Below are 144,179 nucleotides of genomic sequence, written 5' to 3' on the forward strand. Positions count from 1 at the left end.
GAGAAATGGCTTAAGGAGCATCCAGGTTATGTGGAAGATTTAGGAGCTTTTATTCCTGTAGGTGATACATTACAAATCTTGGTATATTTGATTTCTATGATTCATCAAACCTATAATGATGAAATATAAATTCTCACCCACTTCTGTTAAATATGTGTTCTGCCCAAGATTTAGGAAAGTTGACAGAAAAAAATATTTACTGTCTTTTCCGTGTTGGAATACAGTGTTATTTTCCATTTTTCCATTCTGCATTCAACAAGTGTTTAATAGTAAAAATAATCTCCAATATACAGAGTACTATGTTAGACCCAAAGAAGGTTGTAAAGGTATAAAACTTCCAATCATTTCTCTCAGGGAGTTTATTTTAAAATAATAATAATGATCATAGTAAATGTTTATTGAGACTTAGCTGTGTGCCTGGCATTATACTTAACACTTAACATGCATTATCTCATTTAACACAACTTTATCAGAGTGGCATTGTTATAACTATTTTATAGATAAAGAAATTGAAAAGCTGAAATTTTAAGTAAATAGCCCAAGGCCACGCAACTAATGTCTTAAATTCAGTGTCCAAACTACTATCTTAAGATCTTCTTCACCTTACAAGAATACAGCTTCTCTGTCTCTCCAGAGGCACAATTTTACGTTAATCAAAGATGAGAGTTGCTGTATTTCCTTTGCATTTTCCTTATCCTCTGAAATATTTTTCCTTCTTCTCCTCAAAGTCCCTCCAGTACCTAGTTGTGTGTTCTAGTTGTAGGTCCTTTTAGTTCCGCTATGTGGGATGCCGCCTCAGAGGCATGGCCTGATGAGCAGTGCTAGGTGTGCGCACAGGATCCGAACCAGCGAAACCCCAGGCCGCTGAATCGGAGTGCATGAACCCAACCACTCGGCCACAGGGCCAGCCCCATGAAATGCTATCTAATCACTGTCTTATGGGTATATGGCTTTCTCTCTCATAGAAATCTGTTTCATTTTGCTAATAATTCTTTACTATCAGATGCTAATGTACCAAATTTTGTGTCAGTCTCCCTTGACATTTCTGTGTAGTTTATAAGGTAAAAAAGTAAAGGCATATCCACTATACAGTGAATTTAGCAGACCTGTTCTGTCTGTCTCCATTATGAAGATTAAATGGATAATTAAATGAAGATGCCCGCTACTCCGTGAGCTTTTTAAGGACTAGATCCTATTCACCTTTCTATCCCCAGGACTTAGCACATAATTCCTGATACATAGACTAGTATCTAGCTCCCTGTAAATATTTATTGAGTCAGTGATTAAAAAATTAAAATCTTTTGAAGACTAAAAAGTGCTTTATAAAGGTAAAATGATTGTTACTTTTTTAACAGAAAAAATTAATTACCGTGTTATTTTTTCCTGAAAAGGAACCAAAAAAGCTCCAATCCCTAGAATGAGACTGTATCTGTAAATATATTTTTATATATTTGTATCTGTAACACATATTCAGTTCAGTATTTTACATTGCTATTATTGTCACCAGGAGATAACTTGAGAGCCTGAACCTTGACTCTTGAATGCTTTTCATATCCCTAGTTTTCTCACAGAATGCCACAAATTCTCAGATAAACTTTTATTTCATTCCCTTTGATTAAATCTAATAAATATGATGGGCAATCATCGAATGAACATTTCATTTCTAAAAAGAATGAAAATCGTTGGTTTAACCCTATAACTTCTTAACATGTTAGAAAATAGCATTTGTTTATTCAGTCAATAAATTTTTATTTAACCATTGTGTGCTAGTTACTATTTTGAGGAATAGAGGATAAAACAGCAAATAATATAAAGTTCTTGCCCTCGTGGCCCTTATAATCTAGTCTCTGAATGATTTTCATACTTTTCTCTTATAACTGCAAAGGAATCTTTATTAATTTCTTTTTACTTAGAGCTATTCTTCATTTTCACTGCAATTTTTTTAATTTTTTCTTTTTTCTTTTTTTTTTGAGGAAGATTAGCCCTGAGCTAACATCTGCTGCCAATCATCCTCTTTTTGCTGAGGAAGACTGGCCCTGAGCTAACATCTGTGCCCATCTTCCTCTACTTTGTATGTGGGATGCCTGCCACAGCATGGCTCAACAAGTGTTGGGTAGATCCGCGCCCAGTATCCAAACCAGCAAACCCCAGGCCGCTGTAGCAGAATGTGCACGCTTAACTGCTGCGCCACTGGGGCAGCCCCCAAATAAACCTTTTATCAAAATGTTTTATATAACTTTATTAAGATTTTAAGACATCTTTGAAAGCAGCATTTATTGCAGTAAAGAATATGAAATAATAATTAGTTTGATTTCCCAAGGATGCTTTACATTAATGATTTTTTGTATCTCACACTCTATTATGGTATTTCTATAACTAAATAATCATAACATGGTATGTATACTATAACAGAGGTATGCATAAAATGCCATGGAAACAGATAAAAAAATAATTACCTGGGCAGAGTAAAGTATCTGGGGAAAAGAGAAAGAAAATAGAGCTGACATATGTCTGTTGGATGATGAAAGATTGAATAGGCATTTGACCAGATTAACACAAGAGGAGGATATTTAAGGCATTTACAATGTTTTGGCATAGAACAATTATGAAGACAGTTAAAAGAGGATAGGATTGTAAGGCATCTTCATGAAACAGTGACTGGTCTGATATTACAGAGTATGTGAGGGAATGAGTGGGGTAATAGTAACTGGCTAGAAGAGGCGAATTAGGTCCAGGCTGTGATGGGACTGGTACGCCATGCTGAAGAGTGTGAGCATTAGTCTCTTGTAACGTTCTGATTGGTTGGAAATAGCTACAAACATCAAGCCCTGCTTGGTTAACGTTTGTGTAGAGGTAAGCAGCATGGTTTGATGGAAAGAGTTTCTTTGCCAGATATGGCCACTTGCTAGCTGCCATGACCTTGAGGAAGATAACCTCTCTGAGCCTTGATTCCCATTTGTAAAATAAGAGTAATATCTTTGAGTATTGTGAGGATTACATGAGAAGAGATAAGAAAGTCTGTCAGTGAGATAAAGAGAAATGAAAGCCACTAACTAGCACAGATATAAATCATGTCAGAGCACAGAGAAAATCTGGTGCTGAAATGTGTTAGGAGAAAAAGTAAAGAACCGTTCAATTTAAAGGAACTGCTCCAGCGTTATTGGTAACTCCTCAAGTGACACTGTAGGAATACAGTGGTCTTCAAGGATTTTTAAGGAAAGAACTGCAATGTCCTCCTCATTTTGGGAGCCTACTTTCAAGCAGAATGATAACTTTGATTATTATGGTAGCCTTGAATAATTATTTAAATATGTAATTTGAGGAAAAGATTCATGCAATACTTTTTAAAGTCTTATTTAGGTTTGTTTTTTGAGGAAGATTAGCCCTGGGCTAACTGCTGCCAATCCTCCTCTTTTCGCTGAGGAAGACTGGCCCTGAGCTAACATCCGTGCCCATCTTCCTCTACTTTATATGTGGGACGCCTGCCACAGCATGGCGTGCCAAGCAGTGCCGTGTCCACACCTGGGATCCCAACCGGCGAACCCCAGGCCGCTGAAGCAGAACGTGCGCACTTAACCACTGCACCACCAGGCCGGCCCTTTATTATATTAAATATAAAAATATTTAAAGCTTAAATATTTTTAAAGCATAACTAAAGGGTAAATTATTCAATATCATATATTGAAGATATAAGATATTCTATATGATATATGAAAGATGTCTCTTCAATATTATAGGCTGTAATTGCTTGGATCAGCTTATTTGTACTGTTTGCATAGGTAAAGATTTTAAAGCTATTTCTTTGTCTATACATTTTAGAGAATGCAGCTCCATGAGGGGAAGCCCAAACAAAAAAGGCATCGTTGCAGAAACCCCAATAAACTAGATATTAATAGTCTCACTGGAGAAGAACGTGTTCAGCTGATTAACAGAAGAAATGCCAGAAAGGTATTTATATATTTGTTGTTAATCTTTTGTATTGATTCAATATTTAAGATCTCTGTAGAACACTATTTCATTAGTATTTCCTCATAGACCTGCAAATGGGTTAAACCTAGTAGACTTCTGGGAAAAGACATGGACTATAATTTTACACAGTCTGATTTCAAATCCCACATCTTTGGCTAAACTGCTGAATGAAATAAGCAAGTCACTTTACATATCTGTGCCTAAGCAATGGCACTACACAAGGGCACTACATTTAAGGCAGTGGTTCTCAACAGCGGGCAGTTTTGTCCTTCAGGGGACATTTGACAATGGTCTGGAGCTACTTTTGGTAGCCACAATTCAAGAGTAGGGAGGTGGGTGTTGGAGAGGTGGCAGGCAGGGGAAGGATGTTATTGGCATGTAGTGGGTGGAGGGTAGGGATGCTGCTAAACCTGCTACAGTATATAGGACAGCCCCTACAACACCAATCCAAAATCTCTGTAGTGCAAAGGTTGAGAAACCCTGATGAAAGGCGACACCATTCTCATCAGAGCCGTCATTGACTATATGTTTATCACCATAATTTTCCATCAGGTTGCCATTAAGTGTCTTGTTCTATCAAAATCGACATATTACATAATTTTCTGATAGATGGAAAAAAAAATGTCTTAAACAAAGGTACCTTATAAACAATGGTACCCCGTGCTTATCTTCTTGTGTTGTTGATTAATGAATGGTAAGAGAAGGATTTTCCAAAGTCTATTTTTGAACAAAGTGTGGCTCAACATTTGTTTCCCCAGATTGTTTCTGTTTTATGTTTGGATTGGTGTATGTCTCTTTCGCTTCATAAAGTAAATGATAGAACATTTGTGGCACCCATTTGTAAGTTTATAGCTTTGATATTTTTACTTTATTTTTTATTCTGATGAGCAAGCAACAAAATAAATAAGAAAGGAGAAAATGGCCCCAGTGTAAGAACAGCAAATTTCTCGAGTTCCTTTACTCACAAATTAAATTACCTTACATAGGTCATGTTAATTCCCTAGTTCTGTTTTGCTCTCTGTTAAATAACCTCACTACTAGTATAAAAATACATAAAATCATTTGAATTTCTCAGAATAAATATTGGAATTGGAAGAAAACTATTTTTTAAATAACAGTTTAATGTTGTCTGCACCAACTTACTAATTTTGTTCGCTATTTTGTAGAGATAGCTTATTCAACTTTTGTTAGTACTTTGAAGTGATGTCATGTATTAGGGAAAGAAGGTGACAACACATTAGTAGCATTTTACCTAATGTTATGTTTGTGTAGATTGTGTTACAAATCTTGCACTTCATCTTGTAATAAAAATTATCATTACTGGATATGAATAAATTTATCTTAGCCAGTTTTAAGGAAATGGAACAATTTCGTATTTTAACTTAATATTAAAGACTCCAAATTTTATTTTTAATTGTTGTAACCTGATAAGTGGCCTATTCGTTTCCCTTATTTTGTAAAGTTCTTTATTGTCCTGAGTCTCTAGAGTACAGGCTTAAGGATTCATGAGTTACTAAGGAAAATAACCTACCTGCTGAATCCCCATAAACCACCCATAGGGCCTCCAGTTTAAGTTGGAGCTTAATGAAGGGGATAATAAAAAGGAGAAGGCAACAGAAACTACAGAGACTAAGTAAAGACTATAGGAAATACTAGATAGGAATACTTATAGGTTATTATAACTGGCCGTGTTAAACCCTGTCTATATCCCATCAAGATAGAGTATGTATTCATTCAAAGAGCTGTGGAAGAAGGAATTAGTCAAGAAGTTATCTTTAGACTCCAAAGGAACATTACATCGGTAGGTCCAAATCATTTAAATCATTCAAATTTCAAAATATTATTTTGTTTCAGTTTCATCCTCATTGTTATATGTAGGCTTTTTTGTTTATTTTTTCCAATTTACTTACAATTAGTTGGTTATATCACTCCCCACAGACAAAGGATATGTATATTTTTATACTTTTAAGGTGTCAGTTTACATAATGGATAAGAGCATGGGTTTTTGAGACCTGAGTTTGAAAGCTGACCCTAACATTACTAGCTAGCTTTAAGCAATTTATATAACTTCTCTAAGGCTTAGTTCCTTCATTTGAAAAAAGAAATTATGCTATCTCAAAAGAATGTAGTAAGAACTAAAATAAATGATATACTTAAAGTTCTTAGCACAATAGTTGGCATATAGTAAGAATAATAATAACATTTATTATGTGCCCGACCCTATGCTTAGACACTTGAATTGTCTCATTCTATCCTCATAAAACTCTGTGAGGGAGGTATTATTGTTATCCCCATTTTATAGATCAGAAAACTGAGGCTCAAAGAGATTTACTGATTTGCCCAAGTTCACACAGCTTGTAAGTCTGACTCCAAAAGATATACTCTTAACGAGGCAATACTGCTTATCCAGCATAGTAAGTGCACAGTAAATGATACTCATTTTACTGCTTCAGTTACTCTACTTAAAACGTTTAAAATTTACATTACTACATGTTTATATGGTATATTAGTAGCCCTAATGGGTCGTGGTAACCCTTAAAAGGTCGTCAAAAGTGGTTCAAAGAATACATGTGTTTTAAAGCAATAACCTCTGTACAGTACAGAATAAAAGTAAGAAATGTCTCCGTAATTGTGTTTTTAAGTGTCTTAACAATCCATTTTTCATTTACAGGTTGGAGGTGCATTTGCTCCTCCTTTGAAAGATTTATGTAGATTCCTGAAAGAAAATTCAGAGTATGGGGTAGCTCCTGAATGGGGAGATGTTGTTAAGCAATCTGTGAGTATTTCATAAATACTTACTCAGACATCATTTTAAAAATTAGATTTATCTGGGGCCGGCCCCATGGCATAGTGGTTAAGTTCAGTGCACTCTACTTCGGCAACCCAGGGTCCACGGTTCGGATCCTGGGCACAGACCTACACGACTTGTCAGCCATGCTGTAGCAGCAACCCACATACGAAATAGAAGAAGATTGGTACATCTGCTGGCATCCCACATGTAAAATAGAAGAAGATTGGCACATCTGGTGGTGTCCCACATACAAGATAGAAAAAGATTGGCCCTGATGTTAGCTCAGGGCCAACCTTCCTCACCAGAAAAAAAAAAATTTATGTATATAATTTTTAAAAATTAGACTTATCTTAGGTTAAATTTTATTTAATTATATCCTAGATTAATACATTTTTTTCTTTTGGTGAGGAAGATTGTCCCTGAGCTAACATCTATGCCAATCTTCCTCTATTTTATTTTCTTCTGTATATGGGATGCCACCACAGCACAGCTGGATGAGCACTGTGTAGGTCTGTGCCCAGGATCCACACCTGCAAACCCCAAGCCACTGAAGCAGAGCGTGTGAACTTAACCACTATGCCATTGGGCCAGCCCCTAAGATTAAATTTTAAGTTAAGAATTAACTAAATATTTTGTGAACATGTGACAGTGTTTTTTAGTTTACAATTTTTATTTTGCAGAGCATGTTACAAATTTCTCAGATGCTTGTTAAGTTAGAATGCAGACTCAATATATACTGATCTGTTATTACAACCTCTAAGATACTGTTTGAACAGTGCCACAAAGAATAATCAAAGATGTGGGGAAAGAAATATATATAAAGATATTCATCATAGTGTAATAGTAAAAAATTGGGAATATATTAATGTTCCGTCCATATACTGGAAAATACGCAATTATTTTAAAAATTACATCTTAGAAGAACATCTAAAAACAAGGGAGAAAAAGTTCACATTATGTTAAATGGAGTAATGATTAAGCTCTTGGAATGGTGAAGCCTAACCACATGGTGAATGCTAAATAAGTGGTAGGTATTTCTACAGGTGCCCAAATGAAAAAGGAGACTATAAAACTAGGTTCAGTATGATTCTATTTTTCATTTTAGGCGGGGAAATGAGGAGAATTGTAGAATCTGTATATATGTGCAGGGGGAAAATGGAAGCACACATCCTGAAATGTAAACAGTGGTTATCTCTGAATGGTGAAACTGTGGATGATTTTTTTTTTGTTTGTATTTTTTTGATGTCATGTTTTCTGCAGTGTGAACTCTAATGCTTTTGTAAAGAAAACAAATAAGTTGATTAATTCAAAACAACATTAAAAAATAGTCGCATGAAAGTCTTAAACCACTATCTAGAGCTGCACTGTCACACACGGTAGCACTGGGCACATGTGGCTGTTGAGCACTTGAGAGGGCGAGTCTGAGCTAAGATGTGTTGTAAGTGTAAAACACTGGTTTGGGATTTTGAAGACTTAGTTTGGAAAAAAGAATATAAAATGTCTCAATTTTTATAGATTACATATTGAAATGGTAATATTTTTGTTTATATTATGTTAAATAGACACTATTACTAAAATTAGTGTCACCTATTTCTATTTTTCCTTTTTTAATATGACTACTAAAAAATTTAAAATTGCATTATGTGGCTTACATTATATTTCTATTGGACAATGCTGGTCTAGCGGTTCTAAACTCCTAAAACTTCTAGGAGTTTTGAGCCCCAGAAAATTATGGGAAAATTACAAGAAAGTAGGATAGATTGTTCTCTGTTGTCCTGGACATGATGCTTTCCAGTTCTGCAGGTACTACTGCTCTTCTGAGCCAAGTGATTTTTTTCCCCCCTGTTGAGTATCTTTTTCAGCTTGGCTCTCTCTCTCTTATGCCCAAAGTGATAGTCAGAAGATTGATATGAAGCATCTTATTTTAATCTTTAAACTTTATTTTAATCTTAATCTTTTACTCACTTCCTCTGTCCTTTCCTTGTTGTTCTTCCTGATTAGAAGAGGGGCCCTTCTTTAGTCTTCCAGAGCAATTGGTGATGTGAAACATTTAAGGGTATGGAAGTAACCCTCATGAAAAAGTTTCTTTGGACCTTGTGTTTTCTAGAACTATTCTACAAACTTATGCCTCACAATATGGAGGAAGGCTAGGGACCTCTTTCTGCTCTCTTATCCTATGATGACATGAGAAGTGGAAGAGCTGTTTCAAGCCACTACTTACAAATAATATGAAATTAGATTATCTCTTTCATAATTGATTATGTTAATTTCCTATTTTTGATAGGTTACTTGTATCACAAGCCAATAGCTATTGATTTTATTTTAATATAACTATTATAAATGAATTTTTTTCCAGGGGTTTCTTCCAGAAAGTATGTTTGAACGTATTCTCACTGGTCCTGTTGTAAGAGAGGAAGTAAGCAGGCGAGGGAGACGGCCTAAAAGTGGAATTGCGAAGGCCGCAGCAGCAGCAGCAGTAGCTGCAACTGCCACCAGTGTTTCAGGCAATCCTTTGTTAGCCAATGGATTACTTCCAGGTGTGGATCTCACAACTCTTCAGGCCTTACAACAAAACCTACAAAACTTGCAGTCACTGCAAGTAACCGCAGGGCTGATGGGAATGTCTGCTGGCCTTTCTTCTGGAGGAGAAGCTAAAAACGTGGCCGCCATGTTCCCCATGCTGCTGTCAGGAATGACTGGATTACCAAATCTGTTGGGCATGGGAGGACTCCTGACAAAGCCTGCAGAATCTGGAACAGAAGAAAAAAAGGGAAATGACTCTAAGGAGCTAGAAGGAAAAAAAGAAAGGACAGAGAGCCAAAATTCAGAGAATAGTGGAGAAAACTCTGTGTCAAGTTCTCCTTCAACATCCTCTACTGCTGCATTAAATACAGCTGCAGCTGCCAACCCATTAGCTCTTAACCCACTATTACTATCTAATATACTTTATCCAGGGATGCTTCTCACTCCAGGCCTTAATCTTCATATTCCAACTTTGTCCCAGTCCAATACTTTTGATGTACAGAAAAGCAAAAACAGTGACTTACACTCATCTAAGTCTGTAGAAGTAAAGGAAGAAGATTCCAGAATTAGAGATCAGGAAGATAAAGGGGGAACTGAACCAAGTCCTCTCAATGAAAACAGCACAGATGAGGGTTCAGAGAAAGCCGATGCTTCGTCTGGATCTGATAGCACGTCGCCATCATCCGAGGATTCAGATTCTAGTAATGAAGACTGATTCTCAGACTGCACTTAAATTATGAACTGATTTTGGATTTTTTCTTTAATTATTAATTGTAAATACCCCAGTGTTGAGTGCATCAATAACTTACTGACCGAACATTTCAGTTATTTGTTTAGAAGTGCAAACTGCTTTCAGAGACGTTTTGCATGTAATATTTCTTAAGATTCATAAGTTTCTGAACTCATGTACTATCAAATACATAAAGGTGTAAAATTACAACAAAAGGCATTATAATTTTGTTGGGGGTTAATTTTATGAAAATTATGCTCAATAAGAGTTGTATATTTAATATATTTGCAGTGAACACAGAATACTTTATGCATATTCCTGATTTAATTTGAATATAGTTTTACAGCCTCCTTGACACCTATAATTTACAGATCAAAACTCAGCAATAATTTGGGCAGCTAATGAATGTCATGAAAGCTGTAGAATCTACATCACCATCCATTGCTTTAATTACATGAAAATGCTCTAGTGTTGTGATGCACTGCTGATGTTTCCAATTCAGGTACAAGTGTGTTTTAAAGAAGAAATAAGTTTCCCAATCAGCCAATTTAACTGGCTACCTGTTACCTCAGCTGAGTTAGTTTAGGAAGTTTACATTCGTTTCTAATTCTATACTTGTTTTCAGGGGTTTTTTAAACACATCCTATATATCATGTTAATCTGGCAAGAAATATGACTTGCTTTTTTGCTGAGCTTAATATGATATCAGTAAAATTAAGTCATAAAATAATTCTGTGTCATGTGACTTTGGCACCCTCTAGACATACTTAGTTTTAACTTTTCAAAGTTTGGCCTCCTATTAGAAATAATTATGTCTCAGATGAGTAATGTCTATTTCCAGGGTTCAGAAAAGGCAGACTCATGAAATGCCACTGAAAAGAACTTTCAACACAGCATACTTCATGTAAAAGAAATTGTTTGTTTGCTTTATTTGTGTAGATTTCTATTTGTGTTTTATGTCATGCAAATATTCCAAAATTAACCGATAATAGTGGTAAAGTAATGTGCAGATAGTCTAAATTCATTTTGAGTTTCTAGGTGTAAGCAGACTAAATGTTGCCCAGAATCAGTGTTGGGTTATCAGTTTATGTGTAATATACTGAGTTGCCCATTTTGAAAATGCACTTTGAATAAGCTCAAAAAATATACAAGTTATACCTGTAAACCAGAAAAAGGAAGCCCAAGGCTTCTGATCAGTTTCTTAGAACCCTTTACCACGTAAAATTTGTCTATTCGATTTGTGATACAATTTCTCCTGCTAAAGCTGCTATTATTCTGACAAGGTAGAGGTCCAGGTTCATCTTCATAAACATTTAAAACAATTGGAACTGAATTGGAGATATAATATTTACATGCTAAGGAGAGATAAATGTTAGCATTTTTCTGGTACTTGAATAAGTCAGTGGTAAATTTTGGGAGGGGATAAATTTAGGGGAAAAAAGTACCCCACATCTCTCCCACAGAAAAAATTTTCAGTATGTTTTGATAAAGCTCTGTTGTTTTGTCATGAATTAAGCAATTATATTGGATTTTCCAAGACCTTTACCAGTAAATTATGTTTCTGTATGTAAAATAACTAACCCCTTATTAGAGAGACAGTGTTATATGTATTTACTTACAAAATTATGAGTTCCATTAGGATTATATTGATTTTTGTATTTTCCTAAAATAGTACTTTGAATTGATAGTCCCTTATGCAATGTCTTAGCAATAGTCACTATAATGCCCATCCAGGAGAAGTGGGTAGTAATTCTTCATCATGAAAATTATATATTACATATTTAGTATGTCCCCTTTGCAGTATTGCACTTTTGTTTAACTAGAACACACCTATGAGATAGCCAAAGTTTTTCAAACACAGTTAACTTAGTTTGCCGGTGGAGTATTTCAACATGATCCATATTTCCCTTCTCTCCTTCTAGTTCTACCCACATGATCTTTATTCCTTTCTTTCCCCAATTTAAACAAAAGGGAAAAAAAGCCCTAGATCTTATCACTGAAATCTAATTTATATCCAATTTATGAGATAAAGTATTTTCCTAATTACAGTCAAATGAATTTGGTTAACATCTTAGTGATTCTCTTTCTATGTAATAAGGCAATTGCAGTTTTCAAAGCATTAAGGCTAATATTAACTTTAAACATTCTCTTGGGTTTCAAGACACTTCTATTTAATATTGATTTGGGAAAAGTTGTCTGGCTATCACCTTTTTAAAAAACAACATGCAAATATGGTTGTGTAAAGTTAAGGATTATAAGGAAAAAAATCAGTAGAATTACATAATACTAAAGTTGCAGTTGAAAGGATATCCAAGTATGTGTTGGTAGTTACTAAAAGAATTATAGCTGTTATTGCCTTGTATTGATAGCCCTTGTTTCAGGTTTCATGATTCAAGTCTTAGTCCAATTTTTCTTTTGGACATTTGCAATATTTACCAGTTGTGTTTTGTGTAGTCTGAATTTGCTTTCTGTAGTTGAGCAAACGTCTTAAAAAGTCATTTGTAATTTATTAAATTACTTTCTATGATGTTCTATAGAGCAAATGGAAGTTTAATTATTTTTTATTAAACATATTCTTTGACTACCCATGATGTCAGCTTCTGTACATGATAACACTTCTTTTTTTTGATTAAATCTTATATATAATTTATCTTATTCCATGAAAGAAACCATAGTCACAAATCTTCAAAGGGAAAGAATGCGTTGGAATAATTTTTAAAAGACAGAATTTGGCTATAAATATATCAACAATATCATTATTTTCTTAGGTTTTCTTTCCCTGCACCTTTAAAAAGTCCAGAAAGACTCAGAAATATACCTAACCTCTTAAAGGAGTCCATTTTGGAAATTAGTAATTATTTTTCCCCTTTGTCTTAAGAGTCTCTCCTAATTCATCGCCATTGTTGGTAGTGTTTTTTGTGTTTGGGTTTTGGGGTTTTTTGTCTTAAAGATTGGCACCTGAGCTAACATCTATTGCCAATCTTTTTTTTTCCCCCCCTTCTCCCAAAGCCCCCCAGTACGTAGTTGTATATTCTAGTTGTGAGTGCCTCTGGCTGTGCCATGTGGGACGCCACCTCAGCATGGCCCGATGAGCAGTGCCATGTCCGCGCCCAGGTTCCGAACCAGCGAAACCCTGGGCCGCTGAAGCAGAGTGCGTGAACTTAACAACTCAGCCACGGGGCCAGCCCCTGTAGTGTTTTTTATAAAAGTGAAAGAAATTTGTTTTTCCTCTAATTACAAAGGTAAAACAGTGGAGTCTCACCATACAGTCGCTTAACTTAAACACATTCAACTATACAGTAATTTTCATATTAAATCAGTACTACATGGGGCATAATATTGACTGTTCTTTCCTTGATATACTGGCCTGTGTCAATAAGTATCCTGCAGTGTGGTTTTCAATACATAGTATTGGCTCATACAGATGTAATTTATTTAACCATGAACTTAAAAATCAACATTTGGGTTTATATATGTATTTGTAGGATGTGTGTGTGTGTGAGGAAGATTGGCCATGAGCTAACATCTGTGCCAGTCTTCCTCCACTTACCTGGGATGTCGCCACAGTGTGGCTTGACAAGCAGTGCCAGGTCCGCACCCAGGATCCGAACCTGTGAACCCCAGGCTGCCAAAGCAGAGCGCACCAACTTCACCTCCACGCCACCAGGCTGGCGCCTATAGATGCATTTTTTTTCATCCATCCCTAATGATTTTCTTAATCCCTAGGAATGAAAATACTTCCTCTGTTTTTGAGGGTTTTGATTTGTGTTGCCAAGTTTACAATGATGCCATTGTAGCAATTTATACTACCACTAGCAGCATACATTTTGTGCGTGCTCATTTACCCCAAATTCTTACTAATACTGTGTATGGTTTTTGAGATAGTCTTTGTCAAATTAATAGGCAAAAGTAACATCTTGATGAATTTTTAAATTATTCTTCCTTAGTAAAAAATAAGACAGGCGTATTATAGAGAATCTGGGAGATGGGAGGAGCACGGGAAGCACAAAGTAAACAAAAGTCCCCCATAATGCCGAATGCTGAGCACTTAGAGATAGTTGTTAATCTTTGAGTCATTTCTCTTTGCAATACATATTATGTGTTATTTTAATAAGAATGGAGTTATACTATACATACCATTTGGTAACTTCTTATTTACTATATTATGATAATCTTTCCAGGCCATTCAAGAATCTCCCACAACATTTTAAAGGACTTTCTCATTCCACTACATAGAGGCATTATAATTTATTTAATACCCAATTATTTAGCATTTAGATATTTTTCAGTTTGGGGCTATTTAAACAATAATGTGTTTAACTTTATTAACACATTATGCACATATTAACACATAACTGCATACACTTAGGATTTTTTCATTAGAATAGATACCTAGGCATGAAATAGTTATGTTTGAATTTTAAAACCAGTTAGGTTAGATTACTTTATACCCCAACAGCACAGCATAAAACTACTTCCCTATGAATCCTTAGCAACACTGGGCATTATAATTCTTTTAATCTTGGTCAGTTTGATACATAAGAAATAGACTCCTGGGGCCAGCCTCGTCGTGCTGTGGTTTAAGTTCTCATGCTCTTCTTCGGCAGCCCAGGGTTCATGGGTTTGGATCCTGGGCGTGGACCTACACACTGCTCATCAAGCCACGCTCTGGCAGCATCCCACATACAAAAAATAAAGGAAGATTGGCACAGATGTTAGCTCAGCAACAATCTTCCTCAGCAAAAAGAGGAAGATTGGCAACAGATGTTAGCTCAGGGCCAATTTTCCTTACCAAAACAAAGAGAGTCCTGTTTTAGTATATATTTCTTTATTAGTAATTTAACATCAATTATCTCTTAGGGCCATTTGTATTCTGCTGTGCAATAAGTGTTCATGTTCTTTGCAGAACGTCTCATATAAGTGGTAAATATTCTTCCCAGTTTTCCTGTTAATTTTGCTTTTTTTCTTTTTTAATGTGCAAGTTTTACATTTTCATGTGGTCGTTTCAATATTCCATCTATTCAGGTTTAAGGTTTTTATATTTTTCCATAGAGAAAACTTTCCACCTCCAAATTTTTTTTTTTTTTTAAAGATTTTATTTTTTCCTTTTTTCTCCCCAAAGCCCCCAAGTACATAGTTGTGTGTTCTTTGTTGTGGGTTCTTCTAGTTGTGGCATGTGGGACGCTGGTCTGATGAGCAGTGCCATGTCCGCGCCCAGGATTCGAACTAACAAAACACTGGGCCGCCTGCAGTGGAGCGCGCGAACTTAACCACTCGGCCACGGGGCCAGCCCCTCCACCTCCAAATTTTATACATTTTTTTTTAACTATTTAATGCCTTTGTTGACAAACTTTATTTTGGTAACATTTAGTATAAGATAGGAATTTTTTTTTTTTGAGGAAGATTAGCCCTGAGCTAACTACTGCCAATCCTCCTCTTTTTGCTGAGAAAGACTGGCCCTGAGCTAACATCCGTGCCCATCTTCCTCTACTTTATATGTGGGACGCCTACCACAGCATGGCTTGCCAAGGCGTGCCATGTTTGCACCTGGCATCCGAACTGGCCAACCCCAGGCCGCTGAGAAGCGGAACGTGTGAACTTAACTGCTATGCCACCAGACCGGCCCCTAAGATAGGAAACTTAATCTAATTTTTCCAAATAGTTATGCAGTGTCCCAGCATCATTTAGTATATAATCTCTCCACTGATAAATGCCTGCATTTATCATAATCTAAATAATTCATATATACATATATGAACTATATATGTATACATATATAAATCATACATATATGAATTGTGTAGATTGTATCTATCATAGATATGCATGATATACCTGTGATATACTATGTAAACAGTAGCCACAAAGAAAACTGAAGTAGTTGCACTAATGAAAGATAAAAAGACTTTAAAAGAAAAATGTTACTAGAAATAAAGGAGAATATTTTATAATGATAAAAGTGTCAATCTATCAGGAAAATATAACAATTATAAACATAATGCATCTAACAACAGAGCTAAAAAATATATGAAATAAAAGCTAACAAAATTGAAAGGGAAAATATACAACTCAACAATAATAGTTGGAGACTTCAACATCCCACTTTCAATAATGGAGAGAGCAAGTAGGCAAAGGGTCAACAAGAAAACAGAAGACAACACTATAAACAAACTAGACCTGAGAAACATCAAGTGAACACTCCACCCAACAATAGCAGAACACACATTCTTCTAAAGCACACAAGGACCATTCTCCAGGCTAGACTATATGACAGATCATTAAAAAGTCTCAAATTTTAAAAGATTGAATCAGATGAAGTATGTTCTCCAACCACAATAGACTGAAATGAGAAATCAATTACTAAGTTTGGAAATTCACAAATACGTGGAAATTAAACAACATACTCATAAATAACCAATGAGTCAAAGAAGAAATCTCAAAGTTAGAAAATATTTTGTGATGAGTGAAAACAAACAAGCAATATATCAAAACATATGAGATGCAGCCAAAGCAATGCATGTAGGGAATTTTATAGCTGTGAATGTCTACATCAAGAAAACAAAATTCTCAAGGGCCGGCCCTGTGGCCAAGTGATTAAGTTCGTGCATTCCGCTTTAGCGGCCCAGGGTTTTGCTGGTTTGGATCCTGGGTGCGGACATGGCCCTGTTCATCAAGCCATGCTGAGGCAGCGTCCCACATAGCACAACCAAATGAAGGACCTACAACTGGAATATACAACTATGTACTGGGGGGCTTTGGGAAGAAGAAGAAGAAAAGATTGACAACGGGTGTTAGCTCAGGTGCCAATCTTAAAAAAGAAAAAAAATTCTCAAATCAACCTAAATTTCCGCTTTAATAAACTAGGAAAAGATCAGCCTAACCAAGTAAGGAAAAAACATAATTAATGAAATAGGAAATAGAGAAAATTAACGAAACCAAAAAGTAGTTTTTTAAAAGAATCACCAAATTGACGAAACTTTAGCTAGACTCGCCCATAAAAAAGAGAAGACTCAAATTACTAGAATCACTAGGGGCAGGAGTGGTGGGTGGGGATTAACACCTGTTTGTCACAAACTCTTCCAAAAGTGTTAGAGGAAACATCCCCCAACTCATTTTATGAGGCTAGTATTACCCTGATACCAAAACTAGACAAAAGTATCACAAGAATACTGCTGACCAATATCCCTTTTGAGTACAGATGCAAAAATTCTCAACAGAAGGCCAGCAAACTGAATCCAGCAGTATATGAAAAGGATTATACACCACGACCAAGTTGGATTTATCCCAAGAATGCAGATTGTTTCAACATACAAAAAATAATCATTATACTATTAATAGAAAAAAAAACATGATTATGTCAATAGATGCAGAAAAAATATTTCACAAAGTGCAACACTGTTTCATGATTTAAAGAAGAAAAAAAAAAAACGACCAACAAACGATAGAAGAGAACTTCCTCGATGTGACCAAGGGCATCTCTGAAAAACCCGCAACTGACATCGTACTTAGTGGTGAAAGACTGAATACTTTCTCCTAGTCAAGACAAAACAAGCATGTCCACTCTTGCCACTTTTATTCAACATTGTTCTGGAGGTTCTCTCCAGGGCAATAAGGCAAGAGAAAGAAAGGCATCCAGATCGGAAAGCAAGAAGTATAACTATCTGTATTTGCAGATGATGTGATCTTGTATACAGAAAATCCTAAGGAATCCACTAAAAAACTATTAGAACTAATACACAAGTTCAGCAAGGTTACAGGATACAAGATCAAAATAGAAAAAATCTATTGTATTTCTATATACAGGCAAGAACAATCGGTAAATGAAATCAAGAAAACTCCGTTTATAATAGCATCATAAAGAATAAAGTACCTGGGAATAAATTTAACAAAAGAAGTAAACTTTTACAAGTGCAAAACTTATACACTGAGAACTACAAAACATTGTTGAAAGAAATTAAGACCTAAAAATAAATGGCAAGACTTCCCAGATTGATCTACAGATTCAATGCAGTCCCTCTTGAAATGCCAGCTGGCTTCTTTGCAGAAATTCGTAACTGAATCCTAAAATTCATATAGAAATGCAAGGACTCAGAATAGCCAAAACAGTTTTTAAAAAGAAGAAAGTCGGAGGACTCACATTTCCTGATTTCCAAATTTACCACAAAGCCAGAATAAGGAAGACAGTGTGGTATATGAATTATGATAGACATACAGATCAATGGAGCAGAAATGAGAGTTCAGAAATAAACCCTCACTGATGGCCCATTGATTTTTGACAAGGATGCCAAGGGGCCAGCCCAGTCGCACAGGAGTTAAGTTCACATGGTCCGCTTCGGCAGCCCAGGATTCGCCAGTTCGGATCCTGGGTGGGGACCTATGCACCACTTGTCAAGCCATGCTGTGGGGGCATCCCACCTAAAATAGAGGAATATGGGCATGGATGTTAGCTCAGGGCCAGTCTTCCTCAGCAGAAAGAGGAGGATTGGTGGCAGATGTTAGCTCAGGGCTAATCTTCCTCAAAAAGAAAAAAAAGAAAAGGGTGCCAAGATGATTCAATGGAGGAAAGGATATTCTGAACAACTGAATAATTATATACAAAAGAATGAAGTTGCACCCTTTCTCTATACCATACACAAAAGTTCATTTAGAATACGGCATAGACCTAAGGGTAAGAGATGAAACTAGAAAACTCTTAGAAGAAAAACTAAGAATAAATCTGTGATCTTAGGTTAGGCAAAAACTTCTTAGACACCACACCAAAAAGACAAGAAAAGAAAAAATCAATTGGCTTCATCAAAATTAAAATCTTTAGCTCTTCAAAGAATACCTTTAAGAAGGTGAAAAGACAACCCACAGAACTGGGGAAAATATTTGCAAATCATATATCTGATAAAGAACTTGTATCAGAATATATAAAGAAATCTTACCATTCAACAATAGAGACAAAAACCCAGTTGTAAGATGAAAAAAGATTTGAACATGGGGCCAGCCCCCTGGCTGAATGGTTAAGTTCGTGCGCTCCGCTGCAGCAGCCCAGGGTTTCGCCGGTTCAGATCCTGGGCACCGATATGGCACCGCTCTTCAAGCCATGCTGAGGCGGCATCCCACATGCCACAACTAGAAGGACCCACAACTAAAAATACACAGCTATGTACCAGGGGGCTTTGAGGAGAAAAAGGAAAAATAAAATCTTAAAAAAAAAAAGATTTGAACAGACATTTCTCCAAAGAAGATATACAAATGGCCAATAAGCACATGAAAAGATACTCAACATTATTAGCCATCAGATAAATGCAAGTCAAAACCAAAAAGAGATACAACTTCACACCCCTTAGGATGGCCAGACTGAAAAGACAGACAATAACAAGCGTTAGCAAAGATGTGAAGTTAGAACTCTCATCCATTGCTGGAGGGAATGTATAATGGGACAGCCACTTTGGAACACAATTTTGCAATTTCTCAAGGAGCTGCCTTATGACTCAGCAATACTATTGCTAGGTATATACCCAAAGAAATGAAAACATGTCCACACAAAAACCCGTAGACGAATATTCATATTAGTATTGTTCATAATAGACTAAAAATATACACAACCCAGTGTCCATCAGTGCATGAGTGAATAAATAAAATGTGATATATCCACATAATGGACTATCATTCAGCAATCAAAAGGCAGTGAAGTACTGATTCATGCTGCAACATGAATGAACCTTGAAAACATTATGCTAAGTCCAAGACCACATAGTGTATGATTCTATTTATATGAACTGTCCAGATTAGGCAAATCTATTGAGATAGAAAGTAGATTAGTGGTTGCCTAGGGCTGGGGGCATTGGACTGCTAATGGGTATGGGTTTTTTTTTACAGGATGATAAAAATGTTCTAAAACAGATTTCGTTTGTTGTATAACTGAATATACTAAAGACGACTGAATTGTATACTTTAAATGGGTGAATTTTATGATATGTGAATTGTATTTCAATAAAGTTGCTTTTAAAAACTGACAGAAAGTAAAAGTTACAAACTCTAGGTAAAATCTTTTTAATTTTACCTTAATAAACACCCACATTTTCCCCTGTTGAAACCGAGAACTGAGTTAAAAAATCTTTCCACAAGCAAAAACTTTAAGATAAGCTTTGCTAACTGCTGCTGCAAATGTTCAACATGATCAACTGCTGTTTAAAACTAACCAGGTCTGGAGCCAGCCCCGTGGCCGAGTGGTTAAGTTCACGCACTGGGCTTCATCGCCCACGGTTTCGCCAGTTCGGATCCTGGGCACGGACATGGCACCGCTCATCAGGCCATGCTGAGGTGGCATCCCACATAGTACACCCAGAAGGACCACAACTACAATATACAACTATGTGCTGGGGGGCCTTGGGGAGAAGAAGGGAAAAAAAAACAAACTAACCAGGTCTTTCTGTCCCTCCTTAGTATAGAGTGAGCTGTCTCTCCCAGGAAGTAAGGGTCAGATGTCAAGATTCAGCCTCACAAGGCGAAACGCAGGCTGAAGATGAAAACTAACCAGAAAAGGCCAGACAGTCAAGGAAAAAGAAATTCAATCTTCAGGCCGGCCCAGTGGCACAGAAGTTAAGTGCGCACGTTCTGCTTCGGCGGCCTGGGGTTCGCTGGTTCAGATCCCAGGAGCGGGCATGGCACTGCTTGGCAAGCCATGCTGTGGTAGGCGTCCCACATAGAAAGTAGAGGAAGATGGGCACGGATCTTAGCTCAGGGCCAGTCTTCCTCAGAAAAAAGAGGAAGATTGGCAGATGTTAGCTCAGGGCTAATCTTTCTCCAAAAAAAAGAAATTCAATCTTCAAGGCCAAATGCAGGCTGGCAGAAAGGCACCAACCAGCAAGGCCACATGCTTCCCATTTCCCAGATAAAAACCCCTACCTTTTTCCCTTCAAGGAGATGGATCTGAGTTCTAACTCCCATCTCCTCATCTGGCTGCCTTTGGATAATAATAAACCCTCTTTCCTTGCCACATGCCTGATATTTCAGTTATTGGCCCTACTGTGCAATGGGTAAACCAACCTGTGTTTGTGTTTGGTAACACTGGCATAGCTCAAACCACCTGGCCTCCACAGAGCTCCTACTGAGATGTGGAAACCCCTCTCCCCTCCTCCTACCCCTTTGGTGGATTCATGAGGCTCAGGCTGGCTAGCAGCTTCTACGAAGGGCGGTCCCTGGGGAGCAAGAGGAAAAACAAGAGTTCTGGAATCTCTTTTCTTCCTCTGTGCACTCACTCCCAAGGGAATCTCATCCAGTCTTTGATTTTAAATCCATCTATATGATGAACCTGAAATTTACGTCTCATCTCTGACCTCCAGTTACACTCTAGACTAGTGTATCTAATTTGCTACATGACACCTCCACGTAGATGTCCAGAAGATATCTCAAATTTAACATGTCCCAGACTAGACTCTTGATTACTCCCCTCCATACTTCCAGCTGCTCAGACCTAACCCCTTTGTTATCCTTGAGCCCCCTCTCTCATCCCTCCACATCCAAGCCATCAACAAACCCTGTTAGTTCTGTGTTCCCCTTTTTCTGGCTAAGGTGGTGGATTGAACATATGCATATAATTTTGCATTCTCACAAATTCCACTAAATAACATTGAAGAGAATTTTTTTAATGGCAAACCCATAACACAGGGAGAATAAGAAAAAAATAACAATTGTAGAATTTCAGAAACTGAAGAGAAAATAGACCAGTGAAAATTGACGTAAGATTCCAAAAAAGCTAAATCGCAAATTGGCAGTCAGAAAAGCTGAACACTAACACATATTACATTTCTTTCTTTTTTTTTTTAAGATTGGCACCTGAGCTAACAACTGTTGCCAATCTTCCCTTTTTTTTTCCTGCTTTTTTCTCCCCAAAGCCCCCCAGTACACAGTTGTATATTTAGTTGTGGGTCCCTCTAGTTGTGGCTTGTGGGACACCGCCTCAGAGTGGCCTGGTGAGCAGTGCCATGTCTGTGCCCAGGATCCGAACCAGCAAAACCCTGGACCACCGAAGTGCAGCATGCAAACTTAACCGCTCAGCCACAGGCTGCCACTCTCTCTTATTAGCAGAGGTCTAGAGGTCTATTATTTGGAGAAGTGTTTCTGGACTAGGGGACTCCTGGCACAGGCAAGGATGTGGGTACCATTTGAAAACAAAAGGATTAAGTAACTGATACTAAAAGCTTAACGCAGATATCACAAGCCATTTTCCCCTACTTGGCTCCCAGAATTCTGGCCTTCAGATTCATTTTTTCCAACAGGAGATTAAGAGACATTTCCCTGGGGACTCTGACTAATTTTCTCCTGAGAAAATACTTAAAAAGCTAGTTTCATGATGATTTCCCAGCAAATAAGAACACTTTGATCACCCTACAGCAGTGGTTCTCATTGGGGGGCAATTTTCCTTCCAAGCGGACATTTGACAATGTCTGGAGACATTTTCGGTGTCACAACTTGTGGTGGGGAGCTGTTCCAGTGGCATCTGCCGGGTAGATACCAGTGATGGTGCTAAACATCTTACAATGCACAGGACAGATCCTACCTCCCACTCCACACAAGGAATTATTAGGCACAAAATGTCAGTAGTTGACAAGGTTGAAAAATCTTGCCCTTCAGTCATCAAACCCCATGCACATACTCAGAGCTTCCTCTTAGGTTTTTTTTTTAAAAAAAAAAAAAACAGCTTTATTGAGATATAATTTTTATACCACGAATGTACCCAATATACATGTACAATTCAATGGATTCTAGTATATTTAAGAGTTGTATAATAATCACCAAAATCCAATTTTAGAACCTTTATATCACCCTAAAAAGAAACCTCGTGGCCATTTACATCTATCAGCTTTTATTCCCCGATTTTTAATTATGAGCGGATTGCCAGGATCTACCATACATCTGAGGACAACTTTTAACATAGAAGATAGAAACCTAAACAGACAAACACAGAGCAAGGAACAGAAACTTCGCAGAGAGAAGAAATCTTTCCAAAAGTCTTCAAAGAGATGAGAACTACATCCATGGGAAGAAAAAAGAAGAGGAAAAAATATATATTAGCGTATGTATCATATATATAAAAATAGAATATATACATATATAATTCAAGGAAAAAGTCAGAAAGTAAAACCGTTATAGCAGAAATGAAAACTCAATAGAAATGTTAAATAGGCATATTAAGTGGAGAAAATGTTTCAGAAAATAGGCAGAGATGCAAGATTAAAAAAATGGTAAGAGCAATTTAGAAGGTCCAATATTCAAATAATAAGTGTTCTAGGCAAAGACAATAGAGAAAACCAAAGAAAGAATATCCAGGAACTAAATAATTCAAGAGAATTTACCAGAATTGCAGGACATGAGTTACTTCTGAATGTCCAGCACAGTCAATGAAAATAAACCCACACCGAAACACAGCATCCTGTAGATTCAGAATGCTGAGGAGAACGCTTCCAGATAGAAGAACACATACAGGAGGGACCCTTAGAGCTGCGGTTCAGACTGGAGCAGTGTGTGTCATCACAAACACCACTGCTGCCATTGGACCCCCTTTTTAATCCTGGGACAGGACGTGCTGGTAAGGTACCTCAGACTCTTCTCTGCACTCAGCTTGTCTGCACTGTGGGCTGAGGAGTTCCTGCTCTCTGTGGTGCCCTGCTGCCTGGGTCAGCTGAGGACACTCATTTCACCCCACAGAGGGTTGGCTTTGCCCTATTCCCGGGAGCTGGAAGAGCCTTTGGCAAGCTTACAACTGAACGTACAGAGCAGCCCACTTCCTCTGACTGTATTCCTGCTGGACATCCGGCCCCTGACTTGCACCCACCCCACCAGATCCTCCAGCTGTGGGGAGCCCTCTATTTCCCAAGACTCACTCACGACTTTGCCCACTGACTTCCCAGCAGGGGCCCTTATAAACTCCCCGAGAAGGTAAAGCCCGACCTTGACCCTGAGACCCTGTCCAGCTTCCCTGGTCCTGGGAGCCTTCATCCAAGAAGGAAAGGCAACACTGCCCTTTCCGGACACAGCTATGTTTGTGCTTGCTGTGCATTTTTTCAAAACACAGCATTATATTGTTTAGAGAGATACATATACAAGCATTAAACTATAACGAAAAGCAAGGGAATTATGAACACAGCAATTACATTGCTGATTACGTCTTGGAGAACAGGAGATGCTGTTGTGGACGGCCCGCTGAGCCCTTCTCAGGTGCTGATAGTTCTTAACTTGGATGGTGGTTACATGAGTATTGGTTTTATTAATTATTATGCTTTCAATTTTGTTTTTATACACTTTGTTTTATCTATTTTTTCTGTATATGTAAATTATTTCACAATAATGTGTGTGTGTGTGTGTGTGTACTGGCACATGAGTCTGCATATGTGCACTACCTGAATCTGGACGCTTCACCACCACTACCATCTCCATTCCGGTCCCAGTCGCCATTATCTCTCATCTGATCTATTGCAAAACTTCCTAACTGATCTGCCTACTTCAGCCGTCACTCCCTCTTCAGTCTATTTCATACACAGCAACCAACGTGATCTTTAAAATCATAAGCCAGATCATGTCAGTCCTCTGTTCAAAACCCTCCTCTGGCATCCCACTGCATCAGAGCAAGCCAAAGTCCTCACCCTGGCCTATGAGAAGCGACAAGGCCAGCCCCCACACCCGCTCTGTGAGATCAGTTCCTACCACTTTTACCCTTGTCGTTCAGCTCCAGACACACGACCTTCCTCCAGCCCTTTGTATTCAGTAGTTCCTCTACTGAGATGCTCCCCCTCAAAATCTCTGCTTAGCTTGCTCACCCACTTCATTCTGCTCTCAATTTTCTGACCATCCTATCTAAAATAGCACTTCTGAAACTGTTAAGAGAATAGAACCCAAAGCCAGACCATCTAGATTGAAGTCCCCGCTCTACTTTACTTGCCTGTGTGACGTTAGACAAAATACTATCTACCTCATGGGGTTGTTGTGAGGATTAAACAAGAGTTTTCTCCAGAGAAACGGAATTCCTAAGATATATCTATATCTGTATCTATCATATATTGATTGATTGTCTATGGGGACAGTGAAATTCATGGGACTGGCAACTTAATGGATGAAAGACACAAGGATGGCTCCCAGGTTTCTCGGTTGAGCAACTGGATGAGTGGTGGTGGTTCCAGTAATGAGATTTAATGAGGCTAGAGGTGAAGAGGATTTGGGGAGGACGATCAGGAGTGTATTCTGGACATGTTTATTTTGTAGTGTCCACGAGCCATGCAAGGAGAGGCACTGAGCAGGCACTTTGACTGGAACTCGGAAGAAAGGTCTAAGTCGGAGATGAATTTGGAAGTCATGCAGCAATGATGACCAAAGCCAAGGGAACGGGTGAGCTTGCCTAGGAGAGAAGGTAGATTGAAAGAGAAGAGGTCCAGGGACACAGGCCTGAGAGAGGCAACAAGGAGGCAGCGGAGGAGAAATCAGACAGGCAGGAGGGCAATCAAAAGCCTGGGTTCCACGGAGGCCGTAAGGGAAGCGAAGAAGAGTTACAGTGGGAGACAGTGGTTATTGGTGCTGGAAGCTGCTGAGGACAAACATGAGGAAGATAGAAATGTAGCCACTGGATTTCAAGACAAGAAAGTTCCTGGATGGAAAGGTGCAAGGAGAATTTGGATTAGAGTTGGTGGGAAGCAAGGAAATGAGAGTGAAGTTAGGCAACTAATTTCTTTCACAGCCAGTCTACCCTCGAGGCAGGGAATAGTAGGCTCTCAGAGGGAATCTGAAATATATATGGGTTTTGCTTCTATTATGGGAGCATGTTGAGTGAGGGATCATCAACTGCAGAAGATTCCTGAGATGGTGGGAGAGTGGGAGGTCCAGGGCGCAGGCAGTGGATTCTTCCTGGAGAGAAGAGTCACTTCCTCCAGGTAAAGAAGCAGAAGGAAGGAAGCAGGAGGAACCAGGGATTCAGAGATCTGAATCATTTCTATCAACAGCAAACATACTGTGGTTTTGCCCTCTTAACACAAAAGCAAACAAACAACCCAACTCTTCTGACCTCGTTTCCCCCTCCAGCTCCTGCATTATTTTTCTGCTCTCTTTTGCAGCAAAGGAGATCTCTGCATTTCAGTTCTCTCCTCCCAAACCCTGTCAAACCTGCCTCAATCAGGTTTTCTCTCACCATTCGTAACTGCTCTCGCATGCATGTCCTCATTACTAGGAAACCCAACGTCATTCCTAAGTCATCGTATATCATCCACATCGTTAGACTCGGGTGCTCACTCCCTCCGCCTTGGTACTCTTTCCTCACTTAGTTTCCAGGACACTACACCGTCTTGTTTTCCTCCTTCTTCATTCTCACTCCTCCGTCTCCCCTTGTCCTCCTCTCCTCTCAGACCTCCGAACACGGGAGTCAGTCCTTCATCCTCTTCTCCTCTCCACTCACTCCCTTGGTCATCACACCCCAATCTCATCACTTTAAAAACACTATGTGCTGCCACATCGCAAATTTGTGTGTATAGTATCTTTATTTCTACAGGCCAGAGGGGCAGAGGGGGGTGGGGTTTGCAGTGGATGTGCTTAAGGAGGTGGGTGGAAGCTCAGATCCTGCAGGACTGTACAAGGCCATTTTCTCGGTTTGGGCTTTTATTCTGAATCAGATGGGGAGCGTCGAAGCATTCTGAGCAGAGGAGAGATGGGGTATGACTTACTTTTTAAAAAGCCACCTTAGCAGCTGTATTAGTCAGGGTTCTCCAGAGAAACAGAACCATGGAAATATATTTGTATATATAGAGAGAGAGATTTCAAAGAATTGGTTCACATGATTATGGAGGCTGGCAGTTCCCAAATCTGCAGGGTAGGGCAGCAGGCTGGGGCCCCAGAGACGAGCCAACGTTGCCACTCAAGTCTGAAGGCTGTCTCTGGCAGAATTCCCTTTTGCGCAGGAGAGGTCAGTCTTTTGTTCTACTCAGGCCTTCAACTGATTAGATGAGGCTCACTCACATTATGGAGGGCAAACTGCTTTACTCAAAGTCCACCCATTTAAACGTAAATCATATACCCCCTCACAGAAACATCCAGAATAATGTTTGACCAACTATCTAGGCACTGTGGCCCTGCCAAATTAACAGATAAAATTAACCATCACAGCTTCTATGTTGAGAAGAAATTACAGTAGGAGGAAGGAAGCAGAGAGACCAGACAGGAGGAAATTGCGATAATGCTGGTAAGAGATGATGGAAGCTTGGATCAGAGGATTGGCAATGGCGGGGTGAGAGTTGGTTAGGTTTTGAATAGTTGAAGACTGAGCTGACAGAAATTGCAGATGGATTGATGCAGGAGGTGAGAGAAAGAGGAGTCAGGGATAACTCCTAAGTTGTATGGCCTGATCGACTGGAAGAACGGTGTTACTATTTTCTGACAGTAAAGAATGGAGACAGTGGGCTTAGGGCATGAGCCTTGACGACACGAGGATAGAGGAGCGAGGTCTGGTCGGCACCGTGGGCACCAGAGAGGACACGGCCCCTGCTCCTGGGCTTGAAGCCTGTGGGATATAAGGAAACGCTAGGAGTTCCAGAGGGCACGGTGAAAGACTGGGTGACAGTGAAAGATGGGGAGATTTTATCCTGGCTGCAGTTACTCAGAGAGAGAAATGACTAGAAGGGTTTACATTTTTGAGTGATGACTGAGAAAATCGGTCCCATCAGCGTGGTCGATTTTGTCTCAGGAGCAGTGGGCCTCAGGGAATTCAGCTGAGACCTGGAAGTCAAGCTAGGTGTTCAGTCAATAAATATTTGTGGAACACCTTTTAGTTTTAGTGCTAAACACTGTTCTAGGTTTGGGGAAAGAGGCGTGTCACTGCCCTCCTTGACCTGAAACCTTAAGTGACTGCCAGTCACCTTTAGAATCAAGTCCAACATCTTCACGAGGCCTTTGACTTCATCTCTACCCCACCTCATGCCTTTTTCCTCTTGCTTTTTACACTTAAACCACATTCACATTCCTTCAACTCCCAGAACCACCCGTGCTTTTTCCCGATTCAAGGTCTTTGCAGAAGCTTTTTCCTCTACCCTCTTCCCTTCCTCTAGCTATGACTTTTAGATTTCTCCTCAGGGAAATGAAGGGGAAGAAAGGAAAGCCTTGGTCCACCTCCACCCACCCACTCAACCCTATCCCTGCCCCCGCACACACACACACACACACACACACACACACACACATGGTTAAGTCTCCTGTGATGCGCTCCCTGAAATTCTTTTATATTTATTCACACTTGATAATTACTTGTTCTTGGTCTGCTTTCCCCACAAGATCACAAGCTCTGTGAGGGCAAAGACCACGCTTGTCTCGTTCACTACTCTACCCTCAGTGCTTGGCAAAGTACTTGACACACAGTAGGTACTCGCTAAACATTTGTTGAATATTTGAATGGATGGGTTACAGCCTCTCTGGCTAAATGAACGAATGAATAATCAGACCCCAAGGACCAAACCTCTGAACAACCAAAATTGATTTCTTTTTTAATTCTTTTTTTAAATTGAAATATAATTGACATATAACTGTATGAGTTTTAGGTATATAATAATACTATATATAAAATAATGATTTGACACATGTATATATTGTCAAACGGTTACCACAATAAGTTTAGCTAACATCCACAACCACACATAGTTATAAATTTTTTTGGAATGTGAACTCTTAAGATCTTCTCTTTTAGTGACTTTCAAATATGCAATACAGTATTATTAACTATAGTCACCATGCTGTACATTACATCCCCAGGACTTATTTATTTCATATCTAGAAGTTTGTTCCTTCTGACCCCCTTCACCCATTTTACCCACCTCCTATCCCCTGCCTCTGGCAACCACCAATGTGTTCTCTATATCTATGAGTTTGGGTTTTTGTTTTTAGATTCCTCATATAAATGAGATCATACAGTATTTGTCTTTCTCTGTGTGACTTATTTCACTTAGCATAATGCCCTCAAGGTCCATCCATGTTGTCACAAATGGCAGGATTTCCCTCTTTTTTATGGTTGAATAATATTCCATTGTATATGTGTGTGTATATATACACCACATTTTCTTTATCCATTCATCCATTGATGGACCCTTAGGTTGTGTCTGTGTCTTGGCTGGCGTAAATAACGCTGCAATGAACATAGGTGTGCCGATATCTTTTCGAGTTAGCGATTTTGTTTCTTTTGGATAAATACCCAGAAGTGGAATTGCTGGAACATATGGTAGTTCTATTTTTAATTTTTGAGGAAATTTCATACTGTCTTCCATAGTCGCTTCACCACTTTACATTCCCACCAATAGTGCACAAGGGTTTCCTTTTTTCCACATCCTGCTTATTTCTTGTCTTTTTGACGACAGCCATTCTGACAGGTGTGAGATGATATCTCATTGTGGTTTTGATTTGCATTTCCCTGATGATTAGTGATGTCGAGCACCTTTTCATGTATCTGTTGGCTCTTTGTATGTCTTCTTTGGAAAAATGTCTATTCAGATCCTCTATCCATTTTTTAATGAAATTGTTTGCTTTTCTGTTGGATTGTATGAGTTCTTTATATATTTGGGTATTAACCTCTTAGATACATGATTTGCAAATATTTTCTTTTCCTTTTGTGGATGGTTTCCTTTGCTGTGGAGAAGCTTTGAAGTTTGATGTGGTCCCACTTGTTTATTTTTGCTTTTGTTGACTTCGTTCTTTATCTCAAATCCAAAATATCATCGCCAAGACTGATGTCAAGGAGCTTATCATTTATGTTTTCTTCTAGAAGTTTTGTGGTTTTAGGTTGTATGTTCAAGTCTTTAAGCCATTTTGAGTTGGATTTTTGTGTATGGTGTAAGATGGTTCAGTTTCGTTCTTTTGCATGTGACTGTCCGGTTTTCTCAACACCATTTATTGAAGAGACTGTCTTTTTCCCATGGTATATTCTTGGCTCCTTTCTTGTAAATTTATTGACCATATATGTGCAGGTTTATTTCTGGATTCTCTATTCTGTTCCATTGATCCATGTGTCTGTTTTTATGCCAATACCATAGTGTTTTTATTACTACAGCTTTGTAATTAGTTTGAAGTCAGGAAGTGTCATGCCTCCAGCTTTGTTCTTCTTTCTCAAAATTGCTTTGGCTATTCAGGGTCTTTTGTGGTCAAGGTTGATTCCTTAACCTCAATCACTAATGTCCATGCCCTCCATTCATAGCAAGGCCCTCGCTCATGGTCCATTGGTCCTTGCCTTGACACACATTCTCAGCCACCTCAGTTACTTAGTTGCAAGTACTCCTTCCTCAGTAAAAGAAAGGAGAAAAAGGGTTCCCAAAAGGTCATATGGTGACCCTGGTGAAGAGAAACATCTTATAGCCAGAATGCAAGAAGGAAGAAAAAAATAGACAAAGTGTTTAAAAACTCAGCAGTACAAAGCAGTTGAGGGTATGTAGCCCAATATCCCCTCCAACAGGCCTTGTAGGCATCATAAGACAACAGTTGTTTATAATAACAGAAAAGGCTAAGAGGGCAGGTTGTATTTATTCCAGATTGCCAAGCTTCCCTGGGTACTCAATCTAGCTAACTGTTGTTTATACTGTGGATTGAATTTTTGGCATGAAGATCCTCATCCACAACAAGCAAAACTGGTTTGAGGGGTAGACCTGCTGGGCTCGTAGTATCGATCCATAAGGGACACAGATGCCTGGCTGGAATGAATCACAAATAAAATGCCAGTTCTCTCAGGTCTCAACAAGAGACTCTCCCCATGCCAGGTGAAATGTGAATTGGCCTCAGCCCTGCCTGAGTAGATAGCACCCTCAAGTGGAAATTCAAAACAAACCAACAGTTTTTGCTGGCAGCAGCGCATCTTTTTTTTTTTTTTTTTTTAATACTTATGAGAGACACGTAAACCAACTGCAAACACAGTTGAAGCCATAGTCTCAATAAAAGCCATCTGATCATGTGATCTGAAAGGAATTTAATATTTATGCCTTCATGAACACAGAAAATAGACTGAAATTTCAAAGTAGGTGGGAATGCAAAATGATATAGCCACTTTAGAAAAAAATTCAGCAGTTTTTTATAAAGTTTAGCTACCAAACAACGCAGTAATACCACTGTATCTTACTCTGCCTGGACACCTCCTCGCTGTGTGCCCACGTGGCCCTTCTGCAGTGCATCCGTGTGGCTTCTGATAAGGCCACCAATCCTATGGATTAGGGCCCCACACTTATGATTTCATTTAACTTTAATTACCTACTAAAAGCCCCATCTCAGAATACAATCACACTGGGGGTTAGGACTCTAACATATGAATTTTGCGGCGACACAAACACTCAGTCCATAGCATATTCCTAGTACACTCACCCAAGAGTACTGAAAACCTGTGTCACACAAAAACAGACATAAACGTTACGGTAGATTTTCTCATAACCATCAAAAACTAGAAACAACAAGACGTCTTCAACTGGTGAATGGATGAATAAACGTTGGCACATTCATACAACAGAATACTACTTATCAATAAAAATGAATGAACTGACACACGCAGCAACTGGGATGAATCTGAAAAGCATTTTGCTAAGTTGAAGGAAGCCAGACTCAAAGGCTATACATTTTATGATTACATTTATACGACATTTTGGAAAATAGGCAAAACTCTGGGAACAGAAACTGATCAGTGGCTGCCAGGGGCTATGTGAAGATGGGTTTACTACAAAGGGGCGCAAGGAAACTTTCAGGGTGACGGAGATGCTCTATATCCTGATTGTGGTGGACATGGCTGTAAGTATTTCTCAAAATTCATAGGGCCAAACGTGTAAAAGAGGGAATTTCACCGCATGCAAACCTCAATGAATCTCACAGAAAAGGATAAATAGGACACTTAAAAAATTAATTTGTGTGTACTTTTTTGTCAAAAGGAAATCTGAAAGAGATCCAAAAAGGACTTTCAAGCAGAAAACATATTAGGATAAAATTTTGTTGGGATAGTAGGATGGGAATATGAGGTGAAGGAGAAAAAGGAATGACACAAAATTTCTAATTGTTAAAAAGAAGTTTTGTTGGTGTTTTTTAAAATAGATGATAGTATCAAATTGTTATGGTATTTAGAGTCCATTGGATACATTTAAAGTTTAGTAATGGTTTTATTTTAAAAGGTTTATGGTTACATGCTAGATATTACATCCTTTGCACCTAATCAAACTTTTAATGAAAAATTCTAGATGTCAACTCTAAAATATTCCAGAAGGCAATTCTTTTAGAGAGACATGACCAAAAAGTTTGAAGATCACTGTGTTTTGTTGTATAAAAAACTTTTGCAGGGGCCAGCCCCCATGGCCGAGTGATTAAATTCCTCCGCTCTGCTTTGGTGGCCCAGGGTTTCTCCGGTTCAAGTCCTGGGCACGGACATAGCACCACTCATCAAGCCATGCTGAGGCGGCATCCCACATGCCACAACTAGATGGACCCATAGCTAAGAATACACAGCTAGGTACCATGGGGCTTTGGGAGAAAAAGGAAAAATAAAATCTTTAAATAAAATAAAATAAAATAAAATTTTTGCAAAGTTTCACAGTTAAGTCATGTATTTTAAGGTGATAAACATAACGTAAATGCAAAATTTATTTTTAGATGACTGCCATTTTTGGTCTTTGACATTCTATTGAGTTATCAGATCACAACGTGAGTAAGGATTTTACATGCACAAAATCTAAGGCTCTAATAAAAACAAGATATATCTCAATGATCATAATCAGTCATTCATTCAGTAAATATTATGGTGAGTCAATACATGCCTGGCACCACATCAGTCTGAGGTCACAGAATGGAACTACGCAAACATAGTTGCTACTCTCATAGCACTCAAAGTGTAGCATGAGAACAAGAGACATGAAACATAACATGTAAACAATTCATTATGATTATCATCATTGTCATGAGAATATTCAGTAGGGATATCTGAGAAACTGACATCTAAGGTGGTACTTGAATGGAAAGGAGTGATTGAAGAGACAGGGGAACTCCGAGGGAGAGATTTTCAACTCGGATGCAGAGCAGGGAGAGGGAACCTGTAGGCTGTGCAGGGTGTGACTTCCTGCGAAGAGCAGCAGGAAACCATTTAGGCAAGGGCACAAGCTGATCAGATTTGTGTTTTAAGATAGCCACTCCAACATCTGAAGAAGGAGGTAAGATAAGAGAAATAACTGTTTGGTAAGCATAGTCTAAGAATCTATTCTACCAACTTGCTCAAAAGTTATGTCCAAGTCAGTTAATCTCCATCATCAAAGGTGGCTCTGACTTAAAACCTATCTCTTTTTTTGAAGGAATGTTGTCAATTATTAAGTAATTTTAGCTTTTTAAGGTTAAAAAATTTAATCTATTGGAGAGACTGCTAGAGGCATAAAAAATTACCAAGAAAAAATTCAATTATTAAGTGATTTTTTTTCTTTCATGATAATTGATAGATACGTCTCACACTTAACAGGTGTTTGATTATTTATTGCTGCATAACAAGCCATCCTAAAACTTCATGACCTGAAACAATAATAACCCTTTCCTTTGCCCCCAATCTGCAGCTGGACAGGGGTCAGTGGGAAGGGCCATCTCTGCTCCACACAATGTTAGCTGGGACAGCTTGACCGAAGGCTGGGAGACCTGCCTCCAAACTGGCTCATTCAATGTGGCTGGGGCTGAGGGCCAGGGCCTTGGGTACCGTGCACTTGGTGAGAACTGCAGAACTCTTGTCCAAACCTCCGCACTAAGAGATGACCAAACGCTAGCATGGCTTCCAGCAGAGTAAGGCTGTGCCCTAGGATGACTCTAGCTCCCCATTAAAATGACTGCTTGAGACTGCTCAAAGCTGCCAGGATTTACAGTTTGTTCCAGCCAAAACCTGATGATAGGGCCCAGACCGCCCTTTCTTCTGGCATTTACTGAAAAGGGCTTACAATCGTGATTCTCTCCTCTGTCCCTTTGAGATGTATTTGTAACTCCTACAAATCAGGAGACGAATCAGAAGTGTCTTTCTCAACGACCTGAAAGCCATCCCTTTGAAAAATGCAGTCATCAGGAAGGACAGGGCCTCTGTTTCCCGGTCTCTGTGAGAGAACAGAATCTTAACTTCAACGAATTGCCAGCTAGCAGACACAGCTGGCCTAATCACATTTAGACTTGCCAAATCTTTGTAATTTTTTGCTTGAGCTCCCTATCACTATTCCTTCATGCTCCCTTTATTTCATTTATTTACTTAAGGTATACTTTTTGGTGAGGAAGATTGACCCTGAGCTAACATCTGTTGCCAATCTTCCTCTTTTTTTTCCTCCCTAAAGCCTAGTTGTAAGTCTTTCTAGTTCTTCCATGTGGGACCTGCCACAGCAGGACTTGATGAGCAGTGTGTAGGTCTGCACTCAGGACCCAAACCAGTGAACCCCGGGCCACCAAAGCAGGGCCCCGAATGTAACTAGCATGCCACTGCCATCGGGCTGGCCCCATTCACCCTTCCTTCAAATCGCCCAGTTGCCTCTGCACAAATCAGAATGGAGCTGAGGTCTTTCCCTTACTGTCAGTAGCGGCTGAATAAAATCTGTTTCCACCCCTTTAGCTAATGTCCAGCTTTGTTTATCTTTGACAATAGGCTTCTCCAAGTGACCTGGGCTTCCTCACAGTATGGCAGCTGGTTCAAAGAGTCAATGAAGAGAGAGAAAAGTGATCCCATAGCAAAACAGCAATGCCTCATGCCTCCTCGAGCATGACAATGTTTTACACTATATCCATTTACAAATCAAAGAAGACGGAAAATAAGGTGATTCCAGTCTACTATAGATGTGAAAGGAAAAAGAAAAATAAAGGAATAAAGCTAAGCCAGTTGGGGGATTGAGGATAGTAGAAATATGTCACTTACAGTGAACGTAAATTTGCCCTATGGGAAAAAAAAGAATTACTGCTTTGAAAAAAATCCAATAATTATTTGAAAAGCAAACATAAAATTAAATCATAGGAAAGAACTAGAAATTAGGAGCGACGATGAAATTTCTACTTACGCATACAGGCCCTTGCTATTATTCTTATTGTTTTAGATAAGGACACCCAGGTGACGAGTATTATTTCTGGGGACACCTTGGACCTAAACCTTCATATGTCAATGTTTCTTGGATGCCTGGTCTTCAATACATCCCTGCTGAATCGTATTACGATGGGGAGGTAGTAATTAACACGTACAGACGCTGCTTTTATTTCAGCCCGGGGGGACTGGGCGAGCTGATTTTTTACATATGATTTTTGACCCCCGCGGGCCTCCGGCCTGAACTACATTTCCCGGCAGGCCGTGCTCAGAACTACGGGTGCCTACGTGAGGTCCAGCGCCGTTGGCAGCGGCGCAGTCGCCGTGCGGGCGGCGACAGGCGGGCGCTTCGCGGTTTGAATGGCTGCGGGCCCGGGCCCTCACATCACCTGAGGACCGGCCGCCCAGGGTGCGCTATGCCGTCGGGAGGCGACCAGTCGCCGCCGCCCCCGCCTCCTCCTCCGGCGGCGGCAGCCTCGGATGAGGAGGAGGACGACGACGGCGAGGCGGAGGACGCAGGGCAGCCGGCCCGGTCGCCAGCCCCTCAGACCCAGCAGCGGTTCGACGAGCTGTGCAGCCGCCTCAACATGGACGAGGCGGCACGGGCCGAGGCCTGGGACAGCTACCGGAGCATGAGCGAGAGCTACACGCTGGAGGTACGCCCGGCGGCCGGCGAGCGCCTCTCGGGGCCGGGTCGCGGCGGGGACGGCCGCGCCCGCGGGGCTGCCCCGGCAGGCCGGGCTCCGGTCGCCGCCTGGAGGGGGCGGGGACCCTCCGCGCACCCTCGTCCCGGGAGGCTGGGTTTGCCAAGCCGTCTAGCTGCCGCAGGGAACCCGTCTCGCGGCTCTTCCCTGTCGGCTGCCGAGGGGGAGCCCCTTGCCCTGAAGGAGCGCCGCGAGGCTGGGGTCGTGCCGGGCTCACGATGACAGAATGCAGCACCTTTGGGCAGAGCGCACGGGTGCGGCCGTCCGGGCCGTCGGAGGGGGCGGGGCCCTGTGGGCTCGGGGGGCTCCGGCGGCCCCGGGAGCTGCCCTGCGGCCGGGCGCCTTTGTCCGGGCGCGGCGCCGTGGGCCCCCGCGTGCGGATTCGGGCTGTGCTTGGGTCTGTGTCAACAAAGACGGACCGCCCCGGGCCAGGGCCCGGACTTCTGCCTCCTGCGTAGACACTCGCCCCGTCCGTCTTTTAGGGCCTTCTGGTGAGCCCAGCCCTTGCACAGGACGCTAGTAGTCGCCGTGACTTAGGCGTGTTCCGTCCCTCTCTTCCGACGGGCTTGCCGACGAGAAAAATGGCCATTCCAGCCAGTGAGGCTCGGCTCTGTAGGCGCCTCCCCTCTGCGGGCCAATGGGAAGTGACGCGGAAGTCGGGATGTTTATCCGCCATGCGCCGGCCTGTGGGTGGCATTTAAACTGGAGGCCCGAGGGTTTTCTTAAGTTGTTGTACAGTTTGTGGGAAGAGGAGGGCAAATGGGCTCAGAATGAGGAGGCCGAAGCAAGGTATTAGTTGACTATAATTGTGTGTTTTTGCGTAGGGATCAATCACTAAGGTTATTGTAAATTTATTCTTGCCTTAATAGAAGTTTGAGTTTCTTCTCCCCATTGTTGTATCTACCAAAAAAAAAAGAAAGAAAAAACAAGCGACTGATACAGTGGCTTTGGAATCTGACAGACCTGGGTGACTTTGGACAATTTACTTAACCACTCCAAAACTGAATTTTGTGATATGTCAATTTGAAATATTTGTACCTACCCCACAGAGCTGTTCTAAAGGCTAAATAAGGTAACGTGTAGTTTCTGGCACATGAAGCCCTCATGTAGACGGTGCTTTAGAGCTGACAAAGCTCTTCATGTACTTAGGCGTTCGGGCTGAATGTTCCTCTTTATTTCTCGGTGGTCCCTGTGGCCAGGCAAAGAGAAGGACTGTTTCTTGGTGATGGGCGTAATTGCCTCCAAATAAGCTCTTTTTTTACCCTCAGGATGATCCTGTAAATTAGATAAAACAAGTATTATCACCATATAGTTGTGATGTTTCAACTCATAGAGGTTAAGTCATATGAAGTCAGTGTATAAGCAACTGACAAATGATAGACGATTAGTAAATTATTTCTGAAAACACGTCTGATGACTCAATTTTTTTAAGACTTCGATCTCACATTCTTAGCTCAGTTTACCCAATAAATGAATGAATATTTCGTCACTTATCAAGTATTTTTTAATCACCTCTTCTTTGCCAGACAGTGTTGTAGGTGCGGGGGATGGAGCAGTGAACAAAACGTAAAAATTCCTGCCCTTGTGGAGCTTGTAGTCAGGTATGCTGTAAGATGATGTGGGATGTCAGGCTCATGGAAGTGTACAATGGGAAATAAAGCTCAAGTGGTATTTAATACAGAATACTGGTTATAGAACTTTATCTTTGATTTCTTGTATTTTCTGTGCTTTATACTTATAACTCATTTAATTCTCACAGTCCTCAGATGAGAAACTTGAGCCTCTGCGACTGTTAAGTAATTTGCCCAAGGTATTCTGCTCCCATGTTGGGACTCCCAAGGCACATGTCCGAGAGAGAGCCAGGTGGAATCTGTATTGCCTTTTATGATCTGGGAAGTTACATAGTATCACTTTCTCCTATGCTATTGGTTAAGACAGTTCAAAGTAAGGGAACCCAGACTCCTACCACTGAGTGGAAGAATGTCCATGTCACATTATAAAAAGAACACATGGGATCCGGCCATCACTGAAATTACAATTTCTCACAAACATATAAATAACACTTCCAGTTTAAACACAAGAATTTTTTTATATTGAAATATATGTAGCTCATTAGCTAAAAGTCAATTTTGTTTTATTTTACAGGGAAATGATCTTCACTGGTTAGCGTGTGCCTTATATGTGGCCTGCAGAAAATCTGTGCCAACTGTAAGCAAAGGGACAGTTGAAGGAAACTATGTATCTTTAACTAGAATCCTCCGATGTTCAGAGCAGAGGTAACTATGTTAGAGTTTGAAAAGTAGTGTGACTAATTGAAAATCATCATGGTGGTAAGAATTCTCTTTGCTCATCATTTTCTGAGCATTTGTACCTATGGAGTGCTGAATTTAGAAGCTAGGTCATGGTTTTTCTTTACCACATCTAAGTTAGTGTCCATTATATTTTACTTCTTTGGTGAAAAATATTTAAATTTTAAGGTATTAAATTACTATTTACTATTAAAGGTTTTGATTCATCATTGTGATTACAAAGGGAGAAGTCTAAATAAGGATATTGAGAAACTTTAGGAAAGCTTTTTCTTTGCTTTTTTTTTTTTGAGGAAGATTAGCCCTGAGCTAACTGCTGCCAATCCTCCTCTTTTTGCTGAGGAAGACTGGCCCTGAGCTAACGTCTGCGTCCATCTTCCTCTACTTTATATGTGGGACGCCTACCACAGCATGGCGTGCCAAGCGGTGCCGTGTCCACACCCGGGATCCGAACCAGCACACCTCGGGCCGCCAGAGCGGAACGTGCGCACTTAACCGCTGCGCCGCCGGGCCGGGCCCTGTATGGTATTAAACCTTGAGCTACATGCACAGGACTTGTAACTTAGTATAAACAGGGCGTGTGAATACTTCTCAGTTTCCTGTTTTGGAGAAAAGCGACACTATTATAATCAATTAGAGAAAAAGTCAAATAATGTTTTAAAGAAGAGGCAGAAATTGCTTTTTCTGTCTGTTGTGTAATTGATTACATTTATTATTGGTGCCTTTGGGTGAATTTTCTCTTAGGGCTTATTAAAGATTGGTGGGAAAAGGATGTTTGGCAATTTAGGGGGAAATACCACTGTCAAAATTTATGGACCTAAGGGTTTAAAAAATCACTTACTGTTAAAATAATTAACAAGAAATGTAATATTTTAGCCATAGTCTGTTTATTAACCTTGAACTCCATCCTGAGTTATATTTAGGCTTCAGAACAAGGGGCAGTGCATAAAGAGTTGAACACCTGGGCTGTAAACCTGCAGAAGTGGACTTAAATAAGATGCAAAAGCATAATCGTTACCAAGAAGAGAAGTGAAGGCAGAGTAATCCACTTAAGTGATGGACAAGGAACTTTAGAAGCAAAGGTCAAATTATGGAATCATGATTATAAACTATAGTAAACTAAAGTTATCTAACATTTTAATGCAAGTAATACAATCCCAGGCTTCAGTTTTATTTCCATTTCAAAAACTCAGTTTTTATCTTTAAATTTTTACCTATGGGTTCAGATTATTTACTTTTCTGCCATAATAGACTGATGGATTAAAAACAAAGAGCAGATTGGGAGAAGATATTTACAATGCATATAACTGACTAAAGATCAGTATCCAGAATTATATCAAGTACTACTATCAAATGTTTAAATAATTGACAAACAGCAACTAAAAAATGGGTAAATAAAACAATTTCACAAAGGCCAAAACTCCACATAGCTAATAGATATAGGCAAAGATGTTCAGTCTCACTAGTTACCAAGGAAGTTCAAAGTAAAAACAAGATAGCATTTCATTCTCATCAGTAGGGGAAATTTGAAGTCTGGTAAATACCAAGTTTGGTCGTTATGTGGGGAAACAGGACCTCTGTATTGCTGGTGTACGCTGGTGAGAGTATAACTTGGCACAATCACTTTAGTGGGAAATTTGGCAGTATCTAGTGAAATTGAAAATGCACATTCTCTGACCCAGTAATTCTACTTCTTGGGGTAGTTTCTAAAGAAACTGTTACATACCTGTACAAGAATGTGTTCATCACAGCATTTTTTGTTATAATGAAAAATTAGAAAGCTCAACTGGAGAATGAATTTAAAAAATCATGAAAGTTCATATGAAGGAATATTTTTAGCAGTTAAAATGAATGAATTAGATCTACATATATCAACATTAATCTCAGAAACATTATTGAATGAAAAAGCAAGTTGCAGAATGCTACTTACAGAATGATACCATTTATATAAAATTTTAAAACCACACATACAAAAGATACTACTTACTGTTTATGGATACATATATATTCGTATAGTAAACATAGTAAGTACAGTAAGTATAAAAACAGGAGTGGGAAGGGTTCAGACTAACTTTAGAATGCTGGTTATCCTCTGGGAAGAGGAGTGGGGAATGGGATTGGGAAGGAGTACAAATGGGAACTCTGGCTGTTTATGTAGAACCTGAAGCAAATATGGCAAAATTGATTCGGTATGTTAATATTCGTTAAATCTGGCATTTGGGTACATGAATGTTGGTTATGTTACTCGGTTAATTGTTAATTATTTATTTTGTATTTTTATATATTTCATAATTTTTTAAAAACCCACAGGTAATCTCGGAAGAAAAGTAGATTAAGAAGATAAAAGAAATAAACCAATCTGTAAGAGATTAAGCTAGTCAGAGGCACAAGTTGTGATTTTATATCACTGTCTAAATGTAATATAATTTAATGAGTTAATTTTTGTTTACTTTTAATTACCTATATTTATACATTTACCTTTGTGTTAATTATGAAAATATGTCATTTTTTATTTTTAATATCAGCTTAATTGAATTTTTCAACAAGATGAAGAAGTGGGAAGACATGGCAAATCTACCCCAACATTTCAGAGAACGTACTGAGAGATTAGAAAGAAACTTCACTGTTTCTGCTGTAATTTTTAAGAAATACGAGCCCATCTTCCAGGACATTTTTAAATATCCTCAAGAGGAGCAGCCTCGTCAACAAAGAGGAAGAAAACAGCGGTATGTTTTTATATTTGTTAGTCAGGAATACACATTTGTCTGTTTGTGCTACAGTGTTGATCCCTCAGTGTATTTTGCTAGTCTTAAAAAACAAATGTGATTTCATAATCTGTTTCTCCAGTAGCTTTCTTTTAATAATAACTTCTTGCTTTTCATGAAGAATTTGACTTCTTTCAGATTGCACAGTGTATGGGGTCTTTGTTTACATAAACTTTCCCTTTTCGTGTAAGCAACCAAAAATACAAAAGTCAGACCTTAGATATTTTACCCCATTAGCCACCTTAGGTATAGAATTTGACTACTTAATTTTCTATTATTGACCATATTCATTATTTCTGTTATTTTCTATATATAATACCTATTGATTATTTCTACTATTTAACTTTTATGTCAAACTGAGTAATAATCTCCATGAAATGGCTTCTCTATTTTGATGTTTACAGCAATCAAGAGTAGAGAAACTGAACTGGGGAGAGAATAGGGGAACTGAAACTATTAGGAATTTGTGCTTTCTGATCATGTCTGTAAAGTCTGTACATTTACTCTGGCTCAGTGTTTTCCATCTTTCCCGATAGATAGGGGCAGTTATGGGATACAGATTCTCTACCTTTATCATGAACGTTTTTTTCATAAAGTAGAAGTGGGAATTTGTTCTTAAAATAGAACTAGAGGGGCTGGCCCCGTGGCCGAGTAGTTAAGTTCGCATGCTCCGCTTCAGTGGCCCAGGGTTTCACTGGTTCGGATCCTGGGCACGGACCATGGCACTGCTCATCAGGCCACGCTGAGGTGGCGTCGCACATACCACAATTAGAAGGACCTACAACTAAAATATATACAACTGTGTACTGGGGGGCTTTGGGCAGAAAAAAGGAAAAATAAAATCTTTAAAAAAAAATAGAACTAGGAAAACATTGACAAGAAAAGTAGGGGAAAAGGAGTTATTATAAATGAATGAATGTTTGCGTCTCTTTCAATATAAAAATTTTCCCAAATTGTGAAGGATGTTTATAGTGAGTGAGCACCTTTTAAAAATAAAACAAACTGTACATTTTTTTATAGTTGACCCCACTGATAGGGAAGCAGCTGGTCTAGTTTGCTTGCAGTTTTGGGGAATTGACTATTTACGATTAAGAATTTAAAGTTTGGATAGAAGCCTTGTTCCAAGTCTGAGTGAGGCTGATGTGATCATTTATAGAAAGATATGGGATATCTTCTTTTTTTTGGAGTGTTGTAGAAAATGATTTCTGATTGTACTTGCTTTGATATTTATTGGGGTTTATATACTACCTAATTCTAATTAAGAAAATTATAAGATAACTTTATTTAAAAATTTTACATTTATGTCACTTTGTATGCTTTTTAATAGTACTTTTGACTGATAATAATAATAATGATGTATGCCATTTACTGAGCATTTATTATGGGGCAGGAAATCTTCTAATACTTAAACATGTATTTACTTCAATTAATCCCTGTGACAACTTGATGAAGTTAATACTATTGTTACAGCTGGGGGAAAATAAGCCCGTGAGAGGGTAAGTAGTTTGGCCAAGGTCACACAGTTAGTAAGTGTGGAGCCGTTATTGAAACTCAGGGAGTCTGCCTGCAGAGCCCACGTGCTTCACCACGACTCTGTACTGCATCTCACCACACCAGCCTTGAAAGTTTGTCACTGAGTATTTATTGAGAGCTTACTGTGTGAAGTACTTTATTAGGTATCATGTAGGTCACAAGTATTTAAAAAAGCCAAAAACCCACAGACGCTGTCTTTTGAGAGTGTACAGGATAGTCAGGGAGAGGAGGCATGTATAAATGCAAAAGATAATAGAAGTGTAGGACTTTTGTAGGCAAAAATAAACCACTCTGTGTGAGCCAGTCAGGTAAGGTTCCATGGAATAAGTAGAATAGGTCTTCAACAGTGTGTTGGATTTTCCTAGGTGAATTTGGAGATAGAGATAGAGCCTTCTATGCAGAGGATAAAGAATGAAGACACTGAAGCAGCAAAGCAAGAAGACATTTGGCTGAGTAGGTTAGGTTTGTTCTAGAGTTATAGAGCCAGTTTTTATTTTAATTTAATTTAATTTTATTTTATTTTGAGGAAGATTAGCCCTGAGCTAACATCTGCTGCCAGTCGTCTTCTTTTTGCTGAGGAAGACTGGCCCTGAGCTAACATCCGTGCCCATCTTCCTCTACTTTATATGTGGGATGCCTGCCACAGCATGGCTTGACAAGCAGTGCGTCGGTCCACGCCCAGTATCCGAACATTTGAACCCTGGGCTACCGAAGTGGAACGTGCAACTTAACTACTGTGCCCCCAGGCCGGCCCCTAGAGCCAGTTTTTAGAATGACTTCAGTGTTAAGCTAAAAAGTTTTGAGTTTTATCTTGTTAGACATCAAAGCTAGATAGTTTATCACATGCCTGTGGTAGGAGGCTACTTTTAAAGCAGGGCGCTGACATTTAATCCTTGCCATGGACTGGTGAATTAAGTACAATATTATACCCAAGTAGAATAATCTTTTAGCAGATGAAGAGACTAAGGCACATGGAGAGCAAGTGTACGTAACTAATGACAGTGCGGGAACTAAACCTGTCTCCTTTTTAGAATAAGGCTGTCAGGATGTGGAAATAACAGATGTCTTATCTAAACATTGGCAGAGGTTTTGATAGAAAAGCCAAGCTTAAAACAGGTCGGAAACTCTCTTTAGCAGACGACCTGGCAAAATACAGCAGGAAATTCTTAATGATAGAAGTGTGAGGAATTATAGGAAGCCCAGAATTTACATTAAAAAGTCCTTTGGTGACTGGCTATATTCTAGAATGTCTTTAGGGAGGAAGGGTTTAGAGTTCATCAGCTAGGACAGGGGGAAAAATTGGGGGAAATATCTAAGTACGTACCTGGGTCTTAAGGCAACATTAGCCTCGCTGATGCCATCAAAAGAACTGTTGTTACTCATTTTATTTTCTACTGTATTTATCCTGACCTCGAAAAGCTTTTATAGTTCTTCAGAATTTTCTTCTTTCCGAGATGAACTCTTTCCCTGGCTCCCAGCTATTTCCTTCTCAATATTTAGTTGGAACAGAATTTGTTGTACATTATACATGTGAAGTGAATCTGCTATCACTCCCTCTAACTGTGGGTTTTGTTTCTCAATTTATAGTCATTTGTGATGTCTTTTGCTAATTCTTCTATTATCTCATGACTTTTTTCTCCCCCCAAAGGCGACAGCCCTGTACAGTGTCTGAAGTTTTCCATTTTTGTTGGGTGCTTTTTATATATGCAAAAGGTAAGAAAAGAGTATTATTTATTTAGATATTAGTTTATTTAAATGTTCAAGTACTGCTTTTGTTAATCTGTAACGTGTATCAGGAAAAGATTCTTACTGAAAAATTTCTCAAAGGTTTTAATCCCAGATTGTTTTTAAAGTATTGGCTTTTCATAAAAGAATCTTTTGATTTTCTTTACAATATCCAAAACTTCTCTTATTAAATGGGAAATCTTTTAATTTTGTTCTTACACAACATCTTTTCCATCCAAAGCAATTATTCTCCTGAATTATGGACTGAAAACGCCTTAGTGTGTCTATGCCAGTATCTTGAGCTGTGTTTTTCATGAGACATGTGTTGTTTAGTTGAGTGGGACTGATCATCCTCAAAGTAGATCAGATTACTTTTTGCATTTTGTTCAGATAAATATGCTTGATCATATTTCTTTACATACAATTTATTTTCTCTCCCTTCTCATCTTATTTAACCTACCCAAGGTTTGCATTCAGTGAAATATATTTTTGTCCTCTCTGTGTTTCTATGTAGAAATGATTCTTAGTAATCTAAAGAAGAAAAGAAAGTACAGTTACATAAGTTACATAGCTTTTTTCTATAGATGTGTAGAATGCCTTTGCCATTAAGATAGCCCAATAAAATGCAAAGTTAAAATCAAAGAATCATAGAGCTAGAAAGAGTTTTATAAATATAAGATATTCTCATTATTAGGTCAACTAACCAAACTTATTTACTTCAAAGATTAGGCAACTGAGGCCCAGAAACTAGCTGCTAGAAACAGAGCTAGGATTTGAATCCAGATTTCCTAGCTCTTGGTTTCATGCTGGATGTGAAGACCTTCTAGCAAGTATGTGTCACTCCCTTGGTCTTGAGGTTTGGTTTGTCTGATTATAGTTGGTCCTTTCTAGCTAGTTAGAGAGCTCATCCTTTTTTGCCTGAGCTGCATGCTTGATTGAAAAGAAAAATCTTTCTTCTGTCAAAAATCAGCTGTTATTTTGCTTTTTATCACATTGGCATGTTTCTTTAGTGGAGGTAAAGGTGATGTGATCGGTGGCATGAAATAAGGAAACTGTTTTCACAGTGGCTGCAACAATTGCTGCCACTTTTAGCTTGCTGTGGCTGGGGTTATATGTGATATTAATCTTGTCATTTGATTGTGGGCAGGTATATCTGAATTGTAGGATTTTTATCTGTTTTGTTTATGTCTTTTATGGTGTATTTGTACTTGGGAGTAAATGTATTTTGTACTATATAAACTATTAAAAAGGAATTTTACCATTCTTAGATTTTGGTCTCATTTGTTCAACTTGGGTGGTATACTTTTTGTCTCTGCATTTAACTCAGTGTTTGAGCTTTATCTTATTATTAATAGTTCAGTCTATAATTATTTGATCTGAAGAGACTTTGTCCTCTCACAGTCCAGCACTATGATCTTTTATGATTCACTAAGATCTTTTCTAATAGAGTAGTTTAATTGGTTTTATTCAGTTCTAGTTATTTGAGGGGAGCTGTACTCTTTTATAGCCACCTTTCTCGTGACTTTCTCTGCAACATGTGGGCATCCCAGATTATCTCATTCCTGATAAGTAGCCAACTTTTTGCCTGTTATCTTTGTTGACTTCCTATGTCAAGTACACACCAGTGACAAGTTTGGGCTTGTCATCATGAAGGGCTTTGTGGCCTGAAGACCAATAGGTGCCACTTCCTGTTTCACATGAGATCTCAAATCTCATTCCCGATAAATAAGTCAACTCTGGAGTTAAATAGGTTATTTTTGTTGATTGCAAGATAAAATATCTCACGAAGTGAAATTTATTTCTAAAGTCAGGATTTGACATGTAAAGTATATCATGTTAGGACAGTCCTGGAGTTTAAATTAGCTTCTGATCTTCAGGGGCATTTTAGCTTTTTGTTGGAAGTTAGATTGCTGCTGTTTTTTTCCTTCTATGGCAAGTACACACCAGTGACAAGTTTAGACTTGTCAGTGTGATAGGCTGCTTTGTAGCTTGAAACCAGTAAAGTGCCACTTCCTGCTTTACATGTGAGGAACTGAGTATATTTTAATATTAAACATCTTTACAGTGGAACTAACGAAAGTTAGTTTGGTTATTCAAGGCAAAGTTTAACCTATTAATTGTCATTTGCCTTTCTGGCAACAGAAAAATACTTTTTTCTCTTTAATTTAATTTAAGTTGATTTCTTGAGTGTTTGCATCTAGGCGAAAAAAGAGTTACTTATCCTGGTACATAGAGGTAAGTGGTAACTTTAGAGGAAAGGAGAGAAAAAAGCCTGAAACAAAGCAGTGTGTGAGAGAGAGAGTGTGTGTGTGCACATTTGGGTAGGCATTAAGTGTGAAAATATTGAGGTTTAGAAATAATTCTTCAGATGTATGTTAGCTATTTAAATTGAATTCATCTGATGTTATAAGAATGTGAAATTAATATGAAGCATATATTTGCAGTGTTTAGTGAAAAAAGGGATATGCTTAAAGTTATAAAAAATCTGGAAATATTTCTTAATTTCTAAGAATAATAAAACTGTTTAACTGCCTGTAAAACTGTGTTACATGTTGGACTTAAACCAGCACTGGAGAGATGACATGTCTATAGATTTGAGTTTGGGCTTCTTTTTTCTTTGTTGTGAAGCATCAACAGTTTACTCCTGGGATATTAGCTCTAGAACTTAAGTATCTTTCATGATTATCCTATTGCATTAATTTGTATAAGCTTATATTACTATGTAGAAAAGTATTTAAAATGGTACTGTTAGGAGTCTGATTATAGCTCCTGGTCTTTTTAAAGTACATACATTAAAAAAATAATGATATGAATCATTGTTTCAGCTGTTCCTGTCTAAGTATTTCTATTAGTTTTCTTGGCAGAAAAATATTTTCATACAAAACAATTTCTTACAGTTTGAGATAATTTATGAAGTTGTTTCTGTTCAGAATTTTCAAAGGAAAAACCAATGTTGATAAAATTTTGGTCATTTAATATTAGGTATTTAATAAATTCTTAGTTAATATTGAGTGAATGAACAGCATTTTTAGTAAAGTTTTGGCTTTCGTTAAACTCTTAGAAATTTATTAAACTATGAGAGTAATATTTCAAAATGTAAACTTGTCAAAACATTTTATGTAGCTCTTGAGTCAGCTTTGTATAGTGTTGTATAATATTTTAACTAAAGAAGAAATTATTTTTAAAATATTGTAAAGTTAATTCAAATTTAACTCTTAGTATTTATAATTCTGTAGGTAATTTCCCCATGATTAGTGATGATTTGGTCAATTCTTATCATCTTTTGCTGTGTGCTTTGGACTTAGTTTATGGAAATGCCCTTCAATGTTCCAATCGTAAAGAACTTGTGAACCCTAATTTTAAAGGTAAGTTTGTAAATCAAAGCTTACTGGACAACTCACATTTCTACACTATGTTTGCTCTTGGGTGTTGTAGACATAGTACAGGTTTCCCAGCATCAGCGAATCTAAGTGCTTTGAAAAGCTCGATTGTCATGTTATCCAGAGTACTCATGACTAGGAGTTCAGCTCTCTGTAAAAATATTTATGGAAAGAGCAGTTACAAATATTGTAAAGTTTAAGTCTTAGATGACAACTTGAGAAGTTTCTGAAATATGCTTAAGAAGAAGAAGGGATTTAGCAATTTGGAGTAGCAAAGATGACGTTAGAGCTGATGGTAATTTTTCTACATTGTCAAGCTTCTTGCTTGACACACAATAGGTCAACATGGATTTACTGAAAGAATCTTCATTTCACTTTCTTTCTACAGAAGAGTAGTAGTTATGGTTCTAAAGTAAGTAAAATGAATCTTTAGCTCTTAAACTAAAAGATGTATGGAAATGATAATTATTTTGGCAATGTGTTTGGAAGGCTTTCAGGTATGTAATTTCTATGAATGATGTATGGTAAGAGACCAAATTATGATTTACAAAGCAAATATTAAAAAATATTTGTAGAGCTAGTATATAATGCTACCATTATTTGAATAATACCATGGTGTAGGGTTCTGAGTGTCGACTTTGGGGTGGCTATAATGAGATTTTCAGCTTGTCTGACTTGACGTAGATTTTTAAAGTTAGTGGAGTTAGTTACTTCAGTCACTCCTGGTTTGGTAAATGTAATGTTCTTTGTATTCTATTTTTCTCTCGTTTCCTTCCTAATTACCGTTTATATTTCTATATAGATGCTTCCCTTCATTTTTCTCCTCTTTCATTATTTAAAAAATATATTTTTTCTTGCACTGGGTCTAGGGCAAGAATAAGCTATGAATTAATAGGATAAATACATCTAATATAATTAAATGAAAGCATATAAACAGCATATACTTTGAACAGTAATTTTTTTCCAGTGGTAGTTTTTATTTGAATGCAAGGCTTATTTGCAAAGTTATGTTTTATTTTTGCATGTTTTAGACATAACAATATACTAAAATTTTTTTTGAGTTTATAATAGTTTACATCAATGTGAGATTTCACTTGTACATTATTTCTTGACTATCACCACATAAGTGCTCCCCTTCACCCCCCGTACCCATCCCCCACCCCCATCCCCTGGTAACCACTGAACTGTTTTCTTTGTCCATGTGTTTGTTCATATTCCACATGAGTGAAATCATCTGGTGTTTGTCTTTTTCAGTCTGGCTTATTTCACTTAGAATAATTCCCTCCAGGTCCTTCCATGTTGTTGCAAATGGGATGATTTTGTCTTTTTTATGGCTGAGTAGTATTCCATTGTGTGTATGTGTGTATATATATATATATATATATACCACATCTACTTTATCCAATCATCAGTTGATGGACACTTGGATTGTTTTCCATGTCTTGGCCATTGTGAATAGTGCTGCAATGAACATAGGGGTGCATATGTTACTTTGGATTGTTGATTTCAAATGGTTTGGGTAGATACCCAGTAGTGGGATAGCTGGGGCATAAAGTAGTTCTACTTTTAGTTTTTTGAGGAATCTCCATGCTGTTTTCCATAGTGGCTGCACCAGTTTGCATTCCCACCAGCAGTGTATGAGGGTTCCCTTTTCTCCACACCCTCTCCAACATTTGTTATTTTTAGTCTTAGTGATTATAGGCATTTTAACAGGTGTAAGGTGGTATCTTAGTGTAGTTTTGATTTGCATTTCCCTGATGATTAGTGATGTTGAACATTTTTTCATGTGTTTATTGGCCATCTGTATATCTTCTTTGGAAAAATGTCTGTTCATATCATCTGCCCATTTTTTGATTGGGCTGTTTTATTTTTTATTGTTCAGTTGTGTGACTTCCTTATATATTATGGAGATTAACCCCTTGTCAGATATATGATTTACAAATATTTTCTCCCCAAATTTTCCTTTTTTAACCATCTGTACTTACATAATTGAAATCTTTTGAGTAGTGATACACTTTACCTCTATTTGCTATTTTTGAGGTATATTTAAATAGAGTTAAATTAGGCCCATATATACTATTTCCTATATGCTCATATGCTAACTCATATGCTGATTATACTCTCTATTATTTATATTTTAGTTTATTACAGTTTGGTTTATTGAATGCTACCTGATGACTCTGTTCTATGATTCTATACATCATAGGCCTGTCTGAAGATTTTCATGCTAAGGATTCTAAACCTTCCTCTGACCCACCTTGTGTCATTGAGAAACTCTGTTCCTTACATGATGGCCTAGTTTTGGAAGCAAAGGGAATAAAGGAACATTTCTGGAAACCTTATATTAGGAAACTTTACGAAAAAAAGGTTTGTAAGTAGTAAAGAAGTAATGTGAAAATACTTTCTGGGAAAAAATTTTATTAATATGATGACTTAAGGATCTTTTCTTTCATCATAGCTCCTTAAGGGAAAAGAAGAAAATCTTACTGGGTTCTTAGAACCTGGGAACTTTGGAGAGAGTTTGTGAGTATTTCTGTTATAAAACCGTTTTGGGGGCTGGCTCTGTGGCCGAGTGGCTAAGTTTGCGCACTCCGCTGCGGCGGTCCAGGGTTTGGATCCTGGGCGCGGACATGGCACCGCTCGTCAGGCCACGTTGAGGCGGTGTCCCACATCCCATAACTAGAAGGACCTGCAACTAAGATATACAACTATGTATGGGGGGTTGGGGAAGATAAAGCAGGAGGAAAAAAAAAAAAAGAAGATTGACAACAGTTGTTAGCTTAGGTGCCAATCTTTAAAAAAAAAAAAAAAAAGCCGTTTTAATATTTTAAATTATATACTTAAGAAAGTTCAGAGTTTAGTCTTTTTATTAATTGTACCCTGGAAATTTAGAATATGTTTTGTGAGACAATATAGGGAAGCAATAGGAAATTCTATCAACTGTTCATCTAAGCACATGTTTTAAAATTTATCGAAAATTGTATGGCTGTTCTTTAAAGCTTTAACAGTTGAGCTTTTGGATCATAATTTTTGAAATAAAGAAATTCTTTTGGAACCATATAGGAGAAAAATGATGATATAGAAGTACTGAGGTCTTCAGAGGTGCTTGGAGCAACCAGGAAAGATAATTTAGCTTCTCACCAGAAGCTGCACCTAGCAGGCAGGTTGGTACAGTGTACACACCCTGAAACACTGTCAGCAAAATAGACTTACTGTATGATGGAGGAGCATAGTGTAGCAAGCTTGCGATTTATACTCCTCAGTTTTTATAATTAACAGTGATCCCACTAAAATTTAACTTTCACAAAATTGTTAGAACTTTTAGTAGTTAAAAAAAGGAAATAACTAAGTGGCTTAAAACATTAACTGAAATGGCAGTTCTATGAGTGTACTTTTTTGCCTTTTTTTTTTTCCTATAGTAAAGCCATCAATAAGGCCTATGAGGAGTATGTTTTATCTGTTGGGAATTTAGATGAACGGATATTTCTTGGAGAGGATGCTGAAGAGGAAATTGGGACTCTGTCGAGGTGTCTGAATACTGGTTCAGGAACAGAGACTGCTGAAAGAGTGCAGATGAAAAACATCCTGCAGCAGCACTTTGACAAGGTGAGTGGAGCCATGCCAGGAGAGGGGAAATACAGGAGCAGCTGTGCCAGAAGAGTAGAAATACAGGAGCGGCCATGCCAGAGGTTCTCTCTTATTTTGGTAATTGTGTGTGTGTGTTTTACTTGCTTCCAATACAAAAAAGAAAATTTCCATCATACTTAACCTTAACTGAAAAAGTTATCTCTTATGTTTACTGATTTAATTTTTCTTAAAATCAACTTTCAAAGTTTTTGGTTAGATCTGAGAAAAAGAATTTAATATAAATTTAAATAAATGTATCATGCTGATAATTGTTGGTTTTGAAAATTGGGCCAGTGATATACAGTCTTTACATATTGAATATAGTAGGCATTTAGAAAATGTTGATTGACCTGAATTGGTGCCTTCTTCTAAGAGACTAGAGGATTTGAGAATCTGTAGTTTTTAAGAAAATTCTGTTAAACTGAGTTTCAGGATCGTGTGGTGTTATTTCATGCAGACACTTACGATGATGGAGACTAAGAGTTTTCCTTCAGTTTGTGGTGTTCACAGAAAATATTCAACTGCTGACAAGTGCCTCCAGAGGCGGTATGGATAATTCCAAGGGGTAACTCACCTGTAAGACCAGACTTAAGATTAGTTTACTTATTCATTCAACAAATATTTTAAAAGTCTTCTATATGCCAGATTGTGTCCTGGACACTGGGGATACATCAGTGAACAAAACAGCCATGAATATCCTGTTTTATATTCTAGTGTGGGGAGATGGACAATAGATAACCAAACAAGTAAATATATAGCATATCAGATGCTGGTAGTTGAAGAAAAATAGAGTAGTCATACAAAGGATTAGGGAGAAGGGAGAATGGATGGGTCTTGAACTATTATAGATAGGGTGGTTGGGAAAGGCATCTCTGAGGACATAACATTAACAGAGACCTGAAGTAAGTGAGGAAGCAAGTTGTGCAAATAGCTGGGAAATGTATTTGAAGCCAGAAGAACAGCAAGTGCAAAGCCATGAGGTAGGAATATGATTGGCTTTTTGGAGGAACAGTGAGAACGTCAGTGTGGTAGGAATAGAGTGAATAAGGGAAAGAGTGATTAAGAAGTGAGGGGAGAAGGAGACAAAAGGCACAGGCAGACCACATAGGGCTTTGGAAGCCTGTATGGTAAGGATTTTTGCTTTTGCTCTGATGGAGAGGAAAGCTATTGGGAAAGTGTTAGAACAGTGACTGACTGATTTACATTTTTAAATGTCTTGTGGGGAGGTGGGACGGAGGTGAGAGTGAAAGTAGGAATTAAGAGGCGATTGCGATGATTCTGGTGACAGTTCATGGTGACTTGGATCAGAGAAACGGTTGTATCTGGGTTGTATGTTGGAGATAACACCCACAGTATATCCTGATGGTTTGGATCTAGAGTGTGAGAAAAAGAAAATCGTGGTGACTCCAGTTGGGTAAATGGTATAAAAGCTAAAGTTCTTACAAATGCCTGTAAGGTCTTCAGTGATCTAGCCCTGCTACCTCTCTGAATTCATCTCATACCACTTTCCTCCTCACCCATTCCATTCATGCCACATTAACGTCCTTTTTTGTTCTTCAGCTATAACAAGCATACCCCCAACTCAAAGCCTTTGCCCTTGCTGTTTCCTCTGCCTAGAACATGTTTCTTCACAATATTCATGTAGTTTGCTTCCTCACTTCATTCAGGTCTCTCATAACTTGACTCCTGTATAAAATAAAACCACTAATATCCTCCCCAGCCCCCAGGACTCCCGTTCTCTACTACTCTACAATTAGTATTCCTCGTAGTATTTATCACTGGCTAGGTAGGTAAAAGAAAAATTTGTCTGATAGTAGGTAGGTAGGTAGATAGATCAATCGATGGATAGAAACAAAGAAAGAATTGTTTATTATCCTTCTCCCTGCATTAGAATATGAGTTTCATGAGGGCTGTGGCCAGTGCTGTACTCAGTGCTTGGCACATAGTAGGCGTTCCATGAGTATTTACTATTGACATTTATTGAGAGGGAAGAATGAGTTTGGGGGAAAAAATCCAGAGTTGGGGTTATGATTGTGTTCAGTTGGAGATGTCTTTTAGGCATCCTAGTAGAGAAGTTGAGCAGTAATTAGATATACAAGACCGGAGTTCAGAGCAGAGATTAGGGCTGTGTATATATCTTCTGGAGTCATCAGGATATGGATGGCTTTTAAAGCCATGGAATGAAGAGAGATTACCTAGAGGTATGAATTCATAGAGAATAAAAGAGACCTCAGGGCAGAACGCTGGGGCACTCCAGAATTTAGAAGTCTTTACTTGGAAAAGGAACACCCTAATATTTTAAAAACACTAACTCAATATTTATGCCAGAGTTAAAGAAAGACTCCTTTTGATGAGAATGCACAGGAAGCTTTAAGCTAAGAACTTTAACGGTGCTCCCTAGAAGCCCCACGCTGACCTTGAGGGCTGTGGGCAGGAAGCTGTTTGTGGTGGTTGTACTTGTTTCCTTTGTGGAAGCTTTGCTACCCGTGGGCACTGTGGTGAGGTGCTCTGGCTGCTGTAGCTTCTCCTGCAAAAGTATTAGATGTTGTTCTCTCCCAGCAAGGCACTGGTTCATATACAGGGAAGAAACTGGCTGCAAGAAAAGCTGTCGAGGGCAGAGAGCAACTTTCTGCATGTAGTTCATCTACCCGGATCACCTTGTTGACCTAAAACAAAATTATGGAATTAATTTCTTTGAAACAAAGTGGAAATCTTGGTTCTACTCCTGTTTGTCAGAGAAAAAGCATATAGATTTATTTCTTTTATGGTGAATTTCATTACTTTTCTGTATCTCATGAAACTTGAATAGTTCTGTTGCCAGGTGAAAATTTTGCTAGGTATTTTTACAGCTGTGTCTAGAATAAGTACATTTAATACAAAGGGCAATATAGTATATCTTGAATATTGAAAAACACTCTTACACCCTTTCAGAATTTGTTGGAAAAATTAGAAAAGATGTTTTATTAACATATGTATTCATGCTTAAATTCTTTGACATTAAGTCGTATCTTTGTCATATTTATATTCAAGAATGCCGACTTACACTTGTTTCTCTGAAGATCTGTCTACTTTAGAGGGAAAAACTGTGATAGACTCTAGTAAAGGTAAAGGAGGGGCAAGAAGACTGAAGAAGGCCATTCTGCAGTAGGTTGTTTTCTGCATTGGCTTGTATTCTGCCTCTAAGAATGTTTATTTTATCCTCTCTCTCTGAAGCATGTTTGATAGTTTAGATGGGCTTTTGTTAAATCGTGGATTTCATTTGGGCCGGATTTAATTCACAGCTGTCTTTTGTCAATCTTTGAGTATATACAAAAATAGCAGTAGATGGGAGCTGTGAAATTCCATTTCCAGTGATACCCTTAATTTTTTAATGCTTATTTTTGCCTTCAAGCTTGAATTTTGAAGGTGGGATGATGGAGAAATACGCCTTATCTTAAAGGTTTAACTTTTAAGAGACAAACTTTTTAGTTGGCTAAAATACAAATTGTTCTTTCACACATCTTCACATAGATAGTGGTGGCTCTTAGTGAGGTTATGTTTAAATTCCAAGAATGGTGATATTTGAATCACTAAATTTCTCGATAATGTAAAGACAAAATCCGATTCGCTTGAATTCCCATTTGTGAAGTAATTGAAAGTCTTTCTGATCTGAAATAATGTTCTTTTTTCCCCCTTTAGTCTAAAGCACTTAGAATCTCCACACCACTTACTGGTGTGAGCTACATTAAGGATAACAGCCCTTGTGTGACCCCAGTTTCTACAGCTGCACATAGCTTGAGTCGTCTTCACACCATGCTAACAGGCCTCAGGAATGCACCAAGTGAGAAACTGGAACAGATTCTAAGGTTAGTTTGAGCCCTTCTTGCCTTCTAAGATTTAGTTGTTGACCATTTTCCAATTTTCTATTTTAATTTTTCACTATTAGTGCCTTAATTCACACATTAATAATTTTATATCAGTTGCATGCTCAGTCCTGTTGTTAGTCTGGAGAGGACATAGCAATATAAGATGTATGAAGAGAAGATTATATTTCCTCAGTATCTTAGTCTTTGGGCTGCTATAACAAATACCGTAGACTGGGTCGCTTATAAACAGCAGAAATTAATTTCTCACTGTTTTAGAGGCCAGAAGTCCAAGATCAAGGCACCAGCAGATTCAGTGCCTGATGAGGCCTGCTTCCTGGTTCATAGACAGCTGGGGGTTTTTTTTGCTGTGTCCTAACATGGCAGAAGGAGGCAAGGGAGCTCTCTAGGGTTTCTTTTATAAGGGCACTAATCTCATTCAGGAGAGCTCTACCCTCATGACCTAATCCCCTCCCAAATGCCTCACCTCCAGATACCATCACATTGGAGATTAGGTTTCAGCATAAGAATTTGGGGGATGGGGCCCAAACATTCAGTCCATAGTATTCAGGTTTCTTTAATATAGTACAGGAAACAGTAACTAATGACACCAGAGACTACAGAATAAACTACCAAGCTATCTGTTACCAACTGTTCTTTTTTTTTTAAGATTGGCACCTGAGCTAACATCTGTCGCCTGTCCTTTTTTTTTTTCTCTCTTCTTCTCCTCAAAGACCTCCAGTACATAGTTGTATATTCTAGTTGTAGGCCCTTCTGGTTCTGTTATGTAGAGGATGCCGCCTCAGCATGGCTTGATGAGCCATACTAGGTCCGCACCCAGGATCCAAACTGGCAAAGCCCCAGCCGCCAAAGTGAAGTGCGTGAATTTTAACCACTTGGCCACAGGGCCAGCCCCCAACTGTTCTATCTTAAGATTTCAGGAAAAGGGAGGATCAGTAAAGATGGAAGTTGTCAAAGGACTTCATGAAGAGGATTGGACCTGAGCAAATTTCTGAAGGGTGGGTCAGATTTGAAAAGATAAGAGAGTTATATTCATAACCAGTGGGAAACCACTGTAACTTCTGTAAGCTATGTAAAACACCCTTAGCCTAAAAGGAAGTTAACTGCCTTTAGTTCCTTTGATCTGCCTGAGACTGGCAAGAATATCAGTGAGCTTTAGTGAAAAGCACAATAGACAATCTCATTACCTGTGCATAATTTTTAGCAAATTTACTTGACAAAATTACTTCCAAGGCCCCTCCAGTCCTAAAGGTTTGATAACACAGACCCTGTAGGAGCCCATTTTATTTCTGGTGGTATGGTGTAAGAAGGTCCTGTATACACATATCAGTAATTTCCCACTCATAGCTAGACTCATTAAATAGCAAGGCTGACTGATTTTCCTTTACATTTTCATGAAATGTGCTTTATTCATAACTTGATTGTGATTAACACCCAACAGGCTATGTCTGTATGGCCTCTTCTTAAGTAATGTTTCTCAGAGGACCTTGTTTACGTAGAATTCAGAAGCCTTTTATAAATACATTTTAGAAGCCTGTCTTAATCTCTGTATTTTCTAAATCTCTTTACAGTCTCTAACTAGGCATAGCAGCTTCTTTAATCTTAAATACCATTAGTGGGGTTAAGTATTACCAGTAGATACTAGGTAAAACCAAAAGGTCCTGTTTTCATAAAAAAGTACCTGCATATGTGTGTTCATAAATAAAATTCTGCTTGCATATGATATTCAGTAGCTATCTCTAGCAGGATTATAATTAATTTTTACTTTCTTTAAATTTTCTAAACTTGCTACCCTTTTACAATGAATATGTATATTTATGATCAAGATAAAAATATAGTTGTTAGAAAAGCCCACATGGTGACAATTTGTGTAATGCTTCTGCATTGAACATAATATTGCCTTTCTAGTAAAAAAAAGAAAAAGTCAATGAAATAAACCTTGTTTTGGAAGAAAAAATGTAGAATGCCAGTAATGCTTTATGTGAGTTTGTAGTATAGATTATATACCCCTTCATTCTGTTTTCTTCCAGGAGTTCTTAATGGGAGTTGTACTGCCCTTTGGGGACACAGTTGAGGGCAATTTGTTTGTCATCAGTGACTGCAGATGTGTAGGGTAGGTGGGGTCCAGGCCTGGACATCAAATGGGTACTGGTCAAGGTTATTAAACTTACTACAGTAAAAGGTACAGCTCCACGCAAATATTTTTTTCACTCAAAATGATAATACCAACACCTTCAATAAGGAAGTATGGGATCTCCTGGATTAATTTGGAAAGTGTATAGTTTCTGTTCAAACTATTTTGTATTTATAGGTTAGTAAAGTTACAGAGTTGTAAATAGTTTATCACTTTGTGACTTGGCAAGACCTTTAAATTAGTTAATTTCTTCTTATTTTTTTAGGACATGTTCCAGAGATCCAACCCAGGCTATTGCTAACAGATTGAAAGAAATGTATGAAATATATTCTCAGCATTTCCAGCCAGATGAGGATTTCAGTAATTGTGCTAAAGGTAAGACTTAATATTGTCTATATTGTTCTCATCTTTGACTTAACCACATGGAGTCCTTTCTTGGTAACTGAGTCAGAAATAAGAAGAAAGGATTTATGACTTAGACTGAGGGCTAGAATATGGATGTCCAATTTTTTTTGTCAACCAACTGATGTCTGGGCCCTTCTCAGTAAGAGAGAAATTTTAGACTGGTACCTTTTTATGTTGGACTTCAGTTACTTTTTTGTTTGCAAAATCTTTAGTTTTCTTTTGTAGACTGGGTATTAAATATTGAAGTATAGTGGTTCTTCAAAATATTGGGAACAAGGACAAAATATATAACTGTTAACATGCCCACATCTGTCCTAGGAGTTGTCTGATGTCATGAATCAGAACCAAGTGTGAGTGGAATAGTAAACCAATTATATACCTCTTTGCATAGAGCTGCTCTGTTCAAACATACAAAACAAAGGTGTGAATCTTAATGGAATGCTATTACATTTTTTATGCGCAATTTTCAGTTCACGATTTTAGAAAACTTTGACTGTTACCATGAAGAAAATTAAGGAATTTTAGGCATGATTGGAACAGTAACTATAGGAAGTACATATATATGAAGTGTTGAGTTTGTTTTTAAATTTTATTTTGTGGGCAGGGGATGAGATAGACCCTCCTTGTCCACAATATTTATTTTCTTTGCATGTGATTTTTGTGTTTTTATTATTTATGCAGAAATTGCCAGCAAACATTTTCGTTTTGCAGAGATGCTCTACTATAAAGTATTAGAATCTGTTATCGAGCAGGAACAAAAAAGACTGGGAGACATGGATTTATCTGTGAGTAAATAACCATTGTATTGATTAGCACAATAAAATGTAGTTTCCTTTCAGCCCTCCTCAGGAAAAAAAAAAGCAACAAAAGAGCCATTATTGAAGAAATAATATATGGCTTTGAGGGAATAAGATTGGCACCTAAGCAAACTTCTGTACTGAGTCATCTCACTTAGTGTTTCTCGTTGCAGCAGGCCATGTATTATAAGTTACAATTTCTGTGGATAGTAAGACTCTATAGTCAGGGATTAAAACATTCAGACTTAGCCTTAATTGAGTTTTTAAATAACATAGAGTTTTTATTCAAGCCTTATATAGCAAGAATAAATTTAGTATTGACTAGATAGGACTTTAACATAAATATTCAACTATTCCTCTTTGGCTAAGATAATTGTTTTTCCTAGATTTTACTAGTTAAGGAATGTGAATTGATTTTTAAACAAGTGATATTTACTTTCAATGACATGAGTAAATTTTTTTCTTTTTTGAGCAAGACTAGACCTGAGCTAACATCCACTGCTAATCCTCCTCTTTTAGCTAAGGAAGGTTGGCTCTGAGCTAATATCTGCTCCCATCTTCCTACACTTTATGTGTAGGATGCCTGCCACAGCATGGCTTGATAAGCAGTACATAGGTCCATGCCTGGGATCCAAACTGGCAAACCCCGGGCCAGCAGAGCGGAGCGCAGGAACCCAACCACTACTTCACTGGGCCGGCCCCTAAAAATTGACTTTTTAAACGATACTTTAAGGAAACTTATAAAATTGACCAATAATTGTTCTAATTCCTTGTAACTATTTACATTTCTTTTTTTAAATATAAAATATGGCTGTAGGAATTTAAAATGCTGTTTTATGACAAATTTTTTTTTTTTTTGAAACATACAGAAGGGTATATAAAACATAGTTACAGTTTAGGGTCTGATAAGTGCATATCTGTATACTCACATAAGAAATTTATTACAAATTTCTTTTTTTTTTAAATTGTAGTAAAATATACAGGGGCCAGCCCGGTGGTGCAGCGGTTAAGTGCGCATGTTCCGCTTCGGCGGCTCAGGGTTCACCAGTTTGGATCTCGGGTGCAGACATGGCACCGCTTGGCAAGCCATGCTGTGGTAGGCATCCTACGTATAAAGTAGAGGAAGATGGGCATGGATGTTAGCTCAGGGCCAGTCTTCCTCAGCAAAAAGAGGAAGATTGGCAACAGATGTTAGCTCAGGGCTAATCTTCCTCAAAAAAAAAAATGTACATAACATAAAATTTACCATTTTAAGCATTTTCACATGCACAGGGGGCCAGCCCCATGGCTGAGTGGTTAAGCTCGTGTGCTCCGCTTTGGTGGCCCAGGGTTTCACTGGTTCGGATCCTGGGTGCGGACTTGTCACTGCTCATCAAGCCATGCTGAGGTGGCATCCCACATAACACAACCAGAGTTCACTCACAACTAGAATATACAACTATGTACTGGGGGGGTTTGGGGAGAAGAAGAAGAAGAAGAAGAAAAGAAGACTGGCAACAGATGTTAGCTCAGGTGCCAATCTTTAAAAAAAAAAGTGCACAATTCAGTGGCATTAAGTACATTCAGAATGTTATGCAACCCTCACCACTAGCCATCTTCAGAACTTTTTCATCATCCCAAACTGAAAGCCTGTACCCAGTCAACAATGACTTCCCATTCATCCCTTCCTCCAGCCCCTAGTAATGTCTATTCTACTTCCTGTCTCTATGAATTTACCTATTCTGGGTACCTCATATAATCATACAATATTTGTTCTTTTGTATCTGGCTTATTTCACTTAGGATGTTGTTTTCAAGGTCCATACGTGTTGTAGCATGTATCAGAATTTCATTCCTTTTTAAGGCTGAATCATATTCATTATATATATCACATATATATGTGTATAACAGATACATATATGTATATACCACATTTTCTTCATTCATTCATCTGTTGATGGACATTTGAGTTTACACCTTTTGGCTATTGTGAGTAATGCTGTTAATAACATTGGTATACAAGTATCTATTTGAGTCCCTGCTTTCAATTCTTTTTGGTATATACCTAGAAGTGGGGTTGCTGGATCATATGTTAATTATACGTTGAACTTTTTGAGGAACTGCCATACTGTTTTCCACAGTGGCTGCACCATTTTACATTCCCACCCACAATGCACCAGTGTTCCAGTTTCTCCACATCCTGTAACACTTGTTATTTTCCATTTTTTAAGAAAATATTCATCCTAATCAGTGTGCAATGGTATCTCATGGTTGTTTTGATTTGCATGTCCCTAATGACTAGTGACGCTGAACATCTTTTCATGTGTTTATTGGCCCTTTGTATATCTTCATTGGAGGAATGTCTGTTCAAGTCTTTTGCCCAATTTTGAGTTGGGTCATTTGATTTTTTGTCATTGAGTTGTAGGAGTTCTTTATATATTTGGATAGTAATCCCTTAGCAGATTTATGATTTGCAGATATTTTCTCCCATTTTGTGGGTTGTCTTTTCACTTTGTTGTAGTGTCCTTTGATACACAAAAGTTTCTAATTTTGATGAAGTCCAGTTTATCTGTTTTTTCTCTTGTTGCCTATGCTCTTGTTTTCTGAGTAACTTTTTAATTTAAAAATGATAAATGTTTATGTACAATTTTGGAAAAGTAATAAGCAAAAAAAAAAAAAAGAAGATGAAAATCATCTGTGATTATGTCACCCTGAGATAAACGTGTTGACTTCTCGTCCATGACCATGTAGCCAGTCACCTGCTTTCCTTTCAGCCATCTTTCTATGACAGTGATGTCTTACTGTAAATACTGTTCTGTAACACCTTTCCATATCATTATACTTCTAAGCATCAGGGTGTATTGTATTTTGGTTAGGGATGTACTCTTTTTTATTAGCTATATTTCACAATGTGTAAGATTTTTGAAAGTTCTTATACATTTCTTTAATATGTTTTTTGCTAAAAAATGGGCTTATTTATAAAGTTAAAGTTTTCTAAGAAAATAAGCACATACTTCTCACTAACTTAGACAATAAGACTTCCTTTGGTATTTTTATTTAACTTGACTGGGTATGAAATGTCTTCTTAGAGTAGACTAATGTTTCCCAATGTTAATAACTTGATTTTTCATAGGGCATTCTGGAACAAGATGCATTCCATAGATCACTTTTGGCCTGCTGCCTTGAGGTCGTCACTTTTTCTTATAAGCCTCCTGGGAATTTTCCATTTGTTACTGAAATATTCGATGTGCCACTTTATCATTTTTATAAGGTATTTTTCAAAATTTGATAGTGATAAGAAAATTGTAGATGAGACTCAACTTCCTGTTGTTACCCATCTAGTTCATTTTAATATTTAAGTACATTTCTTCTATTTTTAATTACACATTTAATAATTTCCATTGTGTCAGGGAGCAGAGAACAAATAGGAGAGTCTTAAGAATTATATAAATTCTTTTAATGTAGTCTAAAGACATATTTTGGGTAAAAGCTTCATTTGATTCCTCGTTTTATCTAATAAAGGCTTTTAGAATACTTTGATTTTATGAGCTAAGAAATCTTTTAAAAAGTAGCAAATATATCACTAGCTAATCTTATATGGCAACTTATTTTTTTTATTTTATGGAAATTTAATGAAAGTGTCTTTCAGAAAAAAATTTTTTTTCGTGTTATATAGGGGCACAGAGTTATAGCATTGATTTGGTAGTTGTTTCCTTCTGGATATTGATTTAATGTATGAATTTATCTTAATTCTCATACAGTAGTCAAAACTAATGTTTAGAGATTTTTGTATTTTTGGTTTTTTTGAGGGTGGGGGAGAAGTGAGGAAGATTGGCCCTGAGGCAACATCTCTTGCCAATCTCCTCTTTTTGCTTCAGGAAGATTGTTGCTGAGCTAACATCGGTGCCAATCTTGCTCTGTTTTGTGTGTGTGATGCTGCCACAGCATGGCTTGTATAGCCATGCCCAGCATCTGAACCAGTGAACCCTGGCTGCTGAAGCACAGCACATGAACCTAACCTCTACGCCACTGGGCCGGCTCCTAGAGTTTTTAAATATGAAATTTTATGAGTAATATTTTTCAACCTCAATAGACAACGCATGTTTTTTCATTTAAAAAATTTTGAAATACATCATTATAAAAAAGATTTTATATAATTCATATATACAGTTTAAATATTTATAAAGATAGTAAGAGGAAGAACAGCTATTTCAAAATATTACTGTTCTTTATAATGGTCGTTTTTTTTTTAAAGATTTTATTTTTCCTGTTTTCTCCCCAAAGCCCCCTGGTACATAGTTGTATATTTTTAGTTGTGGGTCCTTCTAGTTGTGACATGTAGGATGCCATCTCAGCATGGCCTGATGAGTGGTGCCATGGCCTCGCCCAGGATCCGAACTGGCAAAACCCTGGGCCACTGAAGTGGAGCGTGCGAACTTAACCACTCCGCCACAGGGCCGGCCCCAATATACTTGTAATTTTTGACAAATTGATTTTGTTGTATCTATAAATATATTAAAAAATATAAATTTACTCATTTTGCTTTCACACTTAATAACCAGTTCTTTTGAAAAAATTATTATTAAACCAGGGCATTTTTCTTTATTTTAGGTTATAGAAATATTCATTAGAGCAGAAGATGGCCTTTGTAGAGAGGTAGTAAAACACCTTAATCAGATCGAAGAACAGATCTTGGATCATTTGGCATGGAAACCAGAGTCTCCACTCTGGGACAGAATTAGAGACAATGAAAACAGAGTTCCTACATGTGAAGAGGTTTGTGAAACTATCTTAACATCTTTCTGTAACAAAAGTGCATCAATATCAACTCTGTTCACAGAGATTACAATATCATAATCCTCTCACAGACAGCAGTTAAACTTAGTGTCTTCCTTATGGGGGGTAGGAGGGCAGCTGGGTTTTTTAATATGGTACAATCACCCCTACATCTAAGAGGAAAAAAGCGTTAGAAATAATTTGTGATTGCCCAAGGTTTCAGTGACAGAATAAGAACTCAGTGCTCTGTCTTGATTTCCTAATGAAGTTTCTGTACCTTAGATTGGTTGATATTCTAATTCTCCAAATCAGTAATGAAGGCTGATTCATATTTAGTATCCAGTTACTAGGTTTGGAATTTTTTAAGCCTGCTAGAATTTTTTTAACTTTGTTATAAAAGTGGAAAAGACAGCTGATTGATTTAGGTGGAATAACTGATGAGCCAAGGTAGTTTTCTTTTGCCTTAGATTATTGTATTTCTAATTAAAATGCTTTTTTGAATAATGACATTTGGTGTAAATAATTCTTTATAGGTCATGCCCCCACAGAACCTGGAAAGAGCAGATGAAATTTGTATCGCTAGCTCCCCTTTGACTCCCAGAAGGGTGACTGAAATTCGTGCTGATACTGGAGGACTTGGAAGAAGTAAGTTTAAAATACTAGAGGGACTATTCGGAGGCCTAATATCTGGGGATTTAAATTCCGTCTGAAAGTACAGGTGAAGTTGACAGGGTACATATAGGAGAAAGGAGTGTGTGCATTATGGTGTCACATAGACCACTTAGTGCTTTTGAAGAAGATTTAAGAACGGAGGAAAATGTACTATAATAAGTGTCTTTAAAAAAGATAGAATACTATGTGTTAATGATTCCTATATTTTAAATGTATGTTTATCTATAAGCATACAAAAAAGCTGAAATGGAAAAACCAAACTATTAAGAATGATTATTATTCGTTGCTGGAATTCCAGGTGATCTTTGTAAATTTTTTGAGATGAATATGAATTACTTTTAAAATCAGAAGAGACAGAAAAGCTTCTTACAGATAGAACTGTGTTATCCAATTAGGTACAGACAAGCCAGTGAGTTAAGAGGACTGAATGGCTTGAGTTTGTTCAGCTTTGACTTTTCTCAGTTGAGCTGTGCTACTCTGGTTAATGTAACAGCAGTGCTGGCTCAAGAAGTACACCGTTGGGAAGTTTTGCTATTCATCTGGTTACATTTTAGGCAGCTCTTTATAACATCTGCCAGGTGCAAGGTTTAAGTTTATATACTTGAGATAAAACTACTTTTTAAAAAGCAATTCTGTAAATCCAGAAAGTTCTAATTCCTTGGATGCTATTAGAAGGATATTCTTCTTTCTTTGGATCAACTTTTTGATATAATTGATAAGCACTAGCTATAGAAGAAAGGTCAATTTTAAAATCAGGAATCACTGTATGTCAGTGCATACTCAATAAATATAGATGATCTCTATGAAAACTTCCTCATTTTTGAAAAAGGAGTCATAACGGCGTAACTATTTTTCTGCTTATTATCCACTCAGATCCATAGATCTGACAGCTGGTCTTCCGCAGTTCTTTTTCTGTAGTTTTTTCCTTCCCTAACCAATGGATTAGGAGTTGGCTTTCAACTTCATTTTCTTTGTACTTATCACTTCTCCATTTTCATGAGATCTCTTAATATTTTAGAAGATATCGATTGTAATGCATTCTTTCTGACTCTGCAGCTTTGTTCCAAATACAAATCCAGTAAGTTTATTTGCTTTTGTATCATCAGGAGATTGAAATGTTAAGCCACAGTGTATCAGGACTACTCCTGTCCATCCTCTTATAACTTACCTACATATATTTTAGAAATTTAAAAACCCAGTGATGTGTAGTTTTTACACCTGGACATGGAAGAGGGAAAAGAATGCTTACTTCTTAAAAATTCAGACATTGGTGTGAATGCTTAACAATACACTAAGCCATAATGATTAACACAGTTTCTATTTGGGATATGAAAAAGTTTTGGAAATTGATAGTGGTGATGGTTACACAACACTGTGAATGTAATCAATGCCACTGAATTGTACACTTAAAAATGGTTAAAATGGCAAATTATATGTTATATATATTTTATCACCATTTTAAAAATTAATTATGTAATGTACCAAAAACCATTGAATTGTACAGTTTAAATGAGTGAAATGTATGTGAATTATCTCAATAAAGTTGTTTAAAAAAATAATAAACTAAGCTTAATTGAATCCAAAACATGTATGTCCATTCTTGCTGAAGAACATTATTGAGTTTCAGTAATGTTGTATGTATAGAAAAAGACAAAGATGAAAATTCATACAACTGGGAGGAAATGCTTCCAGGTGATACCATAGTAATATCAAGTCCATCAACTCCTCTTATCAAGTAATGGCTTTACGGTGAAATCACATCTTATATGTGTCTTAGGTGGAAATTGAATGTGGTCAAAAATACCATAGAAAAATAGAGTAATTCTTTAAATTGTCCCCTGAATCATCAACTCCCTGTGGTAGTGGAGGGCAAAGTCTAGTTTGATTTAGCAGAAGGTGGAGTGAAGAAGGGAGCACTGTGAGACAAATAGAGAAAAATTTCTTTCTTTAAATTTTGCACTTAATAGTGTTCAGTTGAGTTTTCATTAGTTGAATGTAGCTATGATGTGACTCCTGTAATTTTTGTTTGCTTTTTAAAGTATGAAGCATTTCAGCACTGTGATTAGTTTTGAAAATTGTAATAGTTTGGATGGAAATTAGATCTCAGTTTCCTTGAGTTAAACGGTTTGTTTCAATTTTTTTGGCCCTAGGCATAACATCTCCAACCACATTATATGATAGGTACAGCTCCCCCACAGCCAGCTCTACCAGAAGGCGGCTATTTGTTGAGAATGATAGCCCCTCTGATGGAGGGACACCTGGGCGCATTCCCCCACAGCCCCTCGTCAATGCTGTCCCTGTGCAGAATGTATCTGGGGAGGCTGTTTCTGTCACACCAGTTCCTGGACAGACCTTGGTCACCATGGCAACAGCCACTGTCACAGCCAACAATGGACAAACTGTGACCATTCCCGTACAAGGTAAGGAAGGCAGAATTGGCTATTGAGTTCTTTCTCTGTGGCATTTATTGGAAAGATACCTGAGATTTGGCTGGAATGACACTATGAAATGAGAGTGGAGGGAGGGAAAGGGTTGGAGGGGGAGAAATTGGAAACCTCTGCCTGGAGAACCTTGTATTATCAACTTTTCTTTGTGCTTGTTTTCTTTATAACAAACCATAGGTATTGCCAATGAAAATGGAGGCATAACATTCTTCCCAGTCCAAGTCAATGTTGGGGGGCAGGCACAAGCTGTGACTGGCTCCATTCAGCCCCTCAGTGCTCAGGCCCTGGCTGGAAGTTTGAGCTCTCAGCAGGTGTCAGGAACAACCTTGCAAGTCCCTGGTCAGGTGGCCATTCAGCAGATTTCCCCAGGAGGACAACAGCAGAAACAAGGCCCACCTGTAACTAGCAGCAGTCTTAGACCCAGGAAGACTAGTTCTTTATCCCTTTTCTTTAGAAAGGTAATTTTTCATGTACCTTTACCAGTCATGAGCTTGGGAAAGATAAGTGTTAGATGAACAAAGTTTGAAATGTTTTTCTTTATCTACTAGGTTTACCACTTAGCAGGTGTCCGCCTTCGGGATCTTTGTGCTAAACTAGATATTTCAGATGAACTGAGGAAAAAAATCTGGACCTGCTTTGAATTCTCTATAATTCAGTGCCCTGAACTTATGATGGACAGACATCTGGACCAGTTGTTAATGTGTGCCATTTATGTGATGGCAAAAGTGAGTACCATTTGAAATATAAAAGGAAAAAGTAAAGATGCTACTTCCTTACTCTCAAAACACTTTTTTTTTCAGTTTTATTGAGAAATAATTGACACACATCACTGTATAAGTGTAAGGTGTACAGCATGATGGTTTGATTTACATATATTGTGAAATGATTACCACAATAGGTTTAGTCAGAACACTTTTAACAGCTTTATTGAGATATAATTCTCATAGCATATAATTCACTCATTTGAATTGTACAACTCAGTGGATTAAGTATAGTCACAAATATGTACTACAGTCAATTTTAGAACATAATATTCCATTGTAAGAGTATATGATATTTTGTTTATCCATTCATCAGTTGATGGACATTTGGGTTATTTACACTTTTTGGCTATTATGAATAATGCTGGTTTGAACAGTTGTGTACAAATTTTTGCATGGACATGTTTTCATTTCTCTTTGGTATTTGCCTAGGAGTGGATTGCTGGGTCATATGGTAACTCTATCTTTAACCATTTGAGGAAATGGTTTCCAGAGTTTTCCAAAACTATTTTCCAAAGTCACTGCACCAGTTTACATTTCCATTAGCAGTATATGAAGGTCCTGATTTCTCCACATTCTCATCAACACTTTTTATTATATGACTTTTAAAAAATAATTTAAATTGAACAAGTTAGTGGTATTTAGTATATTCACAATGCTGTACACCCCCTACCTCTATCTAGTTTCAAAACATTTCCATCCCTGCAAAGTAAAACTACATACTCATCCTTTCTATTCTTCTTCCCCCTAGCTCCTGGCAACTGCCATTCTACTTTCTGTCTCTGTGTATTTGACTGTTCTGGGTGCCTCATATAAGTGGGATCATGCAGTATTTTGTTTTTGTGACTTTTATTTCAGTTAGTATAATGTCCTCAAGATTCATCTATGTTGTAGCATGAGTTTTACTTTCCCTCCTTTTTAAGGTTGAATATTCCATTGTATGGATAAACCACATTTTATTTATCCATTCCTCTATTGATGGACACTTGGATTGCTTCCACTTTTTGGCTATTGTAAATAATGACACCATGAACATGGGTATACAAATATCTCTTCAAATCTTTGGTTTCAGTTCTTTGTGTATATACCCAGAAGTGGAATTACTAGGTCATATGGTAAATCTACGTTTAATTTTTTGAGGAAGTATCGTATTGTTTTTCACAGTGGCTGCACCATTTTATATTCCCACCAGCAATGCACAAAAGTTGCAATTTCTCTACATCCTTGCCAATTTATTTTCCTTTTTTTTATTATAGCCATCCCAGTGGGTATTGACTGGTACCTTATTGTGGTTTTGATTTGCATTTCCCTAATGACCAGTCATGTTGAGCATCTTTTCATTTGCTTACTGGTCATTCGTATATATTCTTTGGAGGAACATCTGTTTAAATTCTTTGCCCATTTTTTTTTTTAAAGATTTTATTTTTCCTCTTTCTCCCCAAGCCCCTCGGTACATAGCTGTGTATTTTCAGTTGTGGGTTCTTCTAGTTGTGGCAAGTGGGATGCCACCTCAGCATGGCTTGATGAGCAGTGCCATGTCCTCACCCAGGATCCAAACCAGCGAAACCCCGGGCCACCGAAGTGAAGCACGCGAACTTAACCACTGGGCCACAGGGCTGGCCCCCCTTTTCCCATTTTTGAATTGGGTTGTTTCCTTTTTTGCTGTCAAGTTGTAGAAGTTTTTTATGTATTCTGGATGCAACTACTTTATCAGGTATATGATTTGCAAATATTTTCTCTCATTTTCCTCTGTGTGTTATCTTTTCATTTACTTGATAGTGTTATTTGAAGCAAAAAAAATGTTTAATTTTGATGAAGTCAATCTATTTATTTTTTTTATAGCTTGTCCTTTTGGTGTCATATTGAAGAATACATTGCCAAATCCAAGATTAATCCCCATTTTCTTCTAAGAATTTTATAGTTTTCTCTCTTACATTTAGGTCTTTGATCCATTTTGAGTAATTTTTATATTCAGTATGAGGTAGGAGTCCAACTTCATTCTTTTGCATGGGGCTATCCAGTTGTCCCAGCACTATTGTTGAAAAGATTATTCTTTCTCCATTGATAGTCTTAACACCCTTATCAAAAATCACTTGACCACATGGGCCATCCCTGTGGCACAGTGGTTGAGTTCAGGCACTCTGCTTTGGTAGGCCGGGGTTCAGTGGTTCAGATCCTGGGTGTGGACCTACCCACCACTTACCAAGTCATGCTGTAGCAGGTGTCCCATGTATAAAGTAGAGCAAGATGGGCACAGATGTTAGCTCAGGGCCAGTCTTCCTCAGCAAAAAGAGGAGTATTGGCGGTGGGTGTTAGCTCAGGGCTAATCTTCCTCAAAAAAAAAAAAAAAAAAAATCAGTTGACCACAGACACATGAGTTTATTTCTATAATCTCAATGCTAATCCATTGCTCTCTCTGTGTATCTCTTTATGCAGTACCATACACTTTTTAAAAAATTTTGTATTGCGGTAATATTGGTTTATAACATATATAAATTTTGAATGTACATTATTATATTTCAGTTTCTGTGTAGATTACATCATATTCACCAGCCAAAGACTAATTACAGTCCATCACCACACACATGTGCCTAATCACCCCTTTCAACCTCCTTCCTCCTCCCTTCCCCTGTGGTAACCACCAATCCAATCTCTATCTCTATGTGTTTGTTGTTGTTTTTATCTTCTGTTTATGGGTGAGATCATATGATATTCGACTTTCTCCCTCTGACTTATTTTGCTTAGCATAATACCCTCAAGGTCCATCCATGTTGTCACAAATGGCCAGATTTCATCCCTTTTTATGGCTGAGTAGCATTCCATTGAGTATATATACCACATTTTTATCCATTCGTCCCCTGATGGGCATCTAGGTTGCTTCCAAGTCTTGGCTATTGTGAATCATGCTGCAGTGAACATAGGGGTGCATGCATCTTTATGCATTTGTGTTTTCAAGTTCTTTAGATAAATATCCAGCAGTGGAATAGCTGGATCATATGGTAGATCTATTCTTAATTTTATGAGGAAACTCCATACTGTTTTCCATAATGGCTGCACCAGTTTGCGCTCCCACCAGCAGTGTATGAGGGTTCCCTTCTCTCCACATCCTCTCCAAAACTTGTTTCCTGTCTTGTTAATTATAGCCATTCTGATGGGAATGAGGTGATACTTCATTGTAGTTTTGATTTGCATTTCCCTAATAGTTAATGATGTTGAACATCTTTTTATGTGCCTGTTGGCCACCCATATATTTTCTTTGGAGAAATCTCTGTTCAGATCTTTTGCCCATTTTTTAATTGGGTTGTTCGTTTTTTTGTTGTTGAGACATATGGGTTCTTTATATATTTTGGATATTAACCCCTTATCAGATATTTGGTTTGCAAATATCTTCTCCCAAGTGTTAGGTTGTCTTTTTGTTTCATTTATGGTTTCCTTTGCTGTGCAGAAGCCTTTTAGTTTGATGTAGTCCCATTTGTTTATTTTTTCTTTTGTTCCCCTTGCCCTGTCAGACATGCTGCTTGAAAATATGCTGCTAAGACCCATATCGAAGAGTGTACTGTCTATATTTTCTTCTCGAAGTTTCATGGCTTCAGGTCTTACATTCACATCTTTAGTCCATTTTGAGTTAATTTTGTGTATGGTGTAAGATAATGGTCTACTTTCATTCTTTTGCATGCGGCTGTCCAGTTTCCCCACCACTTTTTATTGAAGAGACTTTCCTTTCTCCATTGTATGTTCTTGGCTCCTTTGTCAAAAATCAGCTGTTCATAGATGTGTGGGTTTACTTTTGGGCTCTTGATTCTGTTCCATTGATCTGTGTATCTGTTTTTGTGCCAGTACCATGCTATTTTGATTACTATAGCTTTATAGTATATTTTGAAATCAGGGAGTGTGATACCTCCAGCTTTGTTCTTTTTTCTGAGGATTCCTTTGGCTATTCAGGGTCTTTTATTATCCCGTACAAATTTTAGGATTCTTTGTTCTATTTCTGTGAAAAATGTTTTTGGAAGTTTGATAGAGATTGCATTGAATCTGTAGATTGCTTTAGGAAGTATGGACATTTTAACTATGTTAATTCTTCTAATCCAAGAGTGTGGAATATTTTTCCATTTCTTTTTGTCTTTTTTTTCTTTTGAGGAAGATCAGCCCTGAGCTAACTACTACCAGTCCTCCTCTTTTTGCTGAGGAAGCCTGGCCCTGAGCTAACATCCGTGCCCATCTTCCTCCACTTTATATGTGGGACGCCTACCACAGCATAGCATGGCAAGCGATGCCATGTCCACACCCGGGATCGGGGTTCGCTGAGAAGTGGAATGTGCGAACTTAACCACTGCACCACCGGGCCAGCCCCTGTCTTCTATTTCTTTCAACAATGTTTTATAGTTTTCAGTGTACAGATCTTTTACCTTTTTGGTTAAGTTTATTCCTAGTTATTTTGTTCTTTTTGTCGCAATTGTAAATGGGATTGTATTCTTAATTTCTCTTTCTGCTACTTCATTATTAGTGTATAGAAATGCCACTTATTTTTGTATGTTGATTTTGTATCCTGCAACTTTACCATATTTATTATTTCTAAAAGTTTTTTGATGGATTCTTTAGGGTTTTCTACATATAAAATCATGTCATCTGCAACTAGTGACATTTTCACTTCTCTCTTTCCAATTTTTCTTTTTCTTGCCTGATTGCTATGGCTAGGACTTCCAATGCTATGTTAAATAAGAGTGATGAAAGTGGGCATCCTTGTCTGGTTCCTGTTCTTAGAGAGACAGCTTTTAGTTACTCTTGATTACTGTTGCTTTGACAAAAGTTTTGAAATCAGGGAATGAGAGTCTTCCTACCTTTTTCTTTGTTTTCAAAGTAGTTTAGCTAGTGTAAGTTCCTTGAAATTTTTTACAAATTTTACGATCAGCTTGTCAATTTTGACTGTGTCACAAAGTCAGCTGGGGTTCTGACAGGGATTGTGTTTAATTTGTAGATCAATTTGGGAAGCATTACCATTGTAACAATTTTGTCATCTCCTGATCCATGAACATACGATATTTTTCCATTGATTTAGATCATTTTTAATTTCTTTCAACAGTTTTTCAGTTTTCATAGTATAACTTTTATACTTTTGCTAACTTTATTCCTTCCTATGTATTCTTTTTGGTGCTGTTATGAATGTAATTTTCATCTTTTAATTAGTTATTTTTGGTGAGGCAGATTCACCCTGAGCTAACATCTGCCAAGATTAGCCCGGAGCTAGCCTCTGTGCCAGTCTTCCTCTGTTTTGTATGTGAGTCGCCACCTCAGCATGGCTGAGTGGTAGGTCTGCACCTGGAATCCAAACCCATGAACCCAGGCCGCCAAAGCAGAGTGCGCCAAACTTAACCACTATGCCGTAGGGCTGGCCCTTAATTTTCATTTTTGATGTGTTCATTGCAAGTGTATAGAAATACTATTGATTTTGTGTGTTTATTTTATATTCCAAACCTTGCTAAACTCATTTATTAGTTCTAATTTAGTAGATTCCTTAGGATGTTCTATGTACAAGATCAGGTACTCTGCTTATAGAAATAGTTTTACTTGTTCATACTGGATGCCTTTTATCTTCTTTCCTAATTACTAGAGGTTCTAGGCAGAACCTCCAGTATAATTCTTGTACATTGAATGGAAGTGTTGAGAACAGAAATTGTTGTCTTGTTCCTGATCTTAGGAGGAAAGCATCTAGACTTTCATCATTAAAGTATGATATTAGCTATGGGGTTTTTTTTTCATGGATGCCTTTCTCACGTTGTGGAAGTTCTCTTCTATTCCTCATTTGTTGAGTGTTTTTATCATGAATGAGTGTTAGAAATTGTCAAATGCTTTTTCTGCATCTGTTGATTTTTGCTTTTTATTCTATTGATACATAGTGTATCACATTGATTGATCTTCATATGTTAAACCAACCTTGTGTTCCTGGTTTAAATCCCACTTGGTCATGGTATATAATTCTTTTTATATGTTACTAGATTCAGCTTGCTAGTATTTTGTTGAGGAATTTTGTCCTATTCATAAGAGAGATTGGTCTGTAGTTTTCTTGTTATGGCTTTGTCTGGTTTTGTTATCAGGGTAATATTGGATTCATAGAATGCACAGGAAAGTGTTCCTTTCTTTTCTAATTTTGCATTTTTCTTTGTAGGTAGTTTATTGATGAATAATTCTTTTTCTTGTCATGAGTCTATGCAGATTATCTCTTTCTTTTAGAATCAGTTTTGGTATTTCTGTCTTTCTAGGAATTTGTCTATTTCCTCTAGGCTAATTTTTTGGCACAGTTCATAATATTCCCTTATAGTCCTTTTTATTCTGTCAGTAGTAATTTGAATCTTCTCTCTTTTTATCTTGGTCAGCGTAGCTAAAGGTTTGTCAATTTTGTTGATCTTGTCAAAGAACCAGTTGTTGGTTTCATTTATTAATGTATGCTCTAATTTTATTTCCTTCTTTCTGCTTGCTTTAGGCTTGGTTTTTGCTCTTAATTTTTCAGTGTTTCTTAAGATGGATGGTCAGATAATTGATTTAATATCTCTTCTTTTCAATATAGGCATTAACAGCTATAAATTTACCTCTACGCACTACTTTAGCCATATCTCATAAGTTTTGGTATGTTGTGTCTTCATTTTCACTCATATCAAAGTATTTTCTAATTTCTCTTTTGATTGGACTCATTGGTTATCTAGATGTGTTGTTTAATTTCCACATATTTGTGAGTTTCCCAAATTTCTGTTAATGATTTCTAGGTTTAATCCATTCTGGTCAAATAACACACTTTGTATTATTTCAATCCTTTTATCAAGGTTTGTTTTATAGCCTAGCATGTGGTCTATGCTGGAGAATGTTCAGTATGCACTTAAGAAGAATGTATATTCTCGTCTATTAGGTCTAGTTGTTTTATAGTGTTGTTAAAGTATTCTGTTTCCTTCTTGATCTGCTACCTAGTTCTGTCTATTATTGAAAGTGGGGTATTGAACTCTGTAAATATTATTGAATTGTTTATTTTTCCCTTCATTTCTGTCAGTTTTTACTTCATATATTTTGGTGTTCTGTTACTAGGTGCATGTATGTTTGTAATTATTATAACTTCTTGATGGATTGACCCTTTTATTATTATGAAATGTCCCTCTTTATCTCTGGTAACCTTTATTTTTTGTTTTAAAGTCTATTTTATAGTGTGATATTTGTATAGCCACCCAGCTTTCTTGGGGTTGCTGTTTGTATGATATGTTTCTTTCTATCTTTTTCTTGAAACATATTTTTTTATCTAAAGTGTGTCTCTTATAGACAGAGTATAGTTGGATCTCTTTTTTTATCCAGTCTGACAGTTTCTGCCCTTTGTGTTATTTAATTCATCCACATTTAATGTTATTATTGTTATAACTGGATTTATGTCCATCATCTTACTTTTTATTTTCTACATGTCTCATGTCCTTTTGGTCCTCTGTTCCTTCTTTAGTGCTTTCATTTGCATTAGATGAATACTTCCCGATGTCACATTTTAATTTCGCTAATGAGTTTTTAACTTTTTTAAGCTTATTTTCTTAGTGGTTACCTTAGGGCTTACAGTATACATCTTTTTTTTTTCCCTCCCTCTTCCCCCCACCCCCAGGTTTGTTGAGATATAATTGACATGCAACATTTTGTAAGTATCAGGTGTACAATGTGATTTGATACATGTATATATGGCAGTATGATTACTGCAATAAGATTAGTTCACATCCATCACCTCATGTAACTTTTTTTTTTTTGTACTGAGAACACTTAAGATCAACTCTCTTAGCAACTTTCAAGTATATAATATAGTATTGTTAACTATAGTCACCATGCTGTTTATTAATCTCCAGAACTTATTCATCTTATAACTGGAAGCTTATAGTACCCTTTGACCAGTATCTCCCCCTTCCCCAACTCACCACATATGCAGTTTATCAAAATCAGCTTCAGATTTATACTAACTTACTTCCAGTGAGATACAGAAGTGTTACTCCTATATAGCTGTTTCCTTTTCATTCTTTTTGTGGTAGTATTGTTAAACAGATCACACCCATAAATGTTATAAATCTAACAATACATTATGAATTTATATAATTTTATGACTTTTAAAGGAGCTAAGGGAAGAAAGGACTGGAAGTATTTATAGTTTTAGTTATATTAAGCTTATCATTTTTTATTCTCTTTATTGGTTCCTATGGATTCAAGTTGCCTTCTGGAGTCATTTCCTTAGCACAATATACCTTTCCTCCTACTCTCCTTTCTGCTTTCTTTGGCAAATATATCACATTTCTATAGTTACAGGTCCAGGAGTACATTATATATGTATTGTTTTATACTATTACTTTTTAAATCAGCTAAGAGAAGGAAGGAGAAGAAACATGCATTTATACTGTTTTTACAGTTACATAATTTACCAGAGCTCTTTGTTTTTTTGGGTGTATTTGAATTACGTCTGGGTCACTTGCTTTTAGTTTGAAGAAGTTTTCTTTGGTATTTCTTGTAAGATGATTCTACTGGCAGCAAATTCTGTTTTTTGTTTTTCTGAGGTGGTATTTCACTTTCATTTTTGAAAAATGATTTTGCTGGATAGTGCATCCTTAGTTTACTTTTTTACTTCGAGCACTTTGAATATGTTCTTCCACTGCCTCTTTGCCTCCATAGTTTCTGATGAGAAATCAGCTGTTATTTTCACTCTTTTTCCTATTCTTCAGATGCACAATCTGTATCTTCAGGTTTGCTAATTCATTCTTTCTTTGCCCGTTCAAATCTACTGTATTGTCCCTCTAGTGAATTTTTCATTTGTTATTGTACTTTTTTATTCCAGGTCTTGTTTCGGGTACCACTTACTCCCTCTCTTGTTACTGAATTTTAGAAGATTTTCTTGAGTAGACATTTCTTCATTTATTATATGCCCTTAGGACCATTTCCAGAGACTTTAAATGGCTGTTTTTTTTAATGTGATTTTCACTGGGGAGCTGGTTCACAGAGCTCCTTACCATGTTTGCTGGAAGTCAATTTCTCTCTCAGAATACTCTTATTCTTTGCCAGGTCACAAAAGAAGACAAATCTTTTCAGAATATTATGCGTTGTTATAGGACTCAGCCACAGGCCCGGAGCCAGGTAACTGCATTTTCCCTCAGGGCTGAAAATAAAGCTTAAAGTCTTTGATGAATACAAAAAATTAACCACAGTTGATTCTGGGGCCTTTTCTCCAGGATAAACAACTAAGACTCAAGGGAAGCCTCTAATCTTCTTTACTCATTGACAGACAACTTCACATCTTGATTAGCTTACGTCCTCTTTTCCCCAAACATTAATGGTGTGAAATATTTGATTCTGGAGTCATTTCTTAATTCAGATAATCACAAGATAGATGTAAATTAGGAAGTTGTTTGGTTTTTATGTCGCCTTTCAGTCTGGTTTAGGAAACATAGTACCGCACATTAAACCAAGGTAACATTAAATGCAATTACCTTTAATATTGTTGATTTATTTCAAAGACATAGGTATGTCAGCTCTTTGTATTTGACTTAGAATAACTTGATTTATGGTTGGGTACAATTACTGCTCTGTAGTATTATAGGCAGTACTTGGAATTTGAAGCCAGACAGGCCCTGATGTAAATCCTGGATCTGTTATTTAATACATATATAACCTTGCCTGTGTTTATTAACCTCTCCTGAGGACGACTATTACTACATGGGGTTGTTGTGAGAATAACCTGTCAGGGTCACATAGTCTAGGATGTGCTCAATAAATAATACTCTGTGTCCCCTTCTCATGGTCTCTCTAAAGGTTTATAGAAGTGTTTTGATAAAAGGGAAAAGGAAAAGAAGAAATTCTGGCAGTAGTGATAGCAGAAGCCATCAGAATTCTCCAACAGAACTAAACAAAGACAGAAGTAAGTAGGATCTTTATGAACTCTTACAAAACAAAGTTAGGAGCTTCTCTTATTTTTTAGGCCTAAAAGACTAAAGATTACTAAATGAAATTACTATTATAGAAACTATGAAAATATTTTATTGGCAAAGGATTGTTGGAATAAACTGAATTCTAAATTTAGTGGCAAAGTTGTTTGTCCTTCATCCCATAGCTTTGAGGCACATTGTGCATGATATTTTTCTCTAGGGGAATTAGAGAAGGTTAGAGAAGGCAGGAATTTGTTGGCCTGAGTTCCAGAAAAGTCTGGCACGTCAACTGAAACCATGCTGGTTTGCAGGGCTCAGTAAATTCTTGCTACATTTATGGCATGGAGGTAAAGTTAGTACTTAATATTTTATCTGCGCCATGCTCCCTGATTTGAAAAACAGAGTGCCCATTTGCTGCCCTTAAATACGTAGAGCAGGTAGCTGTTTGCCTTCATCCTACTGAATTTTCTTTTCAAAAACAATCTGCACTAGCAGTCTTTCTCACACCCTTTGTTCTACCGGCTGCAGCCAGTAGAGACTCCAGTCCTGTCATGAGGTCAAGCAGCACCTTGCCGGTTCCACAGCCCAGCAGTGCCCCTCCTACACCTACTCGTCTCACAGGGGCCAACAGTGACATGGAAGAGGAGGAGAGGGGAGACCTCATTCAGTTCTACAACAACATCTACATAAAACAAATTAAAACTTTTGCCATGAAGTACTCACAGGCAAATGTAGTAAGTCTGACAGGGGATTATTTCATACTTTTTTCACTTGGGAGGAATGAGGAATCACTTATGTTTGAGCTGCTCCATATGTAAACTGGTTTTACAAATAATTCTTTTGTTAAGTAAAACTGAAGAAGTCTCTAACAGAAAGAATTTACTTAACGAACATAATTTCTATTGTTGTGAAGCATTAAATGAGAATAAGATGGTATTCGGATTCCCTACAAAGAATAGTAATGCAAGAGAGAGACTGCATGCATTCAAGGTGTCCAAAACTTACCAGTTGTGGTGACCTTGCAAGTTACTTAACTTTCTCTGTGCCTCCTGTTTTCACATATATCAATGAGAATAAGTGTAGTCCCTAGTTTATAGGGTGGTTGTGAGGATTAAATGACATAATGCATTAAAAATACTTAAAACAGTGACTGGCACAAAGTAAGCACCAGAGTGTTTGCTATTTGTCTGGTTTTCTTTAGGTTTAATTGTTGCTGCTGGTACATCACTGTTTACCATTCAGAAAACTACTATATTTATTATACTTCTTTACTCTTTCAATAAAAAAATTTCCAAAACAAAAATCTAGTTAGAAATTTTGTTTACCTTTCTTAGAAATAGATTTATTTATTTATTTTTTTAACAGATGGATGCTCCTCCGCTCTCTCCCTATCCATTTGTAAGAACAGGCTCTCCTCGCCGAATACAGTTGTCTCAAAATCATCCTGTCTACATTTCCCCACATAAAAATGAAACAATGCTTTCTCCTCGTGAAAAGATTTTCTACTACTTCAGCAACAGTCCTTCAAAGGTGAGCCTGACATAAATCTTGGCCTTTACTAACCCCAGAATGCTTAGGATGCTAGAAACAGGGTTGATGGGAAACCCTTGGTACTCACACGAGTAATGGGAACCACCAGGGAAAAGTGACCACTAAGTCCCAATGGAGCAAAAGACAGGACTCAGGGGAGAACTTAGAAGTGGGAAAAGGGTAAGGGATTTGGATTTATTTTCCTTCCTTTCTTTTCCTGTTTGTGCATTTTGAACATTCTGCTGTAAATCAGAAAGTTTGTGTTTTTTATTCCATTTGTAAAATTTTAAATTCCAAATTCCTGTTAGGGAAAGAAAATTTGGATGTCTAGGGGCCAGCCCGGTGGCATACTGGTTAAGTTTGTGTGCTCCACGTCAGCAGCCAGGGGTTTGTAGCTTCAGATCCCGGGCATAGACCTACAAACTTCCATCAAGCCATGCTGTGGCAGCATCCTACATATGAAATAGAGGAAGACTGGCACAAGTGTTAGCTCAGGGGCAATCTTCCTCAAGCAAAAAGAGGAAGACTGGCAACAGATGTTGGCTCCAGGCCAATCTTCCTCACCCAAAAAAAAAAAAAAAAGAAAATTTGGATCTCTTAAACTGATTACTGAGTGGCTCTTTCTCAAACAGGGCTGTCTCTCTGTCCTCTGGATTCTCTGTCTAATAGGGGAAATGGGCATTTTGTGCAGTATAGTGTGATAGTCCTATTAGCACAGATTTTGTGGTAGCATCCGCCTCAGTTTGCAATGGGGAGGGAAGCTTGAGTCAGGCCTTAACGGATGAAGAGTTAGCAAGTTGCTGAGCTGTGGAAGGGTATCCCTGAAGAAGCAGATAAGGGAAGAAAACAAATGTCCCTGAGGCAATAAGGCTGGATCACACGCTGTGTTAAGGGGTGTAATGGGATTTTAAAGGCCCTTACATGCAGTTTGTATTTATAAAGATTGCTTAGAAACACACATATATAACAAATGGCCTGGACTCTTCAAAAAACAAAAGTCAGTGTCACGAAGAAATGGTAGATGGTGGGGAGGGTACTTGTTGTAGCGTACATGAGACTGAAGGGACAGGACAACCAAATGCAATGTTTGATCTTTGATTGGATCCTGCATAGACAAGCACAGCTACAAAAGACATTTTTGAGACAAGTGGGAAAATTTAATATGGACTTAAATTTCTTTGGTATTGATGATGGGACTGGATTATGTAGGAGAAAGGTGAAATGTCCAAATGTCAGCAACTTACTTTCAGATGGCTCAGCTAAAAAATAATTATATAAAGAACAAATGTGGTAAAATGTTAATGATTGATAAATGAGTGTCCAATGTACTATTCTTCCAACTTTTCTGTAGGCTTTAAATCTTTTAAAATAAAGAGTTAGGGAAAATAAATAAAAAAGCAGCAAAAATCTGTTAGAAAATATAATGGAAAAACTTTTCCTACAATGTTAACAGTGTGTTACATGCCTTGGAATAAGTTTATCCCTTGTAGAAAAATTATTTAACTTGAACTAGATTAAAAATAAAACTGGAATAAATGAAGATATGCTAATGTTTCTGAATACAAAGACTAAATATTAAAAAGATAAAACTTCCGCCAACAATTACACAGGTTTAATCTAATTTCAATGATTTTCCCAGTGGGATTGTGAAAGCTGGAAACATAAATCGGCAACAGTCCCAAAAGCAACTGGAGTTGAAAGAGATGAATCTGATAGTTCCTCTAAAACAGTAGTCCCCCCTCATCCGTGGTCAACCATGGTCCAAAAATATAAAATGGAAAATTCCAGAAATAAAAAAATGCCTAAGTTTTAAATTGCATGCCATTCTAAGTAGCATGATGAAATCTCACACCATCCTGCTCTGTCCCACCACGGGTGCAAATCATCCCTTTGTTGAGTGTATCTGTGCTGTATTTCGTACCCACCCATTTAGTCACTTAGTAGCAATCTTGGTTCTCAGATCAACTGTCATGGTATTGCAGTGCTTGTGTTCAAGTAAGCCTTAATAATGACCCCAAAGTGCAAGAGTAGTGATGCTGGCAATTCACACATGCCAAAGAGAAGCCATAATGTGCTTCCTTGAAGTGAAAAGGTCAGAGTTCTTAATAAGAAAAAAAAATTGTATGCTGAGGTTGCTAAGATCTACAGTAAGAATGAATCTTCTGCGAAAATGTGAAGAAAGAAAAAGAAATCTATGCTAGTTTTGCTGTCACACCTCAAATATGTATCTATAGGAAAAAACAGTATATATAGGCTTTGGTATTATCCAAAGCTTCAGGCATCCACTGGGGATCTTGGAACATATCCACCACAGAGAAGGGAGGACTACTGTATTGATTTTCATCCTATAACCAAATAAATTCCAAATGGATTAAAGAGTTAAATGCAAAAAATGAATTGGAGTCAGAATACTCGATTCAAAAGATCAAAAAAGGAAAGAACATGGGAAAACAACAGCAGTTAAATGTAAATGGTCTAAATATACCAACTAAAAAGCAGAAATTATAAGACTGGAAAAAAAAAACAAGACCTGACTACTGCTTATCAGTAACCCACTTTATATAAAGACACAAATAGTTTAAAATGAGAGGATAACCCAAATGTCCCATTAATGGATGAATAAATAAAATGTATATCCATACAATGGAATATTACTCCAATAAAAAAGCAGTAACTAATACTTGGTACAACATGGATGGACCTTGAAAACATTATGCCAAGTGAAAGGAGGCAGTCACAAAAGGATATTTATTGTATGATTCCATTTATATGAAATGTTCAGAATGGGTAAGTTTATAGAAGCTGAAAGATTAGTGATTGCCTAGGGTTGTGGGGAGTGGAGGTTTCTGTTAATGGTACAGAGTTTCTTTCCGGGGTGATGAAAGAGTCCTAAAATTGAATGTGGTGATGGTTGCACAACTCTGGGAACATACTAAAAGCCATGGATTTGTACACTTCAAGTGGTTGAATTATTATATGGTATGTGAATTATAGCCAATAAAGCTGCTTTTTAAAAAAGTAAAAGGATAGAAAAAGTTATACTCTGCTAACACTCATCAAAAGAAAGCTGGAATGGCTACATTAATATCATTAATGTTAATATCTGAAAATAGATTTCAGAGCAAAGAACATTATCAAAAAAGGTCATTTCCTAGTGATAGAGAGGACATACAATCCTAGACAGAAAAAAAAACATAGTCAAGAGATTTCAACATAATTGATAGAAGCAGACAGAGAAAATAAGTAAGGATATTCAAGATGAGAACAACATTATCAACCAAACTGACTGACACTTATGGAACACTCCAACTGCATCAAGTGCACATGGAACATTTATCAAGATAGACTACATTCTGGAAAATAAAACAAGTCTCAATAAATTTTTAAAAGATTCAAATAATGTATTTAATTCAAATGATGAATTAAATCAGAAATCAATACCAGAAAGATGTCTGGAAACCCCCAAATATTTGGAAACTAAATTGCATATTTCTGTGTGTCAAAGAAGAAAAGAGAAAAAGTATTTTAAAGTAAATGAAAATGAAAATCCAACATATCAAAATGTTGCACCAAATATCTATATTAGAAAAGAAGAAAGGTCTCAAATTAGTGACCTAAGATGTCACCCTAAGCAACCAGAAAAAGAGTAAGAATCAATGAAATAGACAACTAAAAGTAGAAAAAATTAAGGCCATTAAAAGGGTTTTTTGAGACGATTAAAAAAACTGATACATCTCTGTGTAAACTGATCAGGAAAGGAAAAGAAATGATGTTACCAATATCAGAAATGAGAGATGTCAGTGCAGATTCTGCAGACATTAAAAGTATAATGAAGGTAAAAACAACTTTCTGCCAATAAATGTGATCATGTGGATGAAATGGACAAATTGCTTGAAAGACATAAACTTCCGAAACACACTTAAAAGGTAGTAGTATCAATTAGCCCTATACAGTAGTTCCCCGTTATCCTTGGTTTTGCTTTTCAGTTTGTTACCCACAGTCAGACATGGTCTGAAAATATTAAATGGAGAATTTCAGAAGTAAACAGTTCATAAGTTTTCAATTATGCAGTTCTGAGTAGTACGATGAAATCTCACACTGTTCTGCTCCTTCCCACCCAGGACGTGAAATCATCCCTTTGTCCAGCATGTCCATGCTGTATATGCTGCCCGCCCACTGGTCACTTAGTAGCCGTCTTGGTTATCAGATAACTATTGTGGTATCACAGTGCTTGTGTTCAAATAACCTTTATTTTACTTAATAATGGCCCCAAAGCACAAGAGTGGTGATGCTGACAATTCAGATATGCCAAAGAGAAGCCACTGTGCTTCCTTTCGGTGAAAAGGTGAAAATTCTCAATAAGGAAAGAAAAAAAATCATATGCTGAGATCTATGGTAACTTTTACCACAATATATTGTTATTGTTCTACTTTATTATTAGTATTGTTGTTAATCTCTTACTGTGCCTAATTTATAAATTAAACTTTATCATAGGTATGTATGTATAGGAAAAAAACGTAGTATAGGTAGGGTTCGGTACTATCCACGGTGTCAGACATCCGTTGGGCATCTTGGAACCTATCTCCCACAGATAAGGGAAGACTACTGTATCTACTAAGTTGAATTTGTAGTTTAAAAATCTTCTCTCAAAACTATAGGCCCAGATGGCTTCAACTGGTAAATTCTACCAAACATTTAGGGAAAAATAATGCCAATTCTATACAAACTCTTCTAGAAAGTGAAGATGACAATCTCAGTAGTTGAAGAAAAAAATTCGACAAACTCCAACACTCATTTATGATAAAAACTCTAAGGGAACTTCTTCAACCTGACAAAGAATATATACAACAAAATCTACAGCTAACATCATACTTAATGGTGAGAGACTGAATGTCGTCCCTCTAAGATCAGGAACAAGGCTAGGATATTTGCTCTCACCACTTCTATTCAACATTGTCACTGTAGGTCCTTGCACAGACTGAAAAGGATGAAATAAAACTGTCTCAACTCACAACATGACTTTCTACTAGAGAACTCACAAAATCTACAAAAAGTTACTGGAACTAATAAGATTAGCAAGCTTACATAATATACAAATATGAAATGTATTTCTATAACTAGCCACAAGTAATCAGAATCAGAAGTAAAAAATTTTAAAAACACTATAAATAGCATTAAAAAATTAAGTACTTAGGGATAAGTCTGACAAAAGATGTGCAAGACTTGTATCCTGAAAAATATAGAACCTGGTGAGAGAAATTAAAGACTGAGAAAATGGAGAGAAATACCATGTTCATGAATTGGAAAACAATATCAAGATAGCAGTTTTCTTCCACTTGATCTATAATTTCAACCCAGTTCCTGTCAAAATCTCAGCAGAATTATTTGTATAAATTAAACTGATTCCAAAATTTATATGAAAATGCAAAGGATAATTAGAACAATTTTGAAAAAGTTGTAGGACTCACACTATCTGATTTCAAGACTTACTATAAAGCTACAGTAAGTAAGATGGTGTGGTGCTGGTGAAAGTACAGACATATAGATCAACAGAATAGAATCCAGAAATAAACCATATATATATGGTCAACTGATTTTCAACAAAGGTGCAAAAGCAGTTTAGTGGAGAAAGGACAGCCTCTTCAACAGATGGTGCTGAACCAAATGGACAGCCATACACAAAAATAATAATGGACTTGTACCCACACTTTGTACCATATAAAAAAATGAACTCAAAATGGACCTAAACATAAGACATAAATTGTAAAACCTAAAACTATGAAACTTCTAAGAGAAACCACGGGAGAAAATCTTTATGAACGTGGGTTACCTAGAGATTTCTTAGATAGAACAACAAAAGCACAATCCATAAAAGATTGATAAATTGGATTTCATCAAAATTAAGAATTTCTGCTCTTTAAAAGAGAAAAAACAAGCGCAGACTGGGAGAAAATTTTACAAATCTCCTATCTGATAAAGGAATTGTATGATAAAGGATTATCAAAATTCAATAGGAAAACAACCAATCAAATTTAAAAGTAGGCAAAAGATCCGAACACACTTCACCCATTACGAGCCTGTTAGAATGGCTAAAATCTAAAAAATGACTGTAACAAATTCTGGCAATGATGTGGGACGACTGGAACTTTTATATATTGCTAGTGAGAATGCAAAATGGTGTAACATAGCCATTGTACCTGGAAAATAGTTTGACAGTTTCTTAGAAAGTTAAACATAGCCTTACCATATAACCAGTAATCTCACTCCTAGGTATTTACCCAAGTGAAATGAAAACTTAGGTTCATACAAAAACATGTACATAAATGTTTATAATGACTTTATTCTTAATTGCCAAAAAGTAGAAAACAACCCAAATATCCTTCAACTGGTTAATGGATAAACAAATCTGTGGTACACCTAGACAATGGCCGGCCTACTACTTTGCAATAAAAAGGAACAAACTACTGATAGATTCAGCAACACGTGAATCTCAGATGCATTAACGCTTAAGTGAAAGACACTAAATTCAGCAGGCCACTTACTATATGATTCCATTTCTGTGACATTCTGGAAAAGGCAAAACTATAGAGAAACAACATCAGTGGTTGCTTGGGTGGGTTAACTAGAAATGAGGGAATTTTCTGTAGTGAAGGAACTGTTTTATATCTTTATCGTGGTGGTTACATGAGTATATGTATTTGTCAAAACATGCAGAACTGTACACTTCAAAGGGTGAATTTTACTATATGTAAATTTTTTAAAAATGACATTATTTGTGCAAAAAAAGTTAGGTTACGCATCCAGATCAGTGGCTTTTAATCCTGCATGTACCTTGTCACCACCTGGGGAGATTTAAAAAAAAAATGCTAGCTCAGAATTGGGAATTTCTCCAATAAATGATAGCAATATTAGACTGCTGGTTGGAGAAAGACTTGCCATCATGACTTGATAGGTCATAGCTGAGATCAAGGAATAATACAATGTGAGAAGTACCCTGGGTCTAGAACCAACCTATAATATCCTAATATTTACACTACCAGGAGAAAAGAATTATCACATACCACATAAGATCAATTAAGATGATGGATCATTAGTGACACTTGTTAGGGCAATTTCAGTGGATTGGTACAGCTTTTTGAATAATAAATTATGGAAACTTTGCTTATAGTATTAAACAATTGGGAGGAAATAATACATCAATAGGGGATTAAACAGTGATGCAGATGTACTATAGAATACTATATAGCAGTTATAGAGAGATGATCCATATATACTGATATGGGAAGATCTAAGGCATAATGTTGACTGAGCAAATATTCCAACCAATACATGAAATAAACCATTAAAAATTTTTGAAACCCCACTTAGTACACAATATTACATTTCTAATGAGCATATTCCTAAAAGAGCAGAAGGCTGCACAGTCTTTTCTTTGTTCTATAAATGAATGATAATAGTAAGTGTCCCTGGGAATTGGGTGAGGACAAGAAGCGCAGGTGTATTCTGTATGAATTTTTTTTGGAGTAAAAATTTGTGTGTAAACTATGATGTACATATTGTATAAATAAATTATGGTGTATAGAAAATTGTGTATTGTATGTAAATTATATATATACACAACATAACACATTAATGTACAATATATATTAATGTATATTAATGTGCTATGTATATTAAGATATACAATTATACATCATGTAATATATGTGTCATAAAAAGATGTATGCATTATATACAAATAACATTTATATAATTAATGTGTACAATTAACAATTTAAGGACTATTCAAGTAAGTGGGAGACTAGAGATAGCAAATGCAGACCACACTTTTGGGAAGGCAAGTGGGTAGAAAGGAAAGAGTTAAAGGGAACCTTTCTAAGATGGTTAAGATTTGAGAAGCTGCATATGCTGATGATAAACAACATTGGTGACTTTATTTAAAACCTCAAAAAAGTTTATTGTTTCAAAATAAAGAATAAAAGTAAGTATTATGAATAAAATATGTCTAGGATTTGCTTTAAAACAGTCTGGGGGGATGGGAAGTGAATGAGGATGGAGATGAAATAAGACTGACCAAAACTGTTGAAGTGAGGTGATGGTCAAGAGAGAATGTACTCTTGTCTCTGTTTTCCTATGTCTGAAATTTCCTGTAATAAATGTGTGTGAAATAAGCTCAGCATGTTTTCCATAAGGAAACATGGACAAGGACATTAGCAGCACACTGAAAAAAACTTTTTAACCAACAAATTACCAGAAAATAATGTGATAACTGACTTTTGGGGCTTTGGAAAAACTTAATGCTGAAGGCACTACAGACAGATCCAGTCTCTCTAACATCCTGGCAATGTTTTTCTCAGTCAGGGTTCCTCATGTGAACCACAGAACACAGAAAATAATTTGCCTAACTGTTCTCAGTTCTCCAAAGGATAATATATAACTAACTTGCACATTCTAGATCATACTAATAAATTAACTACAATGGATGCCTTAGGGAATTAAGGCTTCTCTTGTGAAATTCCAGTTGAGAATGGCTGCTAAAAAATGAGTTACACTAGACTGAAAAAAAAAGGGCATGATACTGTGTAAAATCGTGCTATTTTTTAAAAGAAAATGGAGATGTTTGGAATTGATTAAATATGGCATAGCAATGTGATGCCCTAAACTATTATTTAAAAAAACATGGAAGTGGGGCTGGCCCCGTGGCCGAGTGGTTAAGTTCGCGCGCTCCGCTGCAGGCGGCCCAGTGTTTTGTTGGTTCGAATCCTGGGCGCGGACATGGCACTGCTCATCAAACCACGCTGAGGCAGTGTCCCACATGCCACAACTAGAAGGACCCACAACGAAGAATATACAACTATGTACCGGGGGGCTTTGGGGAGAAAAAGGAGGAAATAAAATCTTTAAAAAAAAAAAAATGGAAGAAAAAAATGTCACAAATTTGTGAACTCTTACATTGTGGAAAAGTTTACATCAAAATCACCCCTGGAGCTTGTTAACAAATAGACATACTCTGCCTCTACCCCAGCCAGTCATCAGTCTCAGCCAGCTGAGAAGGGAAATTGGGAGGATATATAATTTAATAGTTCTTTTCTCTATAAAGATGTTTATAACTCTTCAAGATAAATTACTTAACTCCTTTGAGGTTCTTTGACTTAACACTGAACTGTGTATATTAGCATTTTAAAGTTTTTATATCTCTTTTTTCCACACTCTAGAGACTAAGAGAAATTAACAGTATGATCCGGACAGGAGAAACTCCAACCAAAAAGCGAGGGATTCTTTTGGAAGACGGAAGTGAATCACCTGCAAAAAGAATTTGCCCAGAAAATCATTCTGCCTTACTGCGCCGTCTACAAGATGTAGCTAATGACCGAGGTTCCCACTGAGGTTAGTCCATGGTATTGAAACTGTCTTCTCACAAACTCTGTTTAGCAGCATCATTTAATGCATGCTTGATTATGGGGCTCTTTCCCTTAATCCTTCCAGTATCCATAGGATATTCTGACTCATCCCAACTGCCTTTTTTCCTACCATTCAGTGCTTGCCCTCAAGGCTGCTTAGAATCCAAACTTGGATTTTTTTTTTAACTCTTTGGCAAAGCTTTTGCAAGTATTGCAGAGAACAAAGTGTGCTCAAATATTCGTATAAGAGGTCTCTATTGACGTGTTCCAGCAGAGGAACTATTTCGATTCATTCCTACCCGTTTTGTGGTCACCTTTGGCCCTCACGAAAAGTAAAACAAAAACTAGGTATTTTTTCGAAAACACCTGGTAGGAGTGTGAAATTACTGCATTCTTGAAACATAACGAGAGCCCAGATTCAGAGGTCCTAGGTTATTAGCCCATGTCTCCCATTCCCTTTGTGTAATTCTTCCCTCTCCCATTAGGTGTGGTGCAGTGTGACAAAAGTGCTTGATTGTTTGGTGTGCAATGTGTGAGTGAACTTGTATAAGAAGTGGCACTTTAGAGCTGTAAAAAGCATGATTTTGTAACCCAGATTTTGCTGTATATTTGCGATGGCACTTTCTACAATGTGAACTTTATTAAGTATAAAACTTCTAAGCTAAACATTCAATATCTTCTTTGATGCTTTTGTACTTTTTTAAAATTGTTAAAGCCCCAGTAGCCACCTTTTGGGCATATTTGAAATTCTCCAGTTTTTGATTGTTAAGAGGGATCAGCTGGCTAAGTAAAGATTTTAAATCAAGTTGAATTAAGGGGATTAATAGGAAAATTATGACCTCTTCCTTTAGGAGGCAGTTATCCAAAAGACATGTCTATTAAGGTGATATATTTTAAAATATCTTTGGGTGTGTTCCTGGCAGTTTAAAAAAATAGTTGGAGAATTTAGGTTTTTATTAGTACACAGTACCATTTATACAAATTAGAAAATGTTATTTAACAGCTATTGAATTATCTATATACACCTTTATTAATCGCTATTGTTCCAGCAGTTTTAACGTTGAACGAATAATCTTATTAGGGAGAAAATTCAATTGTAAATTGAATCAGTATAAACAAAGTTACTAGGTAACTTCACATTGCTCTGAAAGAAATATGGAACTTACACTGTTCAATTAGAATAGTGTTCTGCAAAAATATTTATAAAACCTCTCAAGATACTGCTACTGTAATTTTATATGAAAATAAGTGTATTTTTCAATAAAGCATTTATAAATTAATCTGTTTAGTTATATTGAGAAAAAGGTATTTACTTTCCTGCATAAATGACAAAGAACGATCATTTATTGTTTTATTTTTTCTCTACAAAACACATTAGTCATTCATCATTTAAATATCTGACTTCATTAGAAACCGTCTTAACACCTTTTCTCTCTCCTGCCATAAAAATACAGTAAGGAATTTGCTTTAAAAACAAAACAAAACTGAACTAGTGTTCTGGTTTCCTCTCACTCACCTAATGTGTACCTCAGTGACTGACAGCAGTTTGTAAATCAATAAGACAGTAGGCTGCAGACTGAGGTTCAAACGATCTTCCACTTAAAAGTGCTAATAAGCTATGGGACCTGCTCTCACTATACCTCTCCTCTCCACATCCTAACATATGTACAACTGAAACCACTGATCCAGAAATCAGTCAAGAGTGCTCATGTCTGTCTACTCTGTTAGTTTAAATGAATGCGACTTACCTTTAGCATTATATTCAGAAAAATACTTAATCCTCAAGGTCCCCAATAATTTGGAGTACTGAACTAGATAACCACCCTAAAGACACTTCTGACAGAAGTAATGCATTACTTAAAGAGAGGTTTCCAAAACTTGCCGTTAGAACCTAAGTATACATGGACAACACTGGTATCAGTCATCGTTCACACAGTTTTACTCTTCAGGCAGTCCCTTGCCATTGGTCAGCTTTAACTAGGCCCAAGTCCAGCAGAAAAGTGCATGGTGCACCGGATTCACCAGCTCTTAAGTTGCTACTGTTTTCTCTTCTTTACTGAAAGGTTGTACTGAGCCAGGCTTTACCCATGACAGGCCAGCAACATGAACACTTTTATTGTGCTGTTCTTCGGGTTTCTTCTAGGCACAATCAAAAACAGACATTAAAAAATGAGTGATGAGATTTCAGCACTATACCAACTCATTTCCCAAAAAGTTATTTGTATATAATGAGTAGTCTCCAGTGAAGCACTTTAGAAAAGAAATAGAGTTAACTATTTCAAAAATGGCAGTCTACTTACCTTCTGTGTCAGCATCTTCTCTCTGGCTTCATCATGTACAGAAGGATTCCATGGAGAAAAGCTTAAGGAAGAGAAAAACATTTAAAAACTGCTTTGGCTTACTAAATTTGTGTAACATCCATTTTTTAATACTCAAGCCAGTTTCCCTAAAAAACTTAAGAAGGAACAACACTTTTAAAGAGTAGTCTTTAATCAGTTGTCAACATGTAAGTTTTAGACATTAACTGGTTTTCTCATGTAACGACTCTCCCTTATAGAGCACTTTACATGGGTTAGCTGATTGAAGCCTCACAATGACCCCTGACGTTCTATTATTTAAAGATGAAGAAAGTGGGGCACAGTAAAATTAAGTAATTGCTCTGGGTCACCAAAGCCAGTAAGTGCAAAAGCCAGCCAGTCTATCTGCAGAGCCCAAGCTCTTCACCACCACAGTATGCTACCTGCCCAGCAAACCAATGTTGCCAAAGGGAAATCACCAATTCTTCTGTTCTTAATACTCCTCCAGACACACTCCCCCAAGATCAAATACCACAGCGCTAAAGGACCCACTAGTCACACTACGCACTCTCACACTATTCAGTCTCCCTTTCACCAAATCCGAATGTCCATGGGGATATGGCAGTTAAGAGGAGCTCCAGCTAAAACCGCCAGCTGAAAAGAAAAGTCCTGACATTTGAATGAGCACATTATAAGGATCTAAGGAGACCAAAGTCACTAATTGGCTTGCTATTTGCACAATATGCCAGTCAATGTGAAGCTTATTGTTTAAGGGAAGAGCCCAAGAAATATCAGAAATCGAGTCGACAGCAAGTTATAAAAGTTGTAAACTAACAGATTATACACTTTTAAATCCCCATTCTGAAACCACTCGGAAAATGGAAGCACGGTACTGCAAAGTGCAGTTGAATTACGTAGGCAGTGTACCACTTACCTAATTGCATAGGGGTCTTCTATTTTAGGTTGGTCGAACAAACGAGCAGTGCACGCCTTCACACTGTCAATCACTTTACTTTTAAACAGCTGAATATCTTTTTCATACCTGTGTTAAAAGTTTAAATCAAAGTTACCAACAAAATCTCCTTAGCTGCATTTTCAAATTTATCTTAAATAACAAAGCAAAGAAACATACAGTACTGCAGCCTCTGGGTTTAGGGGGCTTGCTGTATCAATCTTGTAGAACACTCTCCTTGCATACATTAATACTTGCCAAATATGGTTATGGTTCCGCCTAAAGGGAAACATGGCATGATTACTGAAGCTTCCTCTTGCTGACTTATGTCACCAAAGGAAATACTTATTTACTAACCTCCACTTTGCAAATGCTCTCTTCACATCCAGTTCGCCTGAGGTGGGATCAACTAGTGGGTGAAAGACGGGAATATCAAACACCAAGCGCTAGATTTAAAGAGAGACAACCTTTAATGGACACAGTGGAGTTTATCAGACCCATACAGATAGCTGTAAAAGGAGCTTCAAGACAAGGCAGTCATGTTGATTTAAGTCAAAGAGCTGCCTCAAGAGGATGGTTACCTACTTTCACCATTTTCCTATAAAACTACATTTTGCAATGAAGGAAGAAAAAGTCACTCTTTACTACAGCACAGTGATTGCCATTCCCATAGTAAGTGCTATGGTACAGCTTTCAGCCTCACCTGCACACCCTGAGCAGAGAAGTAAATAAAGCTAAGGGCAAAGGTTGGCGTGACAAAAGATGCAACAATGCACGTAAATCCCCTTAAAAGACTACTGAGTAGACAAACATTTTGAGAAACTGAAATCATAAAAGTGTTAGGTCAGAAAAAGAACCAAAAATCTTTAAAGTCGTTTAAGCCCTTCTCACTGACCAACAGAAGCAGCAGACTCCATCTCCTACTTACTGGACAGTCCCCGTCCGGGTAGTTATCGGGGATGTAAACTGTAAACTTAAATACACCGTCTTGATAGAGTCCATGCCGTATGAATATTACTCCAAACCACACTGTAGGAAAAAATAAGAACAATTAAGGCGAAAGTTTGTGTCAGAGGAACTAAATATGCTACAAATTAATAGTGAATCCTTCTTACTTAATGCAGAGCGGTAAGATGGCTGCACGTAGACACCTGGTAACTTCTGCTTCACAACCAAGGTACTAAAAAACAGAAGCAGCAGAATGATGAAACTGTTTGGCTGTAAATGACACAGAGATCAAACCACCTCACATTCATTTTTTGAGAACAGGAATGGTTCCTCAAGGGGCAGCTGATCTATACAAGCCAAGTCATCACAATCTCACCTGGCCCTGATTGCTCCGTTTACTGGCTTCACAACACAAGCTCACAGAGAGAAACTTGAACCAAAAACAGGCCCCAGATTCAGAAATTAAAGCCAAACAGGCATACACAAAGAATCAAGTTTTCCTCCCAGAATCAGCTTCCCCAAAACATCATCTTGGAAACCAACCTGTAGGTAATTTGAATAATGCGACCTGACTTAGGTTCTGGATATTGTTTTAGGTAAATGACAATATGTGTAAAATTATTGCTTTTGTGACTATGAACAATAGATCTCACCCACACACATTCAAAAGCCATTTTTAAACACAATTTTAGGTAACAAAGAATACATTAAAATTCCACAGTGTTGCCCTCACGTAGGTATCATTTTCAGTTTGAACGCCAGTCCGTGTGGCAGGGCCATGTTGAGATTCGTAGTGTTATTGGTGAAGGCAGGCATCAGCATGAGGTGCTCACACTACTCTGCTCCTAACCTGACCCCACAATTCAAACACTTGAACTCTCTGGGCCTTGGCGTGGGAAACGCTGGGTGCTGAAACAAGACACGTACACTGACCAAGGCTGCACTGGCTCTTCTGGGACCTCGTCACCCACTGACAGCCATTCTGCTCTGTTCCTTGCAACTCAGCTGTGAGCCTAAATAAGTAAGGCCGTGACCCGACCTTGAAAGGAACAGTGTTGACCTAGGGCCTTAAAAGACAAGCTGCCAATCCTGAATTTTATTGAGAAGTAGCTTATTGGAGCTTAGTTGATTGTTTTTATTACCTATTTGCCATTGCACTTATGTTTAATCATCTTAAAGTAGTTACTCCATTTTTAAGTCACTGAAATTCAGCATGTCAACAGCAGCACAGTTGGCAGATGTATCTACTACAGGGAGATCTGCCAGAAAGGCAACTTTGTGTTCTAATACAGACAGCAGATTTAACACCACAATAGAAGCCTGTCCAACTCCCTGCCCAGCCTCAAACACAAGGCCTCCATTATAAAGCTAAAGAGACCACTGCTACCAAATCACACTCAGCCCATTACACTGGGGCCTCGGACCGTCTGACCATTACATTAGTACACCGAGGGAGGGCTCAGGAGGCTTTGAAACAACTTCATGTACAAAGGAATTCTAAAATGATTGAAATTAAGACTTCTCCAAACTTTCTTCCCTTGGAACAAATTATCCAATCAAATGCCATCTGGATTCATTCACTGTCTGAGCCCCTATCTTGGGCCAGGAGCAATGTCATCAACATTAGCACTCTGCAGCAGTGCTCATCTCCTCACACTCTGCAGATGCATGCAACTTCAGTCCAAATTTTGCCTTTGGTGGTAAGTCAAGTTCTTTCTTACATGGAGCCCAAATTTTTATAACTTCCCTGTAACTGCCTAATTCTGTCATTGGGGGTCATACAGAATAAGTCAAATCCCCTTTCTAATAACAGACCTTCAAATAAATGAAGATAGCTTTAATAATCACTTCCTAAGTTTTATCCAAGTCATTGGTTCCAGATCCTTTAATTGTTCACCCCTAAGGTCTGGCTTTCTGACCTCCATCCAGGACCATCTTTTCAATCTGTCAGGATGCCTTTTACAAAGTGAGCACCAGAATGGAGCACAAGCCCCCAACTGTGTCGGACCCAAGAAGGAATAGATTGCCACCATCCCACTGTCCTGCCCTCTACAACAACCTCTTCAGGAGATGAATTCCTCATCTCATATAAAGGGAGACCAAAAATTAAGTTACTGAGTTCCTGACTGACTCTAGGTACTTAATAAACCTTAGTTTCTTCCTCTTGTTCTCCAAAGCAGACATGGAAATTAAAGCACATATTTACCTTTAAATCTTATTTACCCAAGCTCTGAACAGGAATCACTACATTTAGAAGATATTTGTATAACACTACTTAGGCCTTGGTCAAGAAAGGTTAAGCCATGGAAATTTTTTCTTGGTAAATCAATATTGTAGTATATGATTGGTTACAATTGGAAACAAAGCTTTAAAGAAAAAAGAAAGGTTATATCGCCGGCAACAGCCTCTTATTGTTCTATATACATTAACGCTGATAGTGGAGGGGGATAGGTTTGAGCTTTAAGATTGAAAGGCTGCCATTTACTGAGTCCATCGGAATAAATTTCATTCTTCACCTGCACGGGTCATTCAAAATTTAACCAAATAGTTTGTTAAGAACTTACAATTCAGCAAGAAGAGAGTATTCCAGGTAGAAAGGTCCATAAGAAGCATGTGTGCCATTTGTTGACTGTGCTGCTGGGGCAGGAGATGTGGGCTTGGTTATGGGCAGAGCATTTTTGGGAATAGAAGGCAGCTGTTTCTTTGGAGCAGAGCGTGGAGGACTGGTTTTCATGTCCCCCGTTAATGTCTTCTCTTCACCATCAGATCGCTATTCAAGACGAAGTGGTGAGAACATCTGTTAGGATGATTCTTGAATCACAAGAGTACATGTGATGGACTCTTAGTCCTTGACCTAAAAGCTGGAGTTACTCTTTCACAAGGACATTCCAGCATCATGATCAAGATGACTTGAAAGTCCTTTGAGCAGGCAGGCCATTACACAGAGCAGAACAAACGGGAGCAAGACTAAAGCATTAGAAAACACTCTTTAGCCGCGTCCTATAAAGACAATAAACCCAATATTTACAGGATTTAAGTGAAACAGAGAAAGAAATGGTTTCTCCTGGTCGCCCCAAAAAGAGGGCAAGGTGTTACTAAAGCAATTAAATGACTGTCCAAGACTAGAGAAGTCCCTGGCACTTAGACCCTGCAGAAGGTCAGGTGCTAAGCAGCTCAAAATAAGTAGCATAGATGACTGAAGTGAGTTACCAGCACTCGGAATGAAGCTATGCGCTCACTTCCATGGGTCCAATTTTGATTTTGCCCCTAATGGATATGTTTCCACATTTGGACTATCACTAGCATAAACTGTCACCCTTAGTCAAAGACAAAGGTCTAAATCAGTCAGACTAAACTGCCATCTCATAGGCACTTCCTTGGCTCAAAGTACAGCCAAAGGCTGTTTAATTCGCTGTATTAAAATGTGTATCATGTGCATAGAAAAAAGATGGTTCACAGTAGTGTTCTCCTAGAGGTGGAATTAGGGGTTATGTTCATTTTCTGTTTGCATATTTTGTTTTCCTAAAATGTATTATTTTTGCTATTAAAAAGTAGACATTTAGAAAAATTAAGCCAGTGCCCTCAAGTCTGACTCAACCGCATTGGATGGCCTTTCCCAAGGCTTCTCCAACCATGGAATCGTGCAGTTCAGAAGAAAAACTACTACAATAACGTGTGATAAATTTCATCATGTGTAAATATAACCTAAGTCAAAATAATCTGAGAATTATGAGTACCAGAATGATTTCTATTTGAGACGCAATTGCAGTCTTAAAAACTGACCTTAAGCAACAAAATAAATATTTCTCAAAAGTAAAACCTAAACTAGAAAAACCAGGTAATTTTGTTAAGATTACAGGCAACCTCAGTATGAATTACTGGCCTTTATCGTGACACAAATGGGTTCCCTCACTACATTTAGCAGCTGTACCTACTTTGCGTACAGAGCTTGTAGACATGCTCCAGAAAGGGTTCATAACGCGTACTCCAAACAAAGAAATTCAGCGGTCTGTCATCAAACTCCTCCGTCCTCAGAATTCACTTTACCTTAAAATGAGATGGGAAAACACAGAAATACATCAACACCCACAGGTAAGACTTCTGACATAGTTAAGAACTAAATCTGACACTCTAAATAGAAATACAATATAACATTATGTTACATATAGTTATAAAACCTAGGGGAAAAAATACTTCAGAAACAGGGTCCTTCGATACTCACCCCCCTCTTCTGACTCCCATTTCTTTCCCACCTTTAAATGCTTACAGGAATCTGTTGTACTGAGTCCTTGGCCAAGATTCAGACTATTCAGTGACACAGTTCAGCTTTGGGGCCAGCAATGCAGAAGATACAGACGACGGCAGTTGCTGCTAGCATACTAGCTAAGGCACTGGACTAGTGGGAAAGCCAGGTTCAGAATGCACTGTACCCATATACACAAAAGGTCAGGAGTTACGTGCAGTAAAGAGCCGCGGGGGCTGATCTAAGAGTGCTTTGATTAGTTTTCTTAAGTAAAAAATTATTTTCTCCAGCGAAACTAGTAGGCAAAGAAATGAAAAACAGAGGGAAAGTGGAGCATATAAGAAGACAGAGGGGTAAGTGGGTCCTGTCGGGACCATCCCCAAGAAACTACCTTTTTCAACTACTTAAAATATGGAAACTGCAGGATTAGGCATTCAAGGAATCGCCAAGCAATACATACAAATGCAAAAGAGGAGTGCATAAGAGACATTTCACAAACACAGATCTCCCACCAAAGCTTCAAGAAGTAGATGAGAAAGCCCGTCTCAAAGGTTGCAAAGTCAGTGGGTCATTTACTAAAAACACAAAGGAAGAGGCAAAGGAAAAGAAGGGGGCTAAGCTGTAAGAACAGCAACTTCTCTGCTCTGGCATTTCCCCCAGGCTGGGTTATGTTTAAAGTGGAGCGCCTTCTCTGACTTCCTACTTGCATCAATCAAAAGGCTGAAGGTGAAAAGGGTCAAAACTTAGCAACACTTTACTAAAACTCCTAAGAAGCAAATCATTAGAAAATCACTTACCAAATGTCCCTAATCAGCAAAACTCTGTTTTCTGACAAGCCTATGACATCCACAAGTGGGTACGAGGTTTCCCATACCCGGCCAGTGCCAATTACTGCTGTTTTGCTTTCCAAGATGTAATGCCACCCGGTAATTAAATCAAAGGAATGAGCATCCTGGTTCTTCCACTAACCTGTTGACTTACATCCAATAAAGAGCAACTCATTGCTGAAAGCTCTCTGCAAATCTGCTTTTAAAGGTGACTATAATACAGATGAAAACGGTTGGGACATCAAAAATGTATGGCGTCATGCATTTCCTGTTTGGCCCAAATGAAAACGTTGGTTTTCAGATGCAAAGTAACATGCAGCATCCCACTGTCATCTAGGACAGACCTGATTGAACAGGTCTCCTTCCCAAGGGACACAGTGCTCACCACCATGTAAATTTACCGGGGTGGATCTGTCACCTGTAAGGTCCCTTCCAAGTCTAACACCTAATGATTCTATGACTTTGCCTTTAAAAATCAAAGACAACTGGCCCCCAGTTCCTCCTCCCTTTAAGTAGGAGGTATTGTCTACTGCTGTCTGTTTCCAGCAGCAACTTGGAGAGATTTTAGCACACTTTTCAGGAATAACTCCACCATCTATTAGATGTCCAGTCTACCCAGGCACGGTATAGCATTTTCCGACTAGAGTGACATAGATGGAAGGAAGACATAGGACGCATCCTAGTTATCACGGAACAATTTAAGTTTCTTCTTGTTCAGTCATACAAACAAAACAGGACTGCCCTCCTTTATATCACACAGCTGAGAAGTCAGTATCTTGGACCTTGTCGAATGATCCGTACATGACAGCAGCCAAAACTTAGAGCTGGGCGCTGCTTTCCTCCGATGTGCCATAGTCCCTAAATAGGCACTAGCTTAATACATCACCCCGACCAGCCCTAAATTCCACGTTAAGAGGCGACAGAGCAGAGCCCAGAGAAAACACGAAAAGAGCCTTGTGCCGACCCCGGCTCGCTGGGCACAGGCGGGACGAGCACCCTCGCCGGGGGCGGAAACCCATCTCGCGCACGCAGAGAATCTGGACAAACCTGTCTCGAGGTGATGCAAGGCAGGGGCCATGTCCGGGCCTCCCAGTCTGCTCGAGGCCAGGCACGGGCCTGCGAGCCCCTCTGGCGGGGGGCTGAGGGCCTCCGGGGCTCGCGGACGTCCCCCTCAACCAGGGCGCGGGGCCGGGGCCGGCGAGGGCGGGCCCCAGACGGGGCGAGCCGGTCGGGCCCGTCTCCCTCCCTCAGGCCGGCCGGCCCAGCTCCCGGACAACCCCCAGCGCCGGGCCCCGGGCCCGCGGCAACCGGCGCAGCAGGTGCCTGCAAACGCGGACAGGTGCCCAGCCCCGCCCCCGTGTCCCAGCAAGGCCGCCGTCGCCACGGAGTCGAGAGCGCCCCGTAGGGCAGACAAATGACGGGCCCCAGCACGCCCGCGGCCCGGGTTGAAGCACTCCATGGAGCTCGCCTACCTACCAGCCGGCCTGGCAGGGCAACTCACCTCGGTGCTTTCACTGCAGTGCTCCCGACTGCTGAGCGCTGCCGCCGCCCGACAGCATCCCTGGCCGCAGCGCCAGCCCGGCCCCTGCCAGCTCCCTGCCCCGCCCTGCTCTCAGCGTCGGGCTCCGCCCCACGCCCCACGCCCCTGGGCCCGGAAGCTTCCGCCCAACCTCCCGGCGTCAAGTGGCTCCCATACCTGTCCGTCAAGGACCTTCTTCCGGGGGCGTTGGGCCAGCACTCTGTCCTGCCAATCAAACCTGCTCCGCTCGGGTCGGGCAGCACTTGACCCTCCCCTTACGTAACAGCGCCGAAACGAACTGTCAGTCATGGAAGTATGCGCCCCGGGGGAGGGATGGGGAGGAAACAAACAAGCGCCTGGACATAATTGGTCCCGACGTCCGCCAGTCACCATGGAGACCCGCCCACGGGCCTGTGCGTGGCCGCCGCAGCCATTCAGGGAGACTGTGACTTCGGGTTTTCCAGGCTGGGCCAGGGCGGGGCCGGCGCGGGCTGGGGTCTCCGAGAGAGGAGACTTGGGGGCGGGGCCGGGGCCGGCCCGCCTTCGGCTGCGGCTGGCGGTGCCACGAGGCCCGAGGTCGCCGAGTCGCGCCGCCGGCTCCCAGCGGCCGGGAAGGGGGGAGGCGGGTGGCTGTCAGGTTGGGAGAAGCTGGAAGGACGCTTTATGTAACGTTGAGAAACGCGCGTTTTCTCCGTCAAAGAACGGAGGAGCTAATGGATACCGATGACGGGAGCTAAACTCCCAAGTCATCCCTTGGCAGTAGCGCCACCAGAGCAGCTTTTAAAAATGCACCTATTGGAGCCAACCTACAGAATCCGAATCCGGGGGGTGGTGAGTAGCAGAAATTCACATCTGTCGCCAGTTCCTCTGGTGATGCTGGTGCACACTGAAGGTTGAGAACCTCTCCCACGGCGACGCAGCTCCTGGTGCTCTGAGTTCTTTTTACACAAACCCTCACTTTGATCTGCGACACCTTTACCGCCTCTAACCCTCGACCGCTCAGAAACCTTCCGCGGGAGCCGTTGCAGATTGAATACAATCTAAACTCAGCCGGATTTACAAGGGACCCCCTTTGCTGTCCTCGTCCCTATATTCCCATCTCATTTCCCACGTCTGCCTCGGACCTATTTCTGTGACGACTGCCCTCGGCTCTCACACCTCCAAGCCTTTTCTCAGCGGTGCCTTCTCTTGGGGTGCTCTTCCAGTCTCCACCCAACTCAGTATCTTACTCTCACAAGAGGAGAAATATTCTCTGATAAAGTATATTTAAAACACGGGATTGTTCAATCTTTGGTCGCCTTTGAAATTCTGGTAAAATGACCTTGTTAAGTGGCAGGCAGCCAAACTCTCCTAGTGTTAATCCCAAGGGTTGGTTCTGAAATCTCACTTCCTCTCCAGCTGAAAACACTCTTGAGCCGCTTCCTTTGGTCCAGTTTGAATACACTTAGGAATATGGTAATGCCCTTAATATGAGTCTCAATCACTATAAAAGGGGAGGCAGCAGGACGTCCTTCTGGACGCAGGTGTTCTCCCCAGGCACCTGTCTGGCCCAGTCCCTCCCCGCGTTCTCTGCAGGCTCATCATCCGCTCCCACACTGCTCTGCCCTCGGCAACCTCATCCCTTCCCCGAGCTTCACCAAGGACTCGCATACATTTCTCCAGCTCAGAGCCGTCCCCCGAGCTTCAGGTGCATGTGTCCAACTGCCCACTTGGCACCGGATGCCTCAGACACCCATCAGAATCCTCACGGCCGTGTATCCCAGAAAACCCGACTCAAACTGGCTTACATAGCGAGGAACTGCTCTCCATACAGTTCCTGGAATTGCCCTTTCAGGCTGGCAAGATGGCTGCTGCCATTCCAGACACACCCAGATGTGACAGTGTCTAGCAAAATAAAAAGGATCCTTTTCGTCCAATGGCCTCTTTCGAAGAGCAAGAATACCTTTCCCAGAAGCTCCCCAGAAGTAGTGCCCCTGTTCAAGTGAGCAGAAATGAGTCAGTGGGTCTCTGCCCACAACTAAACCAATCAAGGGCAAGGTGAACGAGTCTACCAGGATTGGCTCGGGCTAATCAAGATTTACCCTGGATCCCTGGATTTTAGGTAGAGGAGCGACATGATCAGATGTGTATCTTGAAAAGGCCACTTTGTATGGACAACAGATTGCAGAGCTGTGAGAGAAGGAGGGCATCTGGGAAAGTGTTGCAGTGGTTCAGCAAGAGACGAGTGCATGAATTTGATGGTGGATGGAGAAGTGAAGGAGTGCCAGAGATATTTACAAGGTGGAATGGACAGGACTTGGCCTGGATTAGATATGGGGGTAGGTGAAGACAAGGGGGGGTATCATGGACGATGCCTAGATTTTTGGCTCGAGCTACTGGATGAATGGTGAGGCCATTCACTGAGATGAGAAACAGTGAACCGTACTGTTTATGGGAGGGTGGGAAATGGGGAAATAGTCCTGTTTTGGATAGGCAATGCTTGGGGTGTTTCTGTAAGTACTGGTACTTGCATGCCTGACACTTCCCCTTCCCCACTGCTGACAGAGTCTCGATTGTTGTGGAGGTGTCCACCCCTCCAGTGGTTCCCCTTCACTGTGAGGGCAAAGAGCAAACTCCTTAGCATGGCTGTGGGTCCATCCCTGCCTGTCACCAGGCTCCAGCCACTCGCATTCTTTTAATTCCTTGGAGGCACGATGCTCTCCCGTCCTGCCCCACCACAGGAGGGAGCCTTTGCACTAGGTGTTCTCTTGGCCTGGAATATTCTTTTCTCTCCCCCGACATAGATCTCAGCTCAAGCACCGCTTCCTCAGGGCAATTTTCTGTTTACTTGGGAGATGACTTATTAGCGTCTGTCTCTGCTCTGTCGTGGAAGCTGCGCCAGGCAGGAACCGTGTTGCTTTTGCTCTTCATGGCCCCTGGCACCCAGTCCAGTGCCTGGACATAGTAGGTATGCAATAAATACTTGACAGACGAAGGACAGAAGGGACTAAAGTATATTTAAAACACCTACCAACCTGCACGCCCCCAGCTCTGCACCAAGAAAGCAGCTCATTATCAGAATGTGGATGATTTATTCAAAGAGAAATGAGGAGGCAGCCTCCAGGTACCATTTCTTTAAGACTAAAATACAACTGAGGAAAAAAACCCAGCTGACCTTAAACCTTACCTAGAAAACATTTTCAGTCACTTGATACTGGATTCATTGTTCTAGACTTTTGGAGCATGTCTAATATTTGTGTGGAAAGAGTAATTCTTGCATCAGGACTAATAGATGTGATCTCAGTGAGTACTCAGGACACCTGCTCGTGTTCTAATCAGCAAAACATTCACTGAATCCATTCTTCTTTTGGTCTCTGGGAAATTAATTGTACAAAGCAGTTTAGATCAGTTTAGTGAAATATGTATGTATTTCACACATGTGCACACACAGGAGCCAATGTTTTTAGACCTATCCATTAGCCCCTAAATTCTTTTCTGAAAGGTAGATTCCTGTACAGTGTGGTACACGTATCACCGATCACATGTACTGTTCAAGAAACGTGAGATGATTACATAGCTGTGCATTTGTTTTAATACATCAGAAAAAAGTATGACACACCAGAACCATGATTTTATGGACAGTGATGTTTAGGATGAACCACGGTAGGCATTTAAGTTGTTTTTGAAGTGAATGGATTTAGGGGAGTATGTTGAGTAAGTAATAATTCTACAGTTAGTCATGATCCTCAGATATGGCGGAAATCATGCATTTGTGACAATGATTGAAGGTTGAGAAACAGTGCTATAGGGGATGATATGGCTTTTGCCCTTTCTCCATGCTCACTGATCATTACCGTTCTTGCTGACAACGTCACAAATGTGCTTCCAAGTTTTTGGTTGCATCAGATTTTCTTCCCTGTCCTGTTCCCCATAAGTCCTGGCGCCTGAGTAAAGTCATGAGTGGACAGATGGATGGATGACTGGATAGACAGATGAATTTTACAGAGTACAACATTTCAAATTTAAGAGTAGGTGTGGACCACTGTGAATGTTTATGCCTTAAGGAAAAGCAGCCCATAGACAACGTTACAGCTCGTGGGGGGCTGGAGGAGCATTGATTTCCTTTTGTAATCAAACAGCATTTGAACGTGGCATGTCGCTACAAATAACCAACCACTCTCTGAGTGGGCTGCTAACTATACCACCAGCCACAAGAGCAATCTTTCATTGGTGTTATCTTTGCAAAAACCACCTCATTCTGTGGTTTCAAAGCATTCGGAAAGATGATAAAGCTCAAGGTTAGTTTTAGCTAGAGTGGCAGGTTCAGAAAAAAACCAAAGGGAGAGAGAGAAAGCAATATTCATCCATTGATAAATAATTCCAGGTCTGCTGTGGGCGGGGCACTGTTCCAGCCACAGACACCTTCCTTTCTTACAATAGTGATTCGTGGAAGACAAGGAGCCTCAGTGGTTTTGAGAGCCTACCACCTAAAAGAAATAACATTGTTCAACATCATTTATTCCAACTTTGTATTATGAAAATTCTCACACAGGAAAGTAGACTATGGTGACCATCCTTGTACTCAACACCTAGATTCAACAATGGTTATGGTTTAATATGGTTTTGCCATATTTCCTTTTCCAAACTAATTTTTTCCTCCTGAGTCATTTAAAAATAAGTTGCAGTCATCATGACCTTCCTCCTAAATACTTCAGCGTGTATCTCTCAAGGGCAAGGACATTCCCCTGCAGAACTACAGTGCCACAGTCACACTTGAGAAAATTCTCTGAATTCCTAGTCTCATTGCCTGTCCACGCCTATTTAAATTGCCCAAATTGTCACACATCATAAAAAAGCTTTTATAGTTATTTTCCTAAGTCAGGATCCAATCAGGATTCTTTTGTTGCATTTGCTCATTCTGTCTCAATCTCTAGAACAGGCCTCCCGCCCCGCCCCCTATGATGTGGGCTATTCGAACAGACCAGGATGTCTCTCTTTCTGGATTTCCTGTGATGTTCCGCTCCATCCTCTCTCCTTGTATTGCTTGTAAACTGTAAGGTCTGAAGACTTGATTAGATTCGACACTTCTGGCAGGAGTCCTTCATGGTGAGGAGCTTATGATTTCTCCTTGGACTATGGACTGAGTGGAACTGCAGCCTAATGACTGTGCAGGGACAATTAAGAACGGACACACGCTCTGCGCTAACACAAGTTCCTCCACTACCGGATACTGTAAATATTAGTACATTTTGATGTTTTCAGTTGGGTCCTTTGGCCATTCCTGCTTCCCTCCTGTCAGTGACTTTGTTCTCAGAAATATCAATAAATCAGACATGCTCGCATGGCCCCTTGCTGGGTACTTTCTGCTAGTCACGTGGAATCCAGTTCAAAAAAGCTGAACGTGGTTCCGAAGACACTAGGTGGCGAGCTGTGGTTGCTGTGCCAGCAAATGTTAGTGAGGAGAGCAGTGAGATCCTAAGGATGGACGTTTATGCATTTCACACTTGAACACTGGCCACATCCTCTCTGTAGCCAAGCTGAGGCTGCGGGTCCCTGTAACTGGTACCTGTAAGAACGCTCACTTTTTTTATTCTCTCTGATGTGACAAGGTACCAGATATTCCTTAATGTGTGGCAAAGAGGAAATAAAGACTGCTTGAAGGAATATCACAGGCAGGTGCACCCTTGCTGCCTCTGGGAATGTGTCTGCACAGAGGCGGCAGCACAAACTACTGCCCTGTAGCCTAATGAGTTCACGTGTATTTGCATTTCCCCCAGGAACAGGCAGCAGTTTCCCCGACTCCATTTTATGGCGCTTCCCCTTCAACTGACACTAACACGCGAACCTTTCCCTGTTCCTTCCAACGCGGCCCTGAACTCGGAAGGCGCTGGGTGTCTAAGAACCCCCAGGGTTGGTGGTCGAGTGCCCTCTGGTGGGCAGTGGGAAGAATGCATGCAGCCAAATCATTTCCCTAAGTATGTTTTTCATGGAGAATAATATGCGTACATTTTAAGCAAATCTATGCTCTTAAAAAAGAAATTCTGCACCTACATTTGCATTCCTGAAAATAATTCATGCGTAGCAAAGTTTTATATTTCCCTGAAACAAAGTGCTTAATAGTTTCAAGCAGGGTGGCATCGCCACAGGAGTTCAAGCACACGGAGACTGGATTCAGGAGAAGCGGCTTTACTGAACCTTTGCTCTGAGACACCGTAAACGCCTTGAGGGTCTTATCTCAATCCATTCTTCAGGGCTGCCCCACCTGGAAAGGGTCATGCCTTTAACCCTGAGCCCCCGGGTTGGTGTCCTCCCACGTGGACTTACCCCTCTACAACCACCTTCCTCCCACCTCTGTCAAAACCAGAACTTGAATCTTCCTCCCCTAAGGATAAGTGGCCAGGGCAGTTGAGCCGCTCCGCGCACACGAGGGCTCACGGCCTTAAGTCCAAGCGGGGAAGCGCCCGGAGCGCAGAGAATTGCTTCCTCCAGAGGACACCGCCCGGGGCAGCGAGGGCGGCGGCGGGGGTTAGGGGCGCAGGGTGGTGCGGGGAGCAGGCGGTCGCCGCCCCCCTCCGCACGGCTCCGCACTCCGGGCACGCAGGCGGGCTGCGACAGTGCCATGTAAGGCCTGCCCCAAGCATGCCCGCGTGGCTACGGTCGAGGGTGCTAAACTAGGGGATGGCGTCTGCGTCTAGGTACAAATGCGGGGGCAGAGGTGTCGCCGGGAGGTGCAGTCACTCAGATGAGTCGCTCAAGAGTGAGGCCATCACCCGAGGGTCATGTGAGCCAGCTTCTCGGGACAAAAATTTAATCGCTGATCGAGTCAATGCTGCGCTGTTCGGTGTCTAAAGGTGTCAGCAGGCTCCTTCCGGAAGCACATTAACCCAGGCCAGGAGCCCTCCGGGGCCCGCTGGGGAAACCCGTTACCAAGAGGGTTTGGGAGAAAACGCGCGGCCCCAGACCACTTCCATTCTCATCTTCGCTCCCCACAGTGTGTTTCCTGGGGTCTCTCCGCCTTAAATCCCACAGCATGAGGTGCGGCAGGAGGCCCTGCCTGCCACAACCGTGGGGGCCTGGCCTTCCTCTTCCCTGCTGGGATAGCCCCAACTCTCAGCCATTGTGCCCCCTGCGGCCCTTCAGGAAACGGGCGATGAGAGGGTGCGCCACTATTGCTTCCTGACCAGAAATGTCCCTCAGCAGTAAGAGGCAAGGTCACACAGCACAGAGAGGAAGAGGAGCAAGGGCTTCTGCAAAACAGGTAAGCCCCAGTCATTCGTCTGTCTGCACTGCTGCCAGCCTGGTCCGAGCCACCAGCCCTCTGACTTCCCACCTGGATGACCACCAGCCTCCTCGCTGGGCTCTGGCTTCCCCGGCCTCCATTGCGTCTCCTTTCCCTCTGTTCTCAACACGACAGGAAGAGTAAGCACATTAAGCCTCAGGTCAGGCCGTGTCACTCAGCTCAAACCGCTCAGTGGTTTCCCATCTCATGCAGACTGAAGGCCTATGAGCCCCAGGTAATCCAGCTGCTGCCACCAGCTCGCCTGTCCCAGGCTCCCTCTCTGACTTCATCCCCATGCATATTTCCCCTCCTCACTCCACTCCAGCCCCACGGACTCTGAAACATTCCATGCATGCTCTTGCCTCAGGGCCTTAGTGCTTGTTGTTCCCTCTGCCTGGAATGCTCTTCCCCCAGATATCCACACAGTTCATTCACAACACTTCCATTTTTCTCCCCCATCAATACATGGTATTTATTACGTTGTAGGTTTTCAGTGCTGATACAAGAAAAATGGTATGGCTAGTTATTTTGTTCTTAAATGTTATGAAGAGTTGTGCTGAAATCTGTCAATCTCTTTGCTGATATAAAAATGCAGTTCCCAAAACACAGCTGTCAAAACACTGTAGGAAGTTTTGCAATACTGTGTTTCATTTTAAAGTGATGAAATGCTTGGCCAGTTAAGACATAATTGTGAGTAACTGGATTATTTTTTTCAGTGTAGGATCTCATTATATAGAACAAGAAATTGATATGTTAAAAGTAGAAAAGAAAGTCTCTTCAATAAGCTGTGTTGGGAAAACTGGACAGCCACATGCAAAAGAAAGAAAGTAGACCATTATCTTATACCATACACAAAAATTAACTCAAAATGGATTAAAGACGTGAATGTAAGACCTGAAACCATGAAACTTCTGGAAGAAAACATAGGCAGTACACTCTGATATTGGTCTTAGCAGTACCTTTTTGAATATGTCTCCTGTAGTGAGGGATACAAAAGAGAAAACAAACAAACGGGACTACATCCAACTACAAAGCTTCTGCACAGCAAAGGAAACCATCAACTAAACGAAAAGACAACCTACCAATTGGGAGAAGATCTTTGCAAACCATATATCTAAGGGGTTAATATCCAAAATATGTTAAGAACTCATACAACTCAACAACAAGAAAAACTAACAACTCGATCAAAAAATGGGCAGAAGATATGAACAGATATTTGTCCAAAGAAGATATATAGATGGCCAACAGGCACATGAAAAGATGCTCGGGGCCAGCCCCGTGGCCAAGTCAAGTTCGTGCGCTCTGCTTCGGCGGCCCAGGGTTCAGATCCTGGGCGCAGACGTGGTACCACTCATCAGGCCATGTTGAGGTGGCATCCCACATGCCACAACTAGAAGGACCCACAGCTAAAATATACAACTCTGTTCTGGGGGGATTTGGGGAGAAAAAGCAGGGAAAAAAAAAAGAAGATTGGGAACAGTTGTTAGCTCAGGTGCCAATCTTTAAAAAAAAAATGATGCTCAACATCACTAATTATTAGGGAAATGCAAATCAAAACCACAAGGAGATATCACCTCATGCCCTTCAGAATGGCTATTATTAAAAAGACAATAAATAACAAGTGTTGGAGAGGATATGGGGAAAAGGGAACCCTTGTGCACTGTTGGTGGGAATGTAAACTGGTGCAGCCACTATGGAAAATAGTATGGAGATCCCTCAGAAAATTAAAAATAGAAATACCATATGACCCACCTATTCCACTACTGGGTATATATTCAAATAACACAAAAACACTAATTCAAAAAGATACATGTGCCTCTATGTTCATTACAGCATTATTCATAATAGGCAAGATCTGGAAACAACCTAAGTGCTCATCGACAGAGGAATCAATAAAGGAGATGTGGTGTATTTCTACAATGGAATACTATTCAGCCATAAAAAGAGGAGATCTTGCCATTTGTGACAGCCTAGATGGACCTCAAGGGTATTACGCTAAGTGAAATAAGTCAGAGAAACACAAATACCTAATTAAGTCACTCATATTTGGAAGATAAAACAATATCAACAAACAAACCGACACAAAGAATACATTGGTGGTTACCAGAGGGGAAGGGGGTAGGGGTAAAGGGGACGTTTGTGTGGTGACAGACGGCACTGGAATTTTGGTGGTGACAGGCTACACGGAAGTCTAAATATAATGATGTACACCTGAAACTTGTATGCTGCAAACCAATGTTACCTCAATAAAAAATAAATAAATGAAAAAACAGTAAAATTTCCGTGAACACATATGCAGCAAATATAGTTTTGTTATTTCTTTTTTACGCTAGTTTTCTTTAAAAAAAAAAAAAACCAAAACTTTATTGAGGTATGATTGATGTATAAAAGGCTGTACATATTTAATGCATACAACTTGATGAGTTTGGCGATAAGTACACACCCATGAAACCATCACCATAATCTCGGCCATAAACATGTCATTCACCTCCCACAATTTCCTCCCATCCTCTTTAAGAACACTTAACCTAAGACCTACCCTCGTGACAAATTTAAGTATACAAATTAATACTTAAAACTATATTTATTTGTGTGCATGTCTGTTTTTATGTCAGTACCATACTGTTATGGTTGCTGTAGCTTTGTAATATATTTTGAAATCAGGAAACGTGATGCCTCCAGCTTTTTTCTTCCTCAGGATTGCTTTGTCTATTTGGGGTCTTTTGTGGTTCCATATGAACATTAGGATTTTATTTTCTCATAAAAAATGCTATTGGGATTTTGGTAGGTAGGGCATTGAATGTATAGATCGCTTTGGGTAGGATGAACATTTAACAACATTAATTCAGTCCAGGACCACAGGATGTCTTTCCGCTTATTTGTGCCTTTTAAAATGTCTTTAATCGATGTTTTATTGTTTTCAGTATACAAGTCTTTACCTCCTTGGTTAAGTTTATTTCTATTTTATTATTTTTGATGTTATTGATGAAATTGTTTTCTTGATTTCCTTTTTGGATAGCGGGTTGTTAGCGTATAGAAACACAACTGATTTTTGTATGTTGATTTTGTATCCTGCAACTTTACTGAATTTATTAGTTCTAGTAAATTTTTTGTGGAGTCTTTAGTGTTTTCTACATATAAGTTCATTCCATCTGCAAACAGAGAGAATTTTACTTCTTCCCTTCTGATTTGGATGCCTTTTATTTCTTCTTCTTGCCTAATTGCTCTGGCTAGGACTTCTAGTATGTTCTAGTATGTTGAATAAAAGTGGCAAGAGTGGGCATCCTTGCCTTGCTATGGATCTTAGAGGAAAGCTTTCAATTTCTCACCATTAAGTATCATATTAGCAGTGAGCTTTTCATATATGGCCTTTATTGTATTGAAGTAAGTTCCTTCTATGCCTAACTTGTTAAGAGTTTTTATCATGAACAAATGTTGAATTTTGTTAAATGACTTTTCTGCATCTATTGGGATGATATGATTTTTATCCTTCATTCTGTTAATGTGGTGTATCACATTGACTGATTTGCATATATGGAACCATCCTTGCATCCCAGGGATAAATCCCACTTGGTTATGGTATATAATTCTTTTCATCAGTCAACCTATTTAGAGATATTTTTTCCTTTTTCTCCCCAAAGCCCCCCGGTACATAGTTGTATATTTTTAGTTGTGAGTCCTTCTAGTTGTAGCATGTGGGACGCTGCCTCAGTGCGGCTCGATGAACAATGCCATGTCTTTGCCCAGAATCAGAACCGGCGAAACCCTGGGCCGCTGAAGCAGAACGCATGAACTTAACCACTCGGTCACAGGGCCGGCCCCTAGTCAACGTATTTAGTTTCCTTCTTAAATGCTTCCTTGTCAGTGATGTCTTCCTTGACCACCTGACTTAAAACAGCAACTCCTTCCCATTCTCCAGGACCTGCTTTATTTTACTCCATAGCATTTATCAGCAAACATACTAAATATTCACGTTTGTTTATGGTCTGTCTCCCCCAACCCATCCCTGACCCATGTAAAGCCAGTGAAATCAGGGATTTTAATTTTTTTCTGCTTTGGTCACTTTTTTTTTTTTTTAAAGATTTTATTTTTTTCCTTTTTCTCCCCAAAGCCCCCCGGTACATAGTTGTATATTCTTCGTTGTGGGTCCTTCTAGTTGTGGCATGTGGGACGCCGCCTCAGTGTGGTTTGATGATCAGTGCCATGTCCACGCTCAGGATTCGAACCAACGAAACACTGGGCCGCCTGCAGCGGAGCAGGCGAACTTAACCACTCGGCCACGGGGCCAGCCCCTTTGGTCACTTTTATAGCCCTTTTACCTAAAAAAAAAATTAGTGCACAGTAGATATGTGTTATGAGCTGAATTGTGTCCTTCCTAAGTTTGTATGTTGAAGCTCTCACCTCCAGAACCGCAGAATGTAACTATATTTGGAGACAGGGCCTTAAAGAGATGATGAAATTGAGGTCATGTGGGCAGGCCCTAAGCTGACTGGTGCCTGGTGAGAGGAGGCAATTTGGGCCTACAACGGGACCCCAGAGATTCACCCTCAGAGAGCAGACTGTGTGAGGAGGCAGCAAAAGGGAGGTCCCCTGCAAGCCAAGGGGCGAGGCCTCCGAGGAAGCCACACCTGCCAGCACCTCGATCTGGGATTTCCAGTCTCCAGAACTGTGGGAAAATAAATTCCTGCTGTCTGCCCAGCCTGTGGTGTGGTGTTAGGGCGGCCTGAGGAGACTAATTCAGCATGTAAAGATTTGTTGACTGAATAAATGCCTTTGGAAGGCCTGGAATGCTTGCTTCCTCACAGCTGTGTACTGGCCTCATTGTTTTTCTTCTTCCCACACTAAGATGAGTGTCCATTCTGCAGTCCTCACTCCTAGAGGTGTCTGTTGGCCCCGGGGAGAGCCGGCCTGTGACTAGGGTTTCCCGATGCGCTGTATCAACATGGGACTGGGCCACGTTTGAGCTCCGCAGGAGCCGGATGCACCAAGGTGCTCTAATGATGCTTTATCCAGCGGCCTGCAGCATGGGTCAGCAGAGTCGGCAGTCTCCCATAATGACTCTCTGACCGCACTTAGAGTCAGGAAACCCTTTAACCAGAAGGGGCCGTGAAGATCACTGTAACGGTGGAAGCAGCAGTGGTGGTAACAGTAGCTATAATTGTTGTTGTTGCTAACATTTATTGAGCTGTTACTCTGGGTCAGTGTGATGAGCATTCTATAAGTTTTAGTTCATTTAATCCTTACGATAACCCAGTAGGCTAATCCTTACTGTCCCTATCTTGCAGATGAGGAAACTGAGGCTCAGAGAAGGAGGCCACAGCCAGAGAAGCAGCAGAAATGGAATCTGTTTTGATGTCTTCCCTCTCACCAAGCTCTGCTTCTCCTCCAGATAACAGCACCCTACTTTCCCTTGAGAGCTCACCCTCCTAACTTGCTCTTCATCCAGGTTGTTCAGATGGGACTGACTCCGCCCCTCAACCCCAGCTCCAAGTGAACCAGGACTGGCCAATCAGAATATTCCACTCCTTCCCACCCTCCACCACCCCCGCTGGTTCAAGGACTGTCATGTGATACGAACTAGTCTAAAGAGCCTCCATTCTGGGGTCTTGGACTTCTGGCAGAAATCTTGGGAACAAGAAACTCTTGGTCCTAAGCTGAGAGGATGTCAACCCTGGACACCACCTTCGGCAGGCTTGGTTCTTCATGTCTCTCCGTCCAGCGGTCCCAGTTCCCAGCAGAGGGACTCTGATGGTCTAGCACAGGCCAGGCCTCCAGTCCACATCGTTGTCTGTGGCTAGGAGGATGGGATGGGGCACAAACCACCACATAGCATCAATCTCGGATGCCAGGAAAACAGACATGATAAAATGAAGGTCAAAGCTCTTGCCAGTCCCAACCTCTCCATGGGTAAAAATGGGCCCACGTCTGTCCCCATTGACTCCATGACCTGTCTTTGCCAACAAGGTGTTAATAGAATTCTCTAAGCCGTGGGCACAAGGCAAATGGCCCAGCAGATAACATGAGTATGGGAATCAAGCCAGATATGAGCCAATAGATCTAAAACTCTGGCGCTGTGGCCAGGCCACATGCCTGCCTTGATATGTTGCTTCTAACACAACACAGGCCAATGAACAAGGGACCAAAAATGGCCCCCAGGCTGCCAGTTGGCAACCCCTGCAAAGCAGCTAAATAGTGCCCCTTTGGGCTGGATGCCTATCTTCCTATGAGGAATTCTAGCGAATTCATCAGCCAACAGTCTCTATATGATTGAGTGGTGACACCAAGGAAACAAAGACCTGGAAAATATGTCCTTTTTATGTGAGGGATAAAGAAACAAAGAGTGGATACAGCATTTGACTTCACAAAGCTTGCAGTCTAATTAAAGAGATGTGACAAATGCAAGAGAAAGTGGTCACTGCATGGGTCCCTTCCTTGGATAGGCCCAAGCTGGGGTCTGTCAAGGGTACAGGAGCTGGCAGAGGCAGGTGGCCACAATGGCCACTTCAATAATTTGACATATGACTCTTACACTGCAGAGAAACCCAGGACAGGAAAGAGAGGCATCTCTTCAGTGACGGGACACGCTCTCTCCCATGGTCCTCTTGGTTTGCCCTCTCTCTTGTTTATTCAGGAGAAGGGTCACATTTTATTATTACTGAGCACTTGGTAACCCCATGGGCAGAGGGCCATCTTCCATATTTACAGCACAAGTTGTAAAGATGAGAGAGCAGCCCACTCAAGAATGAGAGGGCTGTCAATCAGCTGGGCCTTCTGTGCTTTTATATCCGTTTTCCTGCAGCTGCGCCACCTCAGCTTGATCTGAGGGAGAATCTCAGTTAACAATTCTCTCAGAGCCAATGGTTGCAAGGAGTTAACGGGAGACCGGTAGCGCCTGGGCAAAAACTTAGCGTAGCCGAGGGGAGGCCTTGGACTGCCACGGATTGTTTCTCTGGTTGGGTAGGTCACGCTCTTCTCTCTGCTTACACAGGAGACAGCTGACTGCATGTTGTGAAAAAGGAGTGTGAAAGAGATGGATTGCAGCACAAAATAGTGACAATAAGCCCCTCGATGACACCACATTTGGTTTGATAGCCATGGGGACAATGCGAAGGTTCTCCTGTGACAACAAATACTTCTGCTTGTCCCCTCTCTTTTGTAAACTACACACCCAAGAAGTCCACCCAACAGTGGAGGAAAAGGCAGGCACATGTGCCAAAGGCGCAGCCCCCTCTGAAATAGGATCATGACAGAGCGCACACATTCTGGCTCCAGAGAGCCACGGGCCGAAGGTCACGAGCGATTTCTCCATAATCCAGGGCAGGCTGCTGCTTTGGCTGGGCTGTGTCAACAAGTTATTACCTTTGCAGTTGGGACCTACTGAAGGGTGGGGACCCTAGGCACAGACATGCTTGCCTCTGACACGCAGACAGACGCAATCCATAGACTAAGCTCGCACTGCGGCTCCACCACATTCGTTTTCACGGTGCCTGATACATTTCCCGGCACACCGACGCTTCCAGGAGCCTGGAAGGGTCGGAGTTATGCTTTAGATTCTTCGATGGTAACGCTCTTCGTGAGAGCACACACAGCCACCCACAGCCTCTCATGTCATTTGTATTAGTTTTCAAGATCTGCTTCTTTTTATTTGTGTCTCTCTACCCACTCGATTGCTCCAACAACAGGAGGACACCTGCCAAAGCGGCCACTTGCCTGAGTGCCCCCAAAGAAAGGTCTTTGCTTCTGCAACGAAGTCTTTCTGCTCCTGAGAAGGACAGAGAGAAGTAACCTCTGGCCTCAGGGACGGGGGCAGGGGCTGTGGAGCTGTGGTCTAGCAGTCCATTCCCCATCACTGGCCCGCCATGATTGCCACTATTAGCTGGGACGTGGGTGCCATCTCTTGTAGCAAGATCCTCAGCTTCCCCAACTGAAACGAAGAGATTGGTTTCGATTCCCTCATCCCTTCCAGCTCTTAACAATTTGATTCTAAAGATCTCAAGTCAGAAAGGAGTTGGAAGCTAAAATAGTGCAATCCTTCGATTTTGCAGAAGAAACGGAGTCCTAAGAAGGTGAAGTGAGGTATACAGTCTCACAGCTAATTGGCTGCACGTGTGGAGGGCTGTGTGTGGGGTCTGAGTGTGCGTACGTGCGTGTGTGCAGTGTGCATGCACGGAAGGGGTCAGAGCGGGGGAGGTGGAGAGCTAAGTGCAGAGAGAGAACATCTCTTTCCTTTCCCAGGTCACCCCAGAGATTTTCTTGACTTTACAGGTGGAACTGAAGATAAATGGATTAGCCAGGTGAATAAACCTGTATTAAAAACTTTCTGAAAAATCAATTTGAGAGAGAAGATTTGGGAAAATAAAATATGATCAGCTGTGTCAGAGAGCTTGAATGAATCGATGCCTGCAAGTCGGGTAAACACTTTCTGATCTACGGCTCCCACGGCGTCCGTGCTGGCGGTAGCCACCTTGGTAATTGGACCGTGCGATGAGGCCAGACCAGAATGAAAGGCATTCAAAATGATGTTTCTTCAAGTGAAAATTAATTTATTTGCTGACCAACAAAGACCAAAGTAATTTCAGAATTTTAAGGATGGTGAGACATCATAAGATTGTTTACGCTTCTCATCCCCTCCTTAAATTAGACATGGAACCTGCATGGAAATGAAAGAGAAACAGGTCTCTTTGTCCCCATGCGTGACATTCCAAACACAGACGCAATCGGCTAGTCTTTAGAGGAGCGTGGTTTCCTGAGTGGCTCAGGAGCCAGGGGCAGGGGGACAGACAAGAGTCCACAGGGCACTGCCGAGAGCCAGTCTCTATGCCCACGGCAGGAGGGCAACCAAAACAGCGTGGAAAGTCACAAAGGGTTTTCCTTTCTGCTCTGGACTATGTCCACACAAAAGAAGTTAAAGAGAAGTGGCTTTTGGTGCTTGAATGAATCAGCCTCAAACAAGATTAAGTCCCTTGTTGAAATAAAATTCAGACCTGAGGCTGGGAGATGCTAGCAGAAAGGGAAGGCGGGCTGTAGGAAGCAATGATCTGGTTGGCTCTGTAGTGAAGGCAACGTTGGCAGGTGTGAGTTCAAGGATCAAAAAGGTCCGCGCAGCAGCCAGAATGATCTTTCTAATGTGACTCTAAGCATGTGACTCTCCGCCGTAACCCAGTGGTGTGCTGGGGCCGCCTCTTACCAGCCTGTAACGCTTTGCTTTACAAAATGCCCTTTAACAGAATCCTTTCAGTAAAACAAGTCCTGGAAGGACCTACCGTTTTCACCCAATGGCGCCTCTGTCTGTGCGCATCTCTTTCCAGCACTGAGTTCAGTGACCTCACGTTAGTAGCCCGAAATCGGTCACGATGGGAATATTTACACCAACAAAATGGGCAAACACTACCCAGCCGTCCCCGGCCCCGACTGTTGACCATTCCCCGTCACGCCACCGCTTAAACCTCCCTTGGGCTTCAAACTGCACCCGCAGACAATCCAGTCCTTGACCGCGGCCGGCTCGCGTCCGCGCCCCCTGCTTTCTGTCCGGCGCACTCGGCCCCGCTCCCGAGCCTCCGCTCTGCTCCTGGGATGCTCCCTCGGACAGCCTCCTCCCTCCGCCCGCCCGGAAAGCTCCTGCCCCAGATCTTTGCGTAACAACTGTCTTCCCTTCCTCTTCCAGGCCTCAGCCGAAATGTCACCTCCCCAGAGACCTTCTCTTTAGTCACTGTCACATGGTCCTATTTTCTTTTCTTCACAGGACCTACTATTCCTTGAAATCCTTGTTTGTTTGCTTGGTTATTGTCTGGCCCCTGCTACAACATCCGTTTCCTTGAGCCCAGGGGTCTTAACTCTCTCACTTCCTCAAAGCCCAGCCCAGTGCCTGGTGCATCTCAGGCTCTCAGTCAGTAGCTGACCGGTTGAATGAATGAATGAATGAATGAGTGGTACAGAGCCTCAAACTCCACCATGGACCAGTCATCCTTTTTTGGTAAGAATTGCTCCTCCATTTCTGTTGTGAAAGCAGACCATTTCAGGGCGGATCCACGTCCATTGACTAAACCCGTGAGGGAATAAGCGTCTCAGTTTATTTCCTCTTGGGCAAAGGGGCCCAGAACAGCCCTGGGCCATTGGAAGAGGCCAAGCAAGGACCGGGCACCAAATCCAGACTTTCTCATCGAATTCTCCCGCTGAGTGACATTTCTGGGTTCTGTGTCAAGGCCTACAGGCAATCTCATCTGTAAGAAGAGAAATGCAAACTAAAACTCGCTTTAAAAAACCTCTAAGATAGAAAAGATCAAATAATTTGGTAACACATTGTGTTAGAAAATGTGTCAGGACACTCTCATATATGGCTTGTGGAAGCTTAAATTGATACCACCTTTGGCAATATCTATTAAAAATCCAAATGCACATGCCCTTTGCCCTAACAATTCTGCATCTAGGAACTTATCCAACAGATTTCTGCTCACACAGGTGCAAAACTCCAAAGGTAATAGGTTATTAATTATGGCAAAATGTTGGAAACAATCCTCCACAGGCCTCCCGTGTTGTAAATGGTCAGAACCTTAGACTCCTTCATCCCCCACACTGAACCTATCAGCAAATCTGGGCTGCTGCTACTTCAGGGGCATCCTGAATCCAGCCGCTTCTCACCCACTAATCTGCCTCCATCCTACTCCCCGCCCACCTGGATTGCTGTCAAAGACTCCTCTCGGTCTCTCCCTGTTCACCCTGCAAACACAGCCAAGGCGATCCTGCCAAAACCTAACTCAGATCTTGTCACTCCTCTGCTCAACATTCCCCATGGTTTCCCATCTCTGAGTAAAACCCAAGGGCCTTGCAGCGTCCCCTAAGACCCCCCCTAGTCTCTGTCCTCGCCCGTCACTCTCCCCCTTGCCCATGCTGCTCCAGCTGCGGCAGCCTCCCTGCCCTTCCTCAGTGTGCCAAGTGCCGGGCCTTTGTGCTCGCTGTTCCCCCACCTGGAAAGTTCTTCTGCTTCCAGACAGCTATGTGGCTCACTTTCTCACTTCCGTGAGGCCTTTGCTCAGACATCACCTTCTCGGTGAGGTCCACGGTGGCCACTCTGTCCACAGTTGCAGCCCTGCCTCCCTCAGCTCCACGAACACCCGCTTCTCCTGCTTTGCCCTCCCCGTCCCCTCTAATAAACCATGTGTTTTACTTCTGTATCGTGTGTATTTTCTGTTTCCCCCTCTTGAATGTCCGCTCCTCAGGGGCAGGGATATTTGTCTGATTTCTCTGATATTCTGGCCGTGTCCCCAGAATTGAGAACAGGGCCTGCCACATAGTAGGTGCTCAATAAATATTTGCTGAATGAATGAATCGTCTGCTTGGTTGGCTCTCTGGGCAGTGGTTGCTGACCTCCATGAGTCTTGCGTTCTGTTGAAGGACAGAAATCTCCGCAGCTCCTCAGAGGGGGTTAAACGGCATCCCTACCATGTCGTTGGCCTGTACGTCGCCTTCAGCAGAGTCACCTGCTCCTGCCTGATCACACTCAGCAGGTGGAGTCCTGAGTATTCCTAAGACCTGCTCTTTCTTTGGTGCTGCATTGAGGTTGCCATAGAGCATGGGCCAGCTATCCAAATGCCCACAGAGAACACAGGACAGGACATAGAAGTGAGGGACAGGGGTCAGGCCTGGGCTGGGGTAAGGTACCTTCCAGCCTAAGGGGCAACCAGTGCTCAGATCTAGCCAACCAGCGCCAGGCGAGGACGCGGTTTACCACTGTCAGGTCTTCTAATTTTCCAAGAGAAACTGGAAATCTGGAATTTTTTTTTAATGGGAGACATCCTAACTTTTAAAAGCAGAAAACTGAAAAATGCTCAAACACTGAGGGTTTAATCAAACCCATGCTGGGTCACTGGTGTGAGACCTCTGCATAAACCAAGGGCCCTGCAGAAAGCTGACGAGGATGTCCCTGGGATGGGGGCCATTGGCAGTTGTAATGTGCTGGGAGAAATTATATTCCGTCTCCCAGTGTTTTCTGAGGAGGGTGGATCCCCATGACTGAAGAATCTAGTTTACTGAGTTCAGGCTTATCCTCTTCATTGTGTGGTCTTTTCTCTGCTTAAAGAGAGTATTAACGAGTATGTGTGGGCATTGAGCTGGAAGGAGCTGTGCCTACAGAAGGAGCAAATGAGGGGAGAAGACAGAGGTGGAGGGAGAAAGGTTGGGGAGGGGGCCAGAGAGAAGAGAGACGGAGATGGAGGAGGCCAAAGGGAGATTTTTATTCATCAGGAAGGGTGGGTGTTCACCATGGACCCCTTCCTTGGTCTGTCTATGAAATCTTCAGTAAAATAGACCGGGCTGACTCTGAATGTTTATGCCAATGGAATTTGTTTATGGGGGGAGGAGTTTGAAGAAGGGGGAAAGGAGATAAATGACATGAGTCACTGTGGCCAAAATTAGTCTTAAATATCATCAAAAGTTGGTGGCAATGACCTAGTGATTCTACTCCTAGGAATATATATATCTAAAAGGATTGAAAACAGGTGTTCAGACAAAAACTTGTACACGAATGTTCATAGCAGCAGTATTCACAATAGCCACAGATGCAAACAGCCCAAATGCCCATGAACCCATGAACAGATACACAGAATGTGGTCTATTCCTACAATGGAATATGATTTGGCCATAGAAAGGAACACAGCACAGTCACGCACTGCATAACGACGTTTCTGTCAAAGGCAGACCTCATGTATAAGTGGCCCCATAAGCTTAGTACCTTATAGCCTAGGTGTGCAGTAGGCTGTACCACCTAGATTTGTATAAGTACATTCTATGATGTTCACACAATGACGAAAACGCCTAATGACACATTTCTTAGAAGGTGTCCCTATCTTTAAGCAACAGACGAATGTAGTGATCCACGCTACACCGTGGATACACCTTGAAAACGTTATGCTAAGTGAAAGAAGCCAGTCACAAAAGACCACGTATTATATAATTCTATTTACCTAAAATGTCCAGAAGAGGCAAATCTGTAGAAACAAAGTAAACTAGTGGTTGCTTAGGGTGGAGGGGCGCTTATGGGAATGACAGCTAAAGGGGACGAGGTTCCTTTCTGAGATGATGACAGTGTTCTAAAATTGACTGTGGTGATGGCTGCATGACTCTGTGAAAATACTAAAATCCGTTGAATCATGCACTTTAAGTGGGAGGATTGTATGGTATGTGAATTACACCTCAATAAAGTTATTTAAAAATAAAAACATTGGTGGCGAGATTCACAACATAGCCGGTGCCATGACTCACCCACCGAAAATTACAGCCTGAGATGTGTTCAGGCAGGACGGATGGACTGGACTACAGGCCAGGCAGGGCAGGCTTGGACTAGGAGCTCCCTTCAAGTACCCCCGCCCTGCCCCAGCTCACAAAAATCTGTGATCTGTGAAAATAACACCAGTCTCTTTGCCGTGCCAAAGAAACGAAGGGGCGGAGGAACAGAGAAATCCCCAATACCCTGTCCTGCTGGGGTCGACCCCCCTCAGCCTTCCGCAGCCACCGCAGAGCCTCTGCCCTCCACGAGTGTGTTCTGTTTCATAAACTCAAGTCGGCACTCAAGACAAAGTGTGTGCGTTTAGAATTAAGGCCCTTTTAATACCAGAGATTAGGGGGATCAACCAAGAGGAGAAGGAGGAGGGACCCAAACGTTCCCACTTCTCGCCTTGCCGTGTGACATGAAGCTGGGGCTGGGTGTCCCAGCGGCTGAGGTCTGTCTAGGACGGCCTAGCTCAGCAGGGACCGATGCTAGGAGGGGCGTGGGAGTGGGGACCTTCTGGGTCTATTTGCAGGCGCTGACATTTTTAACAGAGGGCCCGGAAAGCGTGCTGGGCCCGGGGCGTGGCTGCAAGCCTTGATGTGCTACTGACAACGGCGATGGCGTGAGCGGCTCTTGGGCTGGTCTGCAACTGGCTTCCTCAAACACTGGACCTTCTTGGAGGATAAAGAAAGCCCAGGTCCTTGGTGGCGACCTGGGGACAAGATCGTGGTCCCAGAGCTGTTGACCGCAGCTGCCGCTTTATCCCAGCACCAGCTTGTTCTTGGGCCTCCTCCTGGCAAAACCTCTTCTTTTTGCCCCTCTTTGGGCTGGATCTGGTGCTTCCAGAGCTTTGATCATCTTAGCCTCCTTCCATCTCAGCATCTTCATTTTTCATTCACAGGACAAGCTTGCTATTTATCCCAGATGGTGTCTTCACAGACAGTTAATGAGCGGATTCACGGAACGCACTAAGCTGAGGGGTGCAATGGGTGCTTGCCGGTGCGTGGCTGCCAGTGGGAAGTCCGTTCCCACCGAATGTCATACCAGACGTGAGGGCATGGAGAAGGGAACGTGGTCCCTGGGATTACAGATGCCCACATCACCAGGATCCAGCTAAACCGACAAGATAAAGCTTCCAAATACTTGTTTGTGCTCCATGAAAAATGGTGTCCTTTGTGGGAATACCAAAGCATAACCATGAACAACTTGAAAATTGACCGGTATCTCCCCAGCCACACCTGGCAGAGCCCTGCCTCCTGAGGGGGTTATGCAGCCCCCAGGCCCAACATCAAATCATTCCACGGCTTCGGCAGGCTGGCATCTTCTCTGCAAGCCTGTCTTGGCCGGCCACACAGTCGCCACCCGCTTCTCTCTAAGCAGCAGCAGCACACACTCAAGTAGAGGTGCCGCCCAGGGCTCTGCACCTGCCTGCGCGCCCTCTCTCTGCACGGCCACCGGGTCTGGCCACCATCAAGGGCAGCATGCAGAACTAAGGCTGTGCGCTCTCCTCCACACACAGCATCCCGGGGAGCCCCTTTGATTTGCAGGGAAAGCGGCTTCTTGCTGCACTTCCTGTCAGGCCGGCCCTTTGAACAAGCTCTCTCCATAATTTAGAGTTGGAATCTCGTTTTAAATGGCAGTTAAAAATTGTATGTGGCAGTTCACAATGAAATTTAGCTTGACAGCTTGGACATAAAACTAAAAATAAATGACTTCACATCCAAATAATAAGTAATAACAATGTTAGCCTGCATAAGAATAGCTGGGCTGGATTCAAATACAATATTAATTTTAGGAATATGAGTGACTGGGGAGAGACAGAGGCAAAGAAACAAATCCTTCATATAGCAATCGTCTCCTCTTATCCCCCAGGCAACTGGCTGCCTTTCACCTCCGCGGCACAGCAATTACGTGGTGTAATGGAGGCAGCGCAAATAAGCAGAAAGATTTTATTAAACCAAATGAGCAAATCATCTGCGTATTATTGCGATTTGATTGACACTGACAAGTGTCGAGCAGATGCGGATGTGAATATGATAAAGAAGCTTGCAGAAAAGCTCTTGATAATGTTACTCTTGATAAAGTTGCCTGGCCACCCTCTCTAAGTAAATAAAGGGGAGAGGAAGATGACGCATATTAATTCACCCCGTTTGCAGCCTACTGGAGGACGAGAGGGAAAAAAAGTTGCAATGGGTTCAGCGTGTGGCATTTTATATGAATACCAAAATTGCATTCATGATTCGCATAGACTTTACGATAATATATTAATATTAAAACTAAAGGTCATTCCACATAACAGTTAAGCTGCCTGAGCTTCAACCTTTATACCAATAACAGACTCTGGAAAGTAAGTGAGAAATATTTGAATACTCGAAAAAAATTTTTTTCTTCTTTCTTCGGGAGGATTGCTTGCTAACGTTAGCTCAGGTGGCCCCTCACCCACCTGCCTTCTCCAGGGACAATTAAAGGGCTACCTCGAGGATGGCTGCATCTGAGACAGCTGGTGCTGCCGAGAGAGGAAAGGTGATTAATTGCCACAGGCCTTGGGGCCCTCGCACACTGCTGCGTGTCACTAATGATTCCCCTATGAGCTGGCGGTGCGTGCTGCCACCGACGGCGCTCCACGCAGTCAGCACAAAACTTTACTTGGCTGCTCAGGGCGCTCAGAGCAAATGGCCCAGCATGAGGCGGGCTCTGTCTAGGACGATTTAAGGAGTCCTGCCTAGAGGCAGGGGGCTGGCCTCGATGACCTCTGGAGCTCCCCCCAGGGGGTGGTTTGCTCTGATTCTGTCAGTTGGGCTGGCTCAAGCACAAGAGTGTCCTGGCTGGGTGGGTGGCTGAGTGCAGGCACAGACTCTGAAGTTTTCCTGAAAGAGAAGCTTAGAGAAGAAATTGGGGAATTGGGAGATCTGCTAAATTAAAGGGCTGTCCACAGGGGGCAGAGCGCCGTTTCCATAGAGTAAGTTAAACCAGTGTCTAGAGAAGGGAATTTTTATTGCTAGAAAGTTTATCCGGCCCCTGGTCACGTGGGCAGCCTCACAGGCCGTCTGCTCAGACAGGGTGGGCAGCGAGCCTGATGTGCTAGAGGCAGCTGGACGGCACGTCAGTTTCCTAACTCAGCGTTCAGTGACCTCACTGGTAGCTTGAAACTGGCCAAGGTGGGAGTATTTACACCACGGAAATTGTCAAACACCGTAAACCAGGGCTCCCCTCCACCATCCAGTCTTAAACATTTTAGCAGCATTCCCCTGGCTGACTCAGGGCATCATGTGGGGGACAGGTCACAATTAGCTGAGTTGGTGCTCTGTTTACTGGCATTACCCTATATGGGCATAGAACATATTTTATTTTGTCTAGAAAATATTTAGTCTTCATGAGCCCCCATTTGGTGCGAAGCAAGGTGGGTGAGGAGGCTAGATTAGGTCCAACCTAGTACAATAATTCTAACAACTTCTCGAGGTAATTTTCTGCCTTCTAGGAGAAAAGAATTTGGGCTGTCCGATTTCTCCGCCTTCCGCCTGCGCAGCCAGCCTCTCTCCGATGCAGCACTGAGTGAGTGTGGGGGGGCTGTGGCGAGTGTCTCGAGTACCTGCGTCTCTCAGACAGTGTCCCTGGACCACCAGCTACTGCTTGGCTGGCAGGGGGAACCTGTGACCTGGTCTCCCTCTGCTGGTCAGTCTTCCTGACAGCCTCATGTTTGTCAGGTAGAGGCTCGCCCCTCCATGAACCCCTACACAACCTTCTGGCCTGGCTAGGCCTCTCATCTTCTGCTGTGGGGTCTCCCCTCCTGGATGGGGAAAGCTCCTGGTCGCATCCACACCATGAGAGCCTGGAATGGAAGGCAGCTCTGGAAATCTGTGCTCCTCCGTCCAGCCACATGCCACCCTCCTTGGTCTGCTGTGGCCTAATCCAGGTTGGCACAGAGGGCGGTGATCTATTTCCTGGGTCCTCAGGGGAGCTGGGGCAGAAATACGTCTTCCTTTGGCCTCCCCCATTCCTTTTTGTCACATCTTTCTCCCTCTAGGCCAAAGTGCAGAGCAGGGAAATAGAGACACACATCTGACTCCCTCTCTCACTCACCTCGTCTCTCCTACCTTCCTCCTCCCACATGGGCCAAGGCCGATTCCTCTACCTCAGTGTTTTTCAAACTGTGAGTCATGACCCATTGGTGGGGGATGAAATAAAGTGGGTCATGACCAACAGTAACAAAGAAAACAAAAACAGAATATTTTCTTTTCTTTTTTTTTTGAGGAAGATTGGCCCTGAGCTAACATCTGTTGCCAATTTTCCTCCTTCTTTCCTCCCCAAAGCCCCCCAGTACATAGTTGTATATTCTAGCTGTAGGTTCTAGTTCCTCTATGTGGGACGCCACCTCAGCATGGCCTGATGAGCGGTGCAGGGTCCACAGCCAGGATCCGAACCAGTGAAACCCTGGGCTGCCAAGGCAGAGGACGTGAACTTAACCACTCGGCCACAGGGCTGACCTCAAAAATAGAATTTTAAAAGTGAGAAAATACTACATAAAACAGGGTTAAGAACTGTTCTCTGAAATTTGATCATCTGTGTGTGTGTGTACAGTATGTGTGTTCTGGTTAAAATGGAGAAGGAATTTCTTACTGTGGGTCGTGGAAAAACACATTTTACAGCCACAGGTCTGCACCATGTGCTCCTCTCTCCGAGGACAGGCCGCACATCCTCAGGGCCATGGGGACCTCATCTCCACTCTGGCAGCACCCCAGCATAGCTGCTTCCACGCTTGGCTCTTGATATGTCAACTGAGGAGATAAAATAACCCAGCCAATCGTCCCGGGACAAGTCTGGCTGGCCCTGCACAGCAATTCTGAACGTCAGACACTGAGCAGGACGCTTTCTCTTGCAACCTCGCTGTAAACAACCGTGACCTCTCCTCTGTCCCCCAGGAAGGCTGGTGCCTCCAGGCAACTGGGGAGAGGATCACATTCAGAAAGGACGAAGTAAAAAGGTGATTAATATTTTTTCCAAGATACTTCTGTTACCCACCAATTGTCTAAGGGGCATTTTGCTGAACACCCCGTCTACGGGGCCCTCCCCCGCTTAGCCAGCCATCCTTGGGTCGCGATGGGCCCTAAGCTAAACTTCTCCAGAGTTAGAACGACACTGATCCGCTTGTGAGAAGACTCCGTTATGTGCCCTGCTTGCTGATGCCTACGTGAGCCACGCTCAGGCCCCATGAGCAAGTCTACATGAGACTATGAGAAAGCCAGACCAAACCAAATGACTCGGACGGAGGGCCCTTCCACCAGGACTAGGTTGGGGCTGTCCTTGCAATCATTCTAGACCGTAAGCTTCAGGAGGGCGGGGAACATGTCCGCTTTATTCACGGCTCATTCTCAGTCCTGGCAGGGTATCTGGGCCACGTGGAAGGCCCTTGATAAAACTGTGTGGAATGAGTATGGACTTCTGCGGGAAAAGTGCCAAACTTCTATATTTCTCTAAAGGGTCTCCATCATGGGTTCCAGGGAATATTGTCAATGTGGTACCCCACCCATGTCACGTCACTGTACTGAATAAAGCCAGAGCACCTTTTGTGTGTTCTTGTATGGATTTGCCGTCAGGCAGAAACCTTAGAGACAAATTAAGCGATTTCTGGTTTGTCTATTAATCTTTTAATGAAACATTATCACTTTTGTTTGTTGTTATTCCAAGAGAGTCTATTTTAAGAGCTCATCATTTAAAATAAATTTATAGCTCGCAGTGTGTTACACCAGAGTATTGCATGCACTTTTATTTGTGTCTTTACACACATACCATTACTGCCAATAAAAATGAGATACACACCCATCAATATATTTTATGCCCTTCTTTTCAAGAACACACACACGATAACATCATCCCCCATTTAATTTTGAGTATTGGTCTAGGGGAAAATAAACAAGGCTCTATATTTTTTGGAATAATAGGTCCTTAAATTGCAAGAAATTTTAAGTGATAAAATCGGTCAGATATATCTTAAATGTTAAGTGCCATTTCCCTGTGTTCCTATGTTAACAGAACTGGACACCACATTGTAGGATATTCAGTGTCTATAGGAGATATGTACACAGATCTCTGCTTTCTTTATGGCTCATTGTAACCCAAACTTTATTTTCAGTGAACAGAATTTTCCCAAGTTACCTTTTCAACAGTATTTTCCCATTGCCTATACACAGTACAGATTTTGTAACCTGGCGCTCAGACTTACATAAGTGAAACCTAAGCTACTTTCCCAATCGTATCTACTCATTCGTCTGCTCATTCCATCAGAAAATACCTATTAGGTGCCAAAATATGTGCTATGACCTCGGCAAGACAGACAAGGGCTTTCCCCTCCTAGAATTTACATTCCAGGAGAGGAGAGAAAGAAGCAAACAGTGGTTGTTTACAGATTGTGATGGGTGCTATGAAGGAAATGCACAGGGTAAGGGGGAGAGGCCCTGCTGGGGAAGATGACTCTGGGTAGAGATGTCAGGGAAGTCCCCTGAGAAGGAGGCACTGCGTCCGAGAGCCAGCTATGGGAAGGACCAGGCAAAAGCCTCAGCCCTCACACACAGAAAGTGCCAGGCCCTTGGCTCGGGAGCACCTGGCCTCTAGACAGAGCAGGTGAGCCTGTGAAGACCCCACAGAGAATAGGTGGGAGTGGCCAGTGGCAGGAGCCAGCTCATACAGTGATCCTTGAGGGTCACTGTGAGGATCACAGTGAGAAATCCATTTCACGTTGAAGAGCAGTATGAAGTCAAAGATCACACTATGTAGTGGCTTTACTCATAATTGCCAAAAAGCAAGGAAAAACTCAAAAGTTCAACTACTAAATGGAGAAGTAAACTGTGGCACATCCATTTAAAGCCATGCCACTCACCAATAAATAGGAACAAGTGACTGAAAGAACGTGGATGCATTTCAGATACACTATGCCACGTGAAAAAAGCCAGACTTTGTATTAGTTATCAATTGCTGTGTAACAAATTATCCCAAGCTTAGCAGGGCAGGGAAGTACAATCTTATGATGTGAAGAGAAATGATGTGAAACGAAAATTGCAAATATTCAATGAGCAGCACAATAACCAGTTGTAGAAGTTACACCATGTTGTTGTCTTACTTCTAGAGAGAGCCGGAGAGTTCTATCATTCTTCACAAATGAGCCTCATCCATGGAGCTTTGTGAAGTGGCAAAGACAGAAGCACGCAATGCACCATACTCATTAGTCACATTACTGGAAGCAAAATGTACTATTTTATTGGGTCAGCTGGCAAGAGAATGTCCTATGACATGACATAGCTGTGCCGTGCAAGAGATGGCATATGATGCTATGACCCATGTGGTGGCTGCATAGCCACAGAGCCCAGTGTGGGTTCCTTTACTGGCTCCTATGCTTCCGAGCCTCAGTTTCCCTCACTTGCAGAAGCTGCAGCTAGGACCCCATCTCTAAGGACCCTTCCATCTATAAATTATTAGCCGTCATTCTGTGATTTAATGCCAGGCTGCTCCTCGTGTGATGCTCTCCTGCGTCTCCAGGCGCAGCTGGGGCTCCCTCAGCCCTCCGAGCGCATCCATGTGTATTTCCCGGGGCCGTGTGGATGCCACCTGCACGATTTCTGCCATGTCTGCTGGCCACCCGCTCTCCTATTTACTTAATCTTTTCCTTCAAATGAACATACTTTTTAAAAACTTAAAATATGTTTATTTTAAAAGTAAACTTTAAGTCACAATAGTAAACGGAAAAAATTCGTGAGACTAGTCAATTAGAAGCCAACTGTAAAATAAATACAATGAAAGCAATGTTTCCAATTTCTGGCTCAATATTATTACAGCTGGAGACTTGGTTCTATATCTTCTTTTTTCCTTTTAGAGGAGGTGGGATTCAAGAAAGGTGTTAAAGACCTGTTAGCACCAAACTGAGACATCCTCTGTGCTTTATCTGAAGGGTTAAAAGACCATTGAAAAGGGCGTGACTCTGTCCTTTGTGCTTCAGTGTTATTTATGCTATGTCCACATGTGCGCCAATACCGCTTCCCATTTTACACACAAGTGTGCCCTCCACACCTTGGGAATCGTTGAGCTTGGGAGGCATTATAACTATTCTGTAGCTGGTTCCCTTGCGTCCCTTGCTTGGGCTCCCAGAGAACAGGTGGGTTCTGGTTTCTCCATCTCTGCACCTGCCAGATGTCCCCTGTCACCTCCTCCAAGGGGTTGGCAGCTGTGGCACAGGTCAGGCCCTGGGGAGAGGTGTGAAGAGTGAGCGAGGGCGTGAAGTGAGGGAGCCCCCTTTGCCAGTAAGGGGTGGTGTTTTAGTCTCAGCTATTGTCGTCACTGCCTCCCTGAGCTTTGTCCCAAGTTCTAAAAACGGGAGAGGAGCAGAGGAAGGAGCTGGGCCAAAGTTCAAGTACTGTTTGGAGATGATTTTCGGAGATATTTTGAGTCTCCAAGTGGGTTAAAGGCTGCAAAACAATAGCTAAACAGAAAATTTTGGAGTGGAATTTTTTTTAAATAAAAGGACATGAGATTTAGGGTTTCCAATTTTTTTCCATGAAAAATTAGAGCTGAGCCTTCCCTGTAATGGGACAAAACTGAGTAAAGAGGTGTCTTAAAAGGCTTGAAGGCCCACACAACTTGTATGCCCAGGTTCGTAGCAGCACCATTCACAACAGCCAAAAACTGGACACAACACAAACGACCATCAACTGATAAAAGGGTAAACAAATGGTGGTATATCCATACAATGGAATATTATTCAGCCATAAAAAGGAATAAAGCCCTGATACTACAGTGTGGACGAACCTTGAAAACATTATGCTAAGTGAAAGAAGCCAGACACAAAAGGCCACATATTATGGGGTTCCATGTATATGAAATGTCCAGAATAGGGAAATTCAAAGCAGGTAAGTGGTTGTCAGTGCCTGGGAGGAGGATAGGATTGGGGGATGATGGCTAAAATGTATGAGATTTTCTTTTGAGGTGATGAAAATGTTCTAAAATGGATGTGGTATGTGAATGATATCATGATAAAGCTGTTACCAAGGAAAAAAACAAGCTTGGAGGAGCCGACCTCTGGAAACCAGCTGGGAGGGTGCTGGCGATGCCTGCTGATGGAGCTTGCTTAGAGTAGTGGCTCTCAGCTCTGGCCGCTCATGAGAATCACCTGGGGGCTTCAGCAACCACCAAGGCGGGCCCACCTGGACTGCTCAAGTCAGAAGCTCTGGGGGGTGTGGCTGGCCTTCACAGTTTAAAAATCTCCCCAGGTGATCCTGAGAGGCAGCTAAGAGTGGTTCAGAAAATTCGCAAATAAAGAGGCAGACTGGGCTCAGATGCACACATTTGCTTGTCACCAGATCTGCCCTCTTTGTCCTGGATAACTCCCTGTCCCCCAAGACACACCCCTCTTCTCCATTTTGTAGCCTTTAGAAATAAGTCAGCTACATGAGAATCTACATACTCAACATCATTAGTCATTAGGGAAACAAATCAAAACCACAGTGAGAGACCTCTTACACACTATTAGGAAAGCTATTACCAAAAAGTAGTAAGTGTGGGCGAGGATGTGGAGAAATTGGAACCCTTGTACACTGTTGGTGGGAGTGTAAAATGGTGCAGCCACTGTGAAAAACAGTATGGCAGCTCCTCGCAAAGATAAACATAGAATTACTATATAACCCCACAATTCCACTCCTAGGTACACAGGCAAAACAACTGAAAACAGATACTCAAGCAAGTACCTACATACACACGTTCTTAGCAGCTTTATTCGTGATATTCAAGCGGTAGAAACAATACAATTGTCCATCAAAACGAATGGATAAAAAAAGGTAGTAAGTATATACAATGGAATATTATTCAGCCTTAACAAGGAATGAAATTCTAACACATCCTACAACACGGATGAACCTTGAGGACAGTATGCTAAGTGAAATAAGCCAGACATAGGACAAATATTGTATGATCCCACTTATATGAGATATAAGAGTTTCTGTTTGATGATGAAAAAGTTGCTGAGACGGACAGTGGTGATGGTTGCACAAAATTTTGAATGTACTTAATACCACTGAATTATACACTTAAAGATGGCTGGAGTGATAAATTTGTGTAATGTATATTTTACCACAATTAAAAAAAATTAAGAACTAAAGAAAGAAAAAGTCAGCTACAATGGCAGGCATAGGGAGATCTTTCCAAACTCCTTGGGGAACAGACCCATCAAAAACAGTGGAGGGGAAGAGCATGCCCTGGGGAGAGGTGGGAAGATCCTGGGATCAGATCCCTTGGGGTTGGGCTGGTCGCTCCATCACTCTGTACCTCGGTTCCCTCATTAACAAAAGGAGCATAACAACGTGGTCCACCTGTTTGGGGTGTGGTGCAGATTGAATCAAATAATATATAAAGCACTCAGCACACAGCTGGTGTACAGTAAACGCTCAATGATAGCTACAGGTACCACCATCGCTGTCATCACCCACGCCCACAGCTATGTGTCTACCTTGATTCTGAGCTCCACTCAAAAGGCAAGGTGTGTTTTGGGAATCATGAAGATATACTGGAATTAAATAGTGATGATGGTTGCACAACCTTGTGAACATACTAAAACCACCAAATTGTACACTGTAAAATGGTGAATTTTTACCATATATGAATTACACATACAAAAAACAGGGCAAGGTATATGATCATGTAGTTGTCCATAATGTAGACACACAATTGAGTGGAGGGTGCCCATATTTGCTAAGCAGCAAAGTCAGGACCACCACGTAGGGAAAGGCTGGAGAGCTGCTATTTTGTTAGAGCCCCTCCCCTCACTTCCATGGGGTCAGTGACCAGCTGGAGCTGAGACTCCCGGAGCCTCAGCCACCTCTGTTCTTTCAGGGATATGAGAGGCTGCAGCATGGACCCATCCTCTCGAGACACTGTGATAACCTGCTCTGAAGTGGAGCTGGACCTCCAAGTCCAGCACAAAAGATGTCACGCCTGTTTAGCCACTCGTGGAGCCAATACCTGCCACAGATGCAATTGGCTGGGAGTGTGGTCAGCCTGAGTCTGCAGCCCCCCCCGAAGCAGGCGACATCAAGACATGAGCATTCGCCATCACCAAGGCAGCGACACCTGTCACCAGCAGGTACTGTGCAGGACAGGTGTCCCTTTGTAAGGCAAAGCAAAAGACGTGGGACGAGCCATCTCCTGCCTGGAGCTGCCCCCTCCACAGCAGTGGGGCCAGCTAGGTCTGGCTCCTCAGCAGCATCCTGGGCAGGAAGGGAGGGATCTCGACCTGCCAGTGGCAAATCCACAGCAAACCCCCTGGGGGATTGGGACTCGTGCTGAAACAGACTCAGGTTCACTGACTCCCAAAGTCCATGGTCCACTCCAGCCCACCCCCACCTTCCCACATCACACCTACCACCCGCAGCTTTCTTATCGCCTCCTTCCTGGAGCTCTCTTCTCCTGGGTCATCCCAACAAATCTGCAGGGCCAAAGGGACTGAGGAAGGTGCCACTCACCAGCTCTCCCAGCCTCGGTTCCTCGCCGCTGAGCAGAGGCTGCCCACAGTGGCCTCGAGAGGCCGTCAGGAGGAGTAGGTGGGATAACCAAACCACTGGGAGATGGCTCAACGGGCGCCACGCAAATGCTCAGAAGTGGCACCTGTCTCTGCATGTTAACAGTAGTGGGCAGGGTGGCCAGGTGGTGCAGCGGTTAAGACGTTCTGCTTCTCTGCGGCCCGGGTTTGCTGATTCGGATCCCGGGTGCGGACATGGCACCGCTTGGCACGCTATGCTGTGGTAGGCGTCCCACGTATAAATTAGAGGAAGATGGGCACGGATGTTAGCTCAGGAACAGTCTTCCTCAGCAAAAAGAGGATTCGCAGTAGTTAGCTCAGGGCTAATCTTTCTCAAAAAAAACCCAAAAAACAAAATGGTAGTGGGCAGCACCTGCTTTGGCCATGTCAGGGGCTGCCCCTGGGGCGACTGTCTGCTTGGTTGGTGCCTCCACACCCGTCAGCTGCTGGGCCTGGCACGGGGAAGTATTTCCACTGGGGTGGCTCAGTGGCCCAAACCTGGGATCCGAGAGTATGGCCCAAGCTGCAGGTGTTGTGGCAAGAGGATGCTGGGTGTGGAGGGCAGATTCTAAGGTTCCTCACAGCTCGAAGACTCTGGAATTCTAGGACTGGGTTTGAACAACTTTCTTCTAGGGCAGGAATGTCTCTCCTGCCCAAGATGATCATGAGATAAGGAAAACTAGCAACACCCACCGTGAATCCGTCATTAGCTGATGGAAAACGTGCAAACTGTAGTAGCAAAATGAATAGGTGGGGTCTCAGGAAAGAGGAAGAGAGCGAGCATTTCAATCTGGAGGATGATCTCTGAGGCCCAGAAACATGAACCCAGAGGAAATTGTCCAAGACAATGAGAAGTTCACTGTTACGATGATTATTTAGGGAAGATATTAAAATATACTTTAAATATGCACAGTTTATTGTATGCCAATCATAAAGTGTTCAGACTTAAAAAGGTGAGCTACTATAAGTCTCTTTGTAGTTTACTCATCAGATCTCATTTCCTTCTTGAAACAGGGAGAAAGAGCAGGTGTGAGCTACACCTGAGGGCTGGGGCTCCTGGAGTTCAGGTGATTTGTTGGAGTTCAAACAGCCAGAGTGATGGAGTTGGACCTCTGATTCCAGCCCCTGTGAAGTTTCCACAAATATTTATGAGCCTTCTGTCAGCTGGGTGGCGGGAAAAGTGTCGGGAAAAATTACAGGCAGAGTTAGGAGAGGGTTTCCGTTTGCGATTTGCCCCCACCTCACTGTGTAAGCCTGATCAGCTGACATCTCTCTGGGCCTCAGTTTCCTCATCTGTACAATGAGGTTAGGAAAGATGGTCTCAAAGACCCCTTTTTACTTCAGGAACCCGACAATGATTTGCGATAATTTTTTAAATTTCAAAAGCAATGTGGGGGCCAGCCTGGTGGCGCGGCAATTAAGTTTGCACATTCTGCTTCGCCGGCCCTGGGTTCTCCGGTTCAGATCCTGGGTGTGGACCTACATACCGCTTGTCAAGCCATGTTGTGGTAGGCGTCCCACATAAAAAAGCAGAGGAAGATGGGCACGGATGTTAGCTCAGGGCCAGTCTTCCTCAAAAAAAAAAAAATAAATAAATGACAGAAACAAAGACAAAAAAAAACAAAAGCAATGTGGCCTCTCCTTCCCACATAAGTATTGGAAAGAAAGATCCATCCATTTCCCAACTTAAGCAGCACTTTTTCCTTCTAAATATAACCTTGATTCTGCTCTGGAATCAGCTTCCTACTTCTCTTACTCAGGACCCCAACGTTGTGAGTTTTCTAATTCCAGTGTCTCAGCAATTTAAGTGTCAGTGAATTATATTGATAAGAATCAAAGCATACTTTTGCCTTTAACACTAAAAGGTTTGAATATCTGTTTGGTTTTTTTAAAGAAAAATTACAGACATCAGCCTTAGAAAAATCAGCTCACTTCGCGACCTCGGTGGCATTATCGCCTCCTTTAATATTGCTGACAGTCTCTTGCAAATGTATCACAAGTTGGCATTTATTAGTGCGAGGCACAAGTAAGGGGCATGTTATTTGATTTGAATAACAGCTCCGAGCTACAGTTTGAGTCCAGAAATATATTAGTCAGAAACAATCTCATTTAATAACACAGAAACTAATAAAAGAAAAGTATTCCAACTGATTCAGAATTGGATTTATGAATATTGCTTTAGCAGGATTAATGATCAAAACCCCAACCTGTTTGTCACGTTATAACTGACTTTTCCATTTAAATGCAAAACCAGAAGTCAATGAGTCCAGAGGATCGTATATTGCTTTGAAGAAAACCAGTTCATTTTACACATAAGCTTCCAAATTGGCAATAAACTTTAATTACAGGGTCAGATAATCAAATTATAATCAAATAGCCTCACATAAAAATCTATGTTTGAAATTAACGAGACACAAGCCTGCCACTTGGTATCATCACACCTCTGTAACTTACTAACAGACATTTCATTTTCATTTAAAAGTCACCTTAAGGAGTTCTCCTCAATTTCCGCCGTGTAGCTTAATTTGATTTAGAAAACATTTCCTCCTTAGCCCATACAGTCCTTCAGATTTTCATATTCATCTCCACTGCTTCCCTCCTCCCCTCACCTTGGGGGAGGTCTGGTTTATAACTGACAATGGGCTTTCCAGATTGGCACTATTGTAAACCTTCCCAACTATGAGGCGAGTGCATATCTATCTGTGTTGGGAGAACCTTGAACCTGATGTCGGGTGTCATCTGACAGAGGCAGCATCCACACGATAAGGCTGAGTGGCCCAGGAAATGTTGCCAGAGGAAAAAAACGTGTATAGCTTCGAAATACTTAAATTATTTTGAAATCAACAAATACATTGGCGAGCAAATGGCATTGACACGCCTGCTTCATTGTCTCGTTAGATTTGAACAAGCAGAATGCTAAGTTGTACTTTAAAACCCCTGTATTTTATGTTTAAAAGCAGTTTCTTTGTCTTCTGCATTAACAGCAGCTTTTTTTGTCAGAATGATGAAGAGCTAGCTGCTGGGGTTTCCTCTTCCTGGCAAGCAGACGAGCTGGGACCACGAAGACTGATGAGCTGAGAGGCTCAGGGAGAGGAACGTAAAATGGACACTCTTCTATCATCGACATGCTTTCTTTTTCTAAAAATTAGACTTTTCTTGAGCTTTTCCATATTATACAGTAAATGAGGTAAATAGCATCTAACACACTTACCAGATAAAAATAAATTTTTAGGGGGCCGGCCCCATGGCCGAGTGGTTAAGTTCGCACGCTGTGCTGTGGCGGCCCAGGGTTTCGCTGGTTCAGATCCTGGGCGGGGACATGGCACCACTCGTCAGGCCACGTTGAGGCGGCATCCCATATGCCACAACTAGAAGGACCTGCAACTAAGATATGCAACTATGTACCAGGGGGGATTTGGGGAGATAAAGCAGATAAAAAAAAAAGATTGGCAACAGTCGTTAGCTCAGATGCCAATCTTTACGAAAAATAAATTTCTAGTATAAGTATATCCTAACTATTGCATGGAACATACTTACACCAAAAAATTATTCCTTGTTTATCTGAAATTCAAATTTAACTGGACATGCTGTATTTTTATTTGCTAAAGCTTGTGATCCGAGTCTGCATTAATAATGATAATAAATGCTCCTTTGGGCATTCAGAGCTTGGTGTCTTCTGAAACTCTGAAGGATTTCATGGTAATCACTTCAGTGTTTCCCAGACTTGCCTGGTCACCTAACCACAAGAGTCAGCTGGGAGCTTTGTAAAACTCTGGGTCTGCACACCCAGCCCCACCTGGAACTGCTGATTCCGTGAATCCAGGGTTTGGCCTGGGATTTTGTATTTTGACAAGTTTCCTGGGTGATTCTTGGCATTGGACAAGTTTGGAAAACACTGCAAATATCTCTCGTCACTACATCCCCGAGAAGCAGGTGGTGATGGAGTATGGGAGATAAGGCAAAATTATTAAGCTTCATTTCCAGTAGGGAAATCATGGCCCAGAAATGTATGGGGAATGCTCAGTTGTATTCACAACCGTGGAACTTTTGCAATGCCAGCTTCAAAATATATTATTTCATTGTTGCATAAAGTAAAAGGTCATTTGGCTTAGAGATGGACAGGTAGAAAGTATGTGACCATGTAAGTTATTTCTGTCAGTGTTAATCATAATCTTTGCTGTTTTGTCTGGCATGCTCTCAAGTCCTCCTGTCAGCTACTGAAGTGTGGGCGGGCCATTGATCATCTCTGCCTCAGGTTTTTCATCCCTGCCTCCAACCTCCCCCATGGTTTACCAGCGGGACAAAAACAGAGAGATGAGCTGAAAACCTGTGAGAAGTTCATCCATCAGGGGCCGGCCCCCAATGTGGGGGTGGAGGCAGGGCCACGCAGGTGAGGCGCTCTGCCTCTCAGGTGCCACTGTAGCCCCTTCTCTCCGCCGGCCAACAGGCCTCCAGGGACACAAGGAAGATGCTGGCCAGTACCTTGGGGCAGGTAGGCGAACGCCATTTCAGTTCGAACGGGAGCCTGAGCCTTGCCCCGACTTTCAGCATGACACATGTGCATGAAAGGGAAACTGCAGGATGTCGGGGTGACGGGAACATTCCACAAAAACAGAGGCCATGGGTAACACCCACGCTGCCTGGCTCGTACACCTACGGTCAGGGTGGGACTGTGGGTCTGAAGTCAACAATTCACCTCCTTCCCCTAAGAGGTGCTCCCCTGAATCAGATAAAAAGAGCTAGGTCGGGTTTCTCCTGCTCTTGGCTCCCCTTTTCCACCTCCCCTTTTTGGTGTCTTCTTGCTCCCCAACCACCAAAGCCGTCACATTTCCCTTCCATGGTAAAAGCGTCCTCTCTTGGTAAACGTGGAGTGACGACTGGGCCAGCAGTCAGGAAGGCAGGTCTCCACCCCATCTTCCGCAGGGTCTGTGACCTTGACCTCGCCTTCCACTCAGGTTACGTTTGGCTCTAACGTTCTGGGATTTTCTGCTACACTCTGCCCTTTGTTTGGTGACTGATGAGAGAGAATCAATTAGACGTCTCCTAAGATCAAAGAAACAATTTAACTTCTCCTTTTCACCTGACACTGGTTATTTCTGCCCCTTCTCTTTCCAACATGAACCCAGAAATGACTTTTGCTGCAGAATCCCCGTGTAAGACCTACTTTTCACTATCCCTCAAGTTGTTTCCACCCTTTATGAGCCCAACGACTGGAGGATAATATGGAAAATGTGTCAATTCTAAAGAAAAAAATCTACAAGCTTTCCATAACCAGTTTAAGGAGAGCTTAGATCACACCTCACGTTTAAGAGGTGCCAGGACTTTTTGCAAAGACCTAATGAATGTGGTTGCCACTTACACCGTTCTGAGGCATCCAGAGGAACTTGGCTCCACCTTACAAGACACGGAGCACAAGGCAAAGGATCAGAGGGATTAAACGGTGGACAGGATGTGGGACAAGGAGAAACAAATTAGGGGTCACATTAATCATGGCAGGTGGTGGGGTTTGGGTGAAGAAGATGAATAAAATGATCCTATCTTCCAAGGGGTTAATATCCAAAATATATAAAGAACTCATACAACTAAATATCAAAAAAACAGACAATCCAGTTAAAAAATGGGAAGAGGATCTGAACAGACATTTTTCCAAAGGAGACATACAGATGGCCAACAAGTGCATGAAAAGGTGCTCAACATCATCAGTCATCATGGAAACGCAAGTCAGAACCACGAGATATCAGCTTACAGCTGTTAGGATGGCTGTCATCAGAAAGACAAGAAATAAGTGTTTGTGAGGATGTGGAGAAAAGGAAACCATTGTGCACTGTTGGTGGGAATGCAAACTGGTGCAGCCACCATGGAAAACAGTATGGAGGTTCCTCAAAAAATTAAAAATAGAAATACCATATGATCCAGCAATTCCACTTCTGGGTATTTATCCAAAGAAAATGAAAACGCTAACTTGAAAAGATATCTGCAGCCCCGTGTTTTGTAGCAGCGTTATCTACAACAGTCAAGATACGGGAACAACCTAAGCATCCATCCATGGATGGATGGATAAAGAAAACGTGACTTATATATACAATGGAATATTCGGCCATGAAAAAGAATAAAATCTTGCTGTTTGCAACAACATGGATGGACCTTGAGGGCATTATGCTAAATGGAATAAGTCAGACAAAGACTAATACCATATGATCTCACTTATATATGGAATCTAAAAAAAACAACCAAGCTCATAGACACAGAGAACAGATTGGGGGTTGCTAGAGGCAGGGGTTGGGAGGTGGGAGAAATGGGTGAAGGGGGTCAAAATGTACCAACTTCTAATAATAAAATAAATAAGTCATGGGGATGTAATGTACAACATGGGGCCTATAGTTAATAATACTCTATTGCATATTTGAAAGTTGCTAAGAGAGTAGATCTCATCACAAAAAAATTCTGTAAGTATGTGTAGTGACAGATATTAACTAGACTTATGGTGACCGTTTCACATTATATACAAATATTGAATCATTATGTTGTACACCTGAAACTAATGTAATATGTCAATAATACCTCAATTAAACAAAATTATCCTATCTTCCTTAATCTGAGACTTTGGTAATGCCCACTTGACTAAATACTTACCAGGTCCAAAACATGTCTTCTGCCTGTTTTCCAGAGGCAGCCCGGTCTAAGTCACCTGCGAGGTGAAGAATTTATCAAAAACCCTTGTGAACCGCTCTCACTCTCTCCAGCTGTGACGCTCGCAAAGCTCCCCTGAACGCCGAGGCAAGCCGTTCACCGTCACGCCAAGCTCTTTCTGGAACGGTGGAGACTCACGGAGCCTAAAGTCAGACTTTGGTTCAGAGGTGACGTGAAATTCCAGGAAGTGGACCCTGGGCCATCTCAGAGGCCTAGAAAGTGCACAACCTCTCTGATCCAGAAGTTCCATGGCTGAGACTTCATCTTGAGGACTATCTGTCCAAAGCTTCTAATTGTGAAAAATTGGGACTCTTGCATGAAGTAAATTATGTTTCGTTCATATGAAATAATACCCTGCAGTCACTCAAAATCACGTAGAAGAATGTGCAGAGAGTCAGGAGAATGTTTACTTCCCGTGGGTTAGTGAAGATACGGTACCAATTTTCTCAAGACAAAATCAGCGCAGGGTAGCTTTAAACAATCAGCAGTGGCCATTTTTGGCTGATAGGATTATGAATGACTTAGATTTTTTATTCCTTTTTGTCTTATTTTCCAACTTTTCTGCACAAAGCAAATAAGGGTGGTTTTCTATTATTTTTCTAATTAGGAAAAAGCTAATTACACTTCTGAGAAAAAAAAAAATAGGACAGAAATCTTCCTGACCCTAATGGGACTGACTTCCAGCTTCCATTTTGTCACGAGTCAGAGGATTCATGTTCACTGTGTTTCAAAGTTGTTCCAAGCTCTAAATCCACTAGTGACCTTGGTCTTTCTCCTTGTCTCTTTCTTGATCCATGTGGAAACCTTCTAGCCAACAAGAGGAAGTAGCAAAAGTTCTCTGATGAGTCAATTATGGGATGTATTCACACCTGACTTACCTTGTGCTTGTCATAGGACCTGACACATAGGAGGTGCTAATTAAATGTTTGTTGAATGAATGAAAGAAAATTCACTCTTGGTATTTTAAGGGCTTCTAGTTGTTCCGTTGTTAAAATAGAAACAAAAAAGTGAAAAAAAAAACCGATTTGACTCAATTCATAACAAACTGTGGTTTAAAATAGAAACTCCAAACCAATTTTGGCTAAAAGGGTTCTGTTATATTCCGAACAGCTGCTGTTGTGGACACAGTCTGAAATAAATAACTTCCAGCGTAGTTCCAAGTCTGCATTGAATAAACTGCACAAATAGGGGAAAGGGCTTTCCTGGCATTGATTGCAATGAGCCTGTGAGCTCCAAGGCTGTTGCTCATAGAGAAATCTAGCAAGGACGATCCTTCCTCAGGCTGTAGATGGAGCCATAGCATTACTAAATAGTACCCCAGCGTGCGAGGTGGGGGTTTTGTGCCGTAAAAGCCAGATGTTTGGAAGTTTTCCGCTTTAGTTTTTGAGTGTGAACAACTAGAAAACTCAGAACTTCTTACTTTCTCCGAAGCTGTCTGGGCTCGAAGAAGCCAGGATACTGACTTCGGTGGGTTCAGCTTCCACCCTCCCAGCAATTATCACCTACTCGTACCTCCCTCTCTGACAATTTCTCTGCTTGAGGGCATCCCAGGGCTGTCAGTCCCAACTCGGCTGGTGAATTCATTTGGAAAATCAGACCGAATCCCCCTCTTCAAATTCTCTTGCCTTCTTTTCACAAGAGCCCCTCAGCGCAGGGAGCCCAGACTCACCTGGCAACCTGGCAGGAGCAAAGCTCAGGGCAAGTTTCACACCCACAAACGGGGCCCCGGGAGCCGGGGGTGGGGCACCACCTCCCCTTTCCCACGGAAAGGCCTGAACTTGAGGAGCCAGAGGTCCCTACATGCTCTGGCTTCAAAAAGCCTCCGCACTTGGTCGATCTCTCATTTTTCTTTCTCTTCCAGCTCCTGTCTTCCCACCCTTCACCCTCTCTCCCTCCCGCTCCTCTGCTTCTGTCTCTTTCCACACACAGATCCTTGAAGCTGGTCTGAGACAAAGGCCACTTCACATTCATCCTGGCCGTGTCATCCCGCTGGCCTGCCACACCTCCTCATGTCCCTGCTCTCTTGCAGAATGTTCCAGGCTCCCTCCCTGTCACTCTGGGAAGTCCCACGCTGGCCTGACCTTCCAGGGCTGCAGATCTCCCTTCTTCCTCCCCCTGCCCAGCGCCCTAAGCACTGGCCCTGGGAGGTGAGGCCCACCCAGCCTCCCCGAGGCTGAGCCTCGATTCGCACCTCTCCTCGGCTGGCTGAGAATTCACCCCTTGCGCCAGGTCGGGCACGCCCCGCCTCTGTCACGCAGCCCTGTTTGCTTGTCCCCAATAGGAACTCCTGTCTCTCTCCTCTGACTGGACTTCACGGTGGCACACGCCGTGGAAATGCCATCCTCCAAAGCATGTGGGTCAGAAGCAGGGACCTTCTGATCAGGACGGCTTGTTGAGCTCAGTGAGTGAATGAAGCCGCGGGCTCCTCGGCTCTGAAGGGAGGGAGGTGGCTGCCTCTGGCAGGTGGCTTCAGGTGGCTTTGGTATGTGGAGGTGAGGTGGGCATGAGGGTGGCCTTTGCATCGTAGGTAGAGTCTGATGACTCTTCTCTGACTTTACTGACCTCCCCATGGCTTTCGGCAGATACAGCCCTGGAACTGTGGGGCGGCTGGCTGCGTGGACACAGCAGTGTTCCAGGAGTGCCTTCCACCATGCCCCGTCCAGTTTGTCCTTAGTCCGGTGGGTGAGGGCGCTGAGGTTTACCTTCAGGTTCGCTAAGCTCCTTTGCGCCTCCTCATCCAAGCAAAGGGCGCTTGGAACCCAGGGTTAGGATTTGCTTTTTCTTCCCAATTAACCTTCTCTGCTTCTGCGGATTTTAAGCTAATGGTAGCTACAGCTGCCGACGGAGCTGTTCGTACATGTCCTGGGGGTTGTGGTAGGGACAGGAGTTCGCACTCTGATCTCTGCAAAGAGGGTAAGTAGCATTTTTCAGCCCCCAAAGGAGGAAGTGGGAGCTGGTTTCCTGCCTCCATCATGGAGCTCACGGGATCTCCTGCCCGCTGGTGAGGAAAGCCCTGTGCTTTTGGCCTGACTGGTGCCGCTCGCTGGCCAGTATAGATAGTCTGAACAAGGGAAGTGGCCAAGTGTGTGTTCTGGAAAACCACCTCTCCCAGGCCGTGTGGTGGAGACTGGCCACGGGGAAGGGGACCTGGACTCCGGTCTGGGCTCCACCTCGCTCTCATTTCCCTCTCTGGCCCTCGGCTCCCTCACAAGTGAAGATGCTGCACTTAGGTAACTGCTAAAGTTCTTTTCAGCTTCAGAATTCTATAACTGGAAAAAATTCTGGAAGAACAGACACCAGCTGTTTATAGCCATAATCTCTGGGTAGGGGGAGAGGGTGGTTTTACAGATAACTAACTTTCCAGGTCAAATATATTTTATAGTTTTGGGATATCATGAAACATAAATATACAATTTTTTTTTAGTGCAATCTGGTTTTCCTTTCTTTCTTTTTCTTTTTTTTTGCTGAGGAAGATTCGCCCAAAGCTAACGTCTGTCACCAATCTTCCTCTTTTTTTGCTTGAGGCAGATTAGCCCTGAGCTAACTTCTGTGCCAGTCTTCCTCTATACTCTATATGTGGGTTGCTGTCACAGCATGGCTGATGAGTGGTGAAGATCCGTGCCTGGGGTTCTGAACCCGAGAACCTGGGCCAAAGCTGAGTGCATGGAACTTAACTGCTACACCACAGGACCGGCCCGTTTTCCTTTCTTAAAAAGTACTTTCTGTTATGGACAATTTCAAACATATATAAAAGTTGAGAATACAGGATAGTGCACTCCCATATACCCATCACTCGGCCTCAACAGTAATCAGCTCATAGCCAGTCTTGTTTCACCCATAGCCCTACCAACTCCTCCACCTTCTGTATTATTTTAAAGCAAATCCAAGACATGACATCATTTCATTCAGTAAAGTATTTCACTTTTTTAATTAGAAGTAAAGAGAATTATTTGACTCCTTCTGAAACCAAATACCCCATACTCCGCTGTCGAAGCATCAGGATAGGCTGGAAATAAAATGCAACTCTGAGTCTGTGGGGGATTTGGAAGAAATGTGTTGTCTACCCATGATTGTTATCAATGTTTAATCCAAAGGAAAGACTCTCTAATAATGGAATTTCCTATATCTGTGGGAGTGCCTATATTTTAGGGCAGGGAATAGGGGAATACGGTCAGCTGCTCCACTGTGGACTGCCAGTCGTGGTAGGGAAGTTGCTGTTCATTATTTTCCCCAACCCTTCTTACACCTTTTATGCCAAATCCCCTAGTAAGTACTGAGCAAATGATCTTTCGTAACCTCTCAGGAGTTGCCCAGCCTCTCTCCCCTCATCAAACAACGGGAAGTTTTGGAGTTCCTGCAGCTCTAGCGTGCTGTCACCCCATCAAATGGCGCTTCTTGAACGTCCACTTGGACTCGCAGCCCTGCCTGTTGCCCGCTGGGATTTCCCTTTGACTCAGTTTCAGGGGCGAGTTGTTCTCCTGCTTTGTTCATTTGGATTAGAAACCCCATGACGTCCAACCTGGCTTGCATTTTTCCTTTTCTTTTTTGAAACAATAAAAATGTTTGGGAGGGATTCTGGACTACATTAGGGATCGTTTTCAATTTTCCTGTGAGCCATATGGAAAGACTCACCTCCACTTACAGCTTTTCCCTGAGACTGTCTGACCCACGGTCGACACCGCAAAATGGAAAAGACCTTCCGGGCAGGCAGCATTTCAGCACACTTCCTGCCCTTGTCCTCCACTGACCTCAGCTCAAGTCAACTCACAGGAAGGCAGGACTTTGACGGTCGGGCCCAAGGAAACCGTCAGTCCTGGGGTGCCCCCTCCTCACTGACGCCAGGGCTCCCCAAACTCTGTAAAGTGAAATTGGGGCTGAGTATGGGGTGGGGAGTGGGGTGGCACAGGTGTTTCTCTTCCTTGGTTGAGGGAGAAAGATCAGTGGCATTTGTCCCGTTTGGTGCTGGTGCTGCCTCAAGGCCTCCTTGAGTTAATGGAGAAAAGCCATAAAATGCAGTCTACTGGCCTAGCTATGTTTTCCTTGCAAATACACATGTAAATTACTCCGGCACAGAGAGTTTGAATGGCTGAGTAAATGTTTGACCTTCAGTAAGATTTCAGAATTGAGGTGTTTGGGTCTTTTTGCCTCATTAGAAAACATGTACCTGCACGTGACAAGTTAAGGGGGTGACAGAAGTAAAGACAAACAAGATCATTCACAGACGATGGGAGTCTGGGTGGGGAGCTGGAAAACTCAGCGCCTGCCTTCAAGGCTCGTGAGACTTTTTGATATGGGGATTAGAATTAGCTGCAGAAGGAGCCCGCGGTAGGGAGATTTTACAGGAAAGGTTCTTCTGGTGGAGGGAGAGACTGAATCTGTGGAAGCAGATCCCGCTCTGGCCAAGCGGGGCGAGAGGTCTTGAGGCTATAGAGAAAGGAGAAAGAAGAGACTTAAGGTTGTTTGGTGTGTGGGGACTGGGGGAGAAAGGAGGGGGAAAGAGAGAGAGACGGAGGAATGACTAGTGAGAAGTTTTGCTGTGAATAAGCCTGGAATCTCTTTGGGCGTTTTCCCAGAAACTCCGATAAAGATTTTGCTTTCTTCTCAATTACTCTCAGTTGTTGCACGTGACACTGACTGGCTGTGATCCTGATGGAAGCCTGGGGCCCAACGTGGTCCAGATGTACTTGGGTCACGGAGGATGTGATGGTGCATCCTTCAGGGAGAAGAGGAAGAAGAACAAAGTGCGTCCCTGGAGACGTGGGAGCGCAGTTTTCACCAAGAAACAAACTGCGGCCTTTGGTTGGAAGCCTAGACTCCCCTTTCCTTCTTGACGAGGAGCGGGTCATGGGGTGGCTGCCTCTCATCTACCTCCTGGCACTTGGATCCAGGACCATCCAGGGCGTTTCCAGCAATGTGTGGAGAATGGGCACTGCAGGCCCCCCCGACCTGCCGGAGCTGGTTTTCCCAGCCTTGCGTTGCGAGCTCTCTGGAGTGAGCCTGCCATGCTGTGGGGCAGTGTGCAGGTGGGGAGGGCGGGGAGTGAAGCAGTAAGAGACGAAGACGCATCAGCAAGTCCTCCCTCCCTCAGTCTGGGGACTTGGCGAGCCAGCCAGAGTGTCCTGGCGTTTGATTCTGAAGTAGGTAAGGCCAGCTGGCTCTGGAGAGTCTTGTAACGCTGATGTCAGCCTGCGTCCTGGGGTCTTGTCTGCTGCCTGGGAGGTGATGGTGCAGGCTGGCTCAGGCCCAGCTGTTCCTTTGGGGGCCCATGTGGGGGCTCTGGACCCTGATAGGGTCTTTCAAGCCAGTAAAGGATGGGGAATAGGAAGGAAGGGCGGGGCATGGAACACGGGGTGGGTCTAACAGCCAGAGCGAGTCTCAGGGGCTTGAGCATGTCATCATCCCTTGAAGGAGAGAATTCTCACTGACCTGGAGGACCAACAGGGAGAGCTCCTTCTCTCTCCCTCCTACTGGGAAGTATTCAGCAGGAACCTAGGCCTTCCTGGGTGGGGTGGTGGTAGGGGGGGAGGTCTTCCATCTGTGGTGTGAGCCCTGCTTTGAAAAGGTATTCTTGACCCAGTACCCCCACAGAGGCTTCTTCTCTGGAGGGAAAAAAATGCTCTAAAGCCCAAGTTTCATGCAAACACTTAAGAAGGCAGTCTTTCTGCCTCTTTGCATTACTGTCACTCAGACACACTGCGTTCCAGGCAGGGCTGTGTGGAGGCAGTTTGGGGCCTGCCTCTGAAGCCAGCGATCTGTCTCAGAGATTTGTGTGCGCACTTGACCCCACCATTCAGGCCCGAAAGGTCATATACCCTGGAAAACTGCAAGTTTTCCTTCTTTGGAGCAAAGGG

General features: G+C 41.0%; 3 protein-coding genes across 20 annotated transcripts in view; 2 read left to right on the plus strand and 1 right to left on the minus strand.

The window, feature by feature from the left end:
* CHD9 (chromodomain helicase DNA binding protein 9) overlaps positions 1 to 12,599 on the plus strand; it is a 228,453-nt gene extending 215,854 nt beyond the window's left edge. For all 11 annotated transcript variants that reach the window (XM_046684201.1, XM_046684200.1, XM_046684199.1 and 8 more), the window contains 4 exons: positions 1 to 57; positions 3,820 to 3,948; positions 6,641 to 6,745; positions 9,117 to 12,599. The exon at positions 1 to 57 is cut by the window's left edge and continues 165 nt beyond it. In XM_046684201.1, the coding sequence (XP_046540157.1) occupies positions 1 to 57; positions 3,820 to 3,948; positions 6,641 to 6,745; positions 9,117 to 9,998 (1,173 nt within the window). In that variant the 3' untranslated portion in view covers positions 9,999 to 12,599. The remainder of the gene's footprint in view (positions 58 to 3,819; positions 3,949 to 6,640; positions 6,746 to 9,116) is intronic.
* A 22,768-nt stretch (positions 12,600 to 35,367) lies between these two features.
* RBL2 (RB transcriptional corepressor like 2) lies at positions 35,368 to 89,056 on the plus strand. Of its 6 annotated transcripts, none has more exons than XM_046680744.1 (22): positions 35,369 to 35,714; positions 37,908 to 38,038; positions 40,594 to 40,794; positions 44,015 to 44,079; positions 47,328 to 47,456; positions 49,678 to 49,838; positions 49,930 to 49,994; positions 50,891 to 51,077; positions 54,777 to 54,943; positions 57,361 to 57,470; positions 58,182 to 58,285; positions 61,409 to 61,546; positions 62,887 to 63,051; positions 63,585 to 63,696; positions 65,874 to 66,143; positions 66,345 to 66,625; positions 66,716 to 66,892; positions 75,986 to 76,057; positions 76,733 to 76,838; positions 77,374 to 77,579; positions 78,211 to 78,375; positions 87,591 to 89,056. In XM_046680744.1, the coding sequence occupies exons 1-22, from the start codon at positions 35,475 to 35,477 to the stop codon at positions 87,759 to 87,761; spliced, it is 3,423 nt and encodes a 1,140-aa protein (XP_046536700.1). In that variant the 5' UTR covers positions 35,369 to 35,474; the 3' UTR covers positions 87,762 to 89,056. The 6 variants fall into 6 exon arrangements, with proteins under 6 accessions (XP_046536701.1, XP_046536700.1, XP_046536702.1 ...); XM_046680746.1 differs by lacking the exon at positions 35,369 to 35,714 and adding an exon at positions 36,446 to 36,551; XM_046680747.1 differs by lacking the exon at positions 35,369 to 35,714 and adding an exon at positions 37,318 to 37,363.
* Positions 89,057 to 89,102: 46 nt separating this feature from the next.
* Positions 89,103 to 98,671, minus strand: AKTIP (AKT interacting protein). 3 transcript variants are annotated; one of them, XM_046680753.1, is made up of 10 exons: positions 98,545 to 98,671; positions 95,909 to 96,020; positions 94,538 to 94,743; positions 92,141 to 92,205; positions 91,954 to 92,054; positions 91,383 to 91,471; positions 91,206 to 91,304; positions 91,008 to 91,115; positions 90,077 to 90,137; positions 89,103 to 89,912 (listed from the first exon to the last, which is right to left on the minus strand). In XM_046680753.1, the coding sequence occupies exons 2-10, from the start codon at positions 95,948 to 95,950 to the stop codon at positions 89,805 to 89,807; spliced, it is 879 nt and encodes a 292-aa protein (XP_046536709.1). In that variant the 5' UTR covers positions 95,951 to 96,020; positions 98,545 to 98,671; the 3' UTR covers positions 89,103 to 89,804. The 3 variants fall into 3 exon arrangements, with proteins under 3 accessions (XP_046536709.1, XP_046536707.1, XP_046536708.1); XM_046680751.1 differs by having other exon boundaries at positions 89,103 to 89,915; XM_046680752.1 differs by lacking the exon at positions 98,545 to 98,671 and adding an exon at positions 98,091 to 98,447 and having other exon boundaries at positions 89,103 to 89,915.
* Between the last annotated feature and the right edge of the window lie 45,508 nt (positions 98,672 to 144,179).

This window comes from Equus quagga, chromosome 13 (genome assembly GCF_021613505.1).
Source record: "Equus quagga isolate Etosha38 chromosome 13, UCLA_HA_Equagga_1.0, whole genome shotgun sequence".
In the NCBI taxonomy this organism is placed as follows: domain Eukaryota; kingdom Metazoa; phylum Chordata; class Mammalia; order Perissodactyla; family Equidae; genus Equus; species Equus quagga.

What these genes read in the sequence shown, in the direction of transcription:
- RBL2 (XM_046680744.1), top strand. Translation starts at nt 35,475, where the DNA reads ATGCCGTCGGGAGGCGACCAGTCGCCGCCGCCCCCGCCTCCTCCTCCG. An exon ending in CTCCGATGTTCAGAGCAGAG is followed by an intron (nt 38,039 to 40,593) that starts GTAACTATGTTA and finishes TTTTAATATCAG; the next exon opens with CTTAATTGAATTTTTCAACA. An exon ending in TACTGGAGGACTTGGAAGAA is followed by an intron (nt 63,697 to 65,873) that starts GTAAGTTTAAAA and finishes TTTTGGCCCTAG; the next exon opens with GCATAACATCTCCAACCACA.
- AKTIP (XM_046680751.1), bottom strand. Translation starts at nt 95,950, where the DNA reads ATGAACCCTTTCTGGAGCATGTCTACAAGCTCTGTACGCAAA. An exon ending in CTACAAGCTCTGTACGCAAA is followed by an intron (nt 94,744 to 95,908) that starts GTAGGTACAGCT and finishes CGTCTTGAATAG; the next exon opens with CGATCTGATGGTGAAGAGAA. An exon ending in ATCTTACCGCTCTGCATTAA is followed by an intron (nt 92,055 to 92,140) that starts GTAAGAAGGATT and finishes TTTTTCCTACAG; the next exon opens with TGTGGTTTGGAGTAATATTC.